A 142,240-nucleotide genomic window follows, 5' to 3' on the forward strand; every position below is an offset into this window, starting at 1 on the left:
TAGTGTAGTGCCAAATCATTTAATCCCTTGTGTTTGAAAATATGGTCATGTACTGTGGCCAACATTGATTATATATAATCTCCATGTTTCCCGTTAATGAGAGCAGTGAGAAAAGAGCAAAAACAGTACCAATATATGCCATGATTGCTGCAGATTTGAGGGTGCATCCAATGTATTTTAGAACCCCCCCTTTAAAAAAAAAGCCTTCCATGTGGAAACAGAAGCAATAGGTTTCTCAAAGGTCCATTGCAGAACAACCTTCTGGTGAATTCTTCTCAACTAATAAATGCAACTGGTGTGTCTATTCATCACATCACCATTTCAGTTTCTTTGAAACTCCCTTTAACACACAATTCTTTTAACACAGAAGTTGCTGAAGACACCTCGTAAACACGGCAATCATTTATATAACTTATACCCATCTGTGGAGTTGCCAACAGCAGGAACCGTTTTCTGGCAGTTTCCATAAGATTAAAACTAGCCCATGGTTTGTCATCGGGAGGAGAGACTTGACTTGGTAGCTTTGACAGTGTGGGCACCTGATATCTAGGTAGAAACAGAGCCACACACCACCAGATTTACACCCTTATTGAGGATGATCAGTTTATTTTTCAAAGAAAACCACAGCTCTTTTTAAAAAGGATATTTATTGACTTAATTTAAGTATAAGCAAACACACAAGATAATGCTATTTTTCTCCTTGTACTATGTGGAAGGTTCTTCCTCATCTTCCTGTTTCATCTGCTCAATCAGCTTCTGTCTCTCAGCGGCTTGGCGCATCCGCATCATCACAAGGCTTTCGTAATCCCGTTCCGAGACAACCGAACCCTAAAGAAAAAGGGATGGCAGGAAAAGTAAGGTGGAATCCCTGCTAGTTCTTTCAGAAGTCCTAAAATAAACACCCACCACAATGGCCACCACAATGGCACAAGAAAAGAGGTATTCTGGCGCAGAGTACCTTACAGACATTACTAGCTAGTGTTTATTGGCAATAAAGATTGCCCAAAGTGGGGAAAACTCAAAGTGTAGCCACTCCAAGCCAAAATAAGTAAGATCCTCAGTTGTGGCAGTTCTCATTACTACAGGTAATTGTAGCCTACCTCACAGGATGGTTGTAAAGGTAAAATGGGTGTGCAAGGGGACACAGACCCAAGCTAGCTCCTTACTGAAAAGTGAAACAAAATTTAATAAATGGTAAATTTCCTTTTGCTACAATATAACAGGAAGTACTAAAGTATACAATATAACAGGAAGTACTAAAGTAGCATCATAAATATTATAGGATTAAAAATACTGTCTACTGCCTTAATTTTAGTACAGGAACATAATATCACTTTAATTAAGAATAGCCAAAGCACTGCAAATACTCTCTTGAGGAGGGTTCCAGAATCTTAACTAGTGATTTCTTCCTCAGATTCCAAAAAGAGAACAATACAAATCCCCAAATAAAAAATTATTGAAAATGAAACATCTTACAACAAGGGGATTCCCCTGGCCTAATATCCTGTAAAACCAGTGGAAACATGATCCCAGAAATTGTGTGTCATTTTATTTCTCAGCACTCTATTAAACAGATTCTATACTTAAACATGGACCATAAAGAAGACTGATCAATCGCTGAAGAATTGATGCTTTTGAGTTATGGTGCTGGAGGAGACTCTTGAGAGTCCCATGGACTGCAAAAAGATCAAACTTATCCATCCTTAAAGAAATCAGTCCTGGGTGCTCACTGGAAGGACAGATCCTGAAGTTGAGGCTCCAGTACTTGGCTACCTCATGAGAAGAGACGACTCCCTAGAAAAGACCCTGATGTTGGGAAAGATGGAGGGCACAAGGAGAAGGGGACGACAGAGGATGAGATAGTTGGACAGTGTTCTTGAAGCGACTAGCCTGAGTTTGGCCAAACTGTGGGAGGCAGTGGAGGATAGGTGTGCCTGGTGTGCTCTGGTTCATGGGGTCACGAAGAGTCGGACACGACTGAACAACAACAACAATAGTTAAACATTTAGTGTTGTTGACTCTCAAGATGACTTATAGGTGTCATGGCTCTTTAATACTAATCAACAGCTTTTCATTTTCAACTTCGAGCAGCTATCCAATTCATAAAGCAGAGTAAAAACAGCCGTTTTGGCACATTCCTGGTTTGTCAGGCCTTTTTAAAATTTTGAAGGCAGTTGGCACCTTATATTTGTGACTTAATTGCTTAATTAACATATAATGGTGTGAGAATACAGTATAAAGAATAATAGAATCATAGATCTGTAGACTTGGAACGCACCATGAGGGACATCTAGTCCAACCCCCTGCAATGCAGGAATCACTAAAGCATCCATGATAGATGACCATCCAACCTCTGCTTAAAAATCTGCTGTACTGCAGATCCAGGAGTGACCACCAGTCAGGTGTCCCTGTACAGCTGCAAGCATAGTGTGATTATTTGCTTCTGTCCCTCCACCACACCTGATAGTCAGAATCTTTCTGCCTCTGACCATGAAGGTACCATTTGGGGGAGGGAAGAGATCCCATCATCAACCCTAGGTAGAAATGCACGGGTCCCTTGAACTTGCAGTTCAGAACTGGGTCTTACTCTATTTCCTTGTCCTCCCCCTCCTCCAGCAGCTACACTGAAAAATTGTATTACTGAAAGTTGTTCAAGTAGTATTCCATAGAAGCCCTGTATTCTCTTGAAGCTTTGTGTGTGTGGGCTGACACTTCACAGGTCTACACACCTACTTCCTGCAATCTCTGCAATTAACTAATAGTGTAAATCCCAGTTTCTGATGTAACTGAGTCAGCAAGGGCTTGGCACAGAACACACACAAAGGAATTGCCACCAGCAAAACACATGAGTGGCTGAGTGAGAAGGGCAAGGAGCAAGTTCTAGAGGTAGAGCCGAGAAGATACAGTGGACTTTTAAACATGGATAAAGGTATGCTGAGTCCTGGGCTGGAAGAACTTCCTTCACAGTTCCCCTCTGTCTCACAGTAAGTAGCAACTCTACATTTCATGTTCTTCAATGTTAAGCTCTGCAACTACTTAAGCTCTACATATCCTTCATGAATACAGTTTTGCTAATTCTCGGCTCTGCCAATCAGTAATGAGAGACTGATAATGACTTTTCTATCATGTAACATTCAACAATTCCACCATATGGATGCTGCTTTGTGCTCTAGAATCTGGGTAAATTTGTTGAGATGATGATATGTATATACAGCCCTTTATTTGGCAGCCCCATAATTCCTTTGTGCAGTAAGGATTTAAAGTGGGCTAAAAGGGGTAAGTGGAGTTTGGTGACCTTGAGCTGGCAGATGGTTAGTACGTCCTGACACATTACTGCTTGCAATCTGCATTAGATAGTACCTCATTTTACCCTAACAACTGAGGAAGGAAATGAGGTAGGGAAAGTGGCAGATTAAGTGAAACAAATAGGTCAGAAAAGACTCTTTTGGAAATAATTTGGTTTTAAAGAGAGCTCTAGAGAAAGAAAGGAAAGTAGCCTGATAAATGGAAAATGGGAAGACCATTGCAGGTAGAAGGAAGAAAAAAAGGAGTGAGGTGGATTTGTACAAAAAGCTGTGGAAAATTGTGTAAATGAGGGTGACAGATAAGGAGACATAGGAATGCAGAATAGCAGAGAGGTGTTCTAAGGGACCACTAGATAAGATGATGATTTGAAGCAGGAGAGGCAGGGAAGAAGGCTGATGATGGTGGAGATAGGTCAATAACTTTCTCTCAAATAGTATTATACTGGTTGCCACTGTCATGAATAAAGGCTACTGCAGAAGCATGGCAGAGTCCAGCAGCAGAGGAATAAGAAGGGTCAAGCCCCATCCTGTATATTGCAATAACTTATCTTCTGTATCTCAGCCAGCTGGGATGACAGAGCCTCAACTACAAATGCTTTAAAACAAAACTATTTACACACTAAAAGTTATCATTGGCTTTCAAATTCACAATACTTGAAGTGCTTTTTGTATGTCTACTTAACATTTGGACTTCGACAGCAAATGCTACATGCGTTCACCATTTTCTTTGAAATGCTGATAACTTGGGACAGTTCTACAGTTCTAATACGGTCATGAAAGTCATGTTGGTAGAACTCTTTCCCAATGGTTTCTTTAATGGAAGTGAGGGTTAACAGTCAAGTATTGCCTTCTCTGGGAAGCCAGCTTGTTAGGTTTTCTTTTTTCCTTCCAGAAATTAGAAGAAAGAAGCTCCCCACTGACTCAGAAAGCCTCAATTAAGCTCAAGACGGAGGCATCTGGCCTCCTTCATCACACAGTTGGCAGCCTTTTTTACTGCTTCCCTCACCATGGACACTTGGCGGAGAGGATCCATCAGATCCTCTGGTTTCTTCAAGCGCCTCTCATTCAGGAGGCATAAAAAGCTGGGCAATCAAGTCACAATCTGGAATCATAACAGCCAAACAATAGACACCAGTGGACAACAGTACAACAAAAGGGAGCTCCCAAGAGATTTGACGGGAAAGTCGGACTATTTATCGTGTCAGAGCGAGCAAAACCTACTCAGCAAGCCACTGCCACCTCCCAAACCACCTCGGCTATATCTGGACAGTGCCAGCTGCCCCAATATAATAAACCACAGTGATTCTCCCTCTACAGACATTTCTTTCCCAAGCACTTCACGTCATTTCCACAAGGCCACTCAAACACAGCCAGACCTATTTTATAGGAACCAAGCCACAAACTGGTGGCTCTCTGAAACCACCTCCTGCTACAGAAATCCTATTCGTGATCCATTAGACCCCTTTTTTTCTTTCACATTGGATTTGGGGCCCTCACTCCTTGATGATGTTTTGCAGACACTCAGAAACCAGAATTTACTGTCAAATTAGCTAGACTTGCAAATAAAAGCAGAGGAATTAATTACACTGAACCACTGGCTCATCTTCACTGCCTGTACGCAACCGAGGCTGCTTTTTGTTTTTCTCAATGAACTGCGAACAGCAGACCAGCTAGCAGTTGAGCACAGTATCTACTTGGAATTTACTAGCATTATTTTCATTCATCACACATTCCCAAGACTCCTACTCAGAGTACTTCATTATGACAAGATGCTTCCTACATTTGGACTGTATCAGAGACTCTACAACTAATGTGTGTGTGGAAAAGGGTGGGTGGTTGTAACATGAAGGAACTATAAGGAACTCATGTATATACAAGAGCCTTGAACTATACATGACTGAAGTTTATCTTTATGCTGGTGCATATTTTCCTCATTAATGGGTATATTTAAGCTATTAGAAAGCCAGATCATTATTGGAAAGCAACTGTTTTTCTTTCTATTCGTCACAGGGGAAAGGAAGTGTATAACTATTGCTTCCACAATAAGCTATGAATAATCTATTGTAAAATGTGAAAGAGAATATATATTTTAGACCTTATTAAAAGTATTTCCTGTACTTCACTTGTGTCTCCTTTAATTTCCATTGGCAAGCACTCACGTAGTGTGACTGGGGAAAACCCTGTTACATCAAACTCTAGAAACAACAGGAAAGGGGCCCTTGAAATGAAAACCAAACAGCTACTGCTCTCCTAAACATATCCAACCACCCAAGACCCCCTTGTAAGAAATATCATGTCCCAAAGCTTGTTTATGCAATCATGTGGCTCCAGGGCCATGTCAAAATAATTTATTGAGTTACTGCCCTGAATAAACACTTATTTACAGTCATACTCACTTGCTTGCTATTGCAGGTCAGTCTCAGGACCAAAATGCAAGTGTTATTTTTTGTTCTTATTTTTATTATGCATTTTGTCTTTTTTATATTGTAAATTTATGTTGTGAACCATCCTGAGATCTATGGATGAAGGGTGGTATACAAAACAACAACAACAATTCCATGTTTAAACAAGAATACAAAACCTCACAGCTTTTATTTCAGAGAGAAAACAACCACCTCATATAGTTTTCCTATGGAAAACTGCCCCATCACTGGCTGCTATTTACCTCCAAAGGTGCAATTTACTATCCCTACTGCAGATTGGAACTCAAAGGCTGCTGCTTCTTCAACATAAAAACAGTCAGGCTGTGCATATTTGTTTGTAATGCATGACTAACATCACATGTAGTTTTGTCCTCTGTAAAACTAACACTTGAATTGAATTATGAACTCCACCTGTTTTTGCATACTTGCCATTATGACTGTGCCATCAAGATAAAGCTGCAGCATGCCAAGAGTTCCTAAGTAACCAGGGACTCTTACCCTTGCTTCTGCTTCTGGCTTCACATTATAAACAAGTCAAGAGTCAGAACTGAGCTTAGAGTGATTTCCTCAGGTTAACAACATGGCCTTTGAGAAATGCACGACACACTATACTCTAAGCAGGGGTGGGGAACCTCTGGCCCACGGTCCTCATTAGGGCCAACACAAGTCCCAGTTTGGCCCGTGAGCCAGTTTTTCCCAAACCACGCCAACTTGCTGCCATCAAGTGTGGGGCAGGTGGAGATGTGGCTGCCACTGCACAACTAGGAGTCTGAAAGTACACTCCCAGTTGTGTGCTGTCACTAATCCAATCAGCTGACTGGCAGCGAGAGCAAGTCTATTCACTGACCGGGGGGGGGGGGGTGACTTCAAGCTTGTTTTTCCTTTTCTAGCAGGGAACATGTCACTCGATGTCAGATTGACAGGTGGGTGGGGCCCTGCCCACCTGTCAAAGTGGCCTTCCAAGGTTAGCAGAACCCAGGATCTGGCCCACTGATTGGATCTAGTTCCCACCCCTGCTCTATAGCAATGTATATTGGCATAACTTTTCAGCTAGCGTGCCAGACAATTCCCACTCCAGCACAAAAAGTGATGCTAACTCAGATGCTTAAAAAGTTGAGGTAATTTTAATGTTTTAGTATTTTAACTTTTGTATGTTTTAAAGTATGGCTGTGATTTTTTCTTGATTCTGTTGTTTTATCTTTTTGTAAACAGCTTTGAGATTTATTTATTTTTTTACAGTCATGCAGTGTAGAAACGTTATGAAACAAATAAATAGCACATTTGTCCTGGTGCAAGTGCCAAGCTAGTTTCTCTGCTGCAAAAAAGTATCTGCTTTTGAATCATCTTTGCAGATAACAGATCATTTTTCTAACAAAAAAAATACATTAAATATGCAACATCACATAACTCAAGGAGCATGCCAACAAACAGGTTAATGCCGTAAGAGGTTTCCTTTTAGAAGCATGATGACAGCACAGACAAAACAAGCACTGTGTGGGTATACAGTCTACATGCTTAATGGATCTTATAATATTTCAGGAGGAGGGCACCTAAGTTAAGTATTTATTGGAAGGTTAGTAAACATGAACAGGATAGTAAAAAGAGCCTCAGGGCAGACAGAAGTCAAGAGATAAGTGCTGAAGTAAATTAGTCATTAAAATTCAATAACTTTTTTTTTGTATGTAAAAAAGTGGAAGTGGAAGAGGATCCCAAAATATAAAGAAGCATTAACACAAAAGATGTCGCTTAAAATTGGGAAGAGAATGAATAGAGCAAGTTACAAGCATTCATATTCAAGTACTACCAAACAAAATAAGTTGTGGGAAGTTTCTGTAGAAAGGATGTAAGGAATCAGTGATGTCACCTCAGGAGTAATTATACCAAAGGAAGGAAGGTAATCACCACAGGCATGGCACAAGCAACAGGAAAAAGTTTGCATATCAAAGTGAAGTTTACTGGAACTTCACTTGTCGAAGGCTAAGGATGCAAAATATTAGTAATCTTTTCACAGGTATAATATTTTTGTGTAATTGTAAAAATTCTAAAAGCAATTTTAAAGTCTTCTGATTAAGAATATTACCATATTTTGTGTTGTAATGTATGGATATTTATTTCATTTAGGTAATTTACACAGGTTGCAGGATTCAGCTTTTTCTGTACTGAATTACAGTACAGAAGTTTACTATCTTTTCAAGTAAAAAATCAGTATCCCCCTACTGCATTAAAAAAAATAAATACATTGGGATCAAACGCAATCCTGTTATTTTAGGCAACCATCCCAGTTCTTATGAAAACTGATTCATAAAAACTGTCAAGCCAGTTAGCTTAGATGGAAACTATTACTTCAGAGGGGGAAAGCACTGGAGTTTATATCCAACCTGAAAGACATACCAGTTGTATCCCTTCTAGCTGGAAACCCACTGAAACACCAGTGCTGAATCCAGGAATTACCATGAATTGCAATTACATCCCACTGAGAGGTGCTGCTATGTGTCCAAAAACAAAACTTGCTAAGATATCATCAAAGAAAGAGTTCAGAATAGCACAATCCCAATGTTTGCACTCCAGCAAGTAGCTGGAAGGCCTCTGTATCAGAGCATCTATCACTTCCGCAGAGCTACGAACTCAGTCACAGCTCCCAGCTTGGGTTCATACACATTAATCCTGTGCAGCAGGCAGAGTATATGGGCTCCCAGTAAGAAACATATGGAACGGAAACAAGCCAAGATAAACTCAGTCATAAGCTAGAGGCTTCATAAGAAACAATAAGCTAACTTGAAAACCAACAAGAGCTTCTGTTTGGAGACAACTGCTGCTCTTCAGTCCTGAGAAAACAACTTTTATGGGCACTGTTTGTGATAAGAATGTAAGAGTCTAATGGATCAGGCTAGTGACCAATCTAGTCCAGCATCCTGTTTTCACAATGGCCAACCCACAACAAGCAGGACCCAACCACAACAGCACTCTCCCCTCCTGTGGTTTCCTGCAACTGGTATTGAGAAGCATTACTGCCTCCGGCTGGGGAGGCAGAGCATAGCTACCAGTAGCTTCACCTATATTGCACAAGGGAGAAAAACATCGCTTGGCCCCAAACAACCTGAAAGTACTGCTGGATTGCACCTAGTTCAGCACAACCAGTCACAGCATTTGTTCCCTACTGCACTCCAGGCAAGACTATTTGTGGCCATAAACACACAGCCCTGTGGAGTTGGGCAGGAAAGTCACTCTTTGAAAAGAGCTGCATGTGCTCCCTAGGTGGAGCCATCCAGGCTCAAACAAAACCTCAGGGAGGCTGAGAGGCAGTTTCTCAGGAACTACTACTTGGAATTAAACACAAAGTAACCGGCTAGCAAAACAAAGGAAGACGCAAATAACAGCCTCACCTGAGAAACTACCAGAATACCTGCTCATTAAGAAGACAGCTGCTACTTTTCCACCCACACACTATTGAAAAAGCTATTCAAGCCACGTGCACAGAGAAAAGGAGGGCAGACTTTGGCCCAGAGTTCTCTTTGCTTTTCCTTTTAAAGAATATCTGCATGTGCAGAATGAATAGCTGGGCATTCCCATCTCGCATATCTATAATAGATACAGTCCAAATCAAGATAATAAAGTGGTATTTACATGTTCCCACTTTCCTCCATCACCCATTTATCTAGTCTGTTTTGTCCTTAACACATGAAGACTCTTATTTCATTTATGACTAACAATAGGTGCTCTGATTCAAGACACGACAAGCTATAAATGAAAAAGTAAAAACAAATGAAGCTTCAAATATAAAATGGAAGCTCAGATGATCTTGCACTCTACAGCACTCATTCCCCTGCCTTCAACAGAGCAGGAGAAGTTCTAGAAACATTAGAACAGTCTTTATAAATGTAATATTGAAATGGTGCAATAAAGCAAATCCACATTTGGGGGTGTGAGGAACCTATAGCTTAATCTGCTTTCAAAGAGATCACAGAGGTTTATTTTATCTAGCAGATTTGCAGACAGTGCATCACGTTTGTAGGCCTCTTTCCAATGATGGGACTTTCTCAACAAACAGAAGAGAACATATACTCTAAAGCAGGGGTGGGGAACTGGATCTGTCCCCACAAAATTGTCAGGTGGGTGGCAAAGACACAGTGCACAAAGTGGTGATGATCTGCTGACTGCCTGGTCTTGCAGAGCACTGTGCACGGGGCTTTGCAAGACCCGACCATCAGCTAATGCTGGGCTGGAGGTTTCCCACCACTGCTCTAAAACCATGAGTATCATCAGTAAAACAAGGCTTTCCTTTTGTGGGAGAATTATCTGCCCCAATCTAGTTTCTCAGAAGAGATCGCTTCCCAAGGCTCATCTTTCATCAACTGTGCATGTACTTCTTCAGCCCAACCCTAAACACAGCAAACATCACATGGGATCCTCTCTATTACTCCATTTAGCAACAGCCCAATTAGTGCCGCAGCAGATCATATCTATACAAGCTCAACATCAAGCCAGATTTATACTTGCTTTCATTAGAACAAGTTCATAAATGAAAAACTTTAAGTTGCTCAGTGAATGCTTCCCAAGGCAAAAGTACAAAGATAAAGAACGGAATATTTTTGCTAGTGCTCATACCAGGTGTATGCAGAGTTCAAACAGATTTTAAGAACCACCAAATGCAAAAGTAGCAGCTTGTATTGGTCTTACCTTGGATATCTGTGGCAGGCTGGTGCCATCAGCAAACACAGGATTGCTCTGTGGTTGGCCCTCTAGCCAGGAGATTTTTAGAGGATTGCTTATCAGGCCAACTTCATTCTTCACTGCCATCTCCTAATGAATAAAAACAGCCTCTTCATTTCATGCTTCCCATAGTAAGCCCAGAATAACAGAATAGTCACAGGTCAATTGATCAAACTATCGTGCTAGATCAGCATTCTCCAACCTGGTGCCCTCCATAATCCCCATTATCCCCAACCACTGATTATGCTGGGCTGATGGAAGTTGGAGTCCAAAACATCTCAAGGGCATCAGGTTGGGAAAGCTTGTGCTAGTTGGAGCTGAAAACCCCTCCAAGCTTGTATATGAGCCCCTCCCAGTCCGATTAGCCCATCCCATTTTCATCAGTATGTTTGTGTGCACACATTAGTGTGAGAGAGTGCATGCCAGTGCCACAAGGATGCACCATGTGATAGGGGAGAGCTTGTGGGAAAAGTAAAACAAATCCAGCTTGCTTAAAGCAAACCACACTAAATGTATTGTATGGAAGGGTGAAAAGTAAAGTATTCAGATAATCTAGTGGGAGGAAAATTCATTCCCAACTTCATTAAGGTTTTCTTCTGCATCGAAGGCTCATCGTAATATGGAGAGAAGCATCCTAGTAACAATAACAAAATCAGATGTAGCATTTTAGGGTTTACTGGTAACTATCTTGATAGTGGTATTTGCATACTGGTGGGAGAAGGTTTTACCTTCGTCACCAGGGCCTGGTAGGGACCCCAAGATCTCCTGCAATGCTTTTGCAAAGTTTTTTTGCAGATAAAGTCGTGGGAGCAGGGCCAGGGCAGGAGAGTGCTACAGCCCTGTCTAGTCATGTTTCATGGGATCAATTCCAATCTGTTACCTCCGAGGATGTGGACAGGCTGCTTGGACAAGTGAAACCGACCACCTGTCTCCTTGATCCTTGCCCATCCTGGCTAATAAAAGCAAGCCGGGAAGGGCTGGGCGATGGGCTCCGCGGGATGGTGAATGCTTCCCTCTGCGAGGGAGTCTTCCCAGGCGGTCATTAAACTGCTTCTTAAAAAAACATCTTTAGACCCAGCCAATATGGCCAACTATCACCCAGTCTCAAATCTACCATTCTTGGGCAAGGTGATTGAGAGGGTGGTTGCTGAACAACTCCAAGCACGCCTGGAGGATGTGGACCATTTGGATCCCTTCCAATCGGGATTCAGGCCTCATCATGGGAATGAAACTGTCTTGGTCGCGCTGGTCGATGATCTCCGGCGGGCTAGGGACAAAGGTGAGAGCCGTTTCCTAGTTTTGCTGGATCTTTCAGCGGCCTTTGACCATAACATCCTTCTAGACCGTCTAGAGGGGCTGGGAGCTGGGGGCACTGTTATACAGTGGTTCCACTCCTTTCTCTGGGGCAGTGTCCAGAAAGTGGTGTTGGGGGATGAGTGTTCAGACCCCTGGGCTCTCACTTGTAGGGTGCCTCAGGGTTCCGTCCTCTTCCCCATGGTTTTTAATATCTATATGAAGCCACTGGGAGAGATCATCAGGGGGTTTGGGTTAATTCTGTGTCCAGGGCGGCTGTCTACCAGCTCCATCTGGTACGCAGGCTGAGACCCTACCTGCCCGCAGACTGTCTTGCCAGAGTGGTGCATGCTCTAGTTATCTCCTGCTTGGACTACTGCAATGTGCTCTACGTGGGGCTACCTTTGAAGGTGACCTGGAAACTGCAATTAATCCAGAATGTGGCAGCTAGACTGGTGACTGGGAGTGGCCGCCAGGACCACATAACACCGGTCCTGAGAGATCTACATTGGCTCCCAGTACATTTCCGAGCACAATTCAAAGTGTTGGTGCTGACCTTTAAAGCCCTAAACGGCCTCGGTCCTGTATACCTGAAGGAGCGTCTCTACCATCGTTCAGCCTGGACACTGAGATCCAGCGCCAAGGGCCTTCTGGCAGTTCCCTCACTGCGAGAAGCAAAGCTACAGGGAACTAGGCAGAGGGCCTTCTCGGTAGTGGCGCCCACCCTGTGGAACGCCCTCCCATCAGAGATCAAAGAGATAAACAACTACCTGACATTTAGAAAATACCTGAAGGCAGCCCTGTTTAGGGAAGTTTTTAATCTGTGACATTTTAATATTTGTTGGAAGCTGCCCAGAGTGGCTGGGGAAACCCAGCCAGATGGGTGGGGTACAAATAATTTATTATTATTATTATTATTATTATTATTATTATTATTATTATTATTATTATAGTTTTGTTACTCAGGGGCTATAAGAGTGGGTGTTTAAAAGTAACAAGAAACTCTATTCACATAAATTACTTATCTATATAGAAATACTTAAGTTTGGTTTCCTAAACTGCAATAAATGCTTTCACTTTGTTTTGGTGAAGTTTCTCAGAGCCTCCCACCCCTCTATAAACACCCACCCATTGCTGAAAGATGGGGAACTGGCCCTGTTTTCTGCACCAGTCATAAGGGTTGGGTGAGGGGAGCCCAGATGATGTAGAAGAGTCACAGAAAGACTTCTAATGATACCTTCTTCCATAAAGGTCAATGTATACCACCATAAAGGTGCACCGAGAAACTCCCAATTCAAGAAACTTACAGCTGCTTTCACCGTGGCAAATTCCACAACCGCACTCCCAGTCTTCTTGCTAGAGATTAGCAAATTCAGAACCTCGCCATACTGCCAGAATCAATAAGAAATGTAAAGTCAGACATAGGTCTAGAGGAGAAACCGTATATTCTAAAATTTGATACATGACAGCTCTTGCCAAAGTCTCCATAAATAAGAAATTGAAAAAGGACTGCAGTGGGACTGTACTGGTGAAGAGTACATTTTGTGCTGAGATATACTATGCATAATCATGTCAAAATGCTAGTTAAAGAGTTTTTAGAGATATTACAATAGTCATTGATTTGAGGCCAAGGTCATCATAACAAGCTTGAAATGCAACACAGCTATAAGTCAGTTCACAGATCATTCTCTCCCAGCAAAACCCCATAGAACATCATCATCATGTGATGTAATGAATGAGGTTAGTGTTCCAGCCTAGTTCTTAATTAATTGTTCCCCCCCCCCAAAAAAAATAGAGAAAGCCCAAGCTAGTCAAATCTGCCTAGCAGTTACTGAAGTACAAATAGGGACAAAGTAAAGATCACATGTTAAACCACACCATCAAATTATTTATGAGTCATACCACAAGGATATATTAGTTCTATTAACTATTAGCTGACAAGTTAATATATTCCTTATGGTGTCCTCCTTTACCAACAAAAAGGAATGGAATGATTTATAATTACCATGGGAGGGCCTCATTAGTTTATGAAGATATCAACTTTCTTTGCTTATTCTTACAGAATGCTAAGCAAAACCAACCAACCAAGGTGAAAGGAGCATTTTGGAACAGGACCTTTTGTAGGATTTGCAGAAGAACTTCTTTTGAGTAGCCTCCTTTAGTTTCATCTTCTTTCTTGCATTTCCAGCGTAGCTGATGAGGAAAAGTTAGAAATTAATTTCACACTGTTAAGTGTACTGGATGCAATATATAGCAGAATCTAGCATTTGGTTTTACAGCTATGATGCTATAGAGGCAATGGATTGAGATGTCAAAATTTGTAGACATACTAAAAGGAATGTCTATACTGCACAGGAACAGATATACATAGTCCTAGGCACAGGGAAAAGTTCACATTTAGAAGATCTGAAAATTACTACATACATCAAGCAGCATCTGGCAACCTGTCAATATCCCAAGTCACAGAGACTTAACTTCTAATTACCTTCATCCTAGTGCCTAGATTCTAGATTAAAGTGCAAGGAACACATTAAGATGAAGTAAGTGACAATTCCAGTAAGCAGCGAGGATGCCAGAGACAGTCCAGCATTCTGTGTGGCTAGAGGCGATCCATGTGGCTTCTACTGATGGAATGATAAGTTAGTTGCTCATCTCTCTTCATAGCTCAATTTTTGGGAATGTCTTACTTTGAGCTTGGGTGTTCCTTTGCCCTCCTCTCCATACCCATCATGTTTGCCTCAAAGAAGAAAAGAAAAAGAAAATGAAAATGAAAACTACACTGACATTTAATGAATGAAAATACTCAACAAAGTCTATGTTCTGCATATCCTTAGCTTGATTTAAACTCCACCACAGGGAATTTGGGTGCAGGTTGGCAATATCCTGATAACTATGCAAGTTAAAAGGAGGTTCTATTTTGACTCTTGTTACTTCCAGAAGTAGGGCTCCAATGACAGTGAGAGTGGAAAATTTCACTCAGCCATGAAGCTCACTGGGTGACCTTGGAACAGTCACCATCTCTTAGCCTAACCTACCTCACAGGGTTGTTGTGAGGATGAAATGGGGGGGGGGAGCCATGTACACCACCTTCAGATTATTGGAAGATAAAGGTGGTATATAAATGTAATAAATAAAAGAATAAATAAATTTGGGGTGCAAGGATAAAAATAGCACTGAATGTCCATAAACCAATCTCACATACCAACTGGTACTAAAAATCTGTAACAAATATTGCAAAGTTCTTTGCAAACATTCATTAAAATAATCGTCAATACTCTCATTTCCACACATGCCTAGGGTGAAAAAGGAAATAAGTAGCACATCTTAGAAGAGATCAGAGCTGCAAGAGCTGTAATCCAACACACACTGACCTGGGAGAAGGTCCCCCTGAACTCAATTTACTTCTGCGTAGACATGCATAGGAGTGTGCTGTACATCTCCCAACTTAACTCTTGTTGTTTGGCCCTTCTACTTAATAAAATAATATTCTGCCACTAAAGCTCCACAAGAAGAGACGCAGCAAAGAAAAGGCTATTTTTCTACAGGCATATACACCTTAACAAGAAAAGCAAACTGGCTTTGAGCACCCCTGGGCGTGTTCTGAAGAGAACCGAGGCGAGACAACTTAGTGGCAGCCAGAGGCTCTGACCTTGCCTGGCCTTACCTCGTACTCGCTGTTCTTTCTCAAGTCGTATTTGTTCCTGGATAAGTTTTTGCTGTTCCTCCAGCTGGCGGGATCCCTCCTCACGTAACCGTAGGATCTGGGGAAAGAGGCAGAAGGCAAAAAATGGTGGCCATGTTGCCAAGAAAAGTGGCTGTTACAAAACAATCTACTCCTTAACTTGTAGGTATGAAGAAAGTGTCACAAGGAATAGATCAGCAGTCTATCTATCTCCTGTCTAGCAACAACTGCCAAATTGAAAAAGTTTTTTTAAGGGAAGAATAGATACACAGGATGCAGCCTTATATAAAGTTAGACTATATCTCTCTACAGGTTTTTAGAAAGGAGGCTTACCTGGAGATGCCAAGGATCAATACCTAGGACCTTTTGCATGTGAAGCACACTCTACCACTGAACTATGCCCCTCAAGTTTATAATCCCTTTATGCCATGTTTTCACACAGCCTGAACCTCAATGTTGCTACTCCTATAGACTGCCAGCATAATTTATCTTTCAATACCATTAACTTTCTGCTCTTTACAATGGCTGTGCACATAAAAGATCCCATCCTCATTTCTGATATAAAATAACATTTTATTTGGTTGCTACCCTTACCTCTTGCTCTAATGTCCTAGTTATCTGGATCTCTTCCTCCTTGCTAACCTGGGACTGGGCTTCTTTTTCCCGGGCTTCAAGATCTATAGCAAAAGAAGAAGTCCACAAGTTGGTAGAGCAGGAGACTCTTAATTTCAGGATCGTGGGTTCAATCCCCACATTGAGCAAAAGATCCCTGCATTGCAGGAGGTTGGACTAGATGGCCCTCGTGGTCCCTTCCAACTCTACAATTTTATAATTCCAAGATAGGAAAAACCCAAACAGATTGGTTTTTCCTGATTCATTTCTAATAAGATGAATCTCTGCTCACAGTACAGTATATTTAAGAGCACCTACTGATGTCACCTCAAATTTTAATGAAAACAAATGAATTGCAGACATGAACAAATGGTAAGGATCCTGCATCTTGGCATTTATTCCATATGCAAAAGAATATTCTAGATTTACATACCAAGTTTGACTTTTTTCCTCCTTTCATCAAGTTTCTGAGTCCTTTCTGCTGCCTGTTTCTTTGCTTTCCTCACTTTATCATATGCTGCCTGTAGTAGTGATAGGACAAGAACAAATAATAAATCAAAACAAAATGAAAGTTTCAATCACATATCTAGAAATATTAAAATTAAAACAAAACAAAACAAAGATCTGCAAGTGTCATGGACATTCAGGTTGTGTTTAACAAGGACAAAAAATTTAATAGTTCCAAACTTCAGTAACTAACTTTAGTAATGTTCCCAAACAGAGGAAAGAAAGGTGGAACAGAATATATGAAATCAAGAAAGATACAAATGTTTGAAAGTGTTTTGAAGTATACATCTTACTTATAATGTCTGTATTAGATCACTAGCCCAGTTTAATGCTAGCACCGTGAGGGCAGCATGCTCTGAAACATACTGAATAATTAGGTTATCAAACCTGTTGACGACAGGTATAGTTTTGCCTGGAGTGCAGCTTTTAACAGGGATCCAAAGAATGGGCAGGAAGTCACAGCAGTTCCAAATACAGGAGAAAACCAATGAAAAAAGCAGTTGCTTTTTTCAGTAATAAGATCTGTTGCAGCAAACAAGTTTAAAGCTGTGCATATAGTTCTCCCCCTATCTCTCTCACATTTTTAAAAACTCCATCTTATTTCTTCATATGAAGTATTATTTATTCAGATAAGTAGAACCCAGCTCATTTTAGAACCTAAATACTTGATCATAATGCCAAAAATCTCTTCCATCCCAAGCTATCACTAATGTTAGAAAGTATGCAGAGATCAGTTTGAAATGAAGGATTCATATCGAGCCTCCAAGGCAAGAATAAATTAGTTTTAACTTTCCCCAAGGTCAACAAACACTTTTACACTATGAGGTGCCACAGGGCACTATATTGTTCCCAATGATATTCAACATCTATATGAAGCCACTGGAAGCCGTCATTTGAAGTTTTGGAGCAAGGTGTTGCCCTGATGATACTCAACTTTATTTCTCCATTACAACTGAGTGTGGAGCAAGATGCAGTGGCGGCCTGGATCAGAGTCAATAAACAACTTGAATCCTTGAAAGACAGAGGTCTTGTGACTGGGTAGTTCCTGTTTCTGGGAGATAGGCCAATTGTCTGTTCTGGATTGGGTAGCACTTCTCCAGAAGGAACAGATGTGCAGTCTGGGAGTATTCTTTGATCCATCTCTGTCGTTAGAGGCTCAAACAACCTCTGATGGTTATAGAGTTCTCCCTCCATGCAAGTATGACATTGACCCAGCCTCAGTCACTCACAGTTTAGAATAGGAGTCTATTGTTAGGGGAGTAGGGAATTTCTGTACATAAGCTATCCAGAGATATGTAAGGGAACAGCCAGAAACAAACTGTTGGCTTGTACTGGCCTGAAATAAGTTTCTGACTGCACTTTTCTTTTCCAAGTATTCATGTCTAACAGCAGAGCCAGAAAATAACTCACCCTTGCTGCTGCATCTGTTAGAACTGCCAAAGCTTGAGACAACTGATGGAAGAGTTCAGCTAGGAAACAGAAAGTGGAAAAAATGAAACAGCAATAAGAGAATGCATACAATTCCTAGATATCGAACTGAGTAAATAATTGTCTGAAATTTGTCTGAGTAAAGGATTTCAGAGAACACAACAAAGCTTCTTACAATATTTGAAAGTCAATCCTCACCATAACTTCAGAACTTCAGTTTGCTCCATTTAAAATACAGTTTGTCCCTTATGCAAGGATTAGTGGTTTATTCTTAATATCTTATTTCTAAGTTTACACGGGATTCCCAGTATCTTTTATTCAGAGGACACAACCTCGGACAGTATTCAGAGGGCAGCCATCATGTACGAAAAACCATTTTATTTTGTCTGTCCTGAATCTTCAAACAATTAGCCCCCTTCTGAATACAAAATATTGCTGAGTCATCATTTAGTTGAATATATTTATATTCCCCCAGATGAGCTTATGAACATGGTAAGGCAGCTTGCAGCAATAAATATAACATATTGAGCAATTACAGAATTAACATAAGTCAATAAATTAAACATCTAGAATAGCAGCAGCTAAAAGATGAAGCACATATAAAACCATCAACAAAAGCTAAGTAGAAGAACAATAAAAATCTCAAATCTGCTTAAGACTCAAACAGTGAGGGTCCATACACAATTTCTGAGGGAGCTTCAAATATTGGGGGCTACCACAAAAAAGCTCTGTCTGTGGTACCTGCCAATCCTATGGTTCTTGGTAGCAGGCCAAAAAACTGCACCATTTGTCAACCAATGGACCTGGCACACAATAGGTTTCATGTGAATAAAGGGTCACATAAATAAACAAGCCCAATAATCCAGAACATTTCATCTATTACCAATAAAACACACCAGTGTAATTCTGGATAAATCTAACCACTTCTAGTGATGACACAGGGAAAACAGTAAATAAAAGCTAAGAGTGTCTATGAATACTTTCCATACCTGCTTTGGGATTGTCTGGATTTTTATCTGGATGGCAGGACAAGGCCTTCTGTCTGTAGGCTTTCTTAATCTGTAATGACAGAGCAAAAACAATGCAATGAACAGTGTGATAAGCAAATTAAGGCAGAATTCGTTTTTCTAAATTTATTTTATTGGTTTTCCTTTAGTACTCACAAGTATATCATAACATTATAACTTTGAAAATAAGAATATGCATAATTGCAAGATGTGAAGTTATGATTAAGGCAGAATTCAGTTATGTAGAAGATAGAACAGCAGGCAACTAAAAGTAAATAGGATAAGTTTTAAAATTAGCCCATTCTTTTAAGAGGGTTTTTTTTTGCTGCCAGGGGTTATCTGCCCAAATGCAGGCCTACCTTATACCAGGCAACCCTGGTATAACACTGCTGTAGATATGACAAACACACCTGCTGCCTAATGCATCCTCATTGCTTGGACTGCAGTTGCTCAGGTTAAAATTAAAATTTTATTAGTCAAGGTAACTGCTTCGCTGATTCCATCCAATGGCAACAACCTGGCTTGATAGGAACTGAACATGTGCTGACACTTGGCCTGAAGCTACAAAATACTACATGAGTTCCATGTTGGCCAGCCCCGATTGTTGCTGTTTCTGCCTGTGAATCAAAAGTGCGCTTCAAAAGCCTCAACCCATCCTTGCAATTGCACATTTGATGGTTGTTCGGTAGTGCTGGAAAAACTGTATTACTGATCTTCTCAGTGAGGAACCTCTGAGTTCTCTGGCACATTGATAATCTGTGTGAGAATGTTAAGACACTGAATCTTTCTTCTGTTCAGGTTGCTGGATCAGATGTTAGCATCTTTCCAGCTGTACAATTCTGTCACAACAGAGATACTATGAAGTATAGATCACATGCATTCATTTTAATATTAATACTCTTTATCAGAAACATTTTCATATGCAAAGCAGTGTCTTCTTATTCTAAGATAACTACCTTAAAAAGTTCTGTCAATATAGAGTACAGACTAAAAACTTCTGGTATTTGGGCACCACCTGGTGGACAAAATGAGTACTAAAAAGACAACTTGAAGCTATTGATCCTTAAACTTAAAGGAAAATATTAACACAATAATATATAACAACACTATTTTGATTACTCAAAGTGCTTAATATGCATTATTGCAGAAACTGTTACAAACATGCTTTCAAGAACCTTCTAAAATGCTTGCCTGTAACAAGGAAGTATCATCTTTAGGAAGGAGAACATGTTCAAATTTGGCTTTTTAAAAAACGCCTCAAATGGGCGTGAGGGGATCAGGATAACAAATAAAAATAAGTCAGGTCTAGTAACTTTTGAGGAACATACTGTACTTGCAAGGTTGCCACAAGGTTGCCCACACAAAGACGGCATTATTATCAATTTATGCCAGATGGAGAAGCTGAAATAATTGTTGCCAAGATCGGATGCAAACAAAGGACTTCCTAGGTCACAGTTCACCTTCCCCATCATTATACTCACCACCTCAACCATCGAAAGGAAACCCAAGAGGCCATCTCAAATCACAGTTAACTCATGCAGGTCAGTACCACACACTTCCAAAGCCTACCATAAACAGACGCCCACGAGAGGTGGTGGACTGTCCTTACTCAGAGGTTTTTAAGATGAGGCTCCGAGATCATGGATGATCTAGCTTGCATTGCAATGGGGGGGGGGTTGGACTAGATGACTCTCGGGGACCCCTTCCAACTCTACCATTCTATGAGAGCGAGCTCGGTTGGCAGAGCACGAGACTAAAATTTCACGGTCGTGGGTTCGAGCCTCACGTTGGACAAAAGACTCCTGCATTGCAGGGGGGGGGGATTGAACTACATGGGGTCCCTTCTATAAGGACTATGACAAAACAGTATTATGATCGCATACGAAGAAAACGCGACTTTCGCGCAGGGCTGCACCCCGGCGCATCTCAGATTTACTGGAACCCAGAAGGGGGACCCACCGAGTCCAGTGCCAACTGGCCTCTAGGAAAGTGTGTACAGTATCGCATCAATACTTTAGGCCACGGGCCCTTGAACTCAGCAGCTCGAGGGCCCTGAGGTCTTGTCCCGTAAGGAGCAGCAGGGACAGAGCCCCCTGCTCCGGCTGGGCCCTCAGGGATGTCCAGCGGCCGCCGCCGCCGCCGCCTCTCCCTCCCCTCAGCCCGAGGCCTTCCCGACCTCTTTATCCGACGCCTTCTCGCCAACTCCCAGCAGCGCGTACAAGTCCAGCTCCAGCAGCTCCTTATCCACCGCCATTTCTCTTCCCGCTCCGACCCGCTTCTCTAAGGGGCCAAAGCGGCTGTTATTCCATCGACTTGCCCGACGGAGCTTGCCTTTCCTCAGCGAGGCTACACTCACTCGCCGCCCCAATAGCGTCCCGCGCTGCCCTGAGGCTGCTGGGAAACGTAGTCTTTCCCTCCTCAGCAGTTCCCCTTCGCTGGTGTGGCCAGAACTACGATTCCCGTCATGCCTCGGACCTAGAAAGGCTGGTGGGGGGAACCGCGAGAGCTCCCAGGAGACACCGCGCAAGGGAAAGAGGGGGGCGGAGAGGCCCCGTGGGCTCTTGGGAAATGTAGTTCTTCCCCGTTCCTTCCTCTTGCCGGAGAAGATCTGTCCGGGGTGATGGGAGTGGGACTTTCGCCGCACCGCGCGTTTCTTGCACTATAGTGAGTATTACCGAGCCGGGCCAGTGGACGTTGCTATTAGTGAGGTTCTGCTCATCGTTGTCTGGCGGGGAGGTGGAGGCGTCTTCTGCCTTGCTTTGCTTCCAGCCTTCTCGCCCTCCCGGCGCCCAGAGAGGCTGTGTCGTGTTGTGCAGCTGGGCGTTGGGTTTCCAGATTTGGGACCGAGGTGTTTTGCCTGGCGGGTTGTTGTTTCGTTCTTCTATGGTAAAACGGCCGTCGAGTTCCGCGGTGGTAGAGCATTTGCCTTCGACTGCTGGGTCATGTGAATCTGCTGGATGACGCCCCGGGTCAGCCTAAGGTGGGTTGCTCCAGAGCTTTCTCCATCATCCTTTCCATTTTCCATTTTTTTGCCTTTTTTATTTTAACGAGGGAGTGAGAGGAAGGAGAGGGGGGGAGAGAAGGCGGAGGAAGACGGAAGGAGAGATACCTGAAATGTGTGGGTTGTTTTTTTTTAAATAAATAAATAAAAGTGGGTGCCATGAATAAGATGGGGGCTGGCATTCCTGGTCTTCAAAAAAGATTGAAATGTTTTGCTGTTGCGAGATGTGTACCAGGTGGGAAATTTCTCTGGGTGTTCGCATGTCCATGTGTCATCCCAGCCGCATCTGCATTTTACAGTACATACAGTATTGCGGAAATAAGTGGATCTATAACTGTTCTGTGATCCTATCTAAAAGCCTTGGAGTGTGGAAGGAAAGTGTAACCTCTTCTTATTTGTAAAGGTTGCCTGTAGGATGCTACTTTTTGGTGGTGGGTAATGTGCTAGTGGCCTGGGAAAGTGATGAGTCACTCCTCTTCAAAAATGTACATTGCCAGCCACCTTTCTCACATTGTAGATGGCTGTGTTTGCCATCTGTGATGATGATAATGGGAACTCATGGGGTGAGCGACCCATTACACACTGTTTTGGGGGCACTGTTTTCATCTGAAACTGATAGTGCTGAAATCTAGAATTCTGCCTTCTAGGAGACCAATGATTTTCTCCTTTAAATTTGGATGGGTCACACCTCAGAAAGGATATTTATAGAAGAAGTGTAGTGTCTGTTTTCCTTTCCTTTGATTTAAGAACATTTCAGTGGCAACCATTGCTGTTAAGGTTAAGTAAGGACCAGATCCTCACATTTTCTTCAGACTGCATGAACCTCAGGTTCCATAGTATGGCATGTTTTCAGTGGTCCATTGCTAACATTCCATAACTGTACCGTCTCTCTTATTGTCTGGTCTCTCTCTGAAAGAGGAAGAAAGTTGAGGTAGCAGACAGAATAGAATCATGTGTCTCCATTTGTACATTTTTGAAGACTGAGTGTGCCACCTCACCTGACATGATGGATAGCAGATGTTATGGCTGTGCATCGAAGTTTACTGTCTTCAAGAAACAGGTATGGTTTTCTCCACTAATTGTCTTTGTCTTGAGAAAGGAGAGCTTGAAGAGTAGAACTTGGAATTATTATTCCAAAATGTTCCACTAGAACTCAGGCTTCCAGTCGTTTGTAACAGGTGCACTTGCTCAAATTTTAGTTATTTTAATGATGTGTCAGTTGTTTAATCGCCTCCTGTCATTAATTTACTGGATGAGGTAGGTCTTCAGCAAATCACTTTCTTTTGCCCCAATTTTCTGTTTTCTACAGCTGTAAAGTGTATAGGTGCTAAGATAGGCAGAGGGGGCTCTCTTGCTAATTCCTCCACCCTCAGAAGTTTGGGGTATGGTGTGAAAGGGTGAAAATGTTGTTTCTATGTTGACTTTGCAAAGTAAGAATTAGAACTGTCCATGAATACTTGTCAGATTCCACAAGCATATATTATGCTTTTTTATACACCTTTTCAATACAGTATTGTATTGTTTTACTTTCATTTCATTGTTTAAATATATAATAAAATATTTTGTAAACCACTTAAAGACTGTTCTTGCATTAAATGGAATATAAATATATAAAATAAAATAAATATCCAATATCGCCAGTTACAGGTAGGTAGCCGTGCTGGCCAAACAAAATAAAAAATTAAAAAATTCCTTCCAGTAGCACCTTAAAGACCAACTAAGTTTGTTCTTGGTGTGAGCTTTCGTGTGCATGCACACTTCTTCAGATACACTGAAACAGAAGTCACCAGACCCTTGTATATAGTGAGAGAGTGGGGAGGGGTATTACTCAGAAGGGTGGTGGGAATGGGTCATTGGCTGATAGGTGAGGTAAACCTGTTGACGACTGTTAACGACTGCAATTGGCCTTGCAGGAAAAAGCAAGGGGTGAGATGGCTAAAAATAGCTTGAGATAAGCTAATGATAATGAGATAAGAATCCAATGTCTCTATTCAGACCAGGTCTCTCCAAGGTTTTAAGTTTGGTGAAAAGTTGCAATTCAGCAACTTCTTTTTCCAGTCTATTTCTGGAATTCCTTTGTAATAAGACAGCTACTTTGAGATCTTGTATAGAATGTCCTGGGAGATTGAAGTGTTCTCCTACTGGTTTCTCTGTCTTGTGATTCCTGATGTCAGATTTGTGTCCATTTATCCTTTGGCGTAGGGTTTGGCCTGTTTGTCCAATATAGAGAGCTGAAGGGCACTGTTGGCATTTGATGGCATACGCAATGTTAGAAGATGAGCAATTATCAGCCAATGACCCATTCCCACCACCCTTCTGAGTAATACCCCTCCCCACCCTCTCACTATATATAAGGGTCTGGTGACTTCTGTTTCAGTGTATCTGAAGAAGTGTGCATCCACCTGAAAGCTCATACCAAGAACAAACTTAGTTGGTCTTTAAGGTGCTACTGGAAGGAATTTTTTCCCCCAAGATCTGTAAGGGTGCAAAACTGTGTACAGTTACATGGGAGTGAGTGTCACTGTGGGAAATTTCTGAATGAGTAGGCGTGCTCTGTAGTGTTTACTTAAAAATGTAAGGTGTGGGTGAAGCAAACATATGTTTGGAATCTTGTATGTATAAAAAGAACATTCACCAGAGATCCAGGATTTTCTTTTGGTCATTGAGTTTGGTTGCAAAGGTCTGCAAGCTACATAATGTGTGGAATGGCTGAAATTAAGATTGATATCTTTGAGTACAGATTTAGTAAACAAAGGTTCATTTAATGTGTTTTATGGGAAGTATTTATGTTATGCTATTTATTTATTTAGAAAAAGTATAAGCAAACAACAACAACACAGGTTCAGTCATAAACCAGTTAGTCATAAAGCATAACTAAAATTTACAAACCATGTTAAAAACAAATATGGATAAACCCATCATTAAAATCAAAGATAAAAGCAGGAAAACATTTAAAACAAATATCACTAAAGCATGTGTCCGGTTTGGCTTGCTGAAATACTGTTAGCAAACACTTTCTGCATTCACAGAAATTTGTTTGCTTTCAAAAGGTAGAAAATGATCGAAGAAGGCTATAATGTTTTGATGTGGAAGCATCCCCTTTGTGAACCCTTTCCAAGAAAGAGTCATTCAGACTTCTTGGAATCATTTGCAGCAGGGAGTTGAGAGCACTTCCTTCCTTTTCCTCTTCCCTTCCTCTCTCAGTGTGGATGTAAGAAATGCGGGCGAGCGTTTTGCTCAGGCTGCCTGGGATTCAGTGCTGTCGTCCCCCATTGTGGAAACACACAGCAGAAGGTCTGCAAGCAATGCCATGGGGAATTAACAAGGTAAGAAACCAGAGCTGTGGTTCTGATTGAGGGGTTCTCGCGCTTTTCTCTTATGAAGGCAACACAGGACATTTCCTGTGGGGGGACTTGCCATTCCAGCACTTCTACAGCCTAGGTGGGCATTCCCCACAACAATGAGGTCCATATGATGCTGCAAGGGTCTTTCTAGACTAAGGAAGTTTTTCAGGCAGAGACAAAAGTGGTTGGCGCAACAGATGTGTCTCTTACTCTTTACTACTGGCTACATTGCTGGCTACATTCCAGCAATGCAAAAGTCAGAAATTTCTACACCCCTCCCTGTCTCTCCATCCATGCAAGCTAGCAGCATTATTCCAGTTGAGGGACATGTTCTATCCAGGCAAAAGCATTCAGGGAGGGAATGGAGCACATCCAGTGAGTGCTACGTTTTGTCCCTGGGGCTGAGGTTCCTCACCCTTGGAGTAGACTTAGTGAAATCGCTGAGGCTTGTTAGAAAACTGGCATGTCAGGCTGAAGTTTAGGCTGGGACCTTTCTCCTTCGCGTCTAGTTTTCTGTGTACTTTGATGGGTGCCTTCAGTCAGGCAATTCTTCAGATGCAAGCTAAAGAGGCAGGATCAACAAACAGCCTTCCGATCTCCCCTGCTGCTTTTGAGGCAGAAATAGATTGGTGTTATACCCGGGACTTCTCATAGGATCGAAGGCAAGGCAAGATGGGGTTCTGTCTGAGGGCATGTCCTGCCATGATTAAGAAAGGATTTATGTTCTGCCATTGTGACATTTCTCCTTTTGCTTTACAGCGGCTCACCTCAGTCAAATGCAGCTAAATGGTCTCCACCAGAGAACTATAAAAAGTGAGTTCTATTTAATCTAATCTATCTATCTATCTATCATCTATTAAATTTGTATACTGCTGTTCATCTGAAGATCACAGGATGATTCACAGCATAAAAATACCAAGTGAGAACACAAAATAAATAATAAAAATGAGAGCAAAAACAAAACCAATAACCCCGTCCCGTAAAAGGATGCCAAAGCCAAAGACCTGGTTAAAGAGAAATGTTTTTGCCTGGTGCCTAAATATATGTAATGAAGACGCCAGGCGAGCCTCCCTGGGGAGAGCATTTGCAAGCAAGGAGCCACCACAGGAAAGGCCTGTTCTTGTGTTTCTACCCTCTGGACATCTAGTGAAGGAGGCACACAAAGAAGGGCCTAAGATTATGATCACAGGGTCCACATTGCTTCATATGAGGAGAGGCGGACCTGAGCCATTTAAGATTTTATAGGTCAAAAACAGCATTTTGAATTGGGCCCCAAAATTGTCAGCCAGTGCAGTTGGGTCACGATTGGTGTAATATGCTCAAACTATCTTTCCCTAGTGGTCAACCAGCTGAAGTTCTTGAACCGTCTTCAGAGGCCTCCCTCTGCATTGCAGTAATCTAACCTAGAGGTTACCAGATCATAGATGACTGAAGTTAGGCTATTCCTATCCAGAAGGGGGTGCAGCTGGGTTACCAGCTGAAGCTGATGGAAGGCACTCTGCGGCACTGAGGCCACTTAGGCCTCAAGCAACAGCAGCGGATCCAGAAATACCCCAAGCTATGTACCTGCTCCTTCAGAGGAAGTGTAACCCCCTTAAAAGCAGGCAAACTCCCATCCATTTAGTTGAGGGAAGAGCCCACTAACAGTGTCTCAATGTTATCTGGATTGAGCTTCAGTTTGTTGGCTTTCATCCAGTCTGTGACCAAGGCAAGACATTGGTCCAGCTCTTCCGATGTGAATGAGAAGTAGACCGGTGCTGACAATGTACTGCAAAACTCCAGATAATCCTATTCAGTAGTTTCATGCAGATGTCAATTTATTATCATCATTAAAAGTTTTATACCGCCCTTCATCCACAAGTCCTGAGGCGGTTCACCACACAAAAATATTATAATACAAGATATAAAACACCACATACGTAATAAAAACAAGAACAAAAGCAATCTAATAACTCCCTTCCCCTCACCCCCCCTCACAACACATTTAAAAGGGTATCAGATGTTAATCAGCCAAAGGCCTTGAAGAGGAATGTTTTCACTTGGCGCCTAAAGGTGTATAATGAAGGCGCCAGCTGAATCTCCCTGGGGAGGGTATTCCACAAACAGGGGGCCACTGTCCTTGTCTCTCTCCCAACAGATGTCATCATACAGGGCAACCAAAGCAATTTCTGTGCCAAAACCAGACCTAAACCCCAATTGAAATAGATATAGAAAATCAGTTTCCCCCAAGAGCACCTGGATCTGGCACGCAAATAACAATCTAGCTGGTTTTATTCCATATCCTTGGTGTAAGTTGCAAACAAGGGTGTATACGTTTGCTCATTTTACAGATCCAAGTCTTTGTTCTGAACTGCCACCATTAGCTCTAGGTATTAATCAGACACCTGTAATGTTCTCGTCCTCTAGTTTGTGTCAGGATTCGAAGCCCTAATGTAAAAGGTGGGAAGTCAAAATTGTTTTCTCAACCTCATCTAGCACTGCTTTGCTGTTGAAATGGTAGTTCTTGTTTCTTATTGGAGCAGCTGTGATTTCCACTCATACGATGAGAGAAGGCAGTTTTCCATAGTCGCTGCATGCCCTTCATCTAAAATTACCCGTTGCTTAGGACCAATTCACTCATGCCTATGTACTACTTGATTGCTCAATATTTCACGACTCTGACTGAACATGTGAATGGGCTTGGGAAACAGGACTGTGTTTTACTTGGTGGGGTGATTCCATCTGTAGTGTTTGTTTTGTGCATGCAAGTAGTCAGCTGATGCTCCAAATGGTGTGGGTGGGTGTGGCCAAACCTCTAGAGAAGCACATGAAATATGATTTCAGAATTATTATTTCCCCTAAAAACGAAACAAAAACCCTGCTGTAACTCCTCCTGGTTGCTCTTTCTGCAGGCGTGTAGCAGCCCTTGAAGCCAAGCAGAACCGGCCTCAGGGACTCCAGAAGGGTTTGTTGAAGTCCCAAAGCCAAGCAGGCTCCAGATATCAAGGTCTATCAAAAGAGGATCGAGCTCTAGCAGAGAGACTGGAGAGGCTCAAGAAGGAAACAAAACCCAGTAAGCTGTGTACTATTTTTGGAGTCAATTCGCTCTTATCACCCCTGGAAAGCCTGCTTTAGACGCAACATAAAACAGAATTTAAAAAATGAATTCCCAGCCTTGCAAATGGAAGGGAAGGCTTGTCCTTAGCTTTACAGCCAACATGTGCTTGCAGCAGTGTGGGGGGAAAACCAACGATGGCAAGGTTGTGAGCCAGTTACCTTCACCGTTTATTTGCACAATAGATCCGTCACACACTGATCCAGTTTGCACATAATGCTACGCTAAACGATGGCTGAGTGTGAACACACTGGTTCCTGGAGAGGAGATTGTAGCCACTTTGCTCTTCCTCCGATCCTGCTGCAGTGCTGTCAACTAAGCCATGGTTTGTTGTACAAACCTGGCCTTGTGATTTGTTTTGCTTTGGACAAGCTGTAACCTAGGTTTGATCATGGCTTGCAGCTCATAATAGAACTTACTTTTGAGGCAGTACTTAATGGAATTGCACAGTTAGTTGATATATTGCTATATGCTCTGGGTTGATGACCTCTGTGTGCATATACCTCTTCGACGCTTCCTTTTGCAGGCCGTTGTGCTGCTGTTGGATGCCGCTTTAGCTACCTTCCATTTGAAGGTGCTGAAAGGAAGGCACCAGAGACTAACAATGGTCTGAATCCAGCCCGCATCTGTGTGATACTTAGGCAGGGCTATGTCTAATTAGTGTGTCCCTGGGATTGCTACACAAGGCAAGCACCTGACATTTGGCAGGCATTATAAATATTCTTGTGGGCGGTTGAAAGGAACTTCTATTCATTGTTTAGTTTCTGGCGATTGAGTTCTCTGAAGCAGCATTGCTTGATATGTGAACAGTGTCTGATGGAAACCTCAGACTGAATGGGAAGGCCCTCCAGTGGTCAGCAGGTGGAGCTTCTGTGTCCTGAATAGCTCTTTGTCCTGCCTGCAGAGATAGCACACAGTGCATCAATTGTTGTCTGTTACTTAAGCTTTATCCAAACAGCAGGGCACTGAACATGCACAGGCTTGGGAATGATGCGGTGGGGGCGGAGAAGGGAAATGTTTTATTCCAGTATCACAGGTGGTTCTCGGTATCCTCTGGGTCTAGTCGATATGATGGCTGGAGCGGGGGTGGAGGGGGAAATACTTGCCTATCTGTTTTAATGCAAGGCAAGAAAGTTATGAAAGCCTCTTAGTAAGACAACGAAAGGCTCTCTTAGTAAAACAAGATTGTTCTTAATTGAACAGAGTCCATTCCATCTCAGGCTGAGATAGAGTCTAGGCTGGCAGCACTGAAAGATGACCCTGCAAGACCCATTCCATCAGCCCAGGAGATGGAAAATCGGCTGGCAGCCTTGCAGGGCAGAACACTCCCCCCTCCAGCTTCAAAACCAGTAAGATTTCTCTCTCTCTCTGTGTGTGTGCATATAAATATACAGTGGTACCTTGGCTTAGTTTATGAACAACTTGGATTAAGAACGCTGCAAACCCAGAAGTAGATGTTTTGGTTTGTGAACTTTGCCTTGGAAGCAGAACATGTTTTGCTTCCTGTCGAGTGTGTTCCATTTGTAAATTGAGTCCCCCGCTGCTATGGGAAAGCATGCCTTGGTTTAAGAACGCTTTGGTTTAAGAACGGACTTCCGGAATGGATTAAGTTCTTAAACCAAGGTACCACTGTATATAATTTCCAAGGGATAAGGAACTGGTGGTCCTAAAGATGTTATTGAACTCCAGTTTTTATCAGCCCAAGCCAGCATGGTAGTGAATAGGGATGCTGGGAATTGTAGTCCAACAATATCTGGAGGGCCACAGGTTCCGCTCTTTTGCAGATTCTGTTTCTAGCTGCCACATGAGTATTGTCAAGGGACGTGGGTGGCGCTGTGGTCTAACACCAACCTAATGTAATAACTGTGAGATAGGCTATGTTGAGAAATTAATTTGGCCATGGCTACTGGTCTAAACCACTGAGCCTCTTGGGCTTGCCGATCAGAAGGTCGGCACTTCAAATCCGCACGGCGGGGTAAGCTCCTGTTGCTCTGTCCCAGCTCCTACCAATCTAGCAGTTTGAAAGCACGCCAGTGCAAGTAGATAAATAGGTACCACTGCAGTGGGAAGGTAAACAGCGTTTCCGTGTACTCTGGTATCTGTCACAGTGTTCCGTTGCGCCAGAAGCGGTTTACTCATGCTGGCCACAATGCCTGGAAAGCTGTCTGTGGACAAACACCAGCTTCCTCGGCCTGAAAGCGAGATGAGCGCCGCAACCCCATAGTCGCCCTTGACTGGACTTAACTGTCCAGGGGTCCTGTACCTTTTTACCTATTATCGTTCTCTTACTAATAGGGTTTTGAAGTTTTATGAAGTACAGAATCCACCAGGGACATTCTGGTACAGTCTAGTGTTTCAAGTTCTCAGCTGTGTTCGAAGGCTGAGAGAGAGCAGGTGTTGGTTTTCACTGTGCTATCTCTGTTCAAGGCCGTTTGCCTCAGAGACAGGCTATATCTGTTGTCTGGCACCCTGAAAATAAGATTGGGTATATTAGGTTGGTGTGAAAGAATAGAAATGTCCCTGGGCCCTTTGAGACATTTGGGAAGTTGTTGTGGCTGGGCCCCTTTCTTTTAGTTTTGAACCTCTGGGCTCCTTCCATTGATTGTATAACTTAGGTTTGAGAAAAGTGGTCAACATTGACCCTCTGGGGTTGATGGGACTGTGCGGGGGTGACTAAAGATCTGGGGGTCCAAAAGGGCCTGGGGTGGAAAAGGAATTTATAAGGTACGATGTGAAAAATAAATTTAATTACAAACTATTGAGCAAGGGCATGTTCAGAGAGCCAATGAATGCGCTTGCCATTGAGGAATTTCTGTATTTAACAAGATGATTCCACAGTGTAACAGGATTCTCAGACCGTGCTCTTTTGCAAAAAATAAAATGTATGTAAGTGCAGAGTTTCAGTTGTAAATTTTTTTTTTTACAGTGTTAAAAGACTAATTATAACACTCCTCAACTGACCCCCAAATATTTAAAAGCAAGTTGCATTTGGGAAACTTCAGTGAACCTTTAAAAAGCCTCACTTTTCTTCAGGGCTCCGCTTAGCTGCTTCTCAAGGCCACCCCTTTATTTCTTTTGCTCTCCTAAGAATTCGGGTGGAGGTCGATGGCAACTTTCTAAACTCATCAAGTGGTCAGGGAACTTGAAAGTTTGGGAATTCCGATGTAACTTGTGCAATCCCTTTCTGTTTTCCTTTCTCCTGTTAGGTACACGAGGCCCCTAATGCCAGGACGCAAACTGAGCAGTCAGATGACCTGCTGAACCAGATGTCTGAGGAAGTTGCCATTGATGAGAGCGGTGGCTCAGGAGTTACGCCACAAGGTCCCTGTCTTGTTTTAAATCTGCTCAGTCTCTCTCTCCCCGCCCCCCAAGTTCATTTAAAATGGAGGAACAAGCAGGTACACCTCAAGACCTCAAAGGGCACCACTGCTATAGATCAATACATCCATTACACTACAGCATAATCACTCACTCAAGCACATCACCCAACATTTACTCCTTGCTGCAGGTCCCAGTTAAATAATGTACGGTATATAAATGAAGACAAGGTTCTTTGAATTGTTTCCATACAATTCTGAGAGCCAGTGTGGTGTAGTGGTTAAGAGCGGCAGACTCGTAATCTGGGGAACCGGGTTCGTGTCTCCACTCCTCCACATGCAGCTGCTGGGTGACCTTGGGCTAGTCACACTTCTCTGAAGTCTCTCAGCCCCAATCACCTCACAGAGTGTTTGTTGTGGGGGAGGAAGGGAAAGGAGAATGTTAGCCGCTTTGAGTGGGATATCAAATCCAAATTCTTCTTCTTCTTCTTCTTCTTCTTCTTCTTCTTCTTCTTCTTCTTCTTCCATATATACTTCTTTGTTTGCCGTGATCTCTTTAGTTACAGTACGAGAGCAGTATGAGTACTTTGATCAGAGTCATGGTGCACAGTGTCATTTTTTGGTTGACATGTTTTTATTCATTTTGCTGTGGTACCTTGGTTCTCAAACTTAATCCATTCCAGGAGTCTGTTGGACTCCTGAAACTGTTCAAAAACCAAGGCACGGCTTCCGATTGGCTGCAGGAGCTTCCTACACTTAAGCGGAAGCCGCGTCGGACGTTCGGCTTCCAAAAAACGTGCGCAAATTGGAACACTTACTTCTGGGTTTGTGGCGTTTGGGAGCCGCTCTTAACCACTGCACCACACTGGCTCATCAGTTCCTTCTTTCAAGTATCTATTTCATAGGATGGGGGTGGCGCTGTGGTCTAAACCACTGAGCCTCTTGGGCTTGCCAGTCAGAACGTCGGTGGTTCAAATCTGCGTGACGGAGTGAGCTCCCGTTGCTCTGTCCCAGCTCCTGCCAGCCTAGCAGTTCGAAAGCACGCCAGTGCAAGAAATAAATAAGTACAACTGCAGCAGGAAGGTAAACGGCGTCACAGTGTTCCGTTGCACCAGAAGCAGTTTAGTTATGCTGGCCACATGACCAGGAAAGCTGTCTGTGGACAAACAGCTGCTCCCTTGGCCTGAAAGCGAGATGAGCGCCGCAACCCCATAGTCACCTTTGACTGGACTTAACTGTCCAGGGGTCCTATACCTTTTTACCTATTATCGTTCTCTTACTAATAGGGTTTTGAAGTTTTATGAAGTACAGAATCCACCAGGGGTCCTTTACCTTTACTGATTGGATGTGTTTTATTTGCTGGGTTCTAGTTCTTATATGTTCTTGCAGCAACCACAATCCTTTTCATGGGGTGATAGACATTGCAGACTGAAATAGCACTGTGTTTATGGTGATGTGGGAGCCAGATAATAAATGTTCTGTCTGCCGCATTTGGTCTGTGAGGTTTGTGCTGCGTGCATCAATTTAAGGTTGCAGTCATCGTGAAATGGCCATATATTTCTGAATTCACCCTAAGTCTCTGCTTTTCCAGAAGTTAGGACCCAGACTTTAAATGACTTAAATCGAACCGACAGCATTGGTGGCGTTGGTGATATGGATCCCAAACAGTTGGAGGAGGAGAAGAATAGATTGCTGGCGTCGGCGGCGACTGAGCTGAGGGAAGACAACACCAGGCAGGAGAAGATTCTAGAAGTAGCCAAGCGATTGGCTGCACTAAAAGGCCAAGATCCTGAGAAAGGTGTGTAACATGGGATATTAAAGTACGGTAAGCAGAAAAACAGCCACTCTATTTCCTTAAGAGGGGGAGAGAGTGCTAGTGCTCTTGGGTCCTCCTTGCAGGCTTCTCCGTGGAATACAGTCAAAGGTTGGTTGTCAAATGTAATCCGTTCCGGAAGACATTTGACTTCAGAAACGTTTGACAACTGAGGTGCAACTTCTGATTAGTTGCAAGTGCTTCTTGCACTCAAGCGGAAGCCATGTTGGACGCTCAATTTCTGAAAAATGTTCAAAAACCAGAGCATTTACTTCTAGGTTTTCGGCATTCAGGAGCCAAAACATTCGAAAACGGAGCTGTTCAAGAACCAAGGTTTGACTGTATTTGGTTGGCCACTGTGAGAACAGGATGTGGGACTAAATGAGCAACTGGCCTGATCCAGCAGACCCTTCTTACGTTCTTACATTTTCCTTGTTGGCTGGTGGGAATGTGCCTCAGAAACAATTGTCGAAAAAAATGACTGTTTCCTGGTGCTGGGATTATGGTTTTTTTTAAGGAACAAGTAATTGGTATTGGTGGATAGCTCGGAGCTAACTTGTAACAAAAACCCTTAGTTTCTTTCACAAGCGAAACTGTTTAAACAAAGCCTGATTTGCATATAGAAAGCCTGTAGAAAAATTCAGTACTTAGCTGTGTTTTCTCCAGCCTTGGGCATTTGCCAGGGGCCTGGTCTTCTCTCATATTTATTCACCCCTGGGTGCCTAGCATTGCTCAGGAATTTGAAGAAAATGGTCTTCCATTTTTTTCGAACCATAGATTGAAAACGTGCTCCTTGATCTCAGGAGCCCCCTTTCAGAATGTGATTTATGATACCTTAAGAGGTGTCCAAATGTGTATCAAACAGACAAATACCTTTGCAGAATATTATTATAATAAAATAAAATATACACACTATTCCTTCAAGTAATCCCAAGTGTTAGAAAATATTGCAGCCTGTGCAACTGTGTCAGCCGCACAGTAGCTTTGTGCTCCCTCTGTAATCAATAACTGCATTCTCACGTTGACCACTAGGGTTCCCAACTAACTGAAGGAAAGACAATACCTTGGCCTAATCTTTTGCCTTTGAGGGTGAGGGTGTGGAACTTTTCCACCTAAAAAGTATCTGCTGTTAAAGTCTGCAAACGAAGCTGCTGTCAATGGGGTACATAAAGTAACCTGTCATCCATAAGCCACACCTAGAGTTAGCTTTGCCTCCACTGATGATGGAAGGAGGGGGATCCTGGATGTCTTTAGAAATCCTACTGACTGGAACCCAAAAGTAACATGTTTCTCCTGGGACTCTACCATAAAGAACGATCAGCCTAGAGAACTTGGGCTGAACAAGAAGGATTGGCTGCTAGGGAAACAAGACCAGAAAAGGAAGAGGATGGATAGCTTACTTGAGCCCAAAGGCACCAAATATCTGCCTATCTGATGATGGAACAGAAGTGACCAGGGAACAGCTTTTATTCTTCTAAGAATACACCAGGCTGGGGTGTATTAGTGGTACATGCTATCAGGCGGTCCTTTATTATCTCTCCAGCTTTACAGGGATTAAAGGTAAAGGGACCCCTGACTGTTAGGTCCAGTCGCGGACGACTCTGGGGTTGCGGTGCTCATCTCGTTTTACTGACTGAGGGAGCAGGCATACAACTTCCGGGTCATGTGGCCAGCATGACTAAGCCGCTTCTGGCGAATCAGAGCAGCGCACGGAAACGCCGTTTACCTTCCTGCCAGAGTGGTACCTATTTATCTACTTACACTTTGATGTGTTTTCAAACTGCTGGGTTGGCAGGAGCAGGGACCGAGCAACAGGAGCTCACCCCGTCGTGGGGATTCGAACCGCCGACCTTCTGATCAGCAAGCCCTAGGCTCTGTGGTTTAACCCACAGCGCCACCCGCATCCCTTTTACAGGGATTAGAAATACGCTATAGAATGCGAACAAAATAAAAACCCATCTTCCCATAGGGAGAGCAAATCTGCAAAGGAGGGCAAGGAACATAAGATGATGAATTGCATCTTTAGCTCCTCGGTTTCCTCTTCTTTCTCTTGCAGTGACTTTGGATGACTACAGATTCCCCAATAGTGATGAAGAAATAGAAGAAGAAGAAGCCATTCAGAGAGTTTTGAAACAGGTCCATAGTAATTGGAATTAAATTTTGCATTTGTTAAGCCTCTTGCTTTTGTCTTGCTACAAAGACAAGATTTCTGCTATGCCCAGCTTCTTATATTTGTTGTAAATCCATCCTCAGAGTGTGCTCCTAATGGTTTTCCTAAATTAGTCCATAAGCCTTGTAGAGTAATGTGTAGAGATTTCACTCGATTAAAGAAATCATGTAATGCAGTCCTGTGCATGTCAGCTCAGAGTTAAAATGAAACTTACTCCTATTAAAGTATGTATGCGACAGCCGCTGTAGTCAATTAACTGTAGGAGTTGTGCAATGCAATTTTATTTATCTGTAAAATCATTTATAGGTTGCCTTTTGGGGTATAGCCCACCCAAGGCTGCTTACGGCATCATAAAAAAGCAATACAATCTAAAACTCACAATGGCAGCAGTTCAGCAATCGTATGCATGTTTACTCAAAAGTAAAGCATTCTGTAATCAATGGTCTCTTTCTGCAGGCTCACAATATCAGAGAAGCAAGGGGAGGGGAATAGGAAGTACGTAGTAATATGAACAAATATTTGCTACTCAGTGGAAGCAATGAAAGAATGATGAAAAGATAGATGTAAGAAAAATAATAAAAATAAAAGCTGTCATGCTTGAGACTTTTGAAAAGGGTTTTGAGAGGCAGAAAGACAAGCCATGCAAATGTCAAAGGGAAGAGCATCCATATTATTGATTTTGTTACATAATTTCTAGCCAGAGGAGCTACTAGCCACAACTACCTGTGAGGTAGGTTAGAGATATTAAATTAGCTGAGTAGGAATTTGAACCCAGGTGCTCTCTGTGTATTTAATGACTGGTGATAGTATTTTTGTTCATAAATGCCCTTTGTAAAGCTGCTTTCTTTCCTGCTCAATAGTTAATCTGGTGGCTGCATGTTTGTTTACTAAACCAAAGATTAAGGAAGCAGTAGAAGAAAGCCGCTTCTGAGAGGAAGGTTTGTGTGAAGAAAAATCTTTTGTTTCAACTGCTGTTGTTTCTGCCATCAGCTTACTGAGGAGGCGGCTCTGGATGAAGCAAGCGGTTTCAATATTTCTCCAGATCGATCCACCCAACCAGCGACCGCCCAGCAGAAACCAGCCAGGAAACCTGAGCAGGTGAGCAGTCAATTCAATCCTATATGGAGAGCTCCCCCCCCCAAAAAAAGTTTAGGGGTACTCTCATTTTGACTCAATAAAATCACCATTTTATAGTTCAAATCAGGAAAAATAAATACAGTAAATGGACAGAAGGACAAAGATTCACAAATGTTTAGGGATATGTGTACCCCCTGCCTATATGTGTGGCATTCTCTGACTTTGCTGTGCTCAGTGCAGTTTCAGGCTGATCCCAGCAAGGCCCTTTTTAGTTTAGGTGTCATCCCATAGTGCGAAATAGCACCTAAACGGAAACAAATTTTAAAAATGCCCATGGGCCTAATGGTTAAGCTGAGAAGCAAAAGACAAATAGACTCCTCGAAGGCCAGCTAATACTGAGCCACACTCTGTGTCCTAGTTCTGTGTTATGCCAAACAATTCAAAGCCCTCCAGCTGTAGGCAAAATTGATGGGTGCCCTCTTCTAGAAATATAGGTTTTGATGTCTATGTGAGCAAGAAGAGATGCCCGAAGTTGTGTGTGCACTTTAAAGTAAACAGCAATCAAGCATGACTGGTGCTGATGTGGGAAATAACAAGCAGTTCTTCCACATGCTTCCTCTGTGACTTTACAAAACTCACGTCAAGGCCGCACTGCTTCAGATGGGCCCATTCCTATACCAAGCAAAAGTGGTTGTTCCTTTATTGCTTGGGCTGTTCTGCATTGTCTACAGGTGTCCAATATGGCCCAGGGTTAGAAGTGTATTCTAGGGCCTGCAGCAGAGTTTGTAGCAGCTCAGTTTTATTTAATTTTTTTGAGTTTCTGGTCCTTGTGGCTGTAAGATATTTGCATTTACGCAGACATTTCAGGTGTCTCAAGCGCTTCATGTATATTCCTTGTATATTCCTTAAAACAGCCCCGTAACATGGGCTAACACCACAAGCATCGTATTGTACAGGGTGGTGAGGACGAGGGAATGTAGGCCTAGAATGAAAGGAGGACTGTCTCAGGTAAGATGAGGCCTGAAGCAGGAAATTGATGGTTCATATTAGTAACACAGTGGTTATCTCAAATTTCCAAAAAAAAGAATGTGTATATATGTAGGTGTGTGCATAGCATATATTTAAAATGCTGTGGTCTACAGGGAACAGAGTCAAGTGCCCTATCTAGTTCAGTTTCTTACCTGCTGGCCTCCAGTCTTAGAATAATAAAGGTGGGAACTTGGTGGTCATGCAGTCCAACCCACGGCTGAGTGTGGGATCTACGATCCAGGAAACAACTACAGCATCCCTCCTATGTGCTCTGACTGCCAATCACATCTTTCCTCTTACACTCTTGATCTCCCCAAAAAACAAATAATGCATAGGCAAGGTGTGTGTTTGTTTTTAATTTTTTTTAAAAAAAACCTGGAATTAAAAAAAAACTGAAATGAGGACATTACATGATATATGTAGAAATACTGCACTCATTTAGATAAGTGGAGTTACAGGTAGGTAGCCGTGTTGGTCTGCCATAGTAAAAAAAAAAAAAAATCCTTCCAGTAGCACCTTAGAGACCAACTAAGTTTGTTCTTGATATGAGCTTTCGTGTGCATGCACTTCAGAAGAAGTGTGCATGCACACGAAAGCTCATACCAAGAACAAACTTAGCTGGTCTCTAAGGTGCTACTGGAAGGATTTTTTTATTTTTTATTTTGTTTAGATAAGTGGGTTTGGGTTTCTAATTGGTGCAAAGTTGTAGTGGGAGGGATTTTGCAGAATGCATACAGTGAAGACAATATGTCATGCAGCTTCCCATTCACACCAGAAGGTACTCTTGGAGTTTCTGTTGCAATATCTATGCATATTACCCTTCCCGTTAGGGAAAAGCTCCAGCGGTTGCTAAACCTCTCGTCTTACCGGACAGCGACGAGGAAGAGTTGCCCTGGTGCTGCATCTGCAACGAGGATGCTGTCCTACGCTGCCACGCCTGTGATGACGACCTCTACTGCCAGCGATGCTTCCGGTAATGGCAAGAACCTCAGGGCGGAGGGTGGAAATCCCAGCATTCCATGCTGCTTGTGTAGCGTGATCATCTGCTGCATGTTTTTTTTAGAGTGTGCAGGAAGAGCTGTGTGCCAAAGAGGCTGAAACAAAGCTCCTGAGTTGCAAGAGCCCCACGGCAGAAAGTGGTTAGCCCTGAAAGAGCAATCCCCATGACTTGGGCCCTAAGGGGAGGTGACTCTCTAAAAAGGACGGGTGAATCATCTGGGACAGGAGTTGAGGGCTGTTTTCGAAGAGGGGAATTGGAGGGAAATGCTCCGCTGACCTCAGCAGCAGTGCCTCCTGCGAGGACCACACAACTGGTGTCGTGTCTAAAGGCACCCAGTGAGCATCATGACTACATGGGATTTGAAGCCAGGTTTTTCTCAGGGCCAGACCATGACCACATTCACACTGTATATTTAAAGCACTGCATTGCCACTTTAAACACGGCTTACCCCAGAGAAGCTGTAGTTTGCGAAGGGTGCTGAGAGTTGTTAGGAGACCCCGCTGTTCCCTCACAGAGATATAATTCCTACAGTTCCTTGGGAAGAGGGATTGGTGGATAAAACCACTTGGAACTGTAGCTCCGCGAGGGAAACAGGGGTCTCCTAACAACTCTCAGCACTAAGGGATTTCTTTGAGTAGGGAGCCATGGCTGTCTAAAGTGGTCACATGAGTTTGTTTATATTGACTTTTCTTAAATAGTTACAGGCTTGGGGGAAGCATGGTTCCTGCTGCAAGGGTAGAGCCTGGGGAGGAGAGGTCCTCTCTTCACACACACATCCCACAACTGAAATGGAGATCAGGCGCTCTGTGCTGCTGAGAGTCGTAGATAAAAACTCCTCCTTTGCACCAATGGGAACTTATTTTCCAGCTGCATTTGGGGAAGGGAAGGAATCTCCATTCCAATCAAAGTGGGAGAGTGAATAGAGAAGCTTCCCCTCCCTATGAGCTGCATTTCCATTAAGAACCAGAAACTCTCATGCCTGCAATTATTTAAGGGGAAATGGGTAGCTCTATGCTGCGTACCTAAGTGAACATGTAGTTTGGCCCAAAGTTCAAGTCCACCACTTGGCTTATTATATACCCCACTGGCTCTCTGCAGTTCTCTTCTTGTAGGGCATGGAGGGAAAAATTGTCATTCAGACTATGGTGCCGAAACTTCAAACACTCCACATACATGAAATAGAGTAATTTATTTGCTGGTGATGACAGTGATGTGTACTCACATAGTTCTATTCCCTTCCATTGAGCTTGTGCAAGATAATCCAGCCAGTGGATCAGGCCCCTTTCTGCTCATTTCTGTGGCTCACAATCCTACAGAGAAGGCATCCCCACCCCTGTAGTGCAGTTTCAGAGTTGGATCTGAAGGAACGGCTGGAGGCCTCCTGTTTGTCAGCCGTGCCCAGTAACCTAAATTTTCATACTAGCAGTTCATAGACTTCTGACTATGCCTGCAAAACCTTGTTACTCAGCTCATTGGAGCGCTTGTGATCTCCTCTTACCTCCATAAATGAGTGAGAGTCGCCATGACTTCTGCAGGATATTCTGGTTGGCATGACAGTAGACTCTTAGTAAACACTGCCTGCACTTCCTGTTTTGGTTTTCAGGGAAAGCCATGATGAATTTGATCGGAGGGAGCACCGAACATCCAACTATTGTCGTCCTCGAAAGCAAAAATGAGCCTATGGAGTGTGAGAAGAGACAAGGGGAGGAAGGTGAAATGGGAGGGGATAAAAGAGAAGATGTCCATAAAGGTTTGCTATTTCAGCAAAAGCTGGCAGACTCTGAAAGGCAGCTCTGTGTCACTGAGAAGCTTGGAGGGCAAATGGTTGTGCCCAGCAAAATCAAGGCAGCCACTGTGGAGCTCGTAGTACACAGAAGGTGGTTTGCCATGTGAGTAAGCTGTTAATTCAATGAGAATGAAGACTGGCATGCTTGAAAAGGTGGGTTACTTTGCAGAGATTTCCCATTTACCTGGATAAGATGTTCATAGAAAATATTGCAAAGATAATAAATTATATGAAGAGAAGATTGTGGTGATTTTTCTCCCGCCGGTAGATGTCCACTGTTGCGTTCTACAATCTGAGGACTCGTCTCAAGGTCTCTTAAAACTAACCCCTTGCAGTGACATAACATTGGTACACCGTCCTTAATGCAAGCGGTAGTGTTGCCTCAACAGCAAAGTTCTTCACAAAAATGGAACCAATTTTATAGTAAACTCCAAGTAGGCTTGGATCATAACCAAGGCCTTTCCTCTGAAATCAGGAAAACATTCAATTCCTATTTTTCCATTCTCTTTGGTCAGTTTTCCCCTTACGGATTTAGGTTTCATATGTCTTGTTTTTAATTACTAAATTTTCAGAATAGCATCCTTTCTCTTCTCGCTTCACAATAGCGAATTCCAAAACCGTTATGAAGGGAATGCTTTTGGTAAGTCAACCTGAGTGTGCCAAACAGACATGTATTGGCGTTGCACCAAAGTCCCTTGAAATGCGCAACGGCAGATTCTGGAAATGGAACAGTCCCCTGTTTCTCAGTTCTATGTCCATCCATAGGCAAAATACATGGATTTATTGACCGCTACACCCCTTACATTGCTTCTTTTAGAAGTGGCATCCGGGGGGCAGGGCATAGATTGTGGGAAGGCTGGTGAAGTGCAAAGGCATGGGACCCAATCCAGCACTCCTGCCGGTATGTTTGTACTGTGCTGAACTACCCTCCACTCTGCATGTTGTCCCTTTCTCTCATTGTAAGCAACAGTGACACACACTCTGCCAAACTAGCATTATGGCTTCACTCCATCCAGCAAACTTCAAACATCCATTATGCTTCAAGTGTATGCTATTTTATCTTCTCTGTGCCAGGTTTTGCTAGAACTATCCCTTCTGGGGAGCGTGGCAGACAGAAGTTTGCCCACTGTATTTTTATTCGTTCCGGTCACACTTCCCTTGTATCAGAGCATATCCTACCCCGCTGGATATACGTACAAGGAACCAGGGGAGGGGGAGGAGGCAGGTTGGTGCAGCCAGTCACTTCATCTGCCCTGCTTGTCCTAGTCGGCCATGTTGTAGGGTTGGCCGAAGACGTTTTGGCACCTGAAGTGGAAAATCCAAGTGGTGAGGTAAATGAAATTATAAGCAATGGGGTTGTATCCAATGAAGTCATCCCGCAAGAACTTTTGCAGTGGAACTTCTCCTCCCTCACATTTCCCCATATCACAGTAATAATATAATAATAGTAATAATTTATTATTTATACCCTGTCCATCTGGCTGGGTTTCCCCAGCCACTCTGGGCGGCTTCCAGCAAAATATTGAAAACACGGTAAAACATCAGTCATTAAAAACTTCCCTAAACAGGGCTGCCTTCAGATGTCTCCTAAAAGTCAGATAGTTGTTTATTTCCTTGACATCTGATGGGAGGGCGTTCCACAGGGCGGGTGCCACTACTGAGAAGGCCCTCTGCCTGGTCCCCTGTAACTTCACTTTTCGCAGTGAGGGAACTGCCAGCATTAGCAATCCCCCAGAACAGGGGAGAAAAGGGAAGTTCTGTTGTGGAATTCCTTGTGTGAACAGGATGGCGGCACTGGATGTGAAGCAATATTCTTCATTGGCTCTTACTAACTCAAGGAAATGGCATTCTCAGACATGTGAACCAAGGTGACTGAAGGACTCTGCATGTCTGAACTGAAGGCGGTAAAAACATTTCCAGAATTCATAGCTGGGTGGGCATGGGTTCCTGATGCACCTCTCCTCTAAACAATTTAAATAGCCAGAGAAGGTTAGGCATAAAGTTGTGTTCTGTAGCAGCTGGTTGGCAATTGCAACACACTCTTGGGTGGATTGGTTGCCTTTTCTGCATGTTTCCATCTAGGGTGAACAGAAGGGCAGTCTACCTAGGAAGCCAGGCACTTGGCAAGAGTCTGGACTGGCAGGTGTGAGCTGCCAAAGAAGCACATACAGACCATTTCCTTTCAGTGTGAATGGTGGTAATTACTCTGTGAATAGAGCAAGTAATACCCGGACAATGACTGGTGCTAGAGTTAACATGCCCGTCATCAGATCTGGACACAAGATAAAACAAATAGTGTTTTAACAGGAAGATGGGTTCAAATAAACGGAAGCACTTTAGCATAAAAACCCCCCAATGCTCAGATGCATAGCTTGTATCCACCAGGAGTTGTGCATTCAGTAATGTGTGATGGACTGCCCCACTCCGAGGTCTGTGGCTGCAGAGGCTTGAATGTCATGATTTCCCCTAAAAAGGATCAGCATCCCATATTAGCATTATGTCCACAGTGAAGCAGAAGTGTGCCTGATGCAGAATCCAGATGCAGAATCATGGGGGCTGGATGGCTGTTAGGGGGCAGGATAAGAATTTTAAATGCCGTCTCACTTTCATAGAAACGATTAGTAGGATAGTCCATCTGTTTCACAGATTGCTGAACCACAACATTGATAGTTGTAGTGTCTGGTCATGCGCTGTCAGCTCGGATTTGCTTAGTACAGAAAGCAGGTTTCCGACAGAGCAGTTTTTGCTGCTATGTTTGTGGTTAGCATATTTAGACCGTGTTGAAGAAGATAGACTGCTCCTCCCTTTTTCCCATCCTGCCTGCTCAGAAGTGACAATCTCTGTGACATCCATCTTATTCTCCCTTGAATTGTTTCAGTAACCAGTTTGCCAGGTTTTATTTTTAACCACTATGGGCCCTGCCCTTAGATCGAAGCTTTCTTCATGTTGGTTGTGTGTGTGTGTCCTTTTTTCAGACTATCTGCTGAAAGGGAAGGGAAGGGAATTGAACCAAGACAGCTATAGAGCAGGGTGGGGAATCCGAACTGGCCTAGAAGCACGTAGTCACTTTCTCCCCACAGAGTTTTCAGTACCTGCAAATTCTGAAGTCAGTGACAAGCTTTCTTTACAACGTCTTCTGCGGCTAGAAAAATACACCTTGTGCTTAAATGCATTCATGCAAAAAGATGTATGAAGCTGCCAGCTGGAGAGGGAAGCATTGGTTTTAGTTCCTTGATGCTGTATTTTTCCACAAATATAATTTCTTCTTCAACCTCAGTTTGACCCTTTGTGTTCGTTGTTTGCCGTTCTCGAGTGTGTTTTATGGACTTGAGCAACTTGCCCAGCAAGTAGTGCAAAGAAAATGCATGTAGGAAAGAGAGAGGGAAACAGACACAACATTTCTAATATGAGGCCCAGTGCACTTCGATCAGTTTGTTAGAAGGGCTGAGCTAGCCAGGAGGTTTGAAGAATGGTGAAATGAGTGTTTTCCTTCAGGTGGTGTGTTTGTAATGCATGTGAGCATAGTGTGCAAGCAGAAGATGTTGCCTGGAAGCATGTTGCAGTGCAGTCCAGTCCAGTCGTACCTTGGAAGTCGGAACAGAATCCACTCCGGAAGTGCGTTCAACTTCCAAAACTGAACTTGGTTCGAAAACCAAATTGCAGCTTCTGATCGGCTGCAGGAAGTTGGACGTTTGGTTTCCAAAAATAGTTGGCAAACCGGAACAGTCACTTCTGGGTTTGTGACATTCGGGAACTAAGCTGTTCGAAAACCAAGGTACCGCTGTACATGCTGCTCTCCTCTTACACTATCCATGGCGTGTTTCAGTTTCAGAAGTAACCTAACAATGGATCTCTTGCAGACAGACAGAGAAATTGGCCTGAGTAGTCCAGTAGACAGAGATATGAGACCAAGCTCTAGATCTCAAGGCAGGTGAGAGAGGCAGGCACCACGTAGTCCAAGCTTTCTTCCAGAACAGTGGTGGACTTTGGGCTTTCAAATTTCAGCGGTGCCCCATGCAGCAGCAAGATTTGGCACCCCCTGCCTCTCATCTTCTGATCAAAGTCATAGTTGTAGGGCCCCCTGCAGCCCAGTACGGGCAAACTGGCCACACTCCCCGAAATCCACCTCTGCCCACAGATCCTCTTGCTCTGGTCCAGGAGCGGCATAGACCTGTGTTCCTTGTGGCATTTACGGCACGCATGCCACAGATTAGCTACCAAGCCTTATACAGACACCTCCATTCACAGTGTAGCAAGTGAAATACACCTGGAGATGGGGGTATGGGAATTGTGACATTGGAAAGACCACACCGAGGCCATAGAAAATGTACCTCTTAAACATCTCTGATCATGATGATGATGACGAAGACATTGTACAAGGCGATTGAAATGAAAGGCAAAAATACATTTTTGATGTTAACTCCTTATGCATCCCAAACTATCACATGCTTGGGGTGTTTGTGCTGAAACACAATATGTGAAGAAAAAAAGCAACCGTGAACACATTTTTTGCTATGGATGCAGCACTGGTGCCTGAAAGAGCAGAGATCTTTTGGTGAAGTCATTCCCATTGCTCAGAAGAATAAACGATCTCAACGTTGCCTTAGTCACCAGTGTGTATTCCTCAGAATAGGAAATAAAAAGGACAGGAAACCCCACCTTGTAATTACATGAATGGACATGTGTTACTCAAGAAAACTCACAGATCTGCAGCAACTCAGGTATTTCATCTCCCACCTCCTTCATGTGCAGCTGCTAGAAACTCCCATGCCTCAGTATTTTTGGATTCTAGACTCTGATAGCTAAGCCACGTGCAATTACCTAAGAGCATTTATCCATGAAAGAGAAAAATAATCAAGGGCTGAGCTAAATCTACTTTCCCATGTCCAACCTCTTCCCCTCTTTCAGCCACTGAAAACTTGACTTCCCTGCTTCCCATTTTTGGCATTCTGTCAGCTTTCTGCATTTTGAATGGTGCATAGGTATGTAACAAATATAGTGTCAGGGAACCGCCCTCAGCGGGGTGGTAGGTCTTGTTGATGTGCCAAGAGCCCAGAACCTCCTCAGTAGTGAGGCCTCCTGAAGCGGAAAGAGCGGCACCTCCTCCAGTGGGGAGGGGCGGGCTGGAAACAGCCAGGCGAGGCAAGGGCTTGGAGATGCTGCTGAGAGCCCCAACACGCCTCATGAGTTTTGCTCTGAGGGGAGCACGCCACGTCGCCCCAGTTGCGCAGAGGGGTCAAAAGGAGACAGGGGAGGCGGCGCTTCGGGGTGCCAAAATTCTTATGTTGGGGTCGCAGCCGGAAACCGGCACTCCTGGATACTGCTATGTGACTGGGACGGTAATGTTTTCACGTTCCATGCTCTGTAAATAGTCTGCACCAATAAACTGTAAAAAGGCAGTTGAGACTCATGGCTGATTACTCACGAGCAACCCTAACGCAGACCTGACAGCTAGAATGCACCAATTGTAAACCCCATCATGATGTCGTTCTTCGCTGTATGACTCTTTACTGTGCCTTACCTTATCAGCTGTGTAAAGCTGGAAATCACTTTAGGCAGGAAAAATGTTTTAAAAGACTGATCTCAGAGGTGATGTCAATGAAAACTGGGGAGTCTGATAGATTCTAATGTGTCTTAGGCTGCACACACACACCACACATTTAAAATACATTTTTAAATAAATAAATAAAAAATCCAGGGAACTGCAGAATGCCCCTCACAGAGCTACAATTTCCACTACCCTTAACAAAATACAGTTCCCAGGATTTATGAGGGGAAAGGGAAAGGGATCCCTGGCCGTTATGTCCAGTCGTGGACGACTCGGGTTGTGGCGCTCATCTTGCTTTACTGGCCAAGGGAGCCAGCGTTTGTCCGCAGACAGCTTCCGGGTCATGAGGCCAACATGACTAAGCCACTTCTGGCGAACCAGAGCAGCGCACGGAAACGCCCTTTACCTTCCCGCCAGAGCTGTACCTATTTATCTATCCGCACTTTGAAGTGCTTTCGAACTGCTAGGTTAGCAGGAGCTGGGACTGAGCAATGGGAGCTCACCCCGTCACGGGGATTCGAACCGCCAACCTTCTGATCAGCAAGCCCTAGGCATACATATTGAAAAGCACAAAAATATTCAACTGAAAATTATTATTCCTTGCAAATGCCATCATACAAACAAATAACCTGTACAGCTTGAGGGACTTGTCCTGTTCCCCATGCTCTAATTCAGGGGTGGAGAATCTGCTGTTGTTATCTTCTGACTCCCATCAAACCCAGCCAGCATCAGGGATGATGGAAGCTGGAGTCCAACAACATCTGGAGAGCCACAGGTTCCCCATCCCTCAACAACATGACACAATGGGTGGAGGGCATCAAGGGATTTACGTATTTCGTGTTTGTACTTTTATGTTGTGAGCTGCCCTGTGATCTTCAGATGAAGGGCAGTATACACATTTACCGGTAAAAATAACGATCTGGTGGCCCTCTGGATGTCATGCTGGCTCAAGCTAAGTTGGGAGCCTAGCAACATCTGCAGGACCAAAGGTTCCCCTCCCTGATTTAATGCAAAGAGGAAAGAGATGCTTCCCCCCCATAACAGCTGTTCCCTCCCCACCCTGCTCTCCAGCTCCCATCACCCTTGAGCAAAGGCCACACTGGGAGGAGTCGATGGGGGCTGGAATCCAGCAACATCTGGGGAGACACAGGCTCCCTGTCCCTATTCTTAAAGACCTAGCTTGATTCTCACAGTCGGAACACTGGTTTATCTAGTTCCATGTTGCCTCTCCAGAGCTTTGAGCAGAGATTTTCCCCAGCCCTGCTCCATAAGTGTTTTTCAAGTGGAGGTGTCGGAAACTGAACCCAGGAGCTTTCACCAGCAATGCATCTGATCTGCCCCCTGAGCTATGACCTCTGCCTCCCACACACAAGCTACTGCTTGCAGGTAGGAATCCAAGGGAAGAATGAAGATGGATGCTTTGGAATCTGATGTGTACGATATCAGGCAGCGCTGGAATTCCATCCTTGTTTCTTCTGATAATTCTCTTCCACGGGATGATGCATTTTGTGTTACTGGTTTCTGTCATCGCGATTCATTTCTTTTGATTGTTGGCCATTCTCCTGAGACCTTTCAATCGATCGAGCAGTTCTGTAACAAAGTCCTGAATCAAAATCCATTAAAACAAGGTTTTAATTCATACAGTTAATTCACCCTCCACCAAATTAAAAGTAGCTGGATCTTTACAACCTCCTGGCATGCTCCTCTTGCAAAGCATTAGGAAGCAGCTAAGCCATAATTAAAAGACCCCCCTGGGCTAAAATAGGGTAAGATTGAGGTTTTCAGGTGATCAGGGTAGAGTATTGTTTAGGGTTGTTGCTGTGGCTGAGAAGTGGTGCTGTTACGTTCTTGTATTTTCATTGCTAGGCCTTTATTAGGAATTATCAGATTGTTTAATTTCATTATAGTTTCATTAAAGTGAGATGTTTTCATTGGCTTATTGCTTTATGTCTATTTACATTTTGTTATGCCGTGTAATTGCTAGTGAATTATCTTATGTAAACTTTGATATTATGAGCTGCTTTGGGTATGGTTTTCCATGGATAAGTGGCATGCAAATAAACAATGGTGCAGTAGCTGCGTAGAAGAGGAAACTTGGTGGGTGTAGCTTCCTTAACTAGCTCAGAACAAACAGCAATTTGAGTTTTCTACAGATTGCCATTTGTTCTGATTCAGAGGCAAAGAGTGAGTTTTCACTACAAAAGCGGGGGGGGGGGGGCGCGCCTAGACACTTTAAAGCACAGGTGTGTTCCTAGAAATGCAGCACAAAAAGAAGTCTGGATGAGCCTGGAGTTGACATGATAGACTTGCCGAAACACCTCCTTTCAAGCTATTAAAGATTCAGGAGCCCTGTCCTCGCTGGCCTGAGGCCAGCGTGTTTGACACGGTGGCTTTGGGGCACAAGGAGACAAGACATCTTCTATGCCATTATCAGTTGCAAAGTTATTTTGTTAAGTAAGTAAATAGCAAGCGCAGGGCCCTCAGTCTGGATGGGGATCTTGACGTGGCCCACATTGCAGTTCCAGTGTGGATCTATGTCCCTAGACCCACTTTTTGCGTTGGAATAGAACAGGGGTGGCCAACTCCCAAGAGATTGCGATCTACTCACAGAGTTAAAAACTGGCAGTGATCTACCCCCTTTTGGGGGGGGTTCAGGTCAAAGTTGTTGAGCTTCTTTTAGGAAGGAGGAAGGCCCATTTTTTAGGGGTTCAGGTCAAAGATGTTGAGCTTGTTTGACAGAGGAGGAAAGCCCCACTTTTGGGGGTGCAAGGCAAAAATGTTGAGCTTTTTTGAGGGGAGCCAAAGTTGTTGAGCTTCTTTGGGAGGAGCCAGTGATCTACCAGTGATCTACCACAAGACGTCACGATCTACCTGTTGGACGTGCCTGGAATAGAAGCTCCTGTTCACACCAATGGAGCTGTTCTTTTAATGCAGATGGTAGGCCTTCCTCCTCTGTTATGCTACAAAGGGGTTTTTAGTTCACACCGGTTCTCCAGGCCAAATGAAGACATATAGCGCTGGCACCCAGGTCTCGTCTCCTCCCCTCTTCCCCTGCCCCAGGCTGGATCAGGACTGCAGCAGGGGCAAAAGGTTAAAGGCCCTCTCCCACCAGTACCAGGGTTCCAGTCTGGACTGGGGTCCCCATCCTTGCTATGCACTTTGTGAAAAGCCATTCATGCAATGGAGATCTTAGCAGAAAGGTGGGAGAAGAATCGCCATGTATTTTTTTAAAAAACAAGACAGATTCTTCTCCCACCTATCTGCTAAGATCACCATAAGGGGATTCATTTAAATATAAATCAAATGCCAACCAATTTATAAATATAAATTGAAATCTATTCTTGGGGGACTTCAACCATTCTACCCTGGAGTGCAAGCAGAATGGAGAGACTCGGCTGATCAAGCAAATTTAATGTAAGATAATGCATACCAAAAGCACAGCAATTGATGTTCTGGACTGCAGGTGGCAACTGTTATGTCTGAATACTCATCTACATGAAAATAGTTCCTGCTTAGAAAACAGGTATGCCTGGAAGAAGCATTCTAGCTTAGCCTATTTCCTGACACTCCGGTTTTTTGGCCTTTTTCTTTTTTTGTCTGGAGGAACATGTATTTGTTCATTTATTTGATAAATGTATATCCCGGCCTCCCACCAAATGCTGCTGCAGGCACCATTTAGCCATGTAAGCCTCCACTTGCCCTTTAGTAACTGAAGGTAACTGCTGCTATTTTCTAACAGAATGAGAGGGATGCAGTCCTAAAGCTAGATCACATATTGCCCTTCAAACCGCTTGAGTTACATATCTAAAAGCCCACCTTCCATGTGCTTATACCCCGCTAGCTGTACAGGTGGTGGCTGTTTTGTACGTGTCCAATTGTACCAAGTGATTGACTTTGTGTGTTACCTTTTGTAATCTTTCAAGCTAGCACCATTATTGGTGGATTTCACTTTCTACCCAGCCACATCTGAGTGCTATCTTATTGTTCACAAGTAAATCATTCACCAACCCTGCTTGTTGTATAGTCACCTTTGAACAACTTCTACATGGATTGGTCAAGTTACCATGGAGATCAGCAGTGGTGAGTCAAGAAGTTCAACTGCCACTAGTTGTGGAGAGGGAAAATCTTGCCTCCTTCAGCTGTAGCACACAATATAGTTCAGAGTCCTATTTCAATAGATAACCTGATTGATTTCCCTTCCGAACATAATTACAAGGTGGTGGTATGCAACTAAGTTTACCTCTGAGTAGACCGACTGAAATGAATGAAAATCAGTGGTGTCCTTTGCATAACAACACACTCGCCTAGCCCATTTGCAGCTCTCTGCATGAGGGAGGAGTGTTAACCTTGAAGGAAAAGTTGATGATAGTGACTCATGGATGGACCAACACAGGTAGAAGGAAGAGGAATGAATGTCATGAGAACTGAGTAGTTCTCTTAGGGCCAAACTGATGTCTGCCTGATATTAAACCTTATCAAGTTTCCCCTTTCTTAAGTACAGGTGTGTGTATGTGTGTGTGTGTGTGTGTGTGTGTGTGATCCTTGCAAGGAAAGTTGCACATCCCTTGTGTGATCAGAGCCAAAATCATCCTCCCCCTCCAGCATGACTACAATACTTACGAAGAAAACTTACAATTGCTATCAATGGGAATTTTTGCCCCTTAAGCGTTCTAGCTGCACAAGGAAGCCAATTTTGGCTCTGATTGCACTGGAGAGGGAAGAAATAAGCCCCCACTCCTCATGTGATAACTTCCCTGTAATAATCTCTTCCCCATGAACTTGTAGTTAAGGAAAATTATACTTGATACACAGCTGCACCTTAAGAGTAGCATATAGTTTGAACATAGGAAAGCTGCCTTATAGCAAGTCAGGCCGTTGTCCATCTACGTAGTTCAGCACTGTCTACCCTGGCTGGCAGTAGCTCTCCAGGCTTTCACACAGGGGGACATATCCAGACCTATCTGGAGATGGTAGGAATTGAATGTGAGACCTTCTACCACTGAGCTACAGCCCTTCCTAAGTGAGCTTGGCTCTACTGCATTCAAAACATAAATATATTTAGAAGTAGAACTTCCATCTTGGCCACCCACCACATTCAACCCTAGTAGTTTTGTGCTATTTGGAGAAAATAAACTGCACTCCTGTTTATCCAAATTTTGGCATTATCCAAACCTCTTGGTTGAGCCACAAACCGTTTGGGATAAAATAAATTATACCTGTGTAAGTATGGCTGAAAAATAAAAGCATGAGCAATGCACACTAAACATAGCTTCAAAGCATCTGTAGGACTGGCTGTTCAGCTGTTTCTGGAGCAGAACACTGTGATATTAAAGCATCACCAGTGCTCCCCCCCCCCCGAAAAATAGGTGCCAGTACTCACCATGAAGTTGTTACAGTAAGTGCCACAATTTTTAACAACAACAAAAGAGGTGTCGGTACTGTGTACACTTGATCACTCCCTTAAAACAAAAAACAAAAAAACACTGACCATTGCTTTGCTCTATGCTCACCTCTGTAGGTCTGGAACACTCATGGAGAATTTCCTACAAGATAAGATAAAACATTTATGCATGTATTTGAATCATATATCTCTCTATATCTTCCTCTACATTTTACCCCCAGGGACAAGGAAGCAAAATCTCTTTGGTTGGCAGCCAAAAGAACACAGGAAGCTGCCTTACAGCGCGTCAAATGATTGGTCCAACTAGCTCAGTATGGTCTACCCTGATTGACAGTTCTCCAAGGTTTCAGGCAGGGGCCGCTCCCAGCCCTAACTGGAAATACTGGGGATTGAACCTGGGACTTTCTGTAGGGACTTTCTCTCGCACTGAACCATGGCCTTTCGCTTATCTGCAATAGGAGTATGCCACACTGGGCCACCTGAGCCAATAATCTGACTCTGTATTAAGGAGACTCATATGTTTAAAACTGATGTACTTTATTATCATGAAGTTATACTGGGATTAGATTTGATTTAAATTAAGAAGTGATAGATTATTGTGAATTAAAAACAAGATTTTAAGAAATATGTTTAGTTTTGAGTTTTAAATGATTTCAATTTCAGAGATGAGAAGTTATTAAAGTAAAATTGGAATTGAAACCGAAGGAGAGAAAACAGGGGAAGTCACCTAGTAATGATTCGAACAAGAAAAGTTTTTTTTTTGTGTAAACAAGAAAAAGAATTGTTGGTGTATTTGTATTTGCTTTGTTGTGGTTTGATTGTTGGGTTTGTGTTTGGGTTTGTGTTGGTATATGTGTTGTGCTGTTCTTTGTTTTGAAAAAACCAATAAACTCTTTATAATAAAAAAAAAAATTAAAACTGATGTACTTTATGGACAGTCTCTCAAAACACTCTCAAGTCTGAAATGGCCTGCCTACTTTGAATCAATCTCATAATTCAACCACATGCAAAAATGGTATACAGAGCTTGCACCCCATGCCATCCCACCCTGCAATTCCGGTTTAGTTGTGGAGGACTCCCTTTTCAGGCACCACATCAAAAAATGGGGGTAGATGGTTTTGTCTCATTTAGTCATGCTGTGTTCAACAGCTCATGGAGAACCTCATTTCATGATGACTAACATTGCAAGACAGGAGTGCCTGACGTGCTCTGGTCCATGGGGTCGCGAAGAGTCGGACACAACTAAATGACTGAACAACAACAAAACATTGCAATGTTGGGGAAAGCCCCTTTGATCCCCACAAACCGTCTAAATAGGCAGTTAAAGGTGCCTCTGTCCAACCTGCAGTTTAGATTTCTGTTCCTCATTAGAGACGTCAAGAAGATCCTCAATGTCGATTTCTGGCTCTGGAGCGGCTGTGACTTCTGTCTCCTCCTGCAACTGGAGCAGAATCACCAATACTCAAATTACACAGGGGCTGCCCTTCATGTTTTGGGGTTGCCCCCTTCTCTATTGCTTTTAGAGAAACCACTGGAACCATCATCTCTTTCCTCCCCACCCCAATCTCTAATCAGATGCCGCAACCATCCTGCCTGGGCTTCTCCAGCTCCACCATGTCTACCAGTCTGGTTGAAGCTGGCCACTTGGCCTCTGGCCAGGCATAGCTCTGTTTATTCAGGCAGAACCACTCCTGTTACGTCCCCAGGCAGGATCTTTCTTTAGCTAGTGCCTGGCCAACCTCTCTCCCTAGGCACTCTGTTTGATCAGATACTTGCACATGCCAATCAAGAGCCTCCTGCCATGCTCCAATGGCTCCAGTGGCCTAACAAGTGTCAATGAGATGTGACTTTAAGCACATTTTTTAAATTGTGGGCTCTTAGCTAGCCACACCTTTCTTAGCAGCTGCAGGAGGACCCCAATCTGAATCAGGATTGTGGGGTGAGGGTTTCCCTGTGCTGTTTATCCGCTGAAAATTTTTTATCTACCTCAAATCCCCAACCTTTCATTTCCACCCAGCTGTAATGAATTATTACTATGGATTTGGTGACGATAAATACTGTAGCATCTCATATAGGACTGCTACCCAGGGAGGGTGATTCTGTTTCATTCAGGTGTATGTGCACACTTAATGAGGTACATAACACCTTCAGTTTTTTTGTTTCTTCATCTGGCCCACCCATTGCTACTCTGAAGGTAAACTTTATATATACATAAATTTGATTGATTGAAGCAAATTTCAAATGGTTGCCTCCTCTACCTTTCCGGGACCTCCACCAGTGACACATGCAGACAGTCAGATTTCAGTTCCATATTACACAGGCAGGTCAGCCAATGTCTTTGTTGATTACTTAACAACCTCCTTTCAATAAGGTTGAATAATATCCTCACCTAAACCTGCCTTTGAGAAGCAGGGATAAGGCTGCTGGAAAGTAAAGCATCAGCAAAACTATGTAGGGAAAACAACCTTTGGAATGGAGATAAGAGGGCAGAGCCTTTACATGCTGCCTGTACAGAAACAGGCTTGAAATACTCTTCTCAAGGACCCCAATTGTGAAGGATAGCCCACAATTAGTTTGGTTGTTAATAAGCTCCCTCAACCTCGTTCACCCCCACCCCCGCAATAGGATCACAATAGGCTAATTCCACCTCGATTGGCAGAATTGGCAACATTACAGATGCCACATAACACCCATTCGGCCTTTATAAGGACACAATAGTGTGTCAGCACCTACACTTTGGAACTCCCTGCCAATTGATATCAAGCAGCTATCTTCACTATATTTTTCTTGGCACTTGTTAAAAACATTGGCACTTGTTAAAAACATTGTTTAGCCAAGTTTACTCAGTTGCTCAGAAATGCTGGTGTGAATTTTAATCTGTTTTAATAGTTTAGCTTTTTGTATTGTAAGAAAAAAAATACAATCAAGTGGTGTATGCATTTCATGAAGCAAACAAATAACCTTATTTTAGGTAGAATCAAATTATTGAATAGTTTTCCGGACACAGAAATTTAGTAGTGCTATTGAAGGACCCTGCTGAGATCTCATTTACGAGTATTGTATTGAGTTTTAAGTTCCATAGTTCAAGAGCTGACAAGTTGGAAGAGAACTCTACAAACATGGGTAAGGATCTCAGGTGTTTCCAGGCGTGGATAATCAATCAGGACACAATAATTGCTGTCCTGCTTTAGGCTGCAAGTGGAATAGCAACTCTGTTTTCAGACTTATTGTCTTTAGGATTCAACGTGTACCCAGGTGGGTAGCCCCCCCCCCTCAAGAAAAACAGCCTCAAATGCTGAAGTGTCATGACCCATGACCTGGGAACCTTGCAGTGCACGGCTCAGATGAAGTTCAAGCTACTCATTAGAGGAAGAACAAACAGTGCCTTACTCAGGGCTAGCAGACACAGTCCTGCCACTATCCTCTGACTTGAAGGGTGAGTCCCCTGCATTACTTCTGTCTCTCAAGCCTTGCAGAACCCAGAGATTACAAAGTAAGGCAAGGGACCATTATCCAGCAGGTGAGCTCTTTCAGGGCAATGGAAGCTGCCACACTTTAGGCCTGGTCAGCCTATATAAGGCTTCAATTGGCTACAGCTTCCTGTTGCGACAGCTTCTCTTGTGGCTGTTTTAGAGGGGGGCTTTTTGGAGCTGTCCAAGGTCCTGGATGCTCTCTGCTTGGCTTGTGACTAGACAGTGTCTTCAAGCCTCAAGTACCCATGGGGGAAAGATAATTTTCACTGGGGCAAGGGCATGGAGGAAAGGGTTAAATGTTCCCTCTTCCTTCTCCACTTGCTGCAGTCTTGATCATTGTTATCCCCCCCTTTTGGTGTGATGTATGGGGAGAGTAGAATAGAAATTGATATAAATGCAATGCTATTTGAGAAGGGAAGGGTTAAAGTAATATACAGTATCTGATTCACAGATAGGAGAGATGGATCATAGGGAAGGAAATTGTTAGAGCAACCTATACAATCCATAACTTGCCCAACAACCTAATAAACAGCTGCATGATAAGCAACTACCTCTTGGGAAATTGAGCTTTGGAAAAGGATGGAAGTTAAAGAGGATAATCATGGGAGGATGTTTTGAGAATGGCATCATACAGATTCCCCATAAAAAGTGGGTGAACAGGGGGTAGGTGTTCCATAGAAAATACCCAGTGTTGAAGTAGCCACAAAAAGTAAATGTGGATTAAATGGTTCAAATGAGTTTGGAAATGGAAAACATTTATTCAAGTTCATGGTACAAAACTCATTGAGATGACTATGGACAGATTTCTCAATCTCCCCCAGCTGATCATCTCCACATGGGGATGTTGTGAAACTAAAATGCCCTTGCAAATTGGGCAGGACACACATGCCGTAAATCAATTATGTGTAACAAAAATGTCTGCAAATGTGACCTGAGGCTGGCAACCTCAACCCCAACCCCACTGTGTGGGAATCCTTTGTAGACAAGCACAGTGTCTGGAGACATGCAGTCAAGTTGTGTATCCATAGCAATGATCCGAGGAGGAATGACCACTGGGAGAAGAAACACCATGGTGCATCTGCAACAACACAACTTGACACCTTCCTCTGCCCCATCTACAACAAAGCATGTCTCTCCCACATTGGTCTCTACAGCCCCAACAGGCACTGTAACTTCCCAACAGTTTGACTTCACACATACACCCAAGGCACACCCCTTCATTGTCTCCTGAGACAGACAGATGCCAATCAAAATCAACCTTCCCCACCCTGAGCCACCTTGGATGTTTTAGATTCAGGTTCCCAGCAGCTCCAGCCATCAGGACAATGGTCAGAGAAGATGGGAGGGCACAAAGTTGGGGAAGGCTGCCTTAAATAAAGCAAATCCTTTGAGGCCAGTCTAAAATATCCAGAAATTCTGCAAGGTACCCAGACATGCTCTAAACATTTTTATAGATATTGGAAAATAAAAGGGAAACAGTCACCCATTCTTTCAACTTGCATACAGGACAACAAACAATGGCTTTTAGTTGCAGGAAGTAGATTTAAATTCAAGATTAGGACAAACTTCCTGATCATGGGAGCATTCCCACAACTGAAAAAGCTACTTAAGAAGGTTGTGAGGTCTCCCGCTTGGACATTTCCAAGGTAAGAGCAGAAAGGTGTTTGCCAGGAATGCTTTTTGGATATAAGTTGTTTTTGCCTCAGGGTGGAGAGTTGGGTGAGCTGATCCTTTCCAGGCAGATGCTTTGTGGCTCTACCATTAAGCCTCAGTCTAATCTCACACGGTAATCTTATGCAGAATGGGAGCGGGATAATTTAACAAGTTAATGAGTGCGATAGTGAATCACATTCCTTTAGCACCAAAACAGATGTCCATTCCATTCCAAGACACACATTGTGCTACAGACAGTCCTGGCATAGGTAAAATTCTTTGGGCTTATGTGTGATGTCTTTATCCAGTCAAATAGTTACCCACCTGGTACTGATACAGCTCTTGCAACTGGGCATCAATCCACTCCTCCAGATCTAGCCATCTCTGAAGATCTTTTCGGTTATACTTGATGGTTAATTTGCCCAGCCTCCTGTGGGACGTTTCTTCTTCTGGTTTCTCTGGAGCATTAAAAGTGACCCGAGGAAGGGAACTTGGGCCCTGGGCTATGCTCAATAATTGTCCCACCTCCTCTGTACTCTCCGGGGACAACGCTCTCTCCTCCAGCATGTTTCTTCCCCTCCTCCCCCTCCTTCAAAAAATTGCCATTGATTATTTTCAAAGAGCAGAAGAAACTGCCTGTGCTGTCCCAGAGCAAGTCGCTAGATGAAAGAGAGAGGGAGAGGGAGAGAGAGAAGTCGCAGGAGAAGCAATCAATCAGCTGCTCTAGGAAAAAGCTGATTCGATTTCACTGTTAGTGACACTGACAAAAGCAATGTGGGAGGGAGAGTAGTTGTAATAACATCTGTTGTTAGAAGAGGCTGAGCGATCATAGACCGGGCAGACAGAGTCCATTAATGTTTTATGCAATCCACTTCCTGAGGAGAATGAGCTAAGTGGGGATAATTGAGAGCGGGGAGAGGGAAGGCAGGCAATATTAAATTGCATGTTTCTGAAATATGCAAAAACAAAAAAAAAACACAAAAAAACAAACCACACACCTCTCTGATGCATTTCTGATCAATACATTTTGTGCTTTAAATATGCTATTTCCTTTTAATATTCTAACTCTAATACCCTTACGGTAAGGAGGCCTCTTTCTGATACAGTATCTATCTGTTATATGTTGTTGTTGTTGCTGCTGCTGCTAGTTTTATTAAATTTGTATACCACCATATACCCACAGGTCTCGGGGCAGTTCACAACACACACACACACACAGCTGTGTTGAGTCAATACAGTGGTACCTCGGGTTACATACGCTTCAGGTTACATACTCCGCTAACCCAGAAATAACGCTTCAGGTTAAGAACTTTGCTTCAGGGTAAGAGCAGAAATCATGATCTGGCAGCACAGCGGCAGCGGGAGGTCCCATTAGCTAAAGTGGTGCTTCAGGTTAAGAATAGTTTCAGGTTAAGAACAGACCTCCAGAAGGAATTAAGTACGTAACCAGAGGTACCACTGTATTACAATAGAAAAGAAGGATATATATTTTACCCACACACACGTTTGTTTGTTTGTTTGTTTGTTTGTTTGTTTGTTTGTAGCATTTCCTTATAGGAAAAGGTAAAAAGGTAAAGGACCCCTGGACAGTTAAGCACAGTCAAAGGTGACTCTGGGGTTTGGCACTCATCTCGCTTTTCAAGCCAAGGGAGCCGGCGTTTGTCCACAGACAGCTTTCTGGTTCATGTGATCAGCATGACTAAATGGCTTCTGGCACAATGGGACGCCGTGATGGAAACCAGAGTGCATGGAAACGCCATTTACCTTCCCGCCACATTGGTACCTATTTATCTACTTGCACTGGTGTGCTTTTTGAACTCCTAGGTTGGCAGGAGCTGGGACAGAGCAGCAGGAACTCACCCTGTCGCGTGGATTTGAACCGCCGACCTTCCAATCGACAAGCCCAAGAGGTTTAGACCACAGAGCCACCCGCATCATTTAGCTGAAAAGGCCTTTAGAGCAGCTTACAAAAATCCATACCGAGGCAATCCCTGCCCTCAGGTCTATAATCTAAAAATACATGACACATGAGGAAAAAAGAATGGAAGGGAGGAGGGGTAAGTAAGCTCCATGTTCAAGTTCTTCATGTTCTTATAATGCAGTTCTATAGGTTATGGCTGCCTCCCCTCATTAAAAAGGAAGCCCACCCTGGAAGCACTCTTCACTCCCAGATCAGATCCAAAAGCTGAGCAGGTGACAATGTCCAGACCAGGAAGACCAAGCAGCTCCTGTTATAAATGTCTTCCCTCAGAAAGATTACTTTATCTATACATCTTGCACTTCCCAGACCAGAGGAGTGTGCTCAGAGATCCATGCCTCGTAGACTCCAGGACTGAATTAAAGATTTATATCTCTCACCAGGAAGCTTCACTTGGGCTTGAGGTCTTAAGACTTGTCAGCCAGCAATAATGTCATTGCGTTGTAACAGAGCCTTAAAGTTACTACATGTGAGGGAGGAGGTCATGAATTTCTGAAATAAAAATGAAAATAATAAATTTCTGAAATACCACTTTGAACCTAGTTTGAATACCTGGCTAAGAAAGAAATTTAAAAAACAAGTCCAGTTTGTATAAATGATTTCTGAATTAGACTCGATAGTGGAAACCAACAAAATCCCCTAAGTGATAGTTACTCTGATTCAATGCATTATTTCATATTTTGGTACATGAAATTAAACCTGAAACACAAATTTGCAAATATTTTTTTCAGTTGGCAACACCAATTTCACCAAAGTTTAATGTGACATTTCAAATTTATACTCTGCATGTGAAATTTTACCTCAGGTCTTTAGACTTGTTGACATCTCCTGTCACGGACTGGTTGCAGACCTTTCTCATAAAAGTTAACGTTTGTATAGGTCACTGTACTAAGAAAATAAATAATAGGAGACATGTATAGACACATGTCTACAAAGTCCATTATAGTCTTAGCCAGGATCCGCATTCCACTCAGGCAGAGAATTAACCATATTACAGTTGTTCCTCAGGCAGTTAGAAGAGAGGTGTTTCTGTTCTGGAACCAATTAAGCTACATCCTCTTCCAGTAGCCTCTATCCATATCTCTGTCAAAACTAACAACTAGTGCACACACTAATCAATTCAGAAGCCATTTCTACAAGGAGCCAGGCCATTGTAATCTCCTCGTGTGCGACTGCAGAGTGGGAAGCCACATTGCAAAACCCACAGGCTGATGGTCCAACATTTGCCAGAGTAGCAGCAGAGTAGATTTCACTGTGTTTAGTCTGAATATGACCGAGTTGGTTATATAGCCCATATGGACTAACAACTTCATGATTTCCCAATATTTAAGATATATTGCCACTTCTTTCAAAACCAGGAACCAACAGCAACAAGACTTGTTAGGGAAGAAGATTCATACTGGGTATGAAAGGAAGCTATGTAGCCATTAGCGCCAGGTTTAATCCCTGATGTCTCCAGTAAGGGCTGGGAATGTCCCCTGCCAGTGTAGCCAATATTGAGCTAGATGAACCAGTGGGATGTCTCCATATAAGGCTGCTTCCTATCTCCCTATGACCTGGGCTGGATTTAGACACATCAAAGATGCATTTCAGTTTAAAGCGTTTGTAAATTTTAACAGGGAAAACAGGTAGAGAAAAACAGGACTCCACATCGCCATCTGGTGGCACAATGTTATATCGCACATACAACGTATATACATTGCTTTTTGTTTAGATAAGATACTTTATTGTCATTGTACATAGTACAACGAAATTGAATGCCATCCCACATTTACAGCCACATATATGCATTTATACATTTATCAGTCTAGCCGAGTTCCAGGACTGTTCATTCAGTAGGTGTGACACTTTTCCTAGGCAGTGGAACTTCAGAGGCCATATTAATTGTGTTTTCTTGCAGTTTGGCTCTCCTCATTATTAATCTTGAAGGCCTGACAAAAGATTACTTGGGTCATTTCAGGGGTTGTGTTCAGTGGGGACAGCTCAGCTCCGATATGTGAAGCAGCAGCCATCATTTGTTTTTGATATCTTGTAAAACGTATCTTTTCACCCGTGCTTTCCCTGAAGAGGCTGGACTCTGTTTTTGTTTGGATAAATTGCCTGAATTCCTGTTTTTGTTTTTATATGCATTCATACTGTTTCACTGGTTTCGTGTTGTCTTTTTCTTTTAAAGCTATTGCTTACTGGTTTTATGTTGTATACTGCCTAGAGATTTTTTTAAAAATATATTAAGTGGTTGATAAATGTTTTAAATAACAAAAGGAGTGAACAAATACAACAGGAATGGAATCTGGATGAATTCTGGTAACATACCGAGAGCATGATCCTATGTGTGGTTGTTCAGAAGTAAGTTCTACCGAGTCCAATGGAATGTACTTTCCAATAAAGGTGCAAACCACTACAGCTGAACATGCTACACCAAGAGGAACCACAAAGAGGAAAGTGTTGGGCATCCAAACAGTTTCTGGTGTGGAATGTTGGGCTTTCTTCCAACAGTACACAAGGATTCTACAGAGCCCTGGTTAGGTCCCTCCTCACTCACTATAAACAGATAAACCCCATGTATATGGGGTTGTAATGCCTTCAGTTGCTCATCTGAAAGCTTATCTAGGGGGCAAATCTGAGAAACGCATTGCAAAATGCTGCAGCAGTGTATTTCCTTGTGGACTCAGAGGCCTGTCATTCATTCTTCTGCTCCATTTCACGCCACAACTTAACTTGACTGTTAGTCATGAACTGCCGAACTCTGGAAACCTTCCCCAAGTCTCCCTTTCCTGCGCCACCTCTCTGTCTTCCCTTAGGTCCACACCTCTTCCTCTTGCCTTGGAGATTTGACACCCAACACATCTAAGGCAATTAAATTGGTGGGTGGAGACGGAGGAACCGAAGGACAAACAAGCCAATCCTTTTTCAGCTGCCTCTTAAAAAGGAAGTTAAAAGCAGTTTAGAAACAAGGCAGTCAACAACTAGATGGAACAAGGTGAGAGTTTGCAGAGAGCAATTGGAGCAAAAAATTATTAGATAAGAGATTGCAGGCCGGAGATTGCCTCTGGCAGCAGATCATAGAGCATGCCCTGAACAACAGGAATGATGTTGACAGGTTGCCCAGAGACACCTGGCACATCTAGGCAACCTGTCGGCATCATTTTTGTTGTCAAAGGATAGGGCGTTTCACAGTTTGATCCAAAAGGCACTCTCTGACCTCTTTAAGTTTTATGTGAAATGTCAGGTTGCCTTTGGCTGCAAATGTTTGAGCATCCTTCCATCCTATTGTTGCCTCTACCATGCCTTGCTTTTAGACAACTGAAATAATGGGAAGACCAAAATGAAGAAATGATCCAAAGCAAAACCACTCCACTTCTCTGACTGGTGAGAAGACTTACTCAGGTCTGCAGCCTATTTTCAGGGGCACTGTGGGAGCAAACCTTGGTTCCTCTTTTCTTCCATTAGTGGATACGCCCCACACATAAAAGCCTTTTTGTGAGCCTAACCTGGTTTCTGCCCTTAAATTTTAAGTTAGAAGAAAAGAATATAAACAGATTGCTGCACATAAACTTCATGTGGGATAGCTTAGCTCTTGAGTCATATTTAAGAAATCAGTTCTGATGTAACCTGCAGCATGTGGTATGCCATATTTGTATAATAACTATTATTGTACTAGACACGTGTCAGATCAGTCCATCCATGCAGACCAATTGATCATTTTAGCGCTATAGATCCAAAAGCAGACATTTCTGCTGAGGCCAAAGATGTTTCACAAACATGCTCGGTCAATGTATAATGCCAGAATCACATTTAGACATTACACTTGGCAATAATTTCCCATCACCCAAATGTATGAGCAGAATGGAATGTGCCGTAGTCCGGTTTATTTTAGCCCTATCTGAAAAGTGACAGATCCTGAACTATGAATGACAACACTTTCTGTTAGGAGGAGCTCTGAAAAATACACCACTCTCTCTAGCAAATATCAAGTATCTGAAGAAGTGTGCTTGCACACGAAAGCTCATACCAAGAACAAACTTAGTTGCTCTCTAAGGTGCTACTGGAAAATTTGTTTAAGCAAATATCTGAACACTCAGAGTTGGCACATTTAAGGTCCTTGTGTGAAGGATTTCTGTCAATCTTCTGTGTGCATAGCATCATCTGATCTATTTCCCAGTGTGTACAAACCTCTACTAGTTTCCAAACAGGGTGTCATCTATGGGGGGGGCAGGAGAGCAGCCCCCCCCAATATGTTCAAGAAGGAGGTCACCACTCCAAATTCCACAGTGATCCTCAAAAGGATACTCCAGGATGAAGATGCCTGGCCCTGCCACGTCCTTAGGATCACCAGGGATGCAGCAGGATAAAGCTTCGTCCCACACTTCCCTTTGGTGATTGCCAGAGTGTCTTCTGGGGAGGCACGCTGGTGATCGCCACTAGGAATGCGGCAGGGTGTTCTGGTGATCTTTGTTATAGTCCTGTGCTTCCAGCCATGGCAGAGCTCTGTGGAGGGAGAAGCCAGCCAACCAGCCGAGTCTCAGGGGGGTACTTGCCTGGAGGCAGACTCCGTATGCAAGATTCAGTCCAATCCTAAGGTCGGGAGTCAGGGGCGTAGCAAGGTAAATTGGTCACGGGGGCAAAAAATAAATAAATTGTCAAACCCCCCCCCCCAGAGGCATGGGAAGGTCAGGTGGTACCTGGTGCGGAAAATTTCTTGTCAACCCCCCCCCATTGATCCCCCCCAGCAAAAATGGTTTTACATTATTTCATATTTTCTTACAAAGGAATAATAACAAGTAATAATAATAATAAAACTTTTATTTATATCCCACCCTCCCCAGCCGAAGTCGGGCTCAGGGTGGCTAACATCAGATACATAACATTGGTATAAAATCAAACAATAATTAAATTACCTCCTAAAAACATCTCAAAATCAAATTAAAGTCTAATTAGATGGCTTTCCACAGGGTTAGGGTTGGGAACAGTAAGTGCTCCACTGAACTGAAATTTCAGCCTTCACGACATAGAACAGCCAAGTAAACAGCTATTTTGGTGGTCACCCCCTCCATTATAGAACATGGGGCGGCCTGCCCCCCCTTGCTATGCCCCTGCAGGAGTATCTTAGTTCATGTAGTCAGATGATCCAGGGGGCATGAAAGCCAAGGGTCCAAGGTCCTGAGAAGCGAGAAGCAGCAAGGTCTGACCAGGAACAACAAATGTTGTTTCCAGCAACTGACTGAGGCTAGAAACCCTGCTTAAGAAAGCTGGAGCCAGCTGGTTCTCATCAGGAGCAAGAAGGCTGATCAGCAGCAGGTAGAGTCACTTTACCTTGTGCTCCTCCAGGCTGCTGCTCAGCAGGTGAAGCCAACAGTCTCTGCCAGGGACGTGTGGGGTGAAGCATCTTCGCCCCGCACGTCCCTTTTGCAAAGGTAAGGCGGGTGGGGGATGGCGGGCCAAGTCCGCCTGGCCGGGTTGGGGTGTGTGTGTCATGCATGTGATGTCATGCACAAGCAATGGGCCCCTCAACGTTGGGTGCAACTCGGCACCTACATTTTCACATACTGTCATTTGCAAGTTTTCCCAACCTTAAGCATCCTAGTGAAGCGTTTACATCCAGTACTAGAGCAAAGTACTGTAACAGTCAAGTTGAAGCATGCTTCAACAATAGCTGCAGTTTTAAGTACACACCAAGGTCCTTGGAAATTAAGAATATCCTTTGTTTGAAAGGGTGGCCCATATCATTCTAGAACATCTGGATTTAGATGGAGCCTAATGTCCTGTACTCACATTTCCACACAGCATAAATGGATACCCTTTTTCAAAAGTGACGCTTAATGGCCTCCTGACTATGGGACACAGAACATTCTTGTTAGTGACAGAGAGAAACTGAGACTGCAAAAAGTAAACCCTACTTCTCAAGGGGCAGATATATCAGTAGCTGATAGTTTAAAGAAAACTACTATATGGCAATAGTATGAGAGGAATAGCTCAGTCAGAAGAGCATGAGACTCTTAATCTCAGGGTTGTAGGTTTGAGCCCAACAGGCAATATATTTTTGAATTGCAGGGGGTTGGACTAGATGACCATCAGGACCCCCCTGCCAACTCTACAGTTCCATGTTTCTATGAGTCTATGAAATAAAGCAGTTACTCTGTTTTCTAGCCATTAGACAAAACAATGCCTGTCTGAAGGACAGAGATCAATATGACAAAGGCAGCGTTTTTGTGTGCTCTGGGCAGACAGTTTCCACGGAAAGTCATGCCATGTAATAGGCCCAGTATTTATTCTTGATAAGAATTTGTGACCTTATGTGGAAACTTCAAACAAAGAAAGAGTTAAGAGAAAAAGACAACACACAAATTAGTTGACCTTAGATAAGCCAGCATACTAGACATTCTGAAGCTGCCTATATTTATATTTTGGATTCTGTGTCAGTATGTTTTTCTTAGTGTCCCAGTATTACCACCTTTCTAGAAGAAACCACCTTTTTATTATTTAGAATGTTTATTATGTATTCATTATATTTCATAGAGCACCCTTTATTGCATCAGTAATATGCAGTTTTCAGCAGATCAAACAGCTCAATTAGAAATACATTTAAATAAAACTGTCTCTCTCTCTTCCTGTATAGGGAAGCTTTTAATGTTTAATAGATTATTATATTTTAACATTCTGTTGGAAGCCGCCCAGAGTGGCTGTGGAAACCCAGCCAAATGGGCGGGGTATAAATTATTATTATTATTATTATTATTATTATTATTATTATTATTATTATTCTCTCTCTATATATATATGTATACACACACACACACACACACTCATATATATATATATATATATATATATATATATATATATATATATATATAAACATGCTTTTGCTGGCAAGCTTTGTCCTGTTTGTTAGATTAGGATGTTGATTACAATGTACGAGCATAATTCTGATGCAGTCCCTAAGCTATCAGGTGTCTTATGTCACTATTTTCTAATGAGAGATAGCTGAATAAACCTTTGTTGTTGTTTTGTTGTTGTTGTTGTTATTTTTACAGAAGTGCATTTCAATGGCATGAAAATGTTTTAACTGTGCACTATAAGCAATTTTTAAAAGCAATAATAACATTGGGTTCTGTCTGTCAATCTAACCTACATCATGAGATTATTGTGATGATAAAAAGGGAGGGGAGAATTATGCGCTCTATCCAGTGTTCACCTAGGAAAGAGCAAGACAAAACAAATTAATTGAACAAACTTTCTTCTTGCAATCTTTCTTTCCCTTTGCCTCAGGGAAGAAAACTGTTCTATCCACTGTCTAAATTGCAATGGTCTCATACAAGTCAATGGGATAATGAAATTGACCAGATCGTAAGCAGCGTTTAGAGACCATCAATTTCACCACTAAGCAAAATACTTTTTAAATTGAAAAGTACCGGTAAGTGTTCAGCAGGGTACTGCTGAATGGAAAAGGTAGCATTGCACTGGTTTTTCCTTTTAAAGAGTTACTTCCATATATACTTGAATATGCACTCGTCCTTTAACTAATTCTATCTGTTTCTCTAAAACTGTGAAAACAAAATAAAATAAAAAATTCCTTCCAGTAGCACCTTAGAGACCAACTAAGTTAGCTCTTGGTATGAGCTTTCGTGTGCATGCACACTTCTTCAGATACATGCACACGAAAGCTCATACCAAGAACTAACTTAGTTGGTCTCTAAGGTGCTCCTGGAAGGAATTTTTATTTTTATTTTGTTTTGAATATGGCAGACCAATACGGCTACCTACCTGTATCTAAAACTGTGAATAGAGTTTCAAAAATGCTGAATATGAGAGGATCAGTCTCATCACAACTGACAGGTACCAATTGCAGCAGGTGGTGGCAACAATTCTGGGTCCTAGTTTCAGCTCTTCCAGTCTCAGTTTAAACAACACCATGCAACTGATTGCAAAAACTTTTCCCCACCAGCCCACTATGTTTCCATGCTTGGAACAGAGGAGGAGGAGGAGGAGGAGCTCTCTGGCATGGGCCCCATAGCTGGGTAGCACAGCAATGTGGAAGGCTGGCAGAGGAAGAATGGAGCAAATCGGTCCCTCGTTTACCAGCCTGCTCACTCACCTGCGTGGAATTCCTTGTCGCCTATGTCAACCAGGTGAGCTAATACGGTAAATACAAGGCTGAGTTAGCAATTAATCTTTTGATTTATGTTTGATGGTTCTTAGTACATTGTTCTACTAGAATAAAAGGCATGTTTAAATAAAATACAGGCATGCAAATATTACACACACATGAATGTTTGCATGCACATGTCTTTAACTGCTGACAAGCTTGACAGAGATTTCTGAGTATCCATTTGTGCAGGATATCCTGTTGCTGGACTAGAACTCCCATCATCTATGACTCTGACCATTGACTATGCTGGCAGGGGCTGATGGGAGTGGGAGTCCTCTAGTATCTAGAGGGGCACAGGTTCTCCACATTAGAGCAGAGAGATAAATAGATTTTACTGGCCTTGTGAATTTGGAAATGGTTGTTGTTGGAGGAAGGTAAGCAAAGATGATTACTCCAGTAATCAAAATACCGTACTCTGGTATTTCCTCAGAAGGTGACTGCATAGCTGATTTAATCAAAATGGGTTTTGTTCCTGCCCCACACTGAAGAGTTTTAATAAAATGCAACCTTTCTCCTTATCCTTATTAAGGCTAATTGTGTAGTAGTTGACCTAGCTGCAGTCGAAAAAATAAAAGACACAATCATTCCTGTTTTCACACATTCTGGCATTGGAAAGCAACACGTAGTGGTTCTTCTGAATAGCTAACCACCCTTTTTTGTCAGGGCTCCTGTGACATTAACAAGAAGCAGAGATTCAAATGTAACAGGCCTCCTCTGCATTACTAGATCATGATGCTGAGGTAAAGTTTCGCCTATTATGCACCAAAAGTGATTGGCAGCTGTTTCGTGCCCAATTCAAGGTGCTCACATCAGTGTTTAAACGACCCAGGCCCCAAATATCTGAAAGACCCCTCCTTCCATATAGTCCTTCTCTGGTGTTAAGATCCGCAGAGGGGGCCCTCTTGGTTGTTCCACCAGCCTCAGAAACTCAGGGCTAGACTTAAGCTGCAAAATTCCCTCCCCACAAAGGTGCATCTTCTGCCACCTTCATCATACAACTCGCAGTAAACACTGAAGATGCCCCTCTTTACCCTGTCTTTTGACCTTTGGGATGTATATTTTTAGGACCCAGCTTATTTCTGTAATTGTAAGTTGTTTCAAACGGCTTTTAACATTGTGCTTTAATTGTTGTAACCCATTGTTGGGACCTCAGGGTTAAGGGCAGGAAAAAATAATTGGCACTCCCAAGAGGCTCAGTGGTTTAGACCACAGCGCCACCTGCTACCCAGGTACCCCTTTAAACCACCCTTGGTACACAGGCTGCTTGGCGGGTAACAAAAGCCAGAGTCTTCTCTTCCCTGACTTTTCAAACAATGTTGATTTTTATGTCATCATCCTAAAGTGGTTTTTAAGAGGTTCTTCCATTTACTTTTTTATGGGTGGCAGGAGGAGGGGGAATAAGCACTGTAGCAGCTATTGAGGAAACATAATGCGGAAGTGCCCTTCATCACTTTCAACCAGCCAAACTGTGCAGTTTTGCTTTGTTTTAGATTACTTCTACATTGAATCCAAATAAACTCTCGAGACAAAATCTGCAGAAACTGTTGACATCATTTTCCTGTTACAAGAGCCTGGGGCTGTTGGTAAGGGGGTGGGCAATGCCTTGAATCTTCTGCTGCATCACTCTCACAATCTGGGGACTGCATTTGTCCTGCTACCACACTGCCATTCAGCTGAGGGTGGGGAGCGCCAAGTACCTAGCACATGGCAGAGGATGGAGGGTTTTGCCAGGGTGGCTCATATCTGCCTTGCTAGGATGCATCAACTCTGATTCTTCCCATTGTTAAGCTAAAGCAACGGAGAGAAGAGCAAGCTTTGGTCTCCAGCATCAAAAAACCGGATCAAGTTTAATCTAGTCTAGGATTCTGTTTCTTTCAGTAGCTAACCAGATGCCCTTGGAAAGCCCATAGAAACAGGACATGAGGACAAGAGCCCCCTCCCACTCTGCTGACCCACTCCAAATGCTGTTCAGTGGAATTCTGACTCTGAATGTGAAACTACAGTTTAGTTATGTTGGCAATGAATGTAGGGGTTTCCCCATACTTCAGCAGGGCAGGCCCTACAAGATGAAGAGGCAGGGGGAATTTTATTCTCCCCACCCGCCTTTCTGAATCACAGACATGACCCAAAGTTGACTTTATCAGAGCAAAGTGAAGGATACATCTAAGGCAGGTGTGACGAACCTTTGCCCTTTTGGATGTTGCTGGACTACAACTCCCATCACGCCTGGCCACTGGAGCTGATGGGTTTTGTAGTTCAGCAACATCTGATGGGATGAAGATTCCTCACGTCTGACCTGATGTCCACTGGTCTGCAGCACACATCTAGCCCCTTAAAGGATTTATACCCGGAACAAAGAACATGCTTTTCATGTGATCTTGCATTATTTTTTATTTAGAAAAAGGAATTACAGCCCTCCCCAGGAAAATACATCTGACGTGCCATTATGGCAAGCTTTTAGGCAGCTGTATGCTCAGGATTTGGATTGTTAACTTGGATTGTACAGTGGCACGATTTCTTGCATGTTACTGGGTGGGTGGGAACCTCTCCCAGTCTCACATTGAATATAACTGATCTGTAGAAAAGACATCAGGACCTGGAGGAAAAAAGAGACCATGCACATACTTTGTAACCTAAGAAAATCTTTAATAAAATATGTTTGTTTTAAAAATATATTACATAACTAGACAAAATAAATAATTATGCAGTGCATATTGTGCAGTACAACCAGTGTGGTGCAGTGGTTTGAGTGCTGGACTAGGATCCAAGAGATCAGAGTTCAAATCCCCACTCAGCCATGAAGCTCACTGGGTGACGTAGGGCCCATCATAGTCTCTCAGCCAAACCTACCTCATAGGGTTGTTGTGAGGTACATGATGGGAGAGAATCATGTACGAATATTAAGTAAATAAATAATAAATAAATATGTTTGCTCAATGTGACACATTTCACTGTGTGGGGCTATTTGAAGATTCACAGATGAAATGCCCCATGTAAGTCATGTTTAGATTTGAAATCAATGGGGGGGGGGAAACTACAGTTGGAACACCTTATTTTTATTTTTAATTGTATCCCGCCCCTCATCGATATATCTCAGGGAGGTTCACAACATAAAATTACAATATAAAAATATAGTATAAAATTAAGAACAACAAACCCACAATCCCTCTCCTAGAACATCGGGTGTCAATCAGCCAAAGGCTGCTGTTTTCGCCTGGCGTTTTCCACAACGAAGAGCGGGCACTAAGAGATGGGCAGTACAGTATTTCAATTTCACATTCTCCCCCTGGCCTGAAGGGCTTCCAAATACTTTCAGATCTTCCCGTCCTCTTCCCTTTCACAGGAGGCGGCTGGGAGAAAGGCGCGCCTCTAAGCATCCTCCCCTTTCCCTTCCCTCTTGCCTGCTCAAAGTAAATAGGAAGGGTTGGGTGTCCAGGCGTTGAATTTCACTTCCTGTCACCTGGAGTCTTTTGTCTCTCCCTGAGCGCTTGTTAAAGGGCGCACCTTGAAGTTCAGGCGGCGGGGAAGGAGTTAATCGGAGATCCGCGGAAGGGAAACACCCCTCTTGGGCTGCAGCGTAGCCAGTGAGTCAGTTTCACCTGAAACCAGTCGGCAGGTAGGGGGGGAAAAACTCGAAAAGGGAAACAGATCGCAGAGGTCCGAGGGAGGAAGTCGTCGCACAAAACCGAAGGGAAGGCGCCCAGGGAGCCTCACTCTTCCGATCCCCGGACACGCGCTCGCCGCCCGCAATACTCTCCGAGCAGGAACCGAAAGGAAGCGTCGCCGTCGAGCATCGGCAGTTGGACTTTTTGGGAACAGGCGAGCCAGAGTTAAAAAATATATATTAAAAAATCTGGGAGGGAAAGCTGTTTAAAGAAATGCTCTTTGGGCTAAAGAGCCACAAGTAGAGGGGAGGGGAAACAACTCCCTTTCAGCTTTCCTAGTCGACGGCGCGGTCGACTCTCCTAGGCAAGCCCTTCTGCTTTCCGCTCCTCGAAGCGCACCGCCCTCGCTCGGCTGCGGAGATCCACCGCCTGCGAGGAAGAAGGGCCTCCGCCTGCGTCACGATGCTCCCCCGTCGGATTCACGTCCAGGCTGGGCTGCTGCTTCAGCTCGTCGCGGCTGCCTTGGTAGCCGTCGGGCAGGAAGAGGCGGCGGAAGGAGTCTCCTTCGGAGACAGGTGCCAGGCCCATTTCACGGCCGGCTTGCCCGAGTTCGTCCTGGACACGGACGCCTCGGTGGAGAACGGAGCCACTTTCCTGTCCTCGCCGTCGGTGGAGCGGGGCCGCGACTGCGTGCGGGCCTGCTGCAAGCACCCGCAGTGCAACCTGGCCCTGGTGGAGAAGATCCCCGGAGGGGACGAGGAAGACGGCATCCACAGCTGCTTCCTCCTCGACTGCCTCTACGAGCAGGCCTTCGTCTGCAAGTTTGCCCGGAAGGATGGCTTCCTCAACTATGTCAAGAAGGAGGTGTACGAGGCCTATGTGGCCATGCGGGAAAAAGGCCATCGAGGTAAGGAGACGTGTGTGTGTGTGTGTTGTGGTTGGGGTGTCTTGTGGGACGTGTGGAGATTTGCCCTACTGTGGACTGGAGAGAAGTATATATATATTTCAAAATACAGTACTAGAATTCCAGAGAGACCCAAACAAAGCTGACTGGCACTGGCAGGCAGGTCAGGGCTGGCAAAGAGAAGTAGGATTTCTTCTTGAGTTAGGGGCTGGCTTTTGAAAAAAGGATTAGACCAGGGGTTGCCAACATTTAGGGGCCCTTGAGTGTATTCACAAACTGGAGGAAATGTGGTAGGTAACACAACACACACAACACCCCCCCCCCGCAAAAAATAAAGAATCCTGGGAACTGTAGTTCACCCCTCTCGGGTTCAGTTCTCAGCACAAACTGCAGTTCCCTGTAAGACAGGGTGATGTCTGGTTTTCAACATGGTGATATATTACCAGGTGAGCATTGCAATATAACGATATATCGTGAAGTATGAATTAAGGATGGAAGTATGTAGAAGTGAACCCAGGTTTCTTTCTTTTTTGCCCTTTAAGTTTAATGTGTTTATACAGCACCCTCACAACCAAGTACACATCGCAGCCTGTTCAATTGGCTACAGCTAAATGCTTCCTTCAAGCCTAATTTCAGCAGTGGGAGGAGCAGGCACCCTGTAGGTGTCAAAGGTGCATGTGTGCCAAGAGGTGCTACATTGGAGACCCCTGGATTAGACAAGTGAATGGAGTGTAGGTCTATCAAAGCAGTTCTGACTACTGAGTTGAGCCTCCATGTCCAGGAGCAGTTTATACCTCTTGGGCACAAATGGCAGGAGAAGGCAACCACCTTCACACCTTGATCATGAGCAACCAGAGGCATCTGCTACCCCTGGAAACCGAACAGTGGAACCAGTTGACCTTGGTCTGATCTGAAAAAACAGTTAATATGCTTTTGTGAGAGAGACTCTGGCCAAGCATTCTTTTTTTAAAAAATCATAAATCCAGAATCTTCAACAGGAGATATATTACAAAGGCTGAAATCTAAGCACAGGGAAGAAATCTCATTGGAAAAATCCACCAGGGAGTAAATCCCATTGGATTTAGTGGGATTTAATTGTGAGAAAAAGATGCTCAGATTATGCTTCATAACTGGGATGTGTAAATGAAAGCTTAAGAACTTTACTGTGTGATCCTGACTGAATAATTTAACTGGACATGTTATGGGGTGAAGGGCAATGGTCTGTAGTTTGTTGTTATTGCCCATCTATAATGGCAGCCTTCCAGTAGAATGTCTACATAAATACATGCAGCAGTTTCTAACAAAACAAATATGAGGAGTGGCAGTCAGTCAGGCTCTTCATCAATAACATCGTTCTCTACTTTTTCCTGGAAAAGTGCAATATTACAGGAATGTTCCAGTTTACTTTAACTATTGAGCTTTTCCAAGTTACGGCTTCTTGTGTGCGTATGCAAATTGTGACTGTGTAAAACATCTATCCCAAATGGATTATGACACAGAGTAGCACTTTAACAAAAATGGGGAAATGCCACTAAAGGCCTTTGTGCACATGTTGATCTCTAACATTACAAATGTACATGTGCTGCCCATTATTTGTGTGCTGCCTGCGTATCCTTCCTCAAGACTGGGCTTTTGTTTCAGGGTGATTGCATTTTCCACCCACTAAATATGTTATATTTTATACTTGGCAGCCAAGGTGGCCTTCGGCTGCATACTGACTCTAGCAAAGAGTGCCTTGTTCAATTTTTAAAAATAACTTGGGTCTTTAAAAAAATCATTTTATAGCTTGCTTCAAAATTTGCACCTGTGATTTATCGTTATTACTCGAGACAGTAAATCTGCATCATTGGTCAAGCACATATCATTTGAGTGTTACTGATCTTATAAACATTCCTGCAAATAGCTCCTGCCCCCCAAACACACAAACAATGCAGTATTAGGCATGCAGGTGAGTATGCCAGATTTACAAGTAAAAACGATCTGCTTGTACTATTTGATTCCTCTGTTGCCTTGCGTGCCTAGAAAACTACATCCCATTCCACAATAGTGCATTTATGATTGTTGTGATTAGCTTCTGGTTGTGTTATGGGCAACTCCTGGATATGGTCGGTGATGTAATTTTATCAGTTGTCACTAACTAACCAGCCTGCATACCAGCTTGACTATCACTTGCCCCAGTAGTTTTCAACCAGTGTGCCGTGGCACGCTGAGGTGCCTTGAATGATGGCCACGGGTGCCATGGGCAACACTAGCCTCTGTCCCTCTTTCCTTCCCTCCCTCCCTTTGATGCCCTCTCACGTCTCTGCCTCCCAAAGGCTTGCACAGATGTTTATTGCAGCAACCCTGGCTATAAGCTCTGCAGGAGAATGGTGCCTCTGGAAGGCACCTCTTTGGGGTAGGGTGGGGGCAGCTCAGAGACCAAGAACGGCGGCAGCAGGAGGAGAGGAGGCTGAGGGAACACTCCACAAAGGAGAGTGTTCGAAAAGGGGTGAGAGGCTGCCAGCTCTGCGGGCAAGGGGTGACCTAACTGGGCTCCTGAGCCCCACAGGGGTGTCGCAGAAAGAATGTAGTTGCTTAAGGGAGCCATGGATTCAAAAATGAGGCTGCAGTTTAGATTTAATTTTAAATTGTATTTTAATCTGTATTTTAATGAACTGTTTTATGTTTTTGTTGTGATTTTATTGGTGTCAGCCGCCCTGAGCCCGATTTGGCGGGGAAGGGCGGGGTATAAATAAAAAATTATTATTATTATTATTACACAACAAGAATAATTCCCCTGCAACAACCCATGGTGTGATGCTGTACTTCTTACACTCATTCAAGGCTGTAGGAATGCCCTGTGTCATAACTGGTTGGACATTCCCAATGAGGCAGACAGAGTACATGACTTGGACTTGTGCAGGACTTGGACCAGGGAAACTGTTTCTAATCCCTAGTCCGGTTCCTTGTTGTAGTGATAAACCTTTTAGCCCCATTGACTGCAGACCTGAACTTCTGGAGGAAACCCTGCCATATTAAGGAGTATATCAACAAATACAGTGGTACCTCTGGTTGAGAGTGGTAAATGGTTTGTTTTTCCTTGTGGAACTCTTGCCAAGCACGCTTCAGGTTACAGACTCTGCTAACCCAGAAATAGTACCTCGGGTTAAGAACTTTGCTTCAGGATGAGAACAGAAATTGCGCAGCGGCGGCAGTGGGATTCCCCATTAGCTAAAGTGGTACCTCAGGTTAAGAACAGTTTCAGGTTAAGAACGGACCTCCAGAATGAATTAAGTTCTTAACCCGAGGTACCACTGTAAGGACAGCACATGCACATTTCACTGGGGACAGAAGCATGGTGCCAGACCATAGGGAATGTTTTCAAAAAGGCACAACCCCAGCCCTTACCCAGGTGTCTGCAGATACAGTGCTGAAGGGTCAAGGGAATGTGCCTAAATGTGCTTTGACTCCTGAATGTCCAGAGACTGGTGGGAGAGAAATGAGTTTCAGATCTAGGATTACCTAAGAAAGCTTTGAGTAAAAGCTCATTGTGCACCAATCAAAATATCTTTGCAGGTCCAAACATTTTAAAAGTGCCGCTTTAAGCATTTACTTGCACGGAAAGATGTGCCTTCCATGAAACATTTTTTCGATTTCTGTTCTCTAACTATTTGCAGCCTGGCAACAGAAGTATCAGAGTCTTCAAAGAAATCTAAACCTAGGGCAAGGAGTGTCATGGGGATTAGGTCTGAGCCTTCCCGGAACCTAATTGCCTCATGCTGAACCAGGAATGCTTTAATGGAGGAGAAGAATACAGTGCAAGGTCCTGTATTTGGAGGTGAAACTGCAGCTTCCTGGCATCTCGGGTTTAAAAAGGCTCAGGCAGCAGGTGGTGTGAGAAACCATCTGCATGAAGCTCTGCAGAGCCTCTGCCAAAGGTCGCATCCACAGCATACATTTAAAGCACTGTTATATTACTTTGACAGTCATGGAGAATCCTGGGGACTGTAGTTTGTTTTGGGTGCTGACACACACAGAACTACAGTTCCCAGGATTCCCCATGAATGTTAAAGTGGCATAACAGTGTTATAATAAATAATAATAATAATAATAATAATAATAATAATAATAATAATAATATTTTATTTGTATCCCGGCCAAGGCCATGCTCAGAGTGGCTAACATAAAAACAACACAATATGCATAAAAACAGACATCAATTAGTTAAAATACATCTTAAAATTAATTCAGACAAGTTAAAATCTGGGCAGGTGGCAATTACCAGGTTGGAATTGAGAGTAGTTAATACTTGCCAGGACCAACCGTTTCCACTGATCATACAAGGACCTGTGAGTGGGTTGGGGGCCTCCTTTGGGCTTGTTTTATACAAAAGAAAGTAAGTCAAACTGCCTGGCGGAACAGCTCCGTCTTCAAATATAGGGCATGGAGGTGATCAAAGCTGGGCTACAAAGATCAATGGGCAAGTGTTTGATCTGATGTAAGGCAACATGAGTCTGACCAAACTGTGGGAGGCAGTGGAAGACAGGAGTGCCTGGCGTGCTCTGGTCCATGGGGTCACAAAGAGTCGGACACGACTAAATGACTAAACAACAAGAAGGCAACTTCCCAAGTTTGCATTGGGGGTCTCAGCACCAATTTACCAGTTGGATTAACCAATTTACTGTAAAAGCATTAATAAAACATTTAAAAAGGAGGTCTCGGCACAGCCAGGAAGACCTTTTATTTTTGCTTTCTCTTCTGTCTGGAACGTTTCATGCTTTTCTGTTACTGGAAAGAGGAGGAGGAGGAGGATAACACGATAGTGATGCCGGGTATATTTGAAAGGTTTTGTCATGTGTGCATGATGCCATCAATAGCAGGCCTTGTTTGTGGGCTTTTCATAGGCATCTGGTTATCTGCTGTGAGAACAGGATGCCGGACTAGGTGGGCCTGATCCAGCACTCTCTTCTGATGTTCCTAAACAATCTATGACATTAAAAAATAAATGTACTGTTGTAGTAGATGATATATATACAGTATAGTTTCCTACTTTCTATACTTTATACTAGGAATGGCAAATACATGGGCATGGATGTTTTTGAAGGCTGTGAGAGCAATTTGCCCTGTAGTCGTTACATGTTTCCCTGTTCAAAATTGCTGCCAGATTTCTCAATAGTAACCAAAGCAAATTTAATGCTTTATCTGTTAGTGGGGGCAGTTCCAAAAACGGTAAGGAATGATGATGTTTGTGTAAATAGACCCTGTCAGTATACTGAAACATAAATATATAAATGTTAGGAAAAAGTTTGATGTTACTGAAGCTTAACCTCCACCACCCAATTATTATAAGGGAGCTGAAAAACTGTTTCAAGCCAGGAGATGGGAAGATTGGTGAACAATAAACTAGCTCACAAAAATTGAATGGGTTGGAGACTGTACACAGTAATACCAATTTGGCTTTCTCCTGTATAAACTTCCCCTTGTGTTGAGGGCATATTCTGAGGCGCCTTCTCTGCTTGCTGGTGTCTCCAGGTTATGGAATGCCTTTCCGGGAAGGTTTGCTTGGTGCCTGTTCTTCATTTTGACCCAGGATTGTAAATTATATCCAGATGGGCTTTTGGAGATAAGCAAAACGCTTATTCTTTTGTCTACTCCAGCTTTAATTTGCTTCGTTCCTGCTTTGCTTTTGTGTGCGGCTTTAAAAAAAAATCTCTGCATGTTTATGATTGCTGGGGGCTGATTTGTGGGATTGAGATATTTGAAAATGAAATACAGTTGATGCCGCTGACAAGGAATGGTGGTGGGATCTGAGCCAGAAAATGAATGTATTCTGTAGCTACGACATATGAACTGGGTCAGGAGGTGGGGAATCCCGTGGAGAATGGAAGGCTTGTTCGAACAGGACAAGTGAGTGCATCATTTCCGTTGGGTGCCCAGGAAGAGTGAGGTTACTGTAGGTGTGTTTCTTGGAGACCGGATTAACAAAGCCCCTGAGCAGTGAGGTGACTTATCTACCTGGCAGATATTTTGCTGTTTACGTCACTTTCTCTCCATGACCTGCCTGAGACTTCTGCTGCGTTGGAGGGAATGTAAGAGACAAAACACAGAGGTTTGCCTCCAGTCTGTGTATATCATTAAAGCTTAGTTTTGGCATGCAAGGCTGTGTGGTTGTCTGACTTAGGCAATGCATGTGACCCCACCCAAAGAGTAAGGAACAGAGACCGCTGAGCATGTGTAGAGGAGCATCCCGGTCGTAATGAACCCTGCTTGCAGTCTCAAGAGGAACATGTCAGATATACACGTTATCCACCCTGCTTGATCAGTTAGAATCATAGAATCATAGAGTTGGAAGAGACCACAAGGGCCATCCAGTCCAACCCCCTGCCAAGCAGGAAACACCATCAAAGCATTCCTGACAGATGGCTGTCAAGCCTCCGCTTAAAGACCTCCAAAGAAGGAGACTCCACCACACTCCTTGGCAGCAAATTCCATGTGTTGAGGTTACTGTAAATGTGAAGGAATATGTAGAGTCAAAAAGGGAGGGGACAGCAAAAATGTAGGAGAGTTGGCTTTTCAAATAGTACAGTTTAGCACAGTGTTTCTCAAACTTAGGTCTCCATAGTTTCCAACTCACATAATCCCTAGCTAGCAGGACCAGAGGTCAAGGATGATGGGAGTTGTAGTCCAACAACAGCTGGAGACCCCAGTTTGAGAAACACTGGTTTAGCAGCTTTGCAGCTCTGCAGCATGTCTCATGCAGTGCATAAGTAATGTTTGCCTAGTTCTCACGTTATTGGTCCAAAGAGCAATATAGTGGTCAGAATTGCCATAGTAAATAAACTACATGGATAATGGAGGAGGCTAGGCCAGAACATAAATCAAGCATGACTTAAAGGATAGCTCAGTCAGTAGAGCACGAGACTCCAGTGTGGTGTAGTGGTTAAGAGCGGTAGACTCGTAATCTGGGGAACCGGGTTCACGTCTCTGCTGCTCCACATGCAGCTGCTGGGTGACCTTGGGCCAGTCACACTTCTCTGAAGTCTCTCAGCCTCACTCACCTCACAGAGTGTTTGTTGTGGGGGAGGAAGGGAAAGGAGAATGTTAGCTGCTTTGAGACTCCTTCGGGTAGTGATAAAGCGGGATATCAAATCCAAACTCTTCTTCTTCTTCTTCTTCATCCCAGAGTCATGGGTTCAAGCCCTACGTTGGCCAAGAGATTGCTGTATTGCAGGGGGTTGGACTAGATGATGCTCGGGTCCCTTCCAACTCTACGATTCTATGTTTTTATATGTTCTCCAGATGGTACTGTGCTCTTAGAGTAGGAATGGAAACCTGTAGCCCAGTCTAGATGCTGCTGGACTGCAATAGTCATTATCCATGACCATTGGCCATGTTGGCTGCTGCTGCTGATGGAGGCTGGTGTCCAACATCTGGAGGGCCACAGGTCCTCTCCTCTGTGCTGGTGGATCATTGGGTTGGATTTAGACCTGTGGGAGCTGACTTCAGAAATGCATCGTGGCATGGTTCCTTTCTTGCATCCTCAGTTCCCCATCAAGAAAATGGGAACGGGCCTACTGCTAGGATAAATCTGATAGTGACTGCAAAGCATTTGGAGCCCTAAAGAGTACCTTAGAGATAATTTCTAAGAATTGGTACATGCCACTTCCCAAAGTGTTAGTCTGGCAAAACATTAAGGGTAATAATGGGCAAATTCCATAATGTCAGAATAAGGATGGGCAGTTGGGCCATGCTACTTCCTCTTTGTCATCCTGTAGGCCAAATGCCCCAACTGGTATGTCCAGTATAATTCCAGTATGGTTTTTCCAGAGCCTTGCCCAGTTATGGTGGCAACCTTCACCCTCCTGTACAGCTTAGTGATGATCAGCTCACCAAGCACTGGGAATATGGTCACATTAGTTTTTATTTGTTAGCTTTCAAATGCAACCACAGCAAACACAACTGAGGTTGCAACGTAACATTGCCATGCTCTTCCTTATCCAACAGTCCAAGCTTGATATGTGCATGGAGTGCCTTGGCTCACATGGGTGGTCTGTTAATTTCTGTAGAAGCTCCGTTCCATCCCACAGAACAGAGTGAGGAACCTGTGGCCCCTCCAGAGGTTGTTGGACTAGAACTCCCTTCATCCCTCATCACCATTCTGGCTGGGGCTGATGGAAGTTGGAATCGAACATCCTCTGGAAAGCCCATAGGCTCCCCTTCCTTACTGAAATAGATTTGCTTCCTTCACTGAGATTAGCCTTCTTCCCTTCCTTGTGCTGCAGGTGAAAGATCTATGATGATTCTTTAGCTCAGCACACATAAGATGTTATATGCCAGAATAAAAACGGAATATATGCTCAGGTGTGCAAAAACAGCTCTGGTGTGAAAAAAAGAGGGGAGGGCATTAACTCAGTCGGTAGTTAGAGCATGGTGCTGATAATGCCAAGGTTGCAGGTTTGATCCCCGTATAGGACAACTGCATATTCCTGCATTGTAGAGGGTTGGACTAGAGATGATCCTCAGGATCATCTAGTCCAACTCTACAAATCTATGATTCTATGTGCCTAAACACTTTCTGCTCAAATGAGAAAACTGCTTTTAGAAATAGATGGGTATTTGAGTATTTGTTTGCTGAACGCTTTGAAAAAAATAGTCAAAAGAAGATGATACATGATTGTGCTGAAGCTGAAGCAAGAACAGAAATAAAAGCAATTTGTCTGGAATCTTTAGATGGAATAATATGCCAAATACTTTTCTCCTTGTTTGTAATTCTTGAACAATTCTGGCGCCCCCTCAGCTCTTGCCACTTGTTTTGGCTGTTAATAATTGTTTTTGTTAAGGATTGTTTTGGCTGCTAAGAATTAAGGAATAATGCTGTTCATCATAAACTGTATTCTTGGGTGCCTGCTGTTTGACTCTTTAGTGATGCTGCTGTGCTCCGACAACAACTTCTTGTGCTCGTTCTGTTTTCTCCATAAAATGGGAATCCTGTGTTTTCCTTATGTGAAAGGGCAGGACCCAAAGATGTTTACTGGCAACAATCTAGAGCCTGCTATTTAAACTGTGACTTCATAGGTTTATTCTGGGTCTAGGCAAACCAGTTCAGTGGGAGTGGAATAATAACCTCCTTAAACTTTTGCCTATGTTTAGAGAAGCACCTTCTCCTAATACTGCGAAATACTTGCAAACACAGCCTGCCTCCAGCTTTTCAGTTTATAGGGTGGGAAGAAGTGTCTCCAAATCTGTCACCATCCCAGAAGCAACTGCTGGTGACTTTTGGACTTTGATCCTAGGCACTTGCATGCAGGGAAGTGGCTTTTATTGAGGGATGGGGATTTCCTTCCAAGTACCGGTAGGTGTTTTTGCAGTGGATCCCAGCAATTTGCAGTTTGTTTTCCCAACAGACTTTGCCATCCAGCCTAACCTACCTTGCAGGGTTGTTGTAAAGTACAGTGGTACCTCTGGTTAAGTACTTACAGTGGTACCTCTGGTTATGTACTTAATTCGTTCCGAAGGTCCGTTCTTAACCTGAAACTGTTCTTAACCTAAAGCACCACTTTAGCTAATGGGACCTGCCGCTGCGCCGCCAGAGCACGATTTCTGTTCTTATCGTGAAGCAAAGTTCTTAACCTGAAGCGTTATTTCTGGGTTAGCAGAGTCTGTAACCTGAAGCGTATGTAGCCTGGAGCGTATGTAACCCGAGGTACCACTGTACTTTGGCCCCCTTCAAATTTACCAGAAGAATAAATGGTGGGACACAGAAATTCCTCTTTCCTTTTGATTGCTTGCACCAGCAAGTGTGAACATTGCTGGACAAAAGTGTGAACCCTGGATTGGTCTGGATTTAATTTTGATTTAGCAACACTCACTAGGCCTGGGCAATATATCAATATACAGCCCAGGAGCAGACCCCGATGTCTGCTTCACTCAGCAGTATTTTGCTGGTGAAACTGCCTTCGCTCCTGAGTCTCTCTGCTAGCGACTTCATCTAGCGAGTATTGCTCTACCCTCATACTGTGCAGAGGGAGAAAAAAGCTACATCGGCAAAGCACCAATACAGCTTGTTCCCCCCACTGCATCTTTTAACTTGGGGGTCAGCAACCTTTTTCAGCCGTGGGCCGGTCCACTGTCCCTCAGCCCATGTGGTGGGCCGGACTATATTTTTTTTGGGGGGGGGATGAACGAATTCCTATGCCCCACAAATAACCCAGAGATGCATTTTAAATAAAAGGACTCATTCTACTCATGTAAAAACACGCTGATTCCCGGACCATCCGCGGGCCGGATTGAGAAGGAGATTGGCCCACGGGCCTTAGGTTGCCTTCCCCTGTTTTAACTGCTCAGCTGAGGAGTATGTGGTTGCTGCTTCCCTCAGGAACCCCCAGCCTGGCGCTGGCTCCAAGTGAGGGATCCCCACTGCTCTCCCTGCCCGTCCGCAAGCTGGGGGAGCACCAGGAATGGCTCAACTGGGGATGGGGAGCCCTCCTGCGCCCCAGCTGAGCTGTACAAAAAAGCTGCCTTGTCCCAGCCTGCTAGGCACTGGGGTGAAACTGGCTCAGCTCCCGTGGTGAGAGCTGCAGCAATTTCACCCGGTGCCTCGCAGCCAATGCAGCTTGTTTGTTCAACATTGCGGTATATCGCCAGACCACGATGTTTGGCTGGTGATATACTGCGATGCTGAAAAGCTGGTATCGCCCAGCCCTAACACTCACCCGTGACATAGTTGGCTGCTGCTTTAGATTAATATGAAGTGTTCTGATACCTTTGCCAGTGTTTTTGCAGGAAAGCTTAAAGCCACTCATTGCGATGGCACAGAACTCATACTGGCCAACATCACTTTCACAGCAGTCGGAAAAATTCAGTGTCATGTGGCCGCCGAATTTCTTAGGATTTGTTGAAGAGAATGTGATACCGTTTGCTTTAAAACAAGGGAAGCGAAACCCCTGAAAATCCAAAGTGGTACAGACTAAACAGAGTTGCAGTTTTTAGAGTCGGAAGGTATTTGTCGTGTATACAGTGCTAAAGAAAGAGAGAACAACTGGACAGTTTTATGATGCTGAACTTTGATCTGAGCTTATGATAGGCAAATGCTTACTTGAATCAAAGTTCACAGATAAAGGAAGTTAGACCAGGATTATGTATCGAGGCGAGGTTTGTTTTTGTATAGTGTAGGCCAGGATAAAGAGAGAAAATACTTTGTTGAAAGAGGCTGCTTCTCCAGGGGCAGAGTACATGCTGATGCAGAAGGCCCAGTTTGAATCTCCAGCTAAAAGGATCTTGGATAGCAGAACTGGAAAAGCCAGAGACTTCAGAATATTGCTGCGTCTCAGAGCAAAAACCAAGCTGGTTCAAATGTCCTCGTCTGTAAAGGGGTTTGCTAGTGGCGTCTTGGCTGCAGACTTTACCCAGTCTAACTGTTTTGAATCCTTTCCCCAACACAACATTGGGAATTATAGTTCTGGGATCAAACTCTTTCATGGCACTGATTCTGCTTTGTGTTTTGGACATTAACTGGTCCTAATAACATTTGTTATTTTCACTGACTGACTCCACACACTCTTCCTTGGACTTATACAACTACCAAAATCTAAGCTTGTAGTACAAATATGTCCTTTAGTTCATTTAATTTCCGTGTTTGGGCGGGGGGGGGGGAGTTCCAGGTCGAGCAAAGGTCCAAGTGTGTGTTTTGTGTGTGTGTGTGTGTGTTTGTGTGTGCTTGTTGTCTTTCTCTATAAAGGTGAATGGCTCAGGCTTGAATGCTTTAATCTCTTAAAGACCAGACTCACCTTTAGAATCTGTCTTCTCTTTTCAAATAGGAATTTTATTGGTATGAGTTTTGTTTGTTTTTCTTCATGTGTACCTTGAGTGAAATCTTTTGTCTGGAATAAAGTACTGTAGGCAAGTCCTGTTGAGGCAGATTCCAGGGATGGCTGCAACACAATACAATGTGAAGCAGGGCTTGCGGAGTTTTGAAACTCTGAACTACAAATGAGTTTCCCATTTTTTCCCCCTTCCAACAATCAGACAGCAAGCATTTAATGGCCAATAAGCATGCTCAGCCTTAGCTGTTTTGGGGGTTATGCCATGGTCTGGGTTGACTCTTTTTTTTTTTTTTGGTACTTATGCAAACCTAGAGGTTCTCCCAAGCCTGCTGAGACTTATGTTTATATGATTAGAAAAAGTCTGCGGAACTTTATTTCAGTATATGATCACAGCGCCGAGGCTTTTACATGCACAAAGACGGAAAAATTCATTGTTGCCTACAGTGGAGGAATGGTTGTTAGAATTACTGGACTTCGCTGAGATAGTGAAATTGACATGTTTAATCAGAGAAAAACCATTGTCAACATTTACTAAAGATTGGAAACTTTCTATAGGTTTTTTGCATGAAAAAGAAAATGTACTTAAGATATCTGGGTTTGAGGATTGAAGATAATGTTGGTTTATAAAAGGTGGATTTGTTGAGTGTTGTCTTGGAGCGCATGTGTTGAACAATTCTCTCTATATAATTGACAGATAAAGAATCAGAAGTTCTCTTTTCTATTTCTTTCTTTTTCCCTCTTTTTCTTTTAACCCGTTCATCTTTTTCTTCTGTTTCTGCTCTGTGTTTTTATTTAGATTAGTGTTTTAGCCTTGATAAAAATATATCCGATATTGATCTTTATTTTTTCCATATTTAAATAAAAGGAAAGAACCTTCAAGATATTTGAAAACAAAAGCAGATTTCCTGTTTTAATTGCTTGGCCTGAGCAGCCTCCTGGCCTAGGTAGAGTTGGCACAACAGATCACTTTCTTCCTGGGGTCAGGGCAAGGTGCAGTTGAGGACTTCAGCTGAAGGGCCTTTTGTTGCTGCTGCCTGTGCTGTTTGGAGCCCAGGTGCTGTTAACAGTGCAAGAATAAACTTTTATTTTAAACACCTTGGAGGAAGGTTGAAGTACTACAATAAATGGAACTGACCCAGCATGAACTACAGAGGCATATTGTCACTGATACAAATGAATGATGGCTTCCAACCTGGACATGTAGCAGTGGTGCTCTGAAAGAGACAAGATCTCACCATCACGTCCCACATCAGGCAATTGCTGAAGCACACACCCTATCAAGAGCTTGCATATTTTCTAGCCCTGGTTTTAGTGTGGAGATTAGCAGGGCTTTCCCCCCCAGCCGTAAATCACTGGAACTAGGTTCTGACATGTCTCAGGTGGTGTGCCATAGCCATTCTAAGAGAACGAGTCCTACTGGCCACATGACCCTGAAGTTGTATGCCGGTTCCCTCTGCCAGTAAAGTGAGATGAGCGACGCAACCCCAAAGTCGTCCGCAACTGGACCTAACAGTCAGGGGTCCCTTTACCTTTTTACTCCCTGGAGCAATTATAACCTTTCTGGGATGTTTCTGGAAGGAATACTTCACTGTGAGAGATACAGTTTATGTAATCAAATGCCAAGTAAGTGCACTTGTCATGGTGATATCCTAGTAAAAACCTATGAGGACTTTGTGATCCTAACCATACTGCCTGGAGTATAAAAAGGGCCTGGGTCACCTGTGATCTATAGGGAGCTAACGATCGCCTTATTTCATAACACTTCTTGCATCACGCAGGTTGGTTTTCACAAATAAGTAATTTGAGGTGAGGCAGTATAAAAACACACACAAAATATATACAACATAGTAACAAACAAAATCATGTAAATAACCAATTAATGCCTAAATAGGCCCACTGTAACTGTTTCTGATATACATGAAGGGGCTTTGTGGTCCAGTGTGTGTGTGGGGAGGGGGTACATCAAGTGGTATAATAATACTTTTATTAATAAACATAAATTAGATACAGTATATAGAAATACTTTCAGAATGTAATTTATTATTATTTCTTATGTGCTATTTCGATTTTGTAAGGGATGTTTTATGTTTAAATGCTGTGTAATATATAAATATATCACTGCGGAAGGAGGTAGTTATCATTTCCCTGCAGGCTATTTTTGTGATCAGCGCCCCACCCCTATTGCTTCCAGATTCTCACGTTGTTTGAACCTCTGTGTAAAGCACCTTTATGTTAGATTGTCTCCCTTTGTGACATGAGAAGAGCCCGTCGCCATGGAGAAACTGATCTAATGAGTTTCAGGGGAGAAGAGGTGGCATAATAAACATACTCGGGGGCCATTCATTTATTCAGTCACGTTTGCTCTAATTTGAAAACATCTGATCTGTCATATATATGTCTGAATGCACACCCACAGTGCACCTGTTCAGCATCATGCATATTGTTGTTGAAACAGGATGGGTGTGGGTGGGTGCATGTGCATCAGCATCCCCTGCTATAAAATGGAGAGTTTTCTTCCATTGGCTTAGCAGAGGATTCCATGGAAACAATGCCTGTATTTTAGAAGGAAGTAGTCTCTATGCATTCAGTTCCTTGCATCTCCAGTTAAAAGGATCAGGTAGCACAGGGTTATCAACTCAGGGTTAAAAACTGGCAGTGATCCAACCCCTTTTTGGGGGGTCCAGGTCAAAGTTGTTGGGCTTTTTCAGGGAGGAGGTAATGTTGAGCTTTTTTAAGGGGAGCCACAGTTGTTCAGCTTCTTTGGAGAGAGCCAATGATCTACAAGTGATCTACCGCAGGCGTCCAGTGATCTACCTGTTGGACATGCCTGAGGTAGCAGAAGCTATGAAAAACCTTTAACTGCCTGAGATCTTGGACAGCCACTGCCATGTGGGGAAATGACCTTGGGGAAATGATGGGAACAGTGTGTTTGTGTGGGTATAAACCTATTGTAATCCTTTGGGTGTGTCCTGAGCATTTGCTGGTCTTTGCCTGTTGTTAAAAAGTCTTGCTGTTCTGGCCACTTTCTGTAATGACCAGGGGTAGGCAACCTAAGGCCTGGGGGCCAGATACGGCCCAATCGCCTTCTCATTCCAGCCCGCAGACGGTCTGGGAATCAGCGTGTTTTTACATGAGTAGAATGTGTCCTTTTATTTAAAATGCATCTCTGGGTTATTTGTGGGGCATAGGAATACGTTCAAAATATAGTCTGGCCCACCACATGGTCTGAGGGGCGGTGGACCGGCCCACAGCTGAAAAAGGTTGCTGACCCCTGGTAATGACGTTTAGGTACCTGATTGAAAACTCGGGCATAACTGGCTGCACTTCAGTCTAGTTTAAGATCACTGGAAACTTCCCAGTACATTTCCATTTGACGCCAAATGTCTTTGCCTGCAGCTTACTAGGTTTGGCCCTTTCCCTCCAGATGAACAGCCCTTATTGCTAAAGATAAATTGGATAGGAAAGCTGGAGTGAACTTTCAGGGGTAAAAGATTAGTCAGGCTTCTTTGGCAACTGTCTCAAGGGCTTGTTTGTTGAGTTAGTAGGATCAAGTAGTAATGCCACTCTTTCACTGGAGGTTTTTAAGTAGAGGTTGGATGGCCACCAGTGAGAGGTGCAGCCAGGACCAATGAGAGGTAGAGCCGATTCTGGTTTTGCCCTCATCCTCTACTGTGCTGAGTTGTACAGTGGCAACACTGAGAGGAAGGGGGGGAGACCATCAATGGGCTTTATAAAGTAAGAAGACAGGCAGATGAGGGCTGGATAAAGGCAGACTGAGGTTAGTGTGGCAATGCTCCACTTGCCCTGCTAGATGAGCCAGTGTGGTGTAGTGGTTAAGAGCGGTAGACTCGTAATCTGGGGAACTGGGTTCGCATCTCCGCTCCTCCACACGCAGCTGCTGGGTGACCTTGGGCTAGTCACACTTCTTTGAAGTCTCTCAGCCCCACTCACCTCAGAGTGTTTGTTGTGGAGGAGGAAGGGAAAGGAGAATGTTAGTCGTTTTGAGACTCCTTCGGGTAGTGATAAAGCGGGATATCAAATCCAAACTCCTCCTCCTCCTCTTCTTCTTCTTCTTCTATTTGCATATAGGAATGGGCACAGGCAAGGAAGTAGACAAGATGGCGCCAACAGCCACTGAGCCAACAATACGCTACAAAAGTGCTACTTGACTTCATCCCTTACTATCCTTAAAGCTACTTGTCTTCTACCACTTTGAAAAAATGTCTAATAATTTTTTTAAATAAACTGCTAATGTAGCATTTTAACCACCAGCGATACCTGTCCTTGGACATCCATTATTTAAAAATCTCCTGCAGGTTGTGGGGTGCATTTGTAGCTGTCTTGTCATTTTAGTCATGTGTTTGTTCCCTTCATTTTTCAGAGTTGGAGCCAAGCATTCTGTCGTCCTTTGTTAATCCTTTCGCTTTACTGATTTTTTTTTTTTACTGATTTTTTTTTCAGTTTATATTATTATTGGTTAGCTGCACATGGTGCTGTATGTAGATTGGCAGGATATATTTTGAATTAATAAATAAAAATGTTGTTGCTTCTCTCCCTTGTCAGATGATCGTCCGCCTGTGGCCCGTGCATGGATGGAGATGAAAGTGCAGCCTAACGAGCCGGTGACGCTGAGGGGTTCAGAAAGTTTTGATGACCATGGTATTGTGAATTATGAATGGACACTTCTCTCTGGTGATGACTCTCTGGTGATGGAGGTAAGGAACGCCAAATGTTTGGCTTAGGTTTGCTTCCACAATAGCTTGCCAGTCTACACTTAACAGCATTCAGGTGATCATATCTCTGCTTAATAAGCTGAGACAGAATGAACTGCCTGCACATGAAACCCCTTCTCTCCTTCCTCTGTGTCAGCTATGATTAAACAAGAGAATCTCTTCGTAAACATTGTTTTTCATTTCATTCGAACCAAGAAACTATGGTTAGTAGCTTCAGAATCAAGGTATGATATTCAACCATAGGCCATAGTTCATTTAAGATTCAGGCTTGTTCTGAAACTTTTAATCATAGTTTCTTGGTATGGATGAAACGGGAAACTGTGGTTGATTAAGGGATTCCCTGATTTAATTGTGGCTCCTATTCAGAGAGGAGCGAAGGGGCTGCATGCTGTGGCGAAAAGGTGGTTTATGTCTTGGCTTATTAAGTCAACTTATGATCATCTGAATTGAGCCAGTGAATCATTTTGTCATGATGTCAGCAGTATGGTTCAATTAAGTTGTTGCTCAGCATATGCCTCCTTTCTTTAAGCAAATTACTGGAGATGTTACACAAAGAAACAAGCTCTGTGAGAATAGCTGTCAGCTTTGCATCTGATATTCATTTACTCCCGTCTCCCTCTAACACCTTTGCTTTCCTCTCCTACTAAACGACCTTTTTATATCCTTGAAATCCTTAAAAGATGGGTTAATGCATTTTTAAAATATTTAATGATACAGCATTGTTGAACTTTGCACAAAGATAAAAGACAATGAGATTAGCATTCAGTACTATTAATCCCAGAAAATCATCTAAAGGCATATAGTTTTCTTACATTATATGTAAGATCAAAGCAGGTCTGAGCCTGGTCAGTGTCTGGATTAGGAGACTGCCTGAAAGCCAGATCTGTAAGCTATACTTAATGTGAGTTTGATTATGTAAGGCATGCCTCAGTTCAAAGCTTGAACCTGTCCCTGGGTTCACATATTCTAGATGTCTGCTACATACATTCCCTTGCTTGCTACTGAGTAAGTAAATCCAGTTTAGGCAGATTCCAGTAACGACTGCAAGGGAGGCAGGGCTCCAGTAGTTTGACATTCTGCCTTTCAGCAATCTTTAATGAGTTCAAAAACAAGAGGCAGGTCCTTTGCCACTACGAGTGCTGGGTCAGATCATCTGCCTTTTCTGGCCCAAGGAGATGGGCAGCGAACTACCTTTTCCCAGCAGCCCAAGGCAAGGGAGAGAGCCTTGGGGATTGTGACTGGGTGAATATCCTCATGTTCCGCAGTCATAGAATGCAGTGGTGTTCAAGCTGCCTTTGAGACATGGCAGGTGGTAGCATTTGAGGTGGGCTTCGATCCAAGAATTGCCACTCTATCCTTCATTGGCGAAACGGGGGGGGGGGCCCTGACAGCATCACTTGCCTGTCGTGGGCACTGTAAGTACCTTCCACTGGCGGGGAGGTATCCAAAGCCACATCAGACCCGGCAGTTGCCACCTCAGTTGCATGTGAGAGGGAAACGGAAGTGGGAGGACCAGTCATAGGGAAAAATCACGACTGCTTTCAAGGAAAGGGAGGGGTCTGTGGCTGGGGGGGGGGTGTCCCAAGAAAAATGCCGTTCAAAAAACAGGCTTCAAGTGAAACTAGGCCTTTATGTGGTACAAGCATATGCAGGGACAGCCTTCATGAAAAATCAGTGGAGGACTGTAACATGGTATAATTGCATAAAGCAGGCATGGCCAAACTTGGCCCTCCAGCTGGTTTGGGACTACAATTCCCATAATCCGACCATGGTCCTGTTAGCTAGGGATGATGGGAGTTGTAGTCCCAAAACAGCTGGAGGGCCAAGTTTGGCCATGCCTGGCATAGAGCTTTTATACACTTCTGTATTACACACATGATTACTATTAACCAATCATATGATTGCAATAAATTTCCTATAACCCACTTTCATCACTCTAAACCAATTGAGAATCCTTTTGCTCCTTTGAATAGCCCTCCCAGCCTTCTCATTAAAATATGTAATTATGTATAGCTATTCTGCTATGTTTTTCGTTATTAACCTTTGACTAACCTGTTCGTTAGCTGTCCACCTGCACCCTCTTTTATTTATTTGTGATTATTATATTCATTCTTCTACTGACTACAGGATTAAATTTAGTCAGTCCTTCCATCTAGCCAACCTCCTTCAATCATTCCTTTTGGTACTTGTCTTCAGAGATTAATGGTGCATTCTTTCAGTATACCAAGGTACAGGTTTTTCACACTTTCAGTCTAAAAACAGGGTGTGTGTGTGTTTTTAACTAGGCAGGGATAGTGAGATTTCACGGTTTTGCTAGGCCACAAGCTACCAGGGAAATGGAGTCTTAGCTACAAAAATGGATTCAAACAAAACAAAAAGATGTAGATTTCAAACAGGACAAGGAAATTTGAGTTTTCTCCTTCAGGGGAGATGATGGGAGATGGGAAAGGGAGAAACTTGACCCCAGACTAGAGGTTGCCAGCTTCCCTTGTGGGTCACCTGAGGTCAAATGTAGTGTTGCCATCAGTGCCTGAACAAATTCTAGCTTGTGGGACTAGTCTGGCAACCTTATTATGTCCAGTGCCTTTGCTTCCTGCTCTACATTGTTGTATAATGCCATGCCATCTACATGCCCCATAAATTGTTACTGTCTACTTCGTGACGCACGAGTGAATATAATGCACTCATTTTATGTTGGACAAATGTGAGGTGCCAGGTTACAGTGCCACCATGGTATCTGAATCTGTGTTCATATATTGCAGTGTTTAAGGCTTGGTGTGTGTTTCCCCCCAAAACCAATGTATGGCTTTTAAACACAATTTTGAAAAGCTTTTCCAAGGTTGCCTTGAACTCTTCATCAGGTTACATTGGTTTTTTTTAAAAAAAAGAAAGTTGAGGGATGGGGAGGCAGGAGAGTTGGCTTATGTTCAAAACCATCTGTGTCTAAGTCAGGCAAGTGTGGCCTTTCTTCCTAGGAGGGAAAAACACATAATAGCAGGTGCCCCATCTCTGCAAGTACGAATAGCTTTTCCAAAGTTCTGTCTCTTTCTCCTTAGGCCACTCACTGTATCACTGTGTGGCATATTGGTTGGCGTAATAAAGGTATTGCCCTAATATGGCTTTCAGATTTTTTTTCTTACAGCCAACATGACTTCTTTCTACTCTTTGTAGTAGAAAGAGTTAGTCTTTGGTCCTTCTAGTTGATGTCATCAGGAAGGGGCAGCTTTGATTGGAGGTCCTTGTGACTTTTTCAAAGGCTTTATTACAACTATCTCAGTTATCCTATTAATAATACTATATGTTCTGTAACATTTTGTTGTGGTCTTCCTGCAAGACTGGTCTACTAAAACATTTCCAGTGCTGGGATCCATTGTTTGAAATGTTCTATGGGGCAGTCCCAGTTGTCCTTGGCTCTCAGTATATCAGTGTATGGACATTAAAAAAATCCCTCAAAATTCCTGCAGCGGTGTGCCAGAGTAGGGAACCTCCAAATTTGCCTTGATGCTTTGGGTCATGGCTGTGGAACCCGTGGCATCTCAAGACGATGCTGGACTCCAACTCCCATCATTTCCAGAACATGGCCATTGACCAGGGATGGTGGGAGTTGTAGTCCAGCAGCACTGGTTTTGTGGTGGTGGACAAGTTCTCCATCCTGACTTTAGGTCAGGCATCCCCAAACTTGGCCCTCCAGCTGTTTTGGGACTACAACTCCCATCATCCCTGACCACTGGTCCTGTTAGCTAGGGATGGTGGGAGTTGTAGTCCCAAAAGAGCTGGAGGGCCGGGTTTGGGGATGCCTGCTTCTGTGGCAACTCTGAAAAACAACCACAACCATTACATTTCTTGAACAAAGATGAGAGAATGCTAAAGCTCTTGCTATAGCTTATGTTATCATGCCTTCTGAAAGGACCTCCCTTCTTTACATTTTGCATCTTCAGAAAGAGACAGATCATGTGGTGCTCACCAACCTGCAAGAAGGGACTTACATCTTCCAGCTGACTGTGACGGATACATCTGGACAGAAGGGCTCTACTAACATCACCGTCACTGTGCTGAATGCTGAGCAGACTGTAGGTGGGTCATTGCTAGCTGTACCTTTCAAAGGTAGAGCCCAGAACTGGAACCCTGGCTGATACTAGTCTTAGGGACACACTGGGGAACAATGTCACATGCTGGGACCTTCCAACTAGTAATATTGTAAGATCAGGGGAATAAGCTAAACCTAAACCTAACCAGTGCTTTCTAACCAGTGTCTTCTCTGATACTTACTGTGTGTGTTTCTTCTAGAGCACTGCTTGGCTCCTTATAAGGTGGGTCGTTGCCGGGCTAGCTTTCCTCGCTGGTACTACAATCCAGAAACTCAGCAGTGTCAGGAATTCACCTTTGGGGGTTGCAAACCCAACAAGAACAATTACATCCGAGAAGAAGAATGTAAACTTGCCTGCAAGAATGTCCAAGGTTGGTCTGTCCTTTGAGAAAATCCTTCCTTTCTGGATTTTAGAGATTCAAGTGAGAAAGCATTTGTCATTTGATAGATGCTGCTGAGAATTTATTTTTGAAGGGGTGGAGGAAGAACCCGTCTACCAAGTCTCGATGTGATGTGCTCAGGCTTTTTGAGGGGCTGTTTTTTGATCTCCATAAATTTGGAAGCAATAATTAGCCTGGGACTTGTTCCAACATCTTTAATGCTGAACTGATCATAAATTGTGGCGGTTGCTGCAAAGCATTTATTTTAAAGATTGATGAGGATCTGCTATTCTAGGCAAGCAACATGGGGTTTCCCCCCATCTCTCTAGTCAGTGCTCATCATCATATGCGAGAAATGTATTCAGTTAAAAATTGAACATTGTTGGCATCCGTCTGTCTCGAGAGACAATGGAAGAGTGCACCATCAGGGTGCCAGCTGTCTGTAAATCACTTCCTTGGGGAAATTCACCTTCAATTTTGTGGTTAAACTGCCTGCACAATCCTTTCAGGACGTAACCTTGGAATGCTGAGTCTTGCAACACACAAGTCATGTTCTCTCCCATACTTCTGCCCCCTGGCACTGGCAGAGCTGAATCTTAATAGCTTTAAATACAGTCAGTTCACTGAGTCTCTGTAACCTGTGACATTTTGTACTTTGCTAAAAGCTAGCTAGGTTTTGGAATCAGGAAGGACTGACAGCTGTTTCACTAATTCTAGAAGTGTGTTGTTGGGGAAACCACATCAATAAACCTCTTTGTCTCCTGTGGCCCCCTCCAACACAGTAGTGTAGCTGTAACTGGAAATGAATTGTGTGTATGCCAGCATTTAAAGGGGTGTGTGTGTTTTAACAGATAAAGTATTATTGTTTAGTCAGAATTTTTAAATGAGATCCAGTGACTTGCATGTAATGTTCTGAAAAACAGCAATCTCTCGCTCTTTTCTCTCTAGGTGCTGTTGAAAAGCGAAATGAGCCAGGTAGGCATTTCAGTGGCCTGGTTTGTCCAGAACACTAAGCCAAGTCTTGGCTTAGGAGATGGCCCATATATGCACAGCGGTGGAGCTTCATGCTTTGGAACTGGGGGGGGGGGAGAGCAAGAGCAGGTGGGGGGTGGTGCTGTCACGCGTCCTGGGGGTGTGACGTGCCACCTGCGGGGGCAGGGAGCAGCCGCGAAGGGACCCCACCGGGATCGCGCTGTCGGGTGCAGGCTGCTCCCCCCGCACTCCTCTTCCTCTGCCAGTGCATGCGCACATTCCCTGAGTGGAACCTGCAGCCACTCTGCTCTTCCCTGGTGCTTTCTGTTGCCGTGCTGTACTAAGCTAAGCCAAGGATTGGCTTAATGTTCTGCCTGAAGCTGGACTCAGTTAAGCAGAGGTGGATTTAGGGCAGCAGGACTGGTTCTGCCGCCCTGGGTGCTGGGGCTAGAGGGCGCCACTGAGCGTCACAACTACGGCGTCATAAATTGAGCAGAATGGAAGGCGAGAGACAAGCTGGGGGTGCTGAAATTTGACCTTGCACAGGACGTTGCTGAAATTTGAAAAAACCACAGTTCTGTCCCTGAGTTAAGTTCTCTCCTCCCTCACTAACCATGAGCTGTGAGCAATAACACACCTTGGTTACAGTTCATGGTTAGCGAGGAGAGAAATTAACCACGAGCCCAGATTTTGACAATACTTTAAGCCAAATCTTGGCCGGGCACAGCACATTGCAACACTTTTGTGCTCTCTCCCTAAGCCAAAGTTTGGCTTTGCAGGTTCTGCCTGTATATCTGCATGACTCCACCCTTTCTCACTTTCTCGCTGACTTGAGGCTCAATGGCAAATACTGGTGACTGGTCTCTTGCCTCTGTGCTTGCAGCGTCGCAAAGAGGCAGCTTTCTTGGCATGGCGAAGCTCTTGTCTTTACTGCTCTCACTGGCACAATCATTAGTCCTGGTCTGCCTAAGGATGATTGATCTGAAGCAAATGTCCCCGTCCGGAAGGGGGCACCGTCTCTGCTGAGAACCAAAAGGTCTGGTTTATATTTCCCCTATAGTGTGCAATGAAAACTGCCTGCCCTACTCTTTCAAATGTGACGATGGCTGCTGTATTGACAGCTTCCTGGAATGTGATGAAACTGCAGATTGTTCAGATGGGTCAGACGAGAAGTTATGTGATTCGTGTAAGTAGGTGTCGCTGTGACGTCTTTAAAAATGGGCATAATCATACCATGCATGCAGAAGAACCCAGACTCAGGCCTTGGCATCTCCAGGGAAAGGAATAAAGTGCCTTGAAAAATATATGCCTAAGATTATGGAGGGCTACTGCTATTGAACAGTCCAGAAGTAGGCCCCCCCCCACCTCCAGTAACTTATATCTGGAGTCAAAAGGCCAGAAACTCTCTAGCTGTTTTCCTGGCACTTCCTCCCTTAGAGGGATTCCTGAGGGTGGGGCATGGCAGGTGGAAGATGGCAAATATTGTCCTTTTCTCTCCCCATCCCAGGAGAGGAAGTCATATTCTCTTCTCATTATTTGTGTCTGTACAATTTTGGGACAGATCACTGAAGCTACTATCAAATATAGTAATAATAATAATAATATTTATTATTTGTACCCCGCCCATCTGGCTGGATTTCCCCAGCCACTCTGGGCGGCTTCCAACAGAAATCAAATACAAAAATATCAAACATTAAAAACTTCCCTAAAAAGGGCTGCCTTCAGGTTTTTTCTGAATGTCAGGTAGTTGTTTATTTCCTTGACCTGTGATGGGAGGGTGTTCCACAGGGCGGGCGCCACTACCGAGAAGGCCCTCTGCCTGGTTCCCTGTAGTTTTGCTTCTCGCAGTGAGGGAACCAACAGAAGGCCAGTATCTCTTCTGGTAGAACTGTTTCCACAAGTTCACAGAACTGAAGCTAGAAAGGGCAGGAAGGTAGTCTTCCCTCTCCTTCTCTTTCATCACCAAAGATGGACCATGCCTTGTTTCATTTTAATCAGTCCCATACAGATTTCACAGTCCGCTCTGAAATCTAAAAATGCAAAGCACTGGTTCACTCATGCAAATCGGGCATTTCTCTCCCCGCCACACACTTTTACATGAGCCCTCCTCTCTCTCTTATTGAGTCCAGGATCTTGTGTGGAGAAATACAAGCAAACAGGACTGAATACAGAGGCACCACCAATATATTTCCACCCTTTACAATCTCCTTCATCATTGCAGACTACTGATTGTATCAGCGTATTGCCTTGTTCGTGCTGATGTTGTACCGCAGGACTCTGTATTTGGATTGAGTGGGGAGAGATTTTATGATGAGCTAGGGTGCATGTGTGTGCGCATGTGTGCACACTAGAAGCAGCCAGCTGGCATGTGTGAGCTAGCTTTTAATGGCAATGTCCTGAATCTCCCTTTGCTAATGTTCCCGTTGCTCTTGTTTGTATTTCTGCTCAAAGTGTCCATTGCAATTTCACAGGGCTGCAAAATGTGGCTTATTGAGAACATGTTTTGCATTTGGAGGTGGGGGTGTTTTTATTTCTTGTATTTTTTAGGTGATAAAGGGCAACTAACAAATATAAGAATAATACCAGCTTTCATTGATTTTTTTATTTCCTGTTCATTAAATGGGTGTGTGTGTGTGTGTACTATACACAACAACAAAATGTTGCTGTGTAGAGTACACTGTTCAGGATTCCAGCCATTCCATTCATTTTTCCTGTGCTCCAGTTTTCTGTATTCTACACATGTACACACCCCAACAATCAATCAGCATTCTGTGGCCACAGAGCGTACTCAGTCAGTATTGAATTGTTTCTCTCTCCCCCCCCCCACACACTTTTTGTGTAGTGTTCTGTTTTGTTTAACAAAATGTCTTGCAAACCTTGGGTTTTCCCCCAAGCCTGCTGATACCTCCCTCTTGTGAGTGGTGCTGTTTGGGCTACAGAAGCAACAGCACTCACAGTTGCCCTTGAAAAGTATGTGGTCAACATCGACCGGTACTAAAATCTCAGAATCTAGAGAGGAAATCTTCCAGCCAGCAGGTGTAATACTTTAAAAATTGCCGGATACATTTTGCAAAATGAGAACATCCAAATCTGTTCCATTTCCCAGAATTACCGGTAGTTTTATTTCAGCTTTTCTTGCTTTTCGGTTAAATAAATGCAAATATGTTATTGTGGTGTTTTGTTTTTAAAGTATGCCATACATACAGGTCTACTTATTACTGTCTAGTGTGTATAAAATTGATAACAGAAACAAATAAGGAGGTGAATGGGGAAGATCAGAGAACTACTAACAAAACGACCGGCAGAAACTATTTAAATAAGAGGTCAGGGAGTTTCTGACTTCCATGCTGATTCTTTGCACTGTCATCACACTAAAAGAACCATTATGTGAACTATCCCTTCCCCTTTTGTGTTTCTTGCAGATGTGCAAGGGTTCAATAGATTACGTAATATCAATGTTACCACCAGCCAAAGTAAGTATATCCTGAATGCCTGTGGAGTGGGCTCTACTTTGGATGAATGTGCTAATAACCAATTTGATTACTTACATTTGAATCTCTCCAAGTGTAATTGGGGTTGGAAAGGGTGACTGTTCCAGAAGAACTGGAGATGGATTGCAGTTACCTTGCTCAAATTAAAAGAATAAACCGTACCAAAGTAGCACTTCTCAGCTACTTAGTATATTCATCATTTTGATGAACACTAACGTTGGGCATTTTCCCAGTCAAAGAAAATGTGATCAGTTCACTGGTCAAGTACTGTTCAAGTATTTTAAATGCACAAATTTTTATTCAAACAACAAAAATATATCTTAATCTTTAACTGGTTTGAAAAACCAGCAAAAGTTGTATGGCACCTTAAAGAGTAACACATTTATTCTGGCATATAAAGTATGACCGCACCCATGTTTTGTCCAATGCTAGTTCTGCCCAGGGTAAACCCATTGAAATTAATGGGCATGACTAATTTAGGCTCATTAATTTCAATAGGTCTAACACTGAACAGGACTTAGTTGACTACAACTCTTGGTTACTGCGAAACAATGAAACTTTTGCAAAAATGAAATTGTAACTTTTAACAATGTGAGGTAAGGATTCCATAAATGTGAATCATTCACTGAACGAATTTGTTTTGTTTTTTATCCTCAAATACCTGGGCCAGCCTTGCCCAACCTAGTGCCCTCTAGATACTGATACATTACTGCAACACACATCGGCCCCAGCTAGTGTGGCCAACTGTCAGCCATGATGAGATATGTAGCTTAATATCTGGAGGGTGTCAGGCTAAGGAAAACTGGACTACAGTTGCCAAAAAAAGTTAGAACAGAAATAAAGTGAAGCAACAAGCAGCTATGGGGAAAGTCAGTTTTTGAAGGCAGTTGCGCTTAGAAAGCAGTAGGCCAATTTAAATCATTATTATCAGATAATCAGGTATTAACTAATGTCCCGATACAAAACCATTTCAATAATATTTTTTGGCAGGTCACTGTGTGGATATGCCAGATACTGGGAGATGTGACGATAGCATACCTCGCTGGTATTACAACCCGTTTGCTCAGAAATGCCATCGCTTCACCTACGGAGGCTGTGAAGGCAACAAGAATAATTTTGAGAAGGAGGAAGTGTGTATGAAATCATGTGAAGGTGTCACAAGTAAGTAGAAAAAGGACCTAAAGAGGTGGGCAGGAGATGTGGGGATAATGGTGTTTATCATGACCTGCTTCTGAGCTTCTCTGTGGCATCTCTCTGGTTGCTATTAAGACAGAATGCTTAAATGCTCTTGATTTGACCCAACGTAGCATTTCTGTATTCTTGTGAGAAGCTGTCTTAGACTAAGCCAGGCCAGTGGTTCATCTAGCTCAGGCATAGGCAAACTCGGCCCTGCAGATGTTTTGGGACTACAACTCCCATCATCCCTGACCACTGGTCCTGTTAGCTAGGAATGATGGGAGCTGTAGTCCCAAAACATCTGGAGGGCCGAGTTCGCCTGTGCCTGATCTAGCTCAGTAATAGACTGCTGGCTGACAGCAAGTGCTGATTCTGGTCCCTGGAAGAACCTGGTTTGTTGCTGGCCTCCCAGTTGTGGCTTGGTAGGGAGCATTTAACCCCAATCCCTGGTTCAGGTGTAACAGAAAGCCAGCTTCCTAGTTTGTTTATTCCACTTGCACCACGGGAGAAGCAAAGTGGGAGCAATCAGTCACTTCTTTCTGTGATCTTTGAATGAAGGGCAGTATACAATTTGTGTGTGTGTGTTAAAAATCAACTTTATTTAAGTTTTTAAAAACAAAATACACATCCAGTATACAAATTTAATAAACCATAAAATAAAATAAATACACCACAATAAGCCATAAAGTCCAGTTGATTGCATGATCATCACCTGTGAGTATCCTTGCATCCCCGAAAGAACTGTTGGCCTCATAAACCTATTTCATTGTCACCATCTTTTACCTCCCACACTCACTTCTTATTTTTCTTCTTCTTGGTTTCTTGTTTCTTTTTTAATTGTTAATCTAGCTGTTGGAAAGCAGAGAAGGGCAGTATATAAATCTAAGAAGTAAAATAATAATAATAAATAAACATATGATTGAACTGTTGGGGTGAAAATGTGATATGACTTAAAGGGAAAGTTCTGGGAGAGTTTTAATATTAAAAGTGCACTGTATGAAACTGCCTCAGTGCAGGAGCACCTGCCATTATTCCAAGCATCATTATACAACAATGTCTTTCTCTCCTTCACAGAGGAAGATCTGATTGGCCAGAGATGGAGCGTCTATGAGGCCCGGCAGGCAGGTTTAAGTATGTAAACTGAACTCTGCAATGCTCTATTAGCACACTTATTTCTTTGCTCCTCAGTCTCTGCTGTCTGCCTCTCTTGCTTTGGCTGTAAGCTGCCATGTATTTTAGGAAATACGATAACTGGGAGGAGGCATGGGAAGAATCCTGATACTTCTGTACAAAGAAAGTGATGACGCGTAATTTGTTGCCTTTAGAAACATGTCACCATCACTTATGTCTGTTACATATTCATCCACTGCATTGTTTCATAAAAGTAATTTATGTTTTTAGTTAGCAAAAAGTATATGCCACTTACTCAACAGGAGACCTAAGCATTTAGTCACACAGCTTATGACTACAAATCACTCCAGTGAAATTTAAAACCAAAGTTTTTTCAAGCGACTGTTCTAGAAATAACATGTATTTGGCATGCTATCATAGGTACGTCTACTCAGAGTTGAGCCCTGTTGAGTTCAATGGGGTTTATCTGTTGTAAGTATATATAGGATTGTAGCCTTAGGCTGCAAGTCTGCACACACTTAACGTATTTTTCCATGTATAAGACGATATTTTTTCCTTAGAAGTAATAGGCAAAAATTGCATGTCATCTTATACACAGATAGCAAAGGGGAACGGGCAATTGGTGGTAGCAGCCAGCAGGAGATTGGCAGTGGCAATTGGGCGTGTGATTGGTTGCTGTGGCAAGGCCTGCTGATGAGCGGCTGCGGCAATTGGGCGGGTTATTTATGGTAGCGGTGAGGCGTGGTTGCTTCCCTCCCCCCCCCCAAAAAAGCTTAATAACTCTGGGCAATCTCCCCCCCCCTCCAATTTTTTGTTGCGGTCCAAAAATATAGGGGTTGTCTTATACATGGGGACGTGTTATACACGTGAAAAGACGGTACCTTGGTATTCTGCGCCTCCGGGTATCTGCATGTTACATACCTTGGTGAGGGAATTGCACCACAGAGTACTTCTGCCAGGAAGTCCTTGTTGCAGAGGGCTCTGGAAAGAGAGCCATGATCACCTTTTGCTTATTGTTTTTGAGATGGCTAGGCACCCCACATTAAAAGTGAGTGCATCTCAAGATCTATGCATTCAGCCTAGGACACCTACCCAAGTCAGAAGCGGTTCACTGGATCAACACGGCAAAAAGAGGACAGGTGCCATTTTGAGTGTGGAATGGCAAGCAGCAAAGTAGCCAGGGGTATCTCAGATCTTGGGCTGCTCCAGAGCCAGTCTGGTGTAGTGGTTAAGAGTGGTAGACTCATAATCTGGGGAACCGGGTTCGCGTCTCCGCTCCTCCACATGCAGCTGCTGGGTGACCTTGGGCTAGTCACACTTCTTTGAAGTCTCTCAGCCCCACTCACCTCACAGGGTGTTTGTTGTGGGGGAGGAAGGGAAAGGAGATTGTGAGCCGCTTTGAGACTCCTTTGGGTAGTGATAAAGAGGGATATCAAATCCAAACTCTTCTTCTTCTTCTTCCAGCCTTTACTGTAAATACGTTAACAGCACCTCCTCCTTAACGCTTGGTAAGGCCCAAATAGCAGCTTTGGTTAACCCTGATTCTTTCCCCCTCCCCTCAAATCTCTCATAGGTTCTTTCGAAGCGGCCATCGCAGTACTCCTGGGTGTATGCATAATGATAGTGTTGGCAATCCTTGGCTACTTTTTCCTGAAGAACAGAAAGACTTACCGACGGCGGCGCCAGCCAGCTACTGCCGCCAACTCCACTCTCTCCTCTGTGCTCTCCACCACCGAGGACACCGAGCACCTCGTCTACAACAGTACTACGAAGCCCATCTGATCTGGAAGAGCTGCCCTCCACTTCTGGGAGTGGGACAGTTGCATTGACTGATGATACTTCTGAAACAAAAGCCTGTGGCTGAAGGATGTCCCTCTTCCTCCATGCTTCCTTCCTTAGACTGTCAAATTCCAGCCATCTTACTGCCCCTAGCGATTGTTCTGAATATGTGACAGCTTCTGAGGAAGAGGAAGGACAGCATCCCACCCCCTGTTTGTAATGACAACAGTGGCTCACTGTTGCTGTCAGAGGAAGCTGTCACTGAGGGCTTACTGTACCTATTGAAGGAGTCGTGGTTTGATTTTTGGTATGGATTTCATCCCTTCACAAACCTGCTCAAATCTACATTTCGTGTGTGTGTGTGTGTTGTGTGTCAGTGTCATATAACCTCTGCCTAGTTCCTTCTTGTTTCTCTTGAAAGTCCTGCCAACTTGGAGCCCCACTCTCTGTGCTAAGGGTCTAAGTAGTTCAAACCTCACGATACTTCAGAGAGTCCCGAGCAGGTTCTCATACTTGACCATTGTGAACTCAGGGTTGCACATCACTGTCTTTCTAGCAAGACGATATCAAAAAGGAGCTTGATACACCACTGGAGTGAATCTGGCCTCTTCCCAAATATATTGCAGCCCTTGTTGCATGTTAATCACTAGGCATAATGCAGCGCACGTAACATAAAATATATAGTATGACCATAAATTTTAAATGTAATTTGAACATACTAAGAAATGCAGCTGAATTGTTCCCAAATGACTGAAAATCAGGGTCTGCATTCATTCTCCTTGACATTTTCCCATCTGTTCCTACCTCCCAAGGTTGCCATTTCTGCTTTTAATGTTAAAACGACTAGTTCTTGAGTTTGAATATTGCACCTGTATGTATTTATTTTTATAGAATCAAAATGTGATTAGGAATATGTTCCTGGTTAAGTAGCTGGTCTCCCAAGGACATAGTGAATCTTGTGGAGCAGTAACTATTCCCCTGCCCTCATGGCCCCAATTATAGGGAATTCCAATTGTTTATATGCAAGCTAGTGCCACTTGCTGATTCCCCATTACATGCTTTCACGAGAACTTCAGATGGAGCACTGTGGAAGCTGGAAGACACTGCTTTTTGGTGGACTGCAGTAATATATATATAGAGAGAGGGAGAGAGAGAGAGTAGCAGCTTCTGCCCCAAAGTGAACAGAAATGAACTGGGTGAATGAAGGACATGTATATTCTGGTTTCTCATTTATCACCTGTCTTAGCTGTCAAAGCATGTAATATATAAATCCAATTGCAATTTACTGTTTTGAAGTTGCTGGTGACAAGGCAAGCTATTGTCCTTTTGCTGCTGTTCATCATAGTTCAGTGTAACATATTTTTTTACACACACACCCCATTCTGATGTAGGAGTTGGGAGTCCAGCAACATTCAGAGGGCACCATGTTGGCTACCCCTCATTAGTCCTGAGTATTGAATTGATTGTGGTTGTCGATGCTTGAACAAGATCCATCCTCCATGCGTTTCCCTACACTTTGCAATGCCCTCCTCAGTATCATGCACCGTGTTGTTCCCTCTACCCTCCATATAACAGCTGTTTGTGTGTAGGCATGCCATGTGAATGGGACCCCGGTGGGTACTCCCCCATGCATACGTTTCCCTAGGTATGGAGGATGCTTGTGAAAAGGATTCATGTGATAGCTGCTCTAGGCTCACCATACAGCTTACCCCTATCATTGAGAGTTTCCATGTGACTCCCAGACCTTTCAGGCACAAAAGCCCTCGCAAATGTTTGGGTTATGTAGATTGGCCCGTTGTAGCTAATCAGCCAACTCCCCTTTTCGCCCTACTAAGAATCCAGCCCAAACATTGCTTTCAGAACCAGGACAAAATACCCTCTCTATGTGATGGGTGGGCGGGCTGCTGTCTGAAATGAATTTGATACAGTTCTGTACTTGGAATGCAAATGTATATAGCTCTGTTGCTGCTTTGGAAATGCCCTCTGCTATGAAGTTGAGAGTGAGCAGAGAATATTTGTGCCTTCTTTTTGTAGTGTTAATGACGTGTGCGTGAGTGTATGTATGTATAGAACTTTTTGCTGAAGCCAACAGGCACCAGCAAAAAGAATTCTCTGAGAGAAGGGAGCAGCTCTTTCCAAGAGCCAGATTTCTTAATGCTCAGCGACGTGGCAGAATGAGGGTGAGAAGATGATGTTGAGGATCACTAATGTGCCGTGAAGGAATGGGACAGGAGATAATTCATTATTTTCTGTGGTTCGCAGGTTACTCCACCTTTAAAAAATATATTTTATATCTGCTAGTTCTGCCCCTTCCTCCACTTTCCCCCTTGTTCCCTTTCTGCAAACCTCTGCTTCCTGAGCCCTTAAATTCTGGATTTCTCTCCCTCGGTAGATGTAAATTTTAATAAAATATTTTGTTTGTAGCAACTTACTTGCTTGGAAAGTTATTTTGCTCTGGTTGACTTGAGAAGGACTGAGGAGTCGCTGTTGTCAAAATGCTTCAGGGAAAGGAAGAGGCAGTCAGACATTTCATAAGGCAGCGGCAACTTGGTTAGTCACTATAATGGTAGATCCAGCCCAGCTTATTCAGCCAGGTAGCAAGTAGGTCAGAGGGTTGCTGCTGTAAGGTCACTTCCTGCGTGTTAGGACCCAAAACTGACTGAGGAAAAAGGTGTTGCCTCAAACTGGGACTTCAACCAGTCAGACTAGTTTTGGAATAAGGAGAAAATGCAACCGGGCATGATCTTGCATGCTCAAATAAGTCTCCTTGTAACCTATGGCTATGGGGTGGTTTATGAGTGACTGGCCTTTGTTAAAGCCCAAGGCAGCAGACAAGTCAATATATAAAACATAATTTATAACGGCACTCTGCCCAGTAAAATAATAAAATCACAAAAATAAAGGTAAAACAACATCAAAGCTGGAACACCCTGATTATCGTGAGAACACAGCTTTGTTCAGTCGTTCAGTCGTGTCCGACTCTTCGTGACCCCATGGACCAGAGCACAGCACACCAGGCACGCCTATCCTTCACTGCCTCCCGCAGTTTGGCCAAACTCATGTTAGTAGCTTCGAGAACACTGTCCAACCATCTCATCCTCCGTCGTCCCCTTCTCCTTGTGCCCTCCATCTTTCCCAACATCAGGGTCTTTTCTAGGGAGTCTTCTCTTCTCATGAGGTGGCCAAAGTACTGGAACCTCAGCTTCAGGATCTGTCCTTCCAGTGAGCACTCAGGGCTGATTTCTTTAAGAATGGATAGGTTTGATCTTCTTGCAGTCCATGGGACTCTCAAGAGTCTCCTCCAGCACCATAATTCAAAAGCATCAATTCTTTGGCGATCAGCCTTCTTTATGGTCCAGCTCTCACTTCCGTACATTACTACTGGGAAAACCATAGCTTTAACTATACGGACCTTTGTCGGCAAGGTGATGTCTTTGCTTGCAGATACACATTAAAAGTTCATTGTCCCGTGCAGTGCATACACACAACACCCCAATTCATTTATTTACAGTTACCCTGATTTTCTCCCTTCCCATTTCATGAAACTTTGCCACTGCCTTATTTCTTTCTTTGCTTTCTCTGCATTTCCTTCTTGGGGTGGGGGTGGGGTACTGAGTTACTGTTTTTATTTTGATTGTGTATTTTGTGGTTTTATATTTTGATTTCATTCTGTGAACTGCCTGGAGACCTCTGGGTATAGGGTGGTATATAAATTCAATTAATAATAATAAAACAACAATAAAACCAACATAGGTACTAAACAAGGTCGGACTCTTATCAGGAAGGTGGTCAAAAGTCCCAGCTCGGGTTGCAAACTTAACAGTGCCCACAGGGCATTGGAACAAATTTGGAGAAAATGCGCCAAACCACCAAGCCCCAAAGCCTTTGGGCACTTAATCTTGCCTCTTGCTATATCAGGTGGTGTTCCTAACCAGGTAGTGTCAGAAGAGAAAAGCAAGCTGAAGGGGAAACCAAATGGGTTACTTTAGATCAGGGACGTTCAACATGGCATTCTCCATACATTAATGAACTACAGCTCCCATCAGCCCCAGCCAGCACGGCCAATGGTGAAGAACGGTGGGAGTTGTAGTCAAACATCTGGAGGGATACCGCATAGCAAAAATGTTAGCGATAAACTCGAGATTTTGAGAGCCAGGCTAACACCTATGTTTTGCCATCAGGAAGTTTTGAGATTCAACAATTTTGTCTGTTTTTGCAAGTAGGCATTTCTGTTTGAGCATTTGGATAGGGCATTTGAGAAGCATAAACAAAACAGTTTTTAGAATGACTCAAATAAGCTCACTGTAGAAGGATCCTACAATCTCCCAACAGCAACCTATACATTAGCCCTTTTATATACAGAGTTCCTTGCCAAATCTGCCCAGCAACACAGATAAGAGAGAGACAAAATGCCTGCATTGTGGGGAATGAGTCACTTCTGCTGACTGATGGAGAATTAATTCATTAACTACATTCCTTAACTTAGTTGGCTGACTATTTTGAAGCCTGACTGATCCTGTGGGGCTATCTCTGCAACTGATCATGGTTTCTTGATTCCAAGGGACTAACATGACTAAGATTGTCATAGACTATAAGGCCAACACAAGTACATAAGAGCCCTGCTACATAAGTTCAAATGCGTTTCTGAGCATAATTCAAAGTGTTGGTGCTGACCTTTAACCTAAATGGCCTTGGCCTAGTATACCTGAAGAAGCGTCTCCACCCCCATCGCTCAGCCTGGACACTGAGGTCCAGCGCTGAGGGCCTTCTGCTGGTTTCCTCACTGCGAGAAGCAAAGTAACAAGGAACCTGGCAGAGGGCCTTCTTGGTTATGGCACCTGCCCTGTGGAACATCCTCCCATCAGATATCAAGGAGGTAAAGAAATATACAACTTTTAGAAGATATCTGAAGGCAGCCTTGTTTTGGGAAGTTTTTAGTGTTTGATGTTTTATTTATGTTTTAATATATGCTGTAAGCCAGTGTTTTTCAACCTTTTTTGGGCAAAGGCACACTTGTTTCATGAAAAAAATCACGAGGCACACCACCATTAGAAAATGTTAAAAAAATTAACTCTGTGCCTATATTAACTATATATAAAGTAATTCTCTTGAATAGGAATCAAAAAAACAAATTTTTCCCACGGCACACCAGGCAACATCTCGCGGCACACTAGTGTGCCGCGGAACAGTGGTTGAAAAACACTGCTGTAAGCTGCCCAGAGTGGCTGGGGTATAAATAATAAAATTATTATCTAGTCCAGTTTTCTCACACCGGGCAACCAGGTGTCTATATAGGAAGCCCGTAAGTGGAATGTGAGCACAATATGACACTCCCACTTGTGCTGTTCATCAGATGGTAAGCAGAGCCATATTGTCATGTACTGCTAGTGACACCTTCAGGAGGAAGCAAAGAAGGAGGACGTATTTTCCCCTTTCCTGCTTGGAGCTGTATTTGTCTCATCCCAAACTATTGTTTGCTCAAGTTTTAGGCTGGTAGCATCATAGCACAGCAGGATAAAGCCAGGAGTGAACATGTTCTCTGTCCAATTCACACCACCCTTTTAGACCTGAACTACATTACAAGGGTCCTGTGCCAGGCTCCTTGGCACTATGGTCTGTTCCCCTTTTAAGACACGCTGAATCATTGGGAACAAGAAGTATAATGGCTTAGTGGTAGAGCACAATGCTATGCATGCAAAAGGTGTTAGGCTCAATGCCCATCATCTTCTGTTGGGGTCGGGAGAGACCCATTTGAAACCAGGGGAAACTGCTGGCAGGCAGTATATAAGGCAGCCTCCTATGTTACAAATTAACTGGTGAAGAATTATCCTGCATTTGGAACAAGCCTCACGCATGGTGCAATGTGGATTTTGTTTTTGCTGCTGTGCCATCATTCTCAATCTACCTGTCTACCTGTTTCAGGCTATTTGGAGCCGCCCTAAAAAGGAGCACCTCTTTCGAGAAATATGGGATATTCTGCAACCCTGCGTCGCAGGTCCCACTTGTTAAACTTACGGTAATTGTCAGCCTTTGTCAAGGAACTGAAGTTCTTGAATGGACCACATGGTGGCACTAGTGCGCTTTGGCGGCATATATATGAACGAAAACAAATGTAGAGTCTTGTAGCGCCTGAAAGACTAAACAAACTTAATTGTGACATAAGCAACCATGGACCAGAATCCATTTGCATAATATGCTGCATCATCATTGGGTGATTCTTTGTCTGTTCTTCCTCTGGATCTGGAAGTTATTAGCTAAAATTAAACAACAGCAGTTGCTCTGTTATTTTTTCTTCCAAGTTTTCTCTCTGCTTGAATCAGGGATTCCAGTGCAGATCTATGCATCTCCTACATGCTCCAGAGATAAGCAGTTTGTTTGTTTTTAAAGATAAAAAGCATGGCATATACAGTATGCAGTTTGGGTTTTTTTCTTAAATTTTTTTAGGGGTAGCCTACTCTCATTTTCCTACTCATATTGAAGTACTGCCCCTCAATGAGGCCAAACTTAGATTCACAAAAGAATAAAAAGCACTGCATATATGTGTGTTCAATTAAATGGCCGTGTGTGTGTGTGTAATCAGGGCTGTCCCCCCCACCCTGCCCCCATGTTGTCATTTTAATTGCTGCCACATAGACCAAAATCCTGCCAGTCCGAACATCCTAGTTAACTGGGTGGCCTGGATAGATCCTTTTGCTGAGTCCATGCCAAGACTCTTCAGCAGCCCGAATGCCACCTGTCACATGCTAGGAGAATCCCAAGATCTATAATTCATCAAGCATGCTGCGAATTACAGCTGTGTAAGGGGTCACTTTCCTTAACAAACTACAGGTCCCAGGATTCTCCACAAACTGGGGTAATAGTGCTTTAAACAGTGCTTCAAATAGTGCAGATGTGCTGTTGTCAAGGGGACATTCCAGCCAGGAAGTCCCTTGAAAAGGGTTTGGAGCAGGAGGAGCAAGGGGGGGGGACTCGAGAGAGACAGGGCCGGACAGGGAGACCTGGTGGTCTGCATTCAATCCCCAGGCCTGAGGTTCCTCATCCCTGGCCTAAAGGGTTCTTGGGATGGTAAAATGGGCCAAACCTTAGGTGGGTAGATTATAGGTGACATGGAAATAAATTATTCCCAAGTTTTCACACAAATACTTTGAAAGTGACTTAGTATAAGCCTATTGTACAATGAAAGGTTTCCAAAGGCCGTCTAGCCCAGCCCCCTGTCAAAGCTACAACATTCTTGATTGGTGAACATCCAGCTTCTGCTTAAAAATAATGGGGGCATGATCTAAGGCTCCTGTCTACTTTAAGGGCTTTCCTCCTTAATTCCAGCCTTCAGTTCATAATGGGACATAGTTTCATACTCCGAATCTCAGTTAAAGTTGCTATAATAATACTTTTGAATATTTTGATCTGACCACTATAGTTCCTAAGAGAGAGAAAAACCACAGTATTCGTAACCCACTTTCTGAATTAGCAACCAGTTCCACTGTTGTGGTTTCGGAGCTTTGCTTGGAATAGACAGGCTCAGTGATAAAGTTATCTGCTTTGCATGAAGGAGGTTCCAAATTCAATCCTGGGAATCTTCAAGTAAGGTTGAACTAGAACAGGCGTAGGCAAACTCGGCCCTCCAGATGTTTGGGGACTACAACTCCCATGATCCCTAGCTAGCAGGACCAGTGGTCAGGGATGATGATAATTGTAGTCCCGAAACATCTGGAGGGCCGAGTTTGCCTATGTCTGAGCTAGAACTCTGCCCCATACCCCGAAGAGCCACTTCGTCAGACAGTACTGAACTAGATGACCAATGGTCTGACTTAGAGCCCCTCCAGATCACCTGTTTATTGAGCATTTATCTTGATTTGCTTACACAAATATTGCACGAAGGTTAGATTTTATCCGGATTTTATTGAGCATCTGTTCTGATTTGTTTGCAGGGAGGATATCCAACAAGGAACATTCATCCTGATATCTGAAGAAGTGTGCATGCACACGAAAGCTCATACCAGGAACAAACTCAGTTGGTCTCTAAGGTGCTACTAGAAAGAACTTTCGATTTTGCTTGCCGAGTGTTTGCAAGTCTTCCTGTTAGTCGTTCGTTCATGCCACAGTTTTCAGTGCATTTTCCCTTCACTTTCCAACCTGCAAGTGTATTGTTGCTTCTTTAAAGCAAATTTGCTCTGCTACAATGACAGGGCACTTTAAATGCACATACCTAAAGCTCAAATGTGCGATTGAATTGAATCGCACAAAACACCGACAGTCTGGAGACACCCTTAGTACAAGGCAGCTTCCTATGTTCATAAATTGCATGCAGCAATAGCATTTTTCTTTCTCAGCTTCCCATGACCAGGCTTTTCAAGTTCCCCTGTGCTGTGACATAGATGTGAAGAGCAAACAGTTCTTTTCTTAATTGGGTTTGTTGCCAGGGCACGACTCCTCAGCTACGAGTCCCCTGGGCTGCAAGGTGATTAATGGGCTCATCATCACAACTGTTGTGTTAGCCAGCTCAGCTTGACAGTGTCACAGCTCAGCACATTAGCCTAATCTTGGGCCACTCCAGTTCTTATTGCACTGTCTGCATAGACTTAAAGATGGCCACACCTAGGGCAAAAGGCATGCCTGGACTTGGTCAAAGTAAAACGCTTCCTGTTGTTTGTTTGTGCCCCCCCTCCACCATCTCTTCTCTGCCATTTAATACCTCAGTCTCCCTTTCCACGTACTTTTGCCAGCAAGGAAATAACTTGACTAATATCATGGCAACCATGTGGAATAATGTATGTTTGCAGGGGCAGTAGGAAGAATGGTGCAATTAGGAAATTTTAGATTCTGGATTTAATGGTATTGGGCCTCCGTTCTCTAGATGGCAATGTGCACTGGGTGGCTTTAAAGGAGGATTACACTCATTCGTGGAGGATAAGGCTACTAGCCATGATGGTTATGTTCTACCTCCTGCAATGGGATTCTGGACACCAGTTGCTGCGAATCACAAGTGGGTTGAGTTCAAGTCTTGCTTTTGGGCTTCCCATTGGGGCATCCAATCTGGAACTGGTTCTGCTTCTAAGGCAATTCTTTCCCTTACTGCTAAGTTTACTACCAAACAACAATATTAATATGATCTGTGAGAACAGGATGCTGCACTAGATGGGTCATTGGCCTGATCCACCAGGTTCTTTTGCATTGCTTTACTCATTTCAAAATGCAGTAAGCCCACCCTGATGTGTTTGGAGGCCCTCCTGTTCATTCCTTTGAGTGGGGCCTTGAATGCCTTTGTTTGGCGAGACCCCGGACCACCCCCCCCCAGCTTCCCGAAATAAATACACAAACACAAGAATATTGGGTTAATGGGATAAATTAGGCCACAACTTCATTGGTTACAGACGTGAGCGGTTTGGCTTGGCTTAGGCAGTTAGGTGAAGCAAGACTATAACCTGACTCCTGCCCGACCGCAGGAAGGGTCTTTTAGGGTCAACCACCGGAAGGGGGGAGCCCTATGATGTACATCAGTTGAGGGGGCCCCTGGGGTCACCATTGGGGTCGTGGCATGGCCCTAGCCCAAGCCCAGGCTTTGGATAGGAACCACACCCCCAGATCCTTTTCACAGGATACCCTTAACATGGAGGGGGAGGCAGAGGCAACAACCTACCCTCCCATAATAAGTCTTTCCAAATGCCTAACCTCACAAAGTTGTGATGATTGCTACTAGGTAGACGAAAACCTCATGAGAAGAGAAGACTCCCTGGAAACGACCCTGATGTTGGGAAAGATGGAGGGCACAAGGAGAAGGGGACGACAGAGGATGAGATGGTTGGACAGTGTTCTCGAAGCAACTGGCATGAGTTTGGCCAAACTGCGGGAGGTAGTGGAGGATAGGGGTGCCTGGCGTGCTCTGGTCCATGGGGTCACGAAGAGTCGGACACGACTGAATGACTGAACAACAACAACAACAGGCGAAAACCAAATGGCTAGTGCCAATTATGCCAAGGGGGGGGATTCATACCCAGCCCTGATAACCAGGCGACTGACATAAGTCACAGCAACGCTATAGTCAAACCAAGCAAGAGAAGAGGGTAGCTGGACTGGGAGATCCTGAGTTGGAAGCAAAGGGGGCCATCTTCCCGGCTGCGTCACAATTTAAACCGTGGGTAGCCACACCCCCGAGCAGCCCAATTGGCTGGCCGGGGGCATTACGCGGTTGGGGATGCTACTGATGTGGGCAGCGTACCTCCGCCCACAGCCGAGTTGCAGGGAGGCCCCAGATTCCCGTCGGCAAAGCAGCCCTCCAAAAAGGGAGAGCTGACATCTCAAAGCCCTGCCCTGACGGCAACATGGCTAAATCTCAGGTGGCTGTAGCATGATAGCTCTCTCTGCTTGTTTCTGAGTGATGCTCCGACCCAGTGCAACAAAACGCTAGTAAGTTATTGCTGATTGGCCATTGTCATCGGAGGTCCTCCTCTGCACCCCCTGCCCTGGTGGTCCAGAGGGTGGCATCAAGAGAACAGGCCTTTTAAGTGGTGGCTCCTTGGTTGTGGTTTGCTCCCCCCAGGAAGGCTCCCTTAGCGCTATCATTACTTATCCTGAGCTGCCAAGCAAAAACATTTTTTCAGGCCTTTGGGTTTTAATTATCTGTGGCCTCATTCAGTGGGTAGGATGTTTTAGTTCTACCTTTTAAAAATTGAGGTTTGATCACCCATTCCCACCACCCTTCTGAGTAATATCCCTCCCCACTCCCTCACTATATTTAAGTGTCTGGTGACTTCCATTTCAGTGTATCTGAAGAAGTGTGCATGCACACGAAAGCTCATACCAAGAACAAACTCAGTTGGTCTCTAAGGTGCTACTGGAAGGAATTTTTTATTTTATTTTGTTTTGACTATGGCAGACCAACACGGCTACCTACCTGTAACTAGATTTTTCTCCGTTTTGTTTTATGCTGGTTTTAATCTATGTGTTATTTATTTATTATTGTAAGGTGATTTGAGTTACTTTTGCTTTTAAAAAGTGACTAATAAGTTTAATAAATATGAATAATGCATTTATTTATTTATTTTGCACCTTTCTCCCAGTATGGGATCCAAGGCAGCTCACAGCATAAAATTAAGACAAATACAACTAAGAACACAAATAAATGTAAGTATTAAATTTAAGTATTACATTCAACAAGTGCAGTTATTTTTGGAGGTGCTGATGCACGTGCTGAATTCCTGTTATACACCTCTGTCAAAAATAAATATCGTCAGCCCTATGGCATGGCGCCAAAGCCCACCAGATGAGCTGCATTCTTCTTTGTGAGAGGAAATTTTCTCCTCAAATGCTTTTTTTTCATTCTCCCTGGGGGAAATGGTGCGTAAAATGTGCCTGCTTTTGGTTTGGCTCCATTAATGATAAATACAGTAACAATAGCAGCTTCCAGCTATTGATGACTCATGAGGGGCAGCCTCAGGGTTGCTACTAGCAGAGAGAAGCAAGTGGTTGATGCCCTTGAGCCTTTTCACTTGAAACAGTAGAATACAAGATTCTACCATGTCTCTGTTCACTAAAGTTGTTACCTGTCTTGAATCTGAGCAGAGTTCGCATTAAAAAAAATATTGGATGGTGTTCAACTAAGTTTTACTCAGAACAGACCCACTGAAATTAATGGCCTTACTCGTGTTCATTAATATCACTGGATTCTCAGAGTAAAACGCTCAGGATCTTATTCGGTCTCACAGTATATCTGTGAAGTAGCTGGCTGATGGTGGAAGTTAAGGCTTGGCTGGTTCTAGATGTCCCAACTGGAAGTGTCCAAGCTACCATCTCTGCCATCTGTATTCCCCCAGCAACTGGAGTGGCAATCTTACTGCAGAACCGGAAGTGGGAGTAATCAAGTGGTGGTTCCTACCAGCATAGTGGTTTGCACCAAGGACAGCCAACATGGTGCCCTCCAGAATGATACCGTGAACAAAAAAATCCCCTCCTTTTGGCTTGGCATGACCAATTGACCGGAATGATGGAAGTTGTAGTCCATGGCACTGGGAGGGATGACACATTTGTCACCTCTGGTACACACCTTCCAATGTTGAACATTGTTCATGTGTATCAATCCCTGCTAGATGTTGGAGGGGACCAACGCTATCAGCAGAGAGCTTGCTTCCACTTGCTAATTCAACACACTAACAAGTATTACAAAAATCTTATTTCTGAAAGTGCTTTTGGACATGTCCACAATGGGGGTCATAGTGATTGCCAAGTTAAAATCTAATACTCCAACCATTTGTCGAAACCATACACGTGTAAAACAATGAGGTAGATATGAACTCATAGATTTATATAGTCTGAAGGGATGTTGTGCAGGACAACCTTCTTCCCAGTGCTGGATCTTCAGTCATGAGAGATGACTCAGTCTCATAAATACTATTCTTAAGTAAAGGTGAAAAGGTAAAGGACCCCTGGATGGTTAAGTCCAGTCAAAGGTGACTATGGGGTTGTAGTGCTCATCTCGCTTTCAGGCCGAGGGAGCCGGCGTTTGTCCACAGACAGCTTTCTGGGTCATGTGGCCAGCAGGACTAAACTCTCTTCTTGCTGCTGCATGGTGATTTTGAGGTGAATTCATCAAGACCGAGAATTTAAGCACAGAAGAAGAGCCTCCTGGATCAGGGCATATCTAGTCTAGCATCCTGTTCTCACAGTGGTCAACAGGGGTGCCAACTTGATTGGGGGGGGCACAGGTACGCCCCGCCCCACATAATCAATCACAGGACATGGCACATGAACACCATTTGAATGGCAATGCCCATCAACTTTGGGGATCCCAGCCCCCTCAAATATTTTATTGGGGGGGGGGGGCTGAAGGGACCTCAGTCACTAGGAGTTGGCTCCTATGGTGTCTACCAGATGCTTGTGGGAAACTTGCAAGCAAGGCCTGAGCACAATACTTCTCTCACCTCCTGAGGTTTATTGCCTCACATGGACATAGCCTGGATTTATGTTAGGGGGCAGAACCTCACTTTCCTATGTAATTATTATTATTATTATTAAATGATTTAGGGGGGCAGCTGCCCCTTCTTGCCCCCCTTGGCTATGCCCATGGTGCCTCTCATGTTCTTTTTTTTTAGCATCCCTTACTGTCCACCTGCACTTTCTTTTTTGGCCAAGGTTTGTGTTCTTTTTTGTTCTCTTCATTTGAACCAGACTTCCATTCTTTGAAGGAGGTATTCTTGCCTCTAATGGGTTCTTTGACTATGTTTGTTAACCATGCTGGCATCGAGTACACTTTGGTGAGCTAGTTCTGCACTTTCAGTGTGCCACACATGTGTGGACTTGGGCAAAAGGGTTCTTATGCAAAAACAAGTACCTTTTCTTGCAGGCTCCTAGTGAAATTCTTGCCATGCACAGATCTAGTTGCTGGGTGGAGTTGTTGATTGGCAGGCACATGCCTGAGACCATCAGGGTTGAGGTGGTCGGACGCATTTTGTTCCCCTTCAAAATGCTTCCTAAATTGAGAAACCCTAATACACCTTGCATAATGATTAACCAAGACCTACAGAACACAATGGCCTCCTCAACTGTACAGCATTAAGCACCTAATCCAAATAGTATTGAATTTCAATAAGTGTCTGGAATTATTTGGTTTATGTCTTACAGAAACATTTCCTCTCTCTCTCTCTCTCTCTCTCTCTCTCTGAATGCAGTTAATTCATTTGAAGAGGTGTGAAACGTTTGTCCCCTAATTGACTGCATTTCCTCCTGGCACAGTTCTGGAAGGTTTTTAAACATAGATCCCTTGTGGTTATTAAAGGCTTTTGAAGTATCATGTGAAATCTGCACTGTGAGTGCTGACGGTGACTGAAGCCCTGGGAGAGTCTCACCAACTCTTTCTCTTCTCTCAGGAGTCTATTCCCATGAAAATGATGATCTCAGGTGTGTGGTGCGTCATTGTACTGCCTGAGGCACCTGTCGACTCATGGAGCTGGCGGGTGGTGAGGTGAAAGCACAGTTCAGACAGTCCTCCTGACCATACTTAGGCTTGTAGTTCTCCAATCTCTGATTGCAAAATGTTCCTGCCTCTTCTTCCTCAGGTGTGGGACACAGACAGACACACGCTCCTCTCCAGCCAGATGTGACTTTCAGTGAGCACGAGAGGAGAAACTTTTAGTTTAAACTTGTCCCACAAACTAACCCAGCAATGCCCCTAGCTATTGCCTCACCTGCTATATTTCTTCCACCATTTCTCATGGTAAGTTCTCCGTTTCAATAAAGTGAAACCTCATTATAACTGAATAGCCAGTGTATCTTGTACCCCGTTCAAAATATGTCCTATGCCACTGCTATGATTGTTTAAATTAGGTTAGGAAGTATAGAAATATATCTGTTTTGTTCATTTTTTTCCTCACTGCTTTGATTCTGCTCTGTGTTCTCAGGGATGCATTCCTGCCCAAATTAAAGATCTTCCTGTTTTGCTTGATTCTTTGTTTGAGGGACAATCGACACTCTACGTGGTAATTGTGTTTGCTGCCCATACACACCTACACACACGAAATGAAGAGAGGGTATGCTTCTCGAAATCCTTGAGAACTTCTCACTGATTTTGTGTGTGTCCACTGTGCATTTGCAGATGGCTTTCTCCATTCACATTTTATATGGGTGGGTGTTAAAACCAGTGGTATCTGATGAAGGTGGTGATCAGGGCCGGCACGTCCATTTAGGGGAACTAGGCAGTTTCCTAGGGCACCAAAATGGAGGGGGCGCTGGACAGCCTGCCCCCCGCCGCAGCCCAGTGCCGCTCCGCCAGTGGCAGAGTGGCGGAGGAGGGGGAGCAGCTCGAAATCGGGCTTCTCAGCCCCCTCCAACAGCGACAGAGTGGCGGGGAGGGGGAGCAGCCCCCTCTTCTAGGACCAGTTGGAAGAGCATGGTTGTCAACTTGCATCATTGTCCCTGAATACTTTAGCAACCTGCACCAGGGGGCGACTATTCATTCAGAAACCACCTGGTCCTGCCTGAGGCATTCCTTATCTCCTTTCCCAAAAGGTAAAGATGGGAATTCTGTTTCCCTTGTGCACCACATAGTGGCTGCTGATTGTTTCACCTGGCAAACAGCACCCATTGACAACCACCTAAGGCTAAACACCTGTGTACAGGTGGAAAAACTGACTACCATGCCACGTGTGAAATAGCTGTAGGAACACTGGAACATAGGAAACTGCCATATACAGAGTCAGGCCATTGGTCTGTCTAGCAGTGTCTCCCTAGAGGTCTTCCCCAGCCTCTGCCAGGAGACACCAGGGATTGAACCTGACACCTTCACATGCAAGACATGGGCTCTGTCACTGACCTATGGTCCTCCCCCCTCAGTCTAACCCACTAGTGGATTCAGTTTTCTAGGCTGAAATGACTTGACTCACAGAGCAGGGTTTTGTTTTTTTACCCTTTATAATGAGTGGGCTAAGGCAGCCATTTCCCCACACGTTCATTCCACATATCTATATCGGTTATGTGGGAAAAATTCTACTTGCCACTTGGTGGGATGATTCAAATAGCCTCCACAGATGGTTTAGCACAGTGGGGTGAGTTCTCCACCCCTCTCTCAGTTGCTCAGCCTGTCCAATGATAAGAATCTGAGTAAACATGAGCTACAAATGTGTGGCGTTGGCCTCAGGCAGCTGATTTTGAATGTCACTAAAGGCAGCACATTGTTAATTAGTAGTTATTGTTGTGTTTTTTTATCTGCCAGGGAGTGGGAGAGGTGCTTGTTGGATTTTCTGCCTCAGATGCCAAAATCGCTGGCCTGGCCTTGGTGCCTTGCAGGAGGGGACATCTACTACTCCACCTCAGGCATACAAATCTCTCCAGGCTGGTGTTAAGCAAAATGGTTCCTTAGGCGCAAAAGTAGTTCTATCAATACCTTAAAGGTAAAGGTAAAGGGACCCCTGACCATTAGGTCCAGTGGTGTCCGACTCTGGGGTTGTGGTGCTCATCTCGTGTTACTGGCCAAGGGAGCCGGCGTACAGCTTCCGGGTCTTGTGCCCAGCATGACAAAGCCACTTCTGGAGAACCAGAGCAGCGCACGGAAATGCTATTTACCTTCCTGCCGGAGCGGTCCCTATTTATCTACTTACACTTTGACGTGCTTTCGAACTGCTAGGTGGGCAGGAATACCTTATTAAGCAACTATCTGCACAACAGCCAGTTGTCTCCCACTTATTCTAAAATAAGGCATGCTTCTTTAAGAGAAGTGATGTGTCTTTAAGGGTGCAATCCAATCCTGAACTCCCAGAGGTGGGGATCTGTGGAGTGGCATCTTTAGCCCAGCTCTCCACAGCAGCTGCAGCAAAAGGTGGGAGCAGGACAATAATTTGGTCTCAATCAATTCACAGTGATTGAGTCCGACAACAGACTCCTTGCAACAACAGCAAGACCGGCCTGGACTTCAGTGGATCCCAGCCTGGCTCAGTGGTCCCTGGCTCAGGGATCCCACCAGCCCAGACAACTGGCAGCCAATGGAAGGAGGGTTGAGCAATGATATAACTCTACTCAATCAAACTCCCCATAGCTGAGCATAAGGGGAATTGGGATTGCTCTGTCCATCAGGGGACTGTTGACTGCTCTTCCTTTGAGAGTTCTTCACTGTGCCCCAACATGTGACTGGATACGGTAATAGATTTATCCTCTTTGCCAAAAACCCAGTATCGCCTTCATATTCCCAGTCCTCCTTGAGAAAACCCAGCAAGGGAGATTTACAGTAACTCCTGGGAAGCCCTTCATTTTCATTGTGTTTCGATTTTAATAGATTGCCTGCCCCGCCCAGGATTATCTCATGGGAAAGAAAAGCCTGGCTTGGTGACATGTGGCGAAACTTGTTTGGGAGCCAGATTTCACACACCCGATGATCCTCAGTCAGAGGGACAAAGGGGGAAAAAACCCTCTCATGCAGCACTTCAGGTTCACAACACAGCCTCACGTGGGGTGGGGAGGGATGGTGGTGAAGAAGAGGAGACAGGGCCCTGCAGCCGATCTTTCCCTTCCAAAACTGGTTAGACCAGTTTAGAGCACTGCAAGCTCTCTCACACACAGCGCAAAGGGCATGGTGTCAGCCTGGGAACCGGCACCACATGATTCAAAGGATGAGACTTGTCTCAGGGTTGAGCTTGAATCATTTCCCTCCTCCTCACCCCCCCCACCCCAACTCCTTTCTTCACCGGCTTGCACAATGGGCCTTCACAGGGGCAAAACAATACTGCACTTAACATTGCGCTGGGAACCTTTTTTCTAGTGCAGGAGGGACTGCAGTTTACATGATTCAGCAGGTTTCATTTAGGACTGGAGGCCCCGAGAGCAGGATGAGATGGCTTTCCGACATCCTCGCCTCCGGCCTTATCCTTACTGGAATCAAAGCCACGCTACAAATTGTGCAGAAGAAGAAGCTTGTTGCCTGTGGGCCTCTCGCTACATTCGGGGAGGCAGTCTGTACTCCGTGGCCTGAGTCAGTGCGGTCCACTGGGATGATTATTGAATGCTGAGTTCAAGTCCAATTCAGCCAAAGATTTCCACCAGCACCCACCTTCCTTCTGCTATAAACTGAGCTTTGGACTCCTTCTATTTGACCCACATCCATCCCCATACCACATACAGCAGGGGTCAGCAGCCTGTGGCCCATGGGCCGGATACGGCCCATGAAGACTGTTTTACCGGCCCACGAGCCGCCCGCAAACCGAACTGCCTGCTCGACAGCGCGGCGCAGGGACACACCGAGTGGTGCTGGAAATGGCATTTGCACATGTGCAGATACCAGAAACCCCGTCAGCGCATGTCCAGATGCTGAAAATTGCTTCTGCACAGGCGCGGTTTTCAGCATCTGGGCATGCGCAGAAGTGATTTCCGGTGCCGCGGACATGCATCGCGCTGCACTAGTCCGGCCCATGGGACGCTCTCCGTGGAAATGATCCAGACCATGGCTGGTAAACCTTGCCGACCCCTGACATACAGGCTTTTGATACCTGTCTTAAACCAAGCTGAGTCACACTGACTGGCTGCCTCCATTCCCCTTCTGATCACAGTGTTACCACCTCCGGCCCAGTCACTTGATCTTGAAAATGCTATCAATTCTGCCCCAGACTGATTCTACTATCTCCTTGAACTACCACACTACTTGAAATGTGCCATATTCGTTGACAATTAAGAAGTAGATGAAGCCGATAAGGAGGGGATACTGAAACATCAGACTTGGTGACTGCCCTCCCTCAAGCAAGTCACTGTGCCTAACTTAAGAGTTGGTTCATATGTTCCTTGACTCACTCTCCTCAATTCCCTTATTTTCTGTTGTTGTTGTGTGAAGTGAGAACCTTTAGTGAAAATCTTAAGGTGCAACTTTGTGACTGAGTGGAAAGGGAATGTGAATGTACATGTGCTTGCAAACTGAATGAACAAATAAAGAAAAATGAGATCCAGAAATCATCTTCATTCTGTTTCCCCATAGATGACATGTCATATACCTATGAAAAATAAAGAGTTTGTTGGCTTGCTTGCTTCTATAGTTAATATCTTACCAAGGTGGCTTATGAAAGAATACACAAATACACAAATACACACACACACACACACACACACACACACACAAATAAAACAGCCACAAAGCACAGATAAAAGCACAAGACAGGTAATGCTGTTACTTATAGACAGTAACAAAAGCACAATCCACTAAAAGATCACAAAGAAGCAATAAGCTTCCGAATTCATCAAAACTTTTCATCAGGCGGGAAGTTAAGCAAGCAAACTGAACAATGAAGAAAGAGGCAGGGATTAAAGGATGTTGGGGTGAAATGAAAACGCCCAAGTTAGTTCCTTAGCGTTTTGTGTAGATACATGAAATAAAAATGGTAAGATAACGAGCAGACCAATCTTTTATTATTTGAACGCATCATAGTATAATTGCCTGTTTCAGTGTATCTGAAGAAGTGTGCATGCACACGAAAGCTCATACCAAGAACAAACTTAGTTGGTCTCCAAGGTGCAACTGGAAGGAATTTATTTTTTATTTTTTATTTTGTTTTGCCTGTTCCTTGAATTTTGTTTATAAGGGGGGAATACCCTGCAGGCTTCTGGGGAAGTGAAGGGCCATCCCAGATGCATGTTACCTTAAAAGGCCCCCATAATTAGCATGGTGAAGTTAAGTTCCCTGTGGTCTCATCAGCATTTTTAACTGAAAGAGGCTGGCTAAGGGACTCACTTCATCAACACCAACCAACATCTACATTTTGCCATGCATTGTAAATAAGACTTGGAAGGAAAACAGCAGGAAGGGTGAATCTTTTGGAAGTTTTAAACCCTGGTCACACCCCACTTTAGGAAGAGGAACTGAACAATACTTGGTGTCCCAAGGCTTAATTTGCAGCCAGGGATCAGGAGGGGGAATAGGGTAGCCAACCCAGCAGGAAGCTGATGAGGTGAAGCCAAGCCTTTTAAGGGATGCATTTCTTTTGTAGTGAAACAAATGGCTGATTGCCTAGGGAAGCAAATGCTAGAGTTGGTAAAACAGATACCCTCCTGTGAAGAGCCCTGCAGATTACCATCCCTGAATAAATTAGTCCAAAAAAAAAAAATCCTTCCAGTAGCACCTTACAGGCCAACTAAGTTTGTTCTTTGCTATCAGCTGGGATTTATGAGGAATATTACTTAGCAGTCAGCTGCAGGACGCTGCCATTCACACGAGTCTCACATTGGTGGGAGATTTTCAGCAAAAAAATTCATAGCATAGATGAAGACTGCTCTTTTTATGGAGCCAAGAGAAGGGGTTTCAAGTGAGCTAAGTTGCATAGTTTCTGCTGCCGTCTGCTAACTATAAAGCTGTGGAAAGAATGCAGCCGGTATCGGGTATAATCTGGAAAGTGTGCCCAGACTGAAACTGGCCCTTAGGTAGCCCTCACTCTGTGTCTTCTGTACCATGATTCAGCTTGTACTGCATGGTTTAGCATGATTTGAAGAAGAGTCAATGGGTGGGTGGCTTTATGCTGCAGGCAGAAAATCAGCTTAAAACGCACACATAAAACTGGGTCTCTCTGGAGGTATTGTTGCCGAGTGGCTGCCATGACGGGGATGAACCTGATAAATCTAGATTCAAGTCCTTTTTAACAAGTCATTATTGTTTGCTCAGCTTCCACACTCCCGTCTGCAATATGGAGACAATTATTCTGACCTAGTTTGTTAAGGATTGTGGAGATAAACAAATGTGAAACACTTTGAAGTGTGCTATGTAAATGCACTGTGTTATTACAAACTCTCAACTTTTATGTCCGTAATAAAGATAGTAAGAGATTTGGCACTTTAAAAAGAGTTTTTTGAATTGGTAATATTAACTCTGTGAGATGAATGCAATAAAGATTTAAGAGATTTTGTACATAAGAATGCTATATGAATTATCATTGTTAAGAATATACAACCTTTCTGTGGCCTAAAGGCTTTCATAATTGGGTCTACCAGCAAGTTTGGTTCAGCACAGGGGAACTGAGGAAGATATCAGTTTACTCTCATATGTAACACCATAAAAATGCTTCTTACCAACTAGATCCCCTACCTCAGATGTTTTCCTAGGCTTCCTGTACTCACAAAAGATGCCTTTTTTGCAGTGAAATACTCCAAAGGTTCTTTGACAGTTTGCTATCACTCCCAGTCAGATAGGTTTCCATCAAATTGCTTCTCATCAGCTAGTCTGGAAAGCAGCAGCAGTAGCAGCTGACACAGCAACTCTAAAACCTGTGTCACTGTGGATTTCCTTTAGAATTAAATAAAACCAAAAACAGAAACTCTCCCCCCTGGCTGCCGCCCAAGCAGCAAGGCATGCTGCAACTTGGCCAGGTCAAGTGACGGTTGGTTACAGCAGGTTTAAAGTGCTTAGTCTATGTCTATTTTGCTGGCGTCCAAGTAGCTTGCTGCGAAATAATGATTTTAGGAAAGTAATGGCCTTACAGCGCAGATACTCTTTCCTACTGCCAAAAGAAATGATGTAGAAAACGGAACTGGTTGCACAGATGGAACTATTATAATAACACGACACTGAATTCCACCCAATGGCCTACTTTGTGTATGATGGCACTTGTATTATCTGTATTTATTAATTATGTCTGTACTGCTCCCAACAGTTTATTTTGCTTCTTGAGGTATATTTTGTGGCTTATTTATTTAGCAATCTATATAGAATGAGGTCTTCAATTATACAACCACACATGTGTGATTAAGGCTGAAGAGTCCGATTTGCCCAGTTTAATTTGGATCGCCAAAATTCACCTGCCATTTTGCAACTTGTGTCTTGTTGCCAGTGTGGTGTAGTGGTTAAGAGCGGTAGACTCGTAATCTGGGGAACCGGGTTCACGTCTCCACTCCTCCACATGCAGCTGCTGGGTGACCTTGGGCTAGTCACACTTCTTTGAAGTCTCTCAGCCCCACTCACCTCACAGAGTGTTAGTTGTGGAGGAGGAAGGGAAAGGAGAATGTTAGCCGCTTTGAGACTCCTTCGGGTAGTGAAAAGCAGGATATCAAATCCAAACTCTTCTTCTTCTTGTTACTTCTGCGGGAAGAAAACATTCTGTGTCTCTTATTCATTGTCACTAGGCTTTCGCTACCTTGAATTCATTTCCATTTAAGCTGTGAAGGTATTTCCCACCAATGAAAATAATTCACAGAACCGCATTCATACTTAAACAAAACATCTTTATTTGGAAACAAAACAAAAAGTGTATGATACACAGTCCCTAGGGCAATGGGAACAGGATTGAGGATCCTTTCTTTCCCAGGAAGAACTCTTTGGAATCCCTCCAATGCTACAAACATGAACTGACAACACCCATGCGTCCTTTCCTAGTACTGCAGGGAAAGGGAAGCATGCTTAGTTCCTTTGAACTCCTGCTGTTGTTTAAGATTCAGTCCTCAACACAAGACTACCATCATGTCCAACCTCATTCCAGGCCTTTCCCCTGTGTACAATGGAAATGCATAAAGACCCAACATGCAACGTTTTCTACTTGTGCAGCAAAAGTGTGCCGTGCAACTCTAGAATAGCCATGATCGAGAACTGCTTCAAACCCAGCACATTTCCAGCATGCAAACTGTGTGCTGATCATCACACAAGGCCTCCAAATGCTGGAAAGCCATGGCTGAGCTTCCCAGTGTATCCAAGCGTAGCAAAAAGGAAATACGCATGATTACTGCACGTGATGATCAATCCCTGATCTGGACACTGTTTCCTGCCTGTGGAGACATCAACTGAATAAGCAAAGCCACTCAGGTTCCCGCTTCTCATTCACACTTTCTGAAGCCTGGCATTTAAGAAACTGGCGAATTCCAAAATACTTGTGTATTCAGTAACACAGTGCCACTTCTTTTTCTGTGCTGAACAATTTGCAGGCACTCTCACCTCTTATTCAAAGGTCTAGGCTTGCATTTGGATCCTTATCCATAGGTTGGATCTCTGCTACTCCAGGGCTGCCAGAATTTCTGGTTCTAACAATCCACCTCATAGGTCGCAAAGCCAGTTCTTTCCTGATACAGGAAGAACAGCAGTCTCTCTTCTTGCTTTTAGTACAGCACATCAAAGATCTTATTTCCATGACAATTCCCCTATTGCATCTTCCTTCATTTGAATCTGAGGTATGACTAACCATCAAGAGGTGAGGTCACCGAAGGGTTTCTTAGTGCAACCCCCCTCCCCGCAAAACTCTCTGCCAACATTATCTAAACCCCATGACGACATGCTCTCCTGTCTCTTCGATTTCTCTATGCCAGCCTGGTACAACTTCCACCAGCCTCAGCCAGCTGTGCTGATGGGACCTGGAAGTTCAAACATCTGGAGGGCACTACATTGGGAAATGCTCCCTTTCACCTTCCTTAAACTCCCTCTGTTTCTCTGTCTGTCTGTCTGTCTGTCTGTCTCTCTTCTCCTTCATTCCTACCATCTCTCTGCCCTTCTTGTCACATACTTCTCCTTTATTGTAATTTCCCTCCTTCTATTTTATCTTCTCACTTTTACAATATTAGTTTCACACATCAGTGAAATTTTCTTACAGTTCTTTCAAATTCACTTCTTAAGAGTGAAATATTCACATTTAGATGCCGGAAGGTTCCCTACCCTACCAAAAGCCTTAAATACATTTTCGGTGGAACTAAGTCCAATGAGGTCCAAAATGATGTACTGTATTGGAATAGCATTGTGGAAGCATAGGGATCGTTCCATGTCATTTCGCTAGAAAATGCTTTGTCCTTTTAAGGATGTGCCACACAACTGATACTCCTTCATACAAACACCCTGCTGTCTGGAGGGCTTATTCAGCTTCCTGAATCAGGAATGAAAGCAAAGTATAAAATATACTTTTCCTTGAGTGGGCCATGTTATTTGATACTGTTGTCTCCCAGGAGAAATCCCTCTATCCTTGCCTGTGCCTTGAAAAAGAAGAGAAACCAGCCTCAAGAATATATCTCAAGCTTAATCTCGTGTGGTGGAGTGCTGCTGCTTGGCTTCCCTCCTGAAAAAGGGACCACTTCAAATTATGGGGCAGGGTTGTGGGAAGGACAAGACTGTGAGGGTACACCGGCACCCGGTGCTCCTGTCAGTCTGGCCCTGCAGCCCTGCCCTTGCCCCAATAAGCAGCAATGCTATTGTCGGGGGGGGGGGGGCACAGCGGCAGAGCACCACCCCACTGCATCGGCTTCTCCTGGCTTTAAATAAGATGCTGTGAGGAGGTTCTGGAAACTGCCCATGCTGCCTGGGTACCTAAAATGACAGGCTTGGCTGTTCTTTTAATACTGAACTCAGTACATGACGCTTCAAACCACCCCAATTCTATTAATATTGCATGAGCCATTTGGTATCCTGGCACTACTACACAAGTCCACTTCCTGTCTTCCAGGAAAGTTCTATCCCAACCCAGCAAATCCTGGGGGCTCCAGGTCCCCTTGGCTCACGACACTCTCCTTGTTGGAGCCACATTTTCATCCAGTTGGCCACTTGGCCCTCTGTGGCAGAAAGTGCAAAGTCCAATCCCGACCTCTAGGCCTCTTCATTCCCAAACCAGCTTCAGACAAAACAGAAGAACTTCTTCCACCGGCACTTGGAGAGGGTTTTTATTCCTTTGGCTGTCATTTTCTTTTCCTGTTGGGCCTTGTGCTCAACTGCGCTGATGATGGCTGTGTCAAAAACCTCCTTCAGGTTCTTTTGAGTCAGAGCAGAGCACTCAATGTAAGTCTGAGCCCGGATTTTCTCAGCCAGGCCTTCGGCCTGAGTTCTCGGCACAGGCCCGGCATGATAGTGGTCCAGATTGATCAACACATTGACGTCGTCCCGCAGATCTGACTGTGTTCCCACCAGCACCACGGGAGTCTGGGGATTGTGTGTCCGTATTTCAGGGATCCATTTCTCCATAATGTTCTGGAAGGATGTGGGGTTTACAACGCTGAAGCAGACCAGGAAGACATCTGTGTCAGGGTAACAGAGCGAACGGAGGCAATCAAAGTCTTCCTGCGGAGGAAAAATAGGAGATGTTGAATTTGGTTTGCGATGCATACCAACAGAAACTAGCTGTGGCTGATAAGCTAGAAGGTTCTCATAAAATGCAGTAATGTTGTCTTTTCCACAAAGCTCTAAGCATACATCAGGCATAGGCAAACTCAGCCCTCCAGATGTTTTGAGACTACAATTCCCATCATCCCTGACCACTGGTCCTGTTAGCTAGGGGTGATGGGAGTTGTGGTCCCAAAACATCTGGAGGGCTGAGTTTGCCTACGCCTAGCATATATTTTCATCCTTTGTCCCAGCAAACCTTCCGAAGCCAAGAAACAAAACAGTTTGAGCTTTCCAAGTGTAGCCAAAGGGAAACAAAGACAACTTGGTAGCTCACCCACTCTCATAACTAGAGGGAGCTCAGTTTGGCTCATGTAAAAGGGAGAGACTTTAAGGTCCACTACAAAGAGGGATTTCAGCCAAGCAAACAAAGCCAGTTGTTCCAATAAATGCTTGGGAAGCTTCTCTATCAAGGGCTGCACTTCTATACAGAGGTATCCCACATTTTTCAGAACCCTGGCTGTGGAGGTTTCAGCAGATTTCAATTCCTGGAGCCCCCAGTTCTAATGTTACCTCAAACACAAACTCATCAGGTGACAATACTACATACCCTCAGCTGCGGTACAGGGATCCTAGCTGTGTTTCACTGTCTGAGGCAGTACCGTATGTCTCTGAATACCAGTTCCAGCGAATCACAATGAGAGTTTGGTTGCGTTTAGGTCCTGCTTGTAGGCTTCCGACAGGCCTCTGGTTGGCCACTGTGAGAACAGGATGCTGGACTAAATGGATCTTTGGCCAGATCCAGCAGGGCTTTTTCTTAATTTGATAGGATTGGCCTAGTAAGTCTGTAGTAAGGATTACAGGGGTGATGTATCTGAAACATCTTTAGAACTTGAAATGTGCTGTACAAGAGCAATTATTAATGCCACTCATAATTTCACTTTGACCCAGATTTTCACCACCTTCTTCCTGACATTCTTGGCACCCTATCAGAACTCAAACCCATATTTTCCTTTAATTTATGGGTCTCACCTGTCCTGCAGTGTCCCACAGTTGGATACGAAGTGGTGCCCCATCTACCAGGACCTGCACTGCAAAAAGAAAGAGAGAGAAGGTTGGGAGTGGGGAAGTGCTGGATATATTTCATACTTATCTACTAACATATTTCCCCGTTTTATATACCTAGGAGCTCTTTGAATGTGAGGAGCTGCACAGTGTCAAAAAGCAGCCATTTGACAGACAAGCATTCCTCCATATGTCCAGATACTCCCTTCTTTTGCTGCCACACTAATGAAGGGATGGAACCAGCCATGAATAGCCAGCGTAGTTTACTGTCAACAGCGAAACTGTACTGGCGGTGAATTATTTGTGCAATGTTTGCAACAACACTGTTCCATAATTGCAGTATGGTTTTAAAAAACAACAAACCAACCTAGCAAGTTTGGATTTCAGTACAAAGGCCTCTCCCTTGCAGGTTTCATGCAATCCCTTTGCAGCAGGCCAGTTTTCTTCCACCAGCGCAAAAATCCCCGTGACTTAGACACTATCCCATCTCAAGCACAAACACGAAGTTTTCTCAGTCTGGAATCCTTGCCCTTGATTTGGTTATCCATGCCTTTTCCTCCCTGCACATGCCCCAGATAAAGAAAGGAGGAAGTAGTGATTGCTATCTTGGTATAAGTACGTCATTGCACAGATGCAGATACACCCTCCACTGCCAGGACCGCCTACATCTATTTTCAAATGGAAACACTGCAGAATAATGCAGAAGGGGCCCTTGTATATAAAATTGTCCCATTTTCTGGTTAGTGCAGAAATGCAGAGCTAGAGAGCATCTCTGTCTAGCCTCTGTTTGAAGACTTTCAATGAAGGAGAGCTCTCTGCCCACCCAGGTACAGGTTCCATTGCAGGGAGTTGGACTGGATGACCCTCAGGAGCTCTTCCAACTCTGCAATTTTATGCTTCTAGGATAAGTAGTTGACTCTGCCTGTCATTGGCTTTGACTCCGTTTACCGTTGTCCTCTCTGCCTTCCACCCTACCAGTCCCAATGGGAGCCATTCCCCACTGGAAGTATGCCACAATTTTGTAGCTTCTCTTCACAAGGCAAAGAATAACACACATGAGACCATGTAATGGAGTGTGTGTGACAATGTGCAAATGAATGACTGATGAAGGGAAATATACCATGGCGGAATATATTTTTTTAAAGTCTTTATCAGCTACCTTGAGCGGCATTTAACTCTTACAGAGTGAAGCTGTGAGCAACACAAGCACTGGAACATTAATAGATATTGGGGATAGCTTACAGAGAATGTAGGGACAGGGTAATAAAGAAAAACAACAACCCAAGACAAAATGCATAATTAGCAGGAGTGTGTAATCAAGAGAAGCAGACATCCTGTGCTAAAGGCAACAATAGCCCATACTTAGCACCAACTAGCGATATTGCCACTGTGTCCTTTCCTCAACAGGGGTGTGTATGGGTTCTTTATTTTGTAGAGAGACAGGGATAAACTTTTCTCAGGCTTTATGCCATTAGCAGGTGACCACAAACAACCCCTCTCCAGAATTTACATTGATCTACTGAGCAAAATAACTCTCCCTTCCTTGGGGCCTTTCAGTGCAGTGGGGCAAAGGGTGCCCTGATCACATTTTCGCCTGTGCCTCAGCTCCTTCTCCATCCCACCCCAAATCTCAATGACAATGGAGCAACTAGATGGTGCCTTTGTCAGCCCTTTCTTTTCCATTTTTTCCATGGTGAGATGTGCACTCCCACACAGGAAAGAGGGAGTGTGGTGAAATGTCCAATTTAAAAATAAATAAAACTTAATGTGTTGAGGGGGGGGGAGGTTGTACCCAGAGGACACCACCCCCACTGACACTTTGGCTACCTCTGCAATAGCCGTTGCTATGAATGGAGGGGACGACGACGACACACCACTAATTTTTCCAGCTACAAAATATTGCACATTGAGCACTTAGAAAATGTGAGATCTCCATTCTCAGAGGCACAAGTTTGAGGAGCGATCTGCAAATGCATCAAAGGATAAACAAACGGGTGTTCTGAGACTACAGAATCAAGGAGCATTTTGGGACTGCAGAAAAACTGAAACGTACTGAGACGGAGACAAGAGAACAAAACAGCACAGTCACAGTGCATTATTTGTGGAAAATCCTACACCATGGAAAGGCAGTAAGATACATTCAAAGTTACTGTTGAAGATCCCACAGTAGTTTATGTTAAGTTGTGGGTGGACACAGCAGACAACACAGTGATTTCCAAGCAGCTCTTGTCTATTCTCAGGCTGGAACAGAAATGAGCTGCAGGGCTCAGCATCCAGCTTATATAGAACTCAGCTACAAAGCAACAGTAACAACTTTCTTTAGTTACCCAATCCCTGAACGTCACTTTTCAATCCCTCATTTGCATGTGCGGACCTGAGTGAAAACTGCAGCAGAATGAACTATATACACACACACCCCTAGTGGCCTAGGGTGAGAACTTCAATACATAACAGTTTAAATATTAAATAAGTAGGTTAGGGGATTTTGATTAAGGAAAAATGGAGTACAAACTCCTCTTAGGCATGGGACAATTAGAAAGGAGCCATCAGCTTTCACTGCAGTACTGTACTGGTAATTTCATTATATGCTGCCTCAGCGGCCAGGCAGGCTCCTAGGGACTGAAAGCCTCCAAGCTGTGAACTGGGCTGGGCTTGGATATTCCTTGAAGTGCAGCCAAGGTGTTAGAGGTAGCAAGTGAGACACAGGGAAAGCCAAAACACTTTGGTTGGCCCAATGTGGCAAAACAGATACAAAAGCAGGGTCACTGGAATGGTCAGGGATATCGGGAGTTGAAGTCCAACCATGTTAGGAGGGCATCAGATTCCCCACTCAGGACTAAGCTGGTGGATGTCTTGCCCTTTGCTGTTTATGTATGAACACATTACTGACAGAGTTAATGGTTAATTTAAGCTTTATTATTTATGTATGGTTTTCATGAAATACAAAAGAACGTGCAATGTCTTTCTTGATGAGGCCTAGGATTCTACAAAGAGTAGCAATAGAGATGCGAAGGCCCGGAAAACCCCCGGAATTTTTTTGGGGGAAACAGTCCCCCCTCCCCGTTTTTTTCCCTGAAGCCTTTTTTTTGCTTTTTTCCAAAAAATTGGAAAAATTGTTTCAATCCGAGCATACATTCAGTTTTTAGAAGTCCATAGTAACTGTGATGACAGATACAACAGAGTAGATACAGAAGCAGAAGCAGAGACTGAAACTGATACTGATCATTACAGCTCAGAAAATGATTCTGATTAAATTTCATGCCCATTCATTGAAATTTAGTCCCACTTCCTTCTTCAGTTCTTTTTATGAGAATGTTTTTTTTTAAAAAAAAAAATACTGTGGAGAGGAAATATGAATAATTGTTACTTCTGGATTTTTAAAAATTGTTTTGTGGTTTGTTTTTTTGTTCCACATAAACTAGTAAACAGTTCAGGAGATTGTTGCTCCATTTCTTACAAATACAAATAAATATTATTTTAAAAGTACATTCTGTATGTAGTAATTGTTTGGATACACTATATTTTTAATATGCTAGTTGTGATAATTTTATGCCCATTAAAATTGTCCATGACTTTCAATCTGGAAAAGAAAAAAGAAGTGCTAATGTAGCATTTTTTCCAATTTTCCAAAAATTTCCGTTTTTTTCCACCCCACCCCCCAAGAAAAAACAGGTGGTTTTTTTCGAGCTTCAAAATTTCTGGAAATTTTACATCTCTAGGTAGCAACAAACTCTTCCAGCTAGGCCTCACCTTCAGCAGCTGGTCTCCTGGCTCGTAGCTGTTCCTTTCTATGGGGCCATGTGCCAGATGGAACATATCTGGGTGTAAGCAAGGCCTTCACACACAGTGAAACCTATTGGGCCAACCCTGAATAACCCCACACATGGTTGCCTCTTCATCATGTGACCGGGTGAAAATAGAGGTTTCCTTATTGAATTTTAGGGCCCAATGTTTGGAGTGCAATGAACATCTTTGCCTGCCATTGTGTTGGGTGAGAAGGGGGTTTAAAAGTGGCTCCACATGAGTCCAAAAACAGGTAAAAAAAGAGAGAGGCAGGGATAGCTCAAGGTCCTAGAGTTCCTCTTCAGCCACCAGAATAGTTGGTGTGAAATACATCACTTCTTTATGGCTGGGAGATGGCTGAGCCCCGTTACCGATCGTAACCACAGAGAAAGAAGAGAAACCTGTTCTTGATCAAAAGATTCTATTTTGATCTTCAAGATGCTGAGCATTTCCCTCTTGGTGTCTCATTTCTAAGTATTTGCCAATCCCATGGGTGGGGGTTAACTGGGAAATAAATAACTGGCATGCGCAGTGTTTGAGGGAGGATGCAGGACGTGTGTAGGGGGGGATGTCCTGTTGAGCAAGCGGAAATGAAGGCACCAACAGGATGTGGTAGTTGTATACTGCCCCAAATACCTTATCAGAAATTCATGTGAGAACTGTGAATCAATAGGATACAGACCATAAGTTCACTGGGGCTTTATTGCTTCTATCACTTTGCAGCCTACCCTGAACATCAGGTGTGGGGGAATCTGTGGCCTTCCAGATGTTATTGGGATCCAACTACTACCAGCCCCAGCCAGAATGGCATCGGTTAGGGATAAATCCTGGACTAGGTGGTTTCAGGACAGTCCCTCAACTATTACTGCCCTCCATTTTGCTGGAGGAGGAAAATCACACACATTTTCTCAGTAACAGCCTGTGCTTATCTCCCTCTCCTTACCTGGGTGAAGCCCAACTGGAAAAGAATCAGGAAAGAGGAAAGAGAAAGAAGTTGGGAGAGAGGGGAAGAGCACGGGGTTCATTCGTGAATTATGGCAACAGAGAGAAGGGTACGTGGAGGCAGTGTGAAAAGGTGCAGAACTGTGACCCCCCATTTCAGGGCATCCAAATGCATTTGGCCAAGCGTATAATGCACAGCACCTCGGTATGAGGAAGTTTGCTTTTCTCCCCCATCACTATAATTTTGTAGGTCTCTCTAAGTTTAAACCTTGCATTGGCCCGGCCCATACGCAATGGAAGAATTTCAGCACAACGGAGAAGCAGGCTAAACAGGATAGTTTGGTGGTTGAAGGTCAATATTTATGCATATTTCTGACCCCGAGTGACGAACTAACTTGAAATGACAGGTTATCAGTAGCTCAGATCTCAACCTGTATGCATGGGAAACTAATTTCTCACCAGAAGCCTGTCTGGGAACTGGATATGAGAATCTGCACCAGAGGGGCTGATGTAGCATCCACCCCACTTCCCGACAGCCTCCCTGCATCTGAAGTAGCAGAGGTTCTCTCTAGGCTGTTTGTGACATGGACCAAGATCTGTGTCAGGGCCAATTTTCTCCTCTGCCTCAGGACATGATAACCATGGGGCTGCCTTTGTACACTGTATGCCTCCTCGGTGGACTGCCCAGTGTGGCTTTTCCAAGTGGTGAATGGGCTGTTGAAACCCAGCTCTGAAGAGAAAGGAGCTAACCATAGCAAAGCAGCCTTTGACGGCAATCAGCAAAATTGCTCGTTCATATCCACATTTCACTTGCTGCCACAGTTAATGCAAGTCCTGTGAAGGTGCTTAGAGCACTGTCTGCTTCGTATCTGAAGAAGTGTGCATGCCCACGAAAGCTCATACCAATAACAAACTTAGTTGGTCTCTAAGGTGCTACTGGAAGGAGTTTGTTTTTTTTGTCTGCTTGAAGTTTGTGAGATCAGTTGTCGCTGCCTGAGGAGGGACAGGACCCTGGAAGGGATCAGACCCACGGCATTCTCTCTTGGCCATAGCCCATCTGCCTTTTAAGCAGAAATGGATTGACTGGATGACTAGAGGGAGCACTTAATGCCTCACTTATGGAGGAGAAGATGCCCACTGCATTAAAGGATGGCAGTGGTGCATCCCCTCCTGAAGACTGTCTCCCCAGAACTTGAGGTTTTAGATAACTACCACCCAGTTGCAATAATCACTTATTGGGCAGGGTGATTGTGTGGTGGCTGCCATCCCTGGATACAGCAGATTATCTGCACCCATTTCAGCTTGGCTTCAGATTTGAATACAGCATTGAAACAGCCTTGGTCACCCTAGTTGACTATATTTGGGAGAGTGACAGACAGAATGGTACCCGGTTGAGTCTGTTGGAACTCTTGGCTATGTTTCATACCACGGACCATAGTATCCTCCTGGCGTAGGAATTGGGGGGCACTGTGTTATGGTGGCTCTGTTTCTGTCAATAGGACCACTACCAGAGAATAGCATTGGAGATTTTCTGCTTAGCCTCATAGCATTTATGCTGTGGTGTACTGCGGGGATCCATCTTGTATTGGTAAAGGTAAGGTAAAGGACCCCTGGACAGTTAAGTCCAGTCAAACTGGACTATGGGGTGCTGTGCTCATTTTCAGGCTGAGGGAGCCGGCGTTTGTCCACAGACAGCTTTCCGGGTCATGTGGCCAGCATGACTAAATTGCTTCTGGCACTACAGAACACCGTGACGGAAGCCAGAGCTCATAGAAACACTGTTTACCTTCCTGTCACAGTGGTACCTATTTATCTACTTGCACTGGTGTGCTTTTGAACTACAGTGGACGCTCGGGTTGCAAACGTGATCCATGTGGGAGATGCGTCCGTAACCCAAAAATGCACAACCCGCAGCGATCGCAACCCAAGGTATGACTGTACTAGGCTGCCAGCAGCTGGGACAGAGCAACGGGAGCTCGCCCCATTGCAAGGATTCTAGCCGCTGACCTTTTGATTGGCAAGCCCAAGAGGCTCGGTGGTTTAGACCTCAGTGCCACCCACGTCCCCATCTTGTATTATTAAATGCTTCCATGAAACTGCTGGGTGGTGCTGGGGGTTTGGCGTGTGGGTTCATCAATATGCAGATGACACCCACTCTATATTTCAATTCCATCTGAATCAGGGAGGCTAGGCCAGTGTGTAGAGTCAGTGATGGGCTGGGCTAGGGCCAACAAATTGAAACTGAAGCCTTATTAGGTGGAGGTGCTGTGGATAGTAACAATATATACATAAAATTTGCTTTGTCGAATGCCATTATCTTCTCTCTGGTCACTTACCAGGGAGAAGGTAATGGCATTCGACAAATCATGATCTGTTACAGTGGTACCTCTGGTTACGAATTTAATTTGTTCTGGAGGTCCGTTCTTAAGCTGAAACCGTTCTTATCCTGAGACGAGCTTTCACTAATGGGGCCTCCTGCTGCTGCCGGCGCACGACTTCCACTCACATCCTGGGGAAAAGTTTGCAACCAGGAGCAGCTACTTCCAGGTTAGCGGATTTCGTAACCCGAAGAGTTCGTAACCAGAGGTACCACTGTATTCTAAAGGCAGGCACTTCCCGCAAGTGTTAGCCTTGTTGTTGCTAGCCTACATGTGTGTGTGGTTCTCCCATATCCTACACAACAAAGATGTGCTGCCTGCAGACAGCCTCCAAACATTATACAGTGGTGCCTCGCTAGATGAAAATAATTCGTTCTGTGAGTGTCTTCGTCTAGCGAAGCACCAATGCAATAGCGGTTTTCGCGCGACGAAAAAAGAAGAAGCCTAACCTTGACAGAAGGTCTGTGGACAGTGCATAAAAAACAAATGACATATTTTTTGAGAACCTTGTGTAGCGGAACTCCAGTGAGGTTGTTATTCAGCAGACCTAAGTTTGGGGTTAAAAGGAAAAAAAAAACATTCCTTCCAATAGCACCTTAGAGACCAACTAAGTTTGTTCTTGGTATGAGCTTTCGTGTGCACACGAAAGCTCATACCAAGAACAAACTCAGTTGGTCTCTAAGGTGCTACTGGAAGGAATTTTTTTAAATTTTATTTTGCTTTGACTATGGCAGACCAACACGACTATCTACCTGTAACTAAGTTTGGGGTTGTTGTTTTTAGACAACTTATTCAGGTGTATAGCTGATCAGATTTGACCATATGGCTCAGACCTTTTCTTGCTCTTAAATAAGATGATAATTTAAGTATAGCCATGTACTGCAGCTTGGCCTGGAAGGCAGAACTCATGACAATGTCCCTATGGACTCTTAATTTGATGGACGCCCTAATTTGAGGCAGCCCTTCAAAGGTGCAGTGAATAGTCACTTGTGGTGGTGGCCACTTGTGCCTCACCAAAAAGAGGAAATGCAACAAAAAACGATTCACATAACCTGTGCATATACTACAGATTTAAAATTAATTTACTATTATTTAAATATAAAAACAACACATCTCGCCATAGTGGGAAAGACCAGGACCTGCATGTCTGCTGCCCAGGTGCTTTCAGTGTTGAACGGCAGCTCCAAGACCCCGGTTGTACTTTCTGATGGGTTTTTTTTAGTCTTTAAACCAGATTTGGACTGGGCAGCCCTTGAAACGAAGGGCACCTTTCAACAGAGGACCATTCCTCTGTAAAGCAGGGCAGATGGCCACCCTAGCATAGTGTGGACATAGCCGTGGGCAAGGGAACCAGGGATCAAATAAGTGCTTACCTTTGAAAACTCATTGGCTATCTTTAGATAAGTCACTATCTCTCGGGCTGCTATTGTGTGAAGAAGAAAACAACGAGATAAGGGTGCATTGTATCCTGCCTTGAGTCCTTGGAGGAGTGTCAAAAACAAATAAACACATTTCGAAAAGAAGATTGCAAAGCCTGTTCTGTGAGCACCGGGAACAACGGAGGCACAGGGCAGAAAGAGCAATTAAGCTGCTGTTGCCGTATCTTGCAAATAAATTTGAAGATCAGGAAGATAGCCATATACAATAGCCCCTAATCAGGATGAGGCCTTGCCTGGTCTCCCAGAGGTTAGCGATCAGCTGTTGTCGAATTGGGTGTGGAGCAAAGCTGTCACAGCCTTCACAATATTAAAAACCCAGCCCCCACAGTTGCCATTGTAAGGAAACTGCTTCTCAACAGAAGAACTGAGGCTCCTTTGCACCCTTGGCCTAGGAATAGTAGTGGCGCCTCTGAAGCCAGGTGAGAAAATGGACCAGAAACTCAAAAAGTGGAGAGGCGTGAGGCGAGATTCCTGTGCCGCCTCCCCCCCCCCTCGACCAGTACCCCGTGTGTGTGTGTGTGTGTGTGGCAACCTAACCAACCACTAGATTTGCCCCTGAACATTTATATACTCCCCTCAACCATATTAGATTTCAGGACAGTGCAGAAAATAACAGATCAGTTCAGTAAAACACAACAATAAAAGCAACAGGTGAAACCTGAAAAAAGATGAATGATTCTACTAAATGACCACCAGCGGAATGACCGCTGACATATGAAATTGGTGTCTCTGCTCTCTGAGTCACAGTCTGCCTGCCATCTAAACATTACACATGCTCCCAATTAAAAGAACAGAGATATCGCCTCCAGACATTCTCAGCCTATTTGCACTAGACTACTCATTTTTCTAGGGGAGTCTATGTGCAGTGTAGGGGCAAGGTTCACCTTTAAAGGCCTGCTGAAAACTTTTATGTTCTGTCAGGCTTATGCACAGGGGCGTACCCAGGATCAAAACGGGGGGGGGCAAGCCATGGTCACCCCCCCCCCCGTTTCAGGAGCCGATTACGGCGAGGGTGAGCCACTTTAGAATTAGGCTACTGTCCTCCCCTCCCTGCCTCGCGTGCTCAGCCCTCAGAGCGCAACAGGGTCCTAGCGCCTCCAGGGGGCGCTGGAGGCGCGAAGGCACCAAGCCCCTGCTCCGCCTCACTTACCTCCCCGCTCTCCCCGGACTCTGCTTCTAGGGGTGGGCAGCTGCCCCCCCTGCCCCCCTGGGTACGCCCATGCTTATGCAGGCAATTAATAATACATATTTTATATGGCTTCTATAGTATGGTTTTATGTATAATTGTTGTAAACCACTCTGATCTATTTTTATGACTAGCTGTATGTAAATATTTTATAAATAACGAAAGAAATAAAATAAAAAGGCGAAACTGTTTTACAGCCAGATCCTAAGGTAAAAGTCAATCTCAATTTTATTGGGCACTTTAAAGCGTTCCTAGTCTTTCATATAATCCTTGCAACCACCCTGTAAGGTAGATTCGTCCCCCATTATGCAGAGAGGAGGCTAAGCAAAAGAGAGTGCCACCTAGCGAGATTAGAGCAGAGGTGAGATTCAAACTGGGGCCTAGTTTAACTAAGGTTTAGTTTCTTTACAGTAATTGCACCACCCATTTTACCCTACTTCAAGCAGCTCAATTAAAACATGATCGAAATGTACACCCTTTACTCCCACAGCTGCCCCAAATATCTGTCAAGATGTGTTCTACTTATTGCTGGCTGATATACTAGGACGCGGGTGGCGCTGTGGGTTAAACCACAGAGCCTAGGGCTTGCCGATCAGAAGGTCGGTGGTTCGAATCCCCGCGACGGGGTGAGCTCCCATTGCTTGGTCCCTGCTCCTGCCAACCTAGCAGTTCGAAAGCACGCAGTGCAAATAGAGAAATAGGTACCACTCTGGCGGGAAGGTAAACGGTGTTTCCGTGTGCCACATGACCCGGAAGCTGTACACCAGCTTCCTCAGCCAATAAAGCGAGATGAGCGCCACAACCCCAGAGTCGTCCGCAACTGGACCTAATGGTCAGGGGTCCCTTTACCTTTATACTATACTACCACTGTTTCCAAAATATAAAGAGGCAGACTTTTTGGAAACTTTCAAAAGGGCTGGCGGAACCTAACCAAATTGATACCAAGAAATGGATGCAATCGTTTTCTGACTGTTGCGGTATTAAAAGACAGCTTCAGAATTTCGTGATTTTGTTTTCAGATTTGCAGTGGTTTTATCTCTCTCTCTCTCTCTCTCTCTCTCTATTTTTTTTGGGGGGGGGGCTAAGCTGCCCTGGGACATTTGGTGAAGAGCAGACTTCAGGTACAATTAAAAAATAAATAAAATTCCATGGGCTTTACTCTAAAGTAAATGGATTGCAGCCATTTCTTTCTAAACCCCCATCCTCTCCCTGTTGTTGTTGTTTAGTCATTTAGTCGTGTCCGACTCTTCATGACCCCATGGACCAGAGCACGCCAGGCACTCCTGTCTTCCACTGCCTCCCACAGTTTGGTCAAACTCATGTTGGTAGCTTCGAGAAACACTGTCTGAGAACACTTCCCTGTTTACTCAGAAGTAAATCCCAATGTGTTCGATAGGGCTGGCTCTCAAGTTAGCCTGCATGGGATTGCAGCCTTTGCAGCACGGGTTAAGGAAGGCTGCAAGGAAGACACATTGTGCCCTGACACCTTAAAGGCTACATTTTTTAAGACCCAACAATGTCCCAATCCCTTTTTGACTTTGGAACCATCATTCCATATAGCTTCCTCCTGGCACCCGGAATTCTCCATCCCTACAAAAAAAAAAAAAAAAATCCTTCGAGTAGCACCTTAGAGACCAGCTAAGTTTGTTATTGGTATGAGCTTTCATGTGCATGCACACTTCTTCAGATCTTCTCCTTGGTATCTGAAGAAGTGTGCATGCACACTTCTTCAGATACGAAGAACAAACTTAGTTGGTCTCTAAGGTGTTACTGGAAGGAATTTCTTTATTTTGTTTTGACTATGGCAGACCAACATGGCTACCTACCTGTAACTTCTCCATCCCAATTAGAGATACAATAAACAGCCCCTCCTCTTTCCACAGGTAATCTCTTTGCCTATGCAATTCACAGGCAATACAAGGAGAGGCTCTCACACCTGGTTCTCACCCGCTGTGCCTTTTGCTCCCTTCTCCTTACAAGGCATCCAGACTGACAGAAACTCTCTTGAGGCGGGGACTAATGCCCTTTAAGGAGCTTTGAGAGTGTGTGGGGCAGGGGAGGCCTCAATGGGGTGAAAAGGCTGAGAGCCAGATAATTTAGACACACATGGCAACAGCTAGTGTTCTAATGAAACCCTTTTGAAACCTAAAATTAATACTTAATATTGAAAGAAAGAGGATTGTGTTTGTAATTAATAAGCCCAGATGCTTAATTCTGCACTGTTTCAACACCGATGCATTTGCTGTCCCTTTAGGAGGAATGGCAAGAAAGAAATGTAATATATAAATGAATAAATATTAACTTCCAGTTTTTGAAAATGCATCTGTTGACCATAACAATGATGAAATAGGACTTTCCAAATAGAAAAACAAACAAACTTGGGTCCTTAACAGCTTGGGTCCAGAACATCTCAAGGACTTCCTGATCCCGTATTATCTTGGCAGAGACTTTTGGCAAGGAGAGGGGGCGATTTCCCATATTGGTGGTTCCTCAGGTGCACCATTGCGAGAAGTGAGTTTACAGGGAACAAAGCAGAGGGACTTCTCTGTAGTCACTCCTGCCCTGTGGAACACCATCCTTCGGATGTCATGGAAATACAGTCATACCTCGGGTTGCGTTCGGCATGGGTTACGAATGCGCCAAACCCAGAAGTACTGGAATGGGTTACTTCCGGGTTTGGCGCTTCACACATACACAGAAGCACTAAATCACGCTTTGCGCATGTGCAGAAGCGCCGAATCATGCCACACACATGCGCAGTTACGGCGCTTCAGGTTGCGGACCTTTCAGGTTGCAAACGGGCTCCGGAACGGATCTTGTTCGCAACCAGAGGTACCACTGTAAACAATTATCTGGGTTTAGGCAGCCCTGTTTAGGGAAGTTGTTTAATGCTTGGTGTTTTACTGTGCTCCATACTGAGTAGTGGTATGGAGTAGTGGTTAGAGCATCGGACCTGGGAGGCCAGGATTCAGATCTCCACTTTTTTCTCCAAGGAGCTCAGGATGGTGTACATGATTCCTACCTGCCTCATTTAATCCCCACAACAACCCTGTGAGGTAGGTTTGGCTGAGAAAGACTTGAAGCCTGGTCTCCCAGGTCCTAGTCTGACACTCTAACCACTATACTGTTCCAGTGGAAATGTATGCCACCATAGTAAAATCGTGCCTGATCTTACTCCCTAAGAAGTATAGAACATGTTCTGTCAGTTGGCAAACAATCCCTCCAAATGTCTACTTCTTTTTCTACCTTCCATATGATCCTTCCTGCATTTCCAGTTCAGTGCCCTATCACATGAGCTGCAGTGTGGGAAACCTCCTGTTTGTACAGAGCTGAAGGCAATCAAGCCCCACGTGCTATGGGGAGTTTCATCCTAATAAATTACTAACATAGCTTCAAATGTCACAACTGCTCTCTCCTCTTTTCCTATGCTTGAACTGGAAACACAATCTCTTGAGGTTTACTCTCCCAACTAGAAACACCCAAAACCAGTTGAACAGTCTGCCACAGTTAGCTAAGCGAGAGTGTTGCCACCCATGTTTCGGGTAGAAGACCAAACCTGTTTCCTTTGCTTTTTTTTAGGGTTCAAGATGTGTCCACTTTACAGCTTTTTTTATTTTCTTTCAAGACCTCTTAAAGCTATTGACACGGATTCAGGACTATGTAAGGTACATATGGCTACTGGTGCTTTAAATAATGGCCTCGTTCACACATCACTTTAAATCACACAGAAGCTTAATTATAGTTTAAAGGAAAAGCTTTTGTTGCTGCCCTGCTACCAGGAGCTAAGCCATGGTTTGGCTTAGCTTTACAGGTACAACCAAAGCAGGGCTCAGGTTTTTCTCTCCCAAACCATGAACAGACCTTGGTGACAGTTCATGGTTTATCTGTAGTGAGACAAACCACAAGCCCACCAAACTTGGATGAAGTGGTTGTAATTCCTTCCCTTTCCCCCCACCTCACCTGCACCAGCACATAGCTAAGTTTAACTGCGGCTTAAAGCAACAGGCAAAGAAGGCCACTGTACTAAGCATTTATAGGAAAGCAGTCTCTGGGAGGAAGTGCCACTTAACTTCTCTGAGCAGACATGCATTGGGTTGTGGTGCCAATGAAGTTTTGTAAGGGATCAGGTTAAATTGCTTCCCAATCTATTTCCTTTACAGATGGAACACCACCAGATTGCTGCAACCAGCTGGCCAATTACCGGTATATGATACTGGGCTCAGAAGGCTGGTTGTTTGCAGCTGCAGCCCCTCCACTACCACTCCAATTACACCCAAGAAGAGAAGATCCAAAAGTCTTTGCTTGGGACAGAGAACACATGTAGGCCTTCCTGTCATTTTCTTCTGGCAAAACTCCCATTTGAAAGGAGATATTCAATAGGCAAAGTTTTCCCTGTCTCTGCATCTGCCTGCAGGAGATAGCTTCACCTGGTGAATTTCTGCCTCCCATGCTACTGTTAAAGGCACAGCGGGGGGGGGGGGTTGGAGAGAAAAGCAATCCTTTGCATGCTTATTTAATTGCTTCTTAATATGTATGTATGTATATATATATATATATTAATCCCTATGTAGGCTAACCACCCCACTCAGACTTCTTACATTGCAAACAATATTAAATCACAGCATCCTATTCTAATAAAACACAGTCATTTATGCCAGCAGTTTCATATGTATCTCGATATATATCTCAATAATATACATTTCAATATATCTCTATTGTCACACTTGCCATTGATCTATTAATTATGAACTTTGTATCCCACTTGTCACTGCGAAAGGTCTTATGGCAATTAGTCAAGAACGCAGAGTGCCAAAATAACAACAGACCGCAATGTACCCCGTTGTGGCAAAATGTACCCCCAACACATATCAGGAAGTAAGGAGCTGCCCAGGTTCTGCTCTGCTTACCTGAGAAGGTGTCCAGCGCAGTGGGCTGGTACTGGTCTGGGTATCCGTTGGTTGTGTAGCTGACAATGAGGCTGGTCTTGCCGACTGCCCCATCTCCTATGAGGACGCACTTGATGCCCAGCTCGGAGCCGCTGCCTCTGCTGGGGGTGCTGCATCTTCTCAAGGTGGCGGGCGAGTAATCCAGTAGCTCCTGTGGGGGCATCGCTGGAGGAGCGGGAAAGGGGACACTTGGCGTCCCTCTTTTGAAACAAAAAATGTTGCGGTTGGATATTTAGTTCTTCTGTGCTTAAAAACACCACCGCAACTGCCAAGCAGGAAGAAGTGAGCGCCAAAGGTGGGTCAGTCACTCTGTTCCCACGCGCAGTGGTAGTATCTCATTTTCTGGGACTGCATCCCTTCAGGTGTCTTGGCTCTGGAGCAAAAGAGAGTTGCATCCGGGCCGCGTACTCCACCTTTTCACTTTGCATTTAACTCCCGAGATCCGTAATGTTTTTTTTTTTTTTTTTTAATTCTTTAAGCCACCCAGAGCAGCTGCGATTTGCATGGGCCCACCCCCTTTCCCGGTAACCTGATGCTGCGTTATAGGTGCTTGAGCAAACTCCAAACTCCCAGTTACAGGTAGGTAGCCGTGTTGGTCTGCCCTAGTCAAAACAAAGTAAAAAATAAATAAATAAATCCTTCCAGTAGCACCTTAGAGACCAACTAAGTTTGTTCTTGGTATGAGCTTTCGTGTGCATGCACACTGTATCTGAAGAAGTGTGCATGCACACAAAAGCTCATACCAAGAACAAACTTAGTTGGTCTCTAAGGTGCTACTGGAAGGAATTTTATTTTGTTTTGTCCAAACTCCCAGCCTTCTTTCCTCCTTCTCCTAGCACTTTTTGAAGGTGCTGTTTGTGGCAAACTGCTGGACTGACTGACACATGGTGGTAAGGTGGAGTGAAGCGCCGTCTCGCACAACAGAGAAACAAACAAACAAACAAACAAACAAACAGGTAACAGTTTTGCTACTGTGACTTCTACCTCCACTGCCAGAGGCAGTGCTGTTGTGGTCAGATTCTGCTTCTAGGTAACGTCTCTCATGGACTCTTAGCCCTACCTACCTCACAGGGTTGTTGTGAGGATAAAACAGGGAGAGGGAGAACCATGTACAAGCAGGGGCCACCCCCT

At 44.0% G+C, this 142,240-nt stretch overlaps 6 protein-coding genes across 12 annotated transcripts; 3 read left to right on the forward strand and 3 right to left on the reverse strand.

Moving 5' to 3' along the window:
• Nucleotides 1-630: 630 nt before the first annotated feature.
• On the reverse strand, nt 631-21,337 carry DNAJC17 (DnaJ heat shock protein family (Hsp40) member C17). The gene is made up of 11 exons (XM_033145390.1): nt 21,144-21,337; nt 18,950-19,019; nt 17,943-18,001; nt 16,459-16,546; nt 16,008-16,090; nt 15,396-15,492; nt 14,419-14,468; nt 13,847-13,924; nt 13,039-13,119; nt 10,406-10,528; nt 631-828 (listed from the first exon to the last, which is right to left on the reverse strand). Exons 1-11 carry the CDS (start codon nt 21,219-21,221, stop codon nt 706-708), a joined length of 930 nt encoding a protein of 309 aa, XP_033001281.1. The 5' UTR covers nt 21,222-21,337; the 3' UTR covers nt 631-705.
• On the forward strand, nt 2,387-5,422 carry C1H15orf62 (chromosome 1 C15orf62 homolog). The gene is made up of 2 exons (XM_033145398.1): nt 2,387-2,984; nt 4,198-5,422. Exon 2 carries the CDS (start codon nt 4,313-4,315, stop codon nt 4,853-4,855), a length of 543 nt encoding a protein of 180 aa, XP_033001289.1. The 5' UTR covers nt 2,387-2,984; nt 4,198-4,312; the 3' UTR covers nt 4,856-5,422.
• A 196-nt stretch (nt 21,338-21,533) lies between the features above and the next one.
• ZFYVE19 (zinc finger FYVE-type containing 19) lies at nt 21,534-40,837 on the forward strand. Of its 5 annotated transcripts, none has more exons than XM_033145413.1 (12): nt 21,534-21,631; nt 22,885-23,028; nt 25,173-25,294; nt 26,072-26,125; nt 28,204-28,364; nt 29,610-29,755; nt 31,613-31,727; nt 33,315-33,521; nt 35,593-35,672; nt 36,697-36,804; nt 38,643-38,785; nt 40,416-40,837. In XM_033145413.1, the coding sequence occupies exons 2-12, from the start codon at nt 22,972-22,974 to the stop codon at nt 40,486-40,488; spliced, it is 1,266 nt and encodes a 421-aa protein (XP_033001304.1). In that variant the 5' UTR covers nt 21,534-21,631; nt 22,885-22,971; the 3' UTR covers nt 40,489-40,837. The 5 variants fall into 5 exon arrangements, with proteins under 5 accessions (XP_033001304.1, XP_033001315.1, XP_033001322.1 ...); XM_033145424.1 differs by having other exon boundaries at nt 21,549-21,631; nt 22,948-23,028; XM_033145431.1 differs by lacking the exon at nt 21,534-21,631 and adding an exon at nt 21,786-21,947 and having other exon boundaries at nt 33,318-33,521.
• Nucleotides 40,838-47,494: 6,657 nt separating this feature from the next.
• On the reverse strand, nt 47,495-57,354 carry PPP1R14D (protein phosphatase 1 regulatory inhibitor subunit 14D). The gene is made up of 4 exons (XM_033145443.1): nt 56,998-57,354; nt 52,890-52,988; nt 51,657-51,689; nt 47,495-47,749 (listed from the first exon to the last, which is right to left on the reverse strand). The coding sequence occupies exons 1-4, from the start codon at nt 57,238-57,240 to the stop codon at nt 47,681-47,683; spliced, it is 444 nt and encodes a 147-aa protein (XP_033001334.1). The 5' UTR covers nt 57,241-57,354; the 3' UTR covers nt 47,495-47,680.
• Nucleotides 57,355-70,628: 13,274 nt separating this feature from the next.
• SPINT1 (serine peptidase inhibitor, Kunitz type 1) lies at nt 70,629-101,160 on the forward strand. 2 transcript variants are annotated; one of them, XM_033145454.1, is made up of 10 exons: nt 70,630-71,312; nt 87,674-87,825; nt 91,782-91,917; nt 92,131-92,301; nt 93,259-93,285; nt 94,343-94,468; nt 96,705-96,755; nt 97,764-97,934; nt 99,024-99,080; nt 100,654-101,160. In XM_033145454.1, exons 1-10 carry the CDS (start codon nt 70,868-70,870, stop codon nt 100,860-100,862), a joined length of 1,545 nt encoding a protein of 514 aa, XP_033001345.1. In that variant the 5' UTR covers nt 70,630-70,867; the 3' UTR covers nt 100,863-101,160. The 2 variants fall into 2 exon arrangements, with proteins under 2 accessions (XP_033001352.1, XP_033001345.1); XM_033145461.1 differs by lacking the exon at nt 94,343-94,468 and having other exon boundaries at nt 70,629-71,312.
• A 23,337-nt stretch (nt 101,161-124,497) lies between these two features.
• Nucleotides 124,498-141,544, reverse strand: RHOV (ras homolog family member V). Of its 2 annotated transcripts, none has more exons than XM_033145472.1 (3): nt 141,071-141,544; nt 126,403-126,461; nt 124,498-125,328 (listed from the first exon to the last, which is right to left on the reverse strand). In XM_033145472.1, exons 1-3 carry the CDS (start codon nt 141,270-141,272, stop codon nt 124,888-124,890), a joined length of 702 nt encoding a protein of 233 aa, XP_033001363.1. In that variant the 5' UTR covers nt 141,273-141,544; the 3' UTR covers nt 124,498-124,887. The 2 variants fall into 2 exon arrangements, with proteins under 2 accessions (XP_033001363.1, XP_033001371.1); XM_033145480.1 differs by having other exon boundaries at nt 126,403-126,456; nt 141,071-141,302.
• Between the last annotated feature and the right edge of the window lie 696 nt (nt 141,545-142,240).

Source organism: Lacerta agilis, chromosome 1 (assembly GCF_009819535.1).
Source record: "Lacerta agilis isolate rLacAgi1 chromosome 1, rLacAgi1.pri, whole genome shotgun sequence".
NCBI classification, from domain to species: domain Eukaryota; kingdom Metazoa; phylum Chordata; class Lepidosauria; order Squamata; family Lacertidae; genus Lacerta; species Lacerta agilis.

What these genes read in the sequence shown, in the direction of transcription:
- ZFYVE19 (XM_033145413.1), top strand. Translation starts at nt 22,972, where the DNA reads ATGATGGATAGCAGATGTTATGGCTGTGCATCGAAGTTTACTGTCTTC. An exon ending in CCACCAGAGAACTATAAAAA is followed by an intron (nt 26,126 to 28,203) that starts GTGAGTTCTATT and finishes CTCTTTCTGCAG; the next exon opens with GCGTGTAGCAGCCCTTGAAG. An exon ending in TTCAGAGAGTTTTGAAACAG is followed by an intron (nt 35,673 to 36,696) that starts GTCCATAGTAAT and finishes TTCTGCCATCAG; the next exon opens with CTTACTGAGGAGGCGGCTCT.
- DNAJC17 (XM_033145390.1), bottom strand. Translation starts at nt 21,221, where the DNA reads ATGGCGGTGGATAAGGAGCTGCTGGAGCTGGACTTGTACGCGCTGCTG. An exon ending in CTAGGACATTAGAGCAAGAG is followed by an intron (nt 15,493 to 16,007) that starts GTAAGGGTAGCA and finishes CTCTTTCCCCAG; the next exon opens with ATCCTACGGTTACGTGAGGA. An exon ending in GCCTGCCACAGATATCCAAG is followed by an intron (nt 829 to 10,405) that starts GTAAGACCAATA and finishes CTTTTTCTTTAG; the next exon opens with GGTTCGGTTGTCTCGGAACG.
- PPP1R14D (XM_033145443.1), bottom strand. Translation starts at nt 57,240, where the DNA reads ATGCTGGAGGAGAGAGCGTTGTCCCCGGAGAGTACAGAGGAGGTGGGA. An exon ending in AAGAGCTGTATCAGTACCAG is followed by an intron (nt 52,989 to 56,997) that starts GTGGGTAACTAT and finishes ATTCTGCTCCAG; the next exon opens with TTGCAGGAGGAGACAGAAGT. An exon ending in AACAGAAATCTAAACTGCAG is followed by an intron (nt 51,690 to 52,889) that starts GTTGGACAGAGG and finishes CTTATCTTGTAG; the next exon opens with GAAATTCTCCATGAGTGTTC.
- RHOV (XM_033145472.1), bottom strand. Translation starts at nt 141,272, where the DNA reads ATGCCCCCACAGGAGCTACTGGATTACTCGCCCGCCACCTTGAGAAGA. An exon ending in TGCGCTGGACACCTTCTCAG is followed by an intron (nt 126,462 to 141,070) that starts GTAAGCAGAGCA and finishes TTCTTTTTGCAG; the next exon opens with TGCAGGTCCTGGTAGATGGG. An exon ending in TGTGGGACACTGCAGGACAG is followed by an intron (nt 125,329 to 126,402) that starts GTGAGACCCATA and finishes TTTCCTCCGCAG; the next exon opens with GAAGACTTTGATTGCCTCCG.
- C1H15orf62 (XM_033145398.1), top strand. Translation starts at nt 4,313, where the DNA reads ATGGACACTTGGCGGAGAGGATCCATCAGATCCTCTGGTTTCTTCAAG.
- SPINT1 (XM_033145454.1), top strand. Translation starts at nt 70,868, where the DNA reads ATGCTCCCCCGTCGGATTCACGTCCAGGCTGGGCTGCTGCTTCAGCTC. An exon ending in TGAAAAGCGAAATGAGCCAG is followed by an intron (nt 93,286 to 94,342) that starts GTAGGCATTTCA and finishes TTTCCCCTATAG; the next exon opens with TGTGCAATGAAAACTGCCTG. An exon ending in CAATGTTACCACCAGCCAAA is followed by an intron (nt 96,756 to 97,763) that starts GTAAGTATATCC and finishes ATTTTTTGGCAG; the next exon opens with GTCACTGTGTGGATATGCCA.